Source organism: Mixophyes fleayi, chromosome 1 (genome assembly GCF_038048845.1).
Source record: "Mixophyes fleayi isolate aMixFle1 chromosome 1, aMixFle1.hap1, whole genome shotgun sequence".
In the NCBI taxonomy this organism is placed as follows: Eukaryota; Metazoa; Chordata; class Amphibia; order Anura; family Limnodynastidae; genus Mixophyes; species Mixophyes fleayi.
In genome coordinates, this window is record NC_134402.1 from 18,285,387 (window position 1) to 18,428,090 (window position 142,704).

At 43.1% G+C, this 142,704-nt stretch overlaps 2 protein-coding genes and 1 long non-coding RNA gene across 4 annotated transcripts in view; 2 read left to right on the forward strand and 1 right to left on the reverse strand.

The window, feature by feature from the left end:
- The first annotated feature begins 17,957 nt into the window (after positions 1 to 17,957).
- Positions 17,958 to 119,615, forward strand: LZTS3 (leucine zipper tumor suppressor family member 3). 2 transcript variants are annotated; one of them, XM_075190225.1, is made up of 4 exons: positions 17,958 to 18,175; positions 106,508 to 106,852; positions 109,009 to 109,833; positions 111,974 to 119,615. In XM_075190225.1, the coding sequence occupies exons 2-4, from the start codon at positions 106,547 to 106,549 to the stop codon at positions 112,676 to 112,678; spliced, it is 1,836 nt and encodes a 611-aa protein (XP_075046326.1). In that variant the 5' UTR covers positions 17,958 to 18,175; positions 106,508 to 106,546; the 3' UTR covers positions 112,679 to 119,615. The 2 variants fall into 2 exon arrangements, with proteins under 2 accessions (XP_075046326.1, XP_075046249.1); XM_075190148.1 differs by lacking the exon at positions 17,958 to 18,175 and adding an exon at positions 36,579 to 36,905.
- LOC142107121 (uncharacterized) lies at positions 81,723 to 119,615 on the forward strand. Its single transcript, XR_012679885.1, has 2 exons — positions 81,723 to 81,758; positions 117,393 to 119,615. It is a non-coding gene; the product is annotated as an uncharacterized LOC142107121 (long non-coding RNA).
- Positions 119,616 to 136,885: 17,270 nt separating this feature from the next.
- The window catches only part of LOC142103871 (mesotocin-neurophysin MT), an 8,225-nt gene continuing 2,406 nt past the window's right edge, over positions 136,886 to 142,704 (reverse strand). The window contains exons 2-3 of the mRNA XM_075188192.1: positions 139,454 to 139,658; positions 136,886 to 137,082 (exon numbers count right to left, since the gene is read on the reverse strand). Coding sequence (XP_075044293.1) covers positions 137,033 to 137,082; positions 139,454 to 139,658 — 255 coding nt within the window. The 3' untranslated portion in view covers positions 136,886 to 137,032. The remainder of the gene's footprint in view (positions 137,083 to 139,453; positions 139,659 to 142,704) is intronic.

Consider the following 142,704-nt stretch of genomic DNA (forward strand, 5'->3'; position numbering starts at 1 on the left):
AAAAAATATAGTTTCCCCAAAATTTATAAAACTTACCTCACCGGGACAGCAGTAGAGAAAGTGACGAGACATTTCTCCCCAGAGATGACTTTCACTGCTACCTTACCGTAGGGGCGAAGGTGTTCCCTTCTACAATTTTAAAGAGCTGAAAGTATTTCAGGCACCTTAGACAGTGGCCGTCATTGAGGCCTCTATCGTTGACATTGGTTGTGTGACGTACTTTGATGTTTGGTAGTTTAGTAACACAACTGATTAGACTTAAGGATAAGGAGAGCATTGTCGAGTGAAGCTGTTAAGGATATTTGCTGTCAGATCCTATAAGATAACCCACCTATTACATAGTGCATGTCTCTGATCAAGTACCCTTTGTTTTGATGTAGCCATATTCATTGAATTAAGCTTCTCCAGTAATGATTTCATTGTTTGCTGTTCTTAGTTGTACACTAACCTTGAGATTTTATGTTTTTTTTCCTATATGCTGAATCTTTCTTAAACGACGCGCTTTTCCCGGCTCCTATGTTTCTTCAGCTGCCGAGTCGGAATCAGTTGTGATCCACCAGATTCCACCGCTCTGACACACAGTAGAATTCAGTGGTTAACCTAGAGATCTACTGGGATGACTATACTTAGCAAAAGTTGGGTTAGCGTTTGAGAAATCAGCTCTTTCTCTGGTGTTATATCTTACAGCGAACTGTATTCACTGCCACCGTGTATATTGAGGAAAACCGCTAGTCTTGAAAGGTACAAGTGATCCTGCAAGGTTTTCTCTACTCGATGAACTATGCTGTTGAAAGGGTCCCCACTGTGTCAAATACGCTGCTGTACTACAAAAACTGTAAGGGGCCTATTCATGAAAGCTGATTTACTGTAAATTCCCCGAAAAATGCGAATGGACGCCAATATAAGTATCATCTAAATTTATGAGTAGTGTATCGCAGCAGATATTGTATATATATATATATATATATATATATATATATATATGCTGCTTTGCACTTCTTCGAAATGCAGAGCAGTCCTCCCTAGATGTGTATGGAGACGTCTCTGTAATGCAATGTAACAAGTTTAGAAAGTGTCCACTTGTTCACATTAATGTGCGTCAGCACGGTGGCTCAGTGGTTAGCACTTCTCCCTTACAGTACTGGGGTCATGAGTTCAATTCCCGACTATGGCCTTATCTGTGTGGAGTTTGTATGTTCTCCCCGTGTTTGCGTGGGTTTCCTCCAGGTGCTCCAGTTTCCTCCCACACTCCAAAAACATACTGGTAGGGTACCTAGTCTGTGTATGTATGTTAGGGAATTTAGACTGTAAGCTCCAATGGGGCAGGGACTGATGTGAGTGAGTTCTCTGTACAGCGCTGCGGAATTAGTGGCGCTATATAAGTAAATGGTGATGATGATGAAGTAGTAACCTACAGTGTAGTGAGATCAGGACAAGGAAAGAACCTGGTATGAGAGTGACAGTCCTGATCAAAAAGAGTGTCAGCTCTGGGGACAATCGTGTGATACAACTGTGTTTATTATAACTAAGCACTGTGCAAGAGGAAAACATGTAATAAAAGTGATCCTTTATGTCATCAGAGAGGTGGTGTCTGGGACCCATTCATTTTGGCAGCTGCTTTACCATGCCCCACATACAACTTTGGCTTTTTACTAAACCTATCTGATTGACTACCCCTGGGAGGGGAGAACTGAGCTAGACCTGAGTGGCGAGTGCCAGGTCTCCAGAGGTCATGAGTGTATGCCCCTACATCACCCCACCCATGGAGGGAGGTTACATAGAACTACGCTGCTCTACATTCAGACCGCAGTCCTCTCAGTAATATCAGACAATAAGGTATCGCAGCAGCTTCCTGCCAGTAACAGCAGCTGGGAAGCATCAAAAATTACAAGTTCTTATTATGTTGAAAGATAACCTGCTGGTTCTAGCGGTGGATTCTAAACAGAGCTTGTTATTACATCTAAGGTCACCTTCACCAGCCCCGAACTTCTCATTGAAGACTCTGCCTGAACCGAGCTCTTCTTATAACATTCACTCTGTAATATGAAGGGGAAATAAAAACTAAACATAAAACTAAATGATGTCACATTTTATTCAGGAGAAAACAGATTAAACGGTGTCGCGTGCGTATTAAGCAGACCCGCAAAGACACTCCTCCCATATTTGTTTGTTCAAATTCTTAAATCTAAAATTGGAGTCGAAACGCGTTGCCTGTTGGGCTCGGTCTGACTTCTTGGAATATCGGGGAGATTTTGTAGACTGTAAATAAATGACAGCTAGAATCTGATTGGTTGCTATAGGCAACATCTCCACTTTTTCAAACCCGCAGTTTAGTAAATGTATCCCCTGAAGTAGTACTAACTTAAATTAAAATCACAACCCAAAGTATAAACCTATTAAAAACATTAACACCTAATCTATTTCTAAATGTCAAAGACCATACTATACATTTTATAAACTTTCTTAAAACAATCTACAGAAAACACACAATCGTTTACAGAAGTATACACACATAAAAAAACTGAGTGGTGGGGATATCAGTGACACCATGGGGTAGATTTATCAAACTTTTGAAAAGGAAAAGTGGAGGTGTTGCCCATAGCAACCAATCAGATTCTAGCTGTCATTTTCTAGACTGTACTGGATAACAGATAGCTGGAATCTGATTGGCTGAAATGGGCAACACCTCCACTTGTCCTTTTCACAAGGATCGATAACTATACCTCCCATGGATCAAATGTGCATCTGTTGTCTGCTCCAGACCGCGTACTCAGAGCCTGGTTACGACCATGTGGTCCTAGGCACGATACTGTACAATTTACAGCACCGTGTTCAGGTCCAGCTCACCAAAACCTTTTATACCAGGCTCACCAAACTGTCAGGAACTATCCAGAGACTATCTGAAATTTGCAAAAGTGGGACGGCATCCTACATAGACTGCTAATGTGCTCTGACCCCAAAATTGTGTCCTGTTGCCTGAGAGCTGGGGCCTCGTGGATCGAACAGAAGCCACCAATCCTGCAGTGCTGGTAAGTACACTCACAGTGGGCTCTGTTCACTTTGGCTTTGTTAACATCATCAGAAGTCCTTTTTTTTCTACTAATGGCTTCACTGCTAACTGAGCCACCAAAGGGCGCCATCAGGGATGTACATGGGGTACAAGTGTAAGGGGCCCAGACAGACTAGGGGGCCCACAGTGATGTGCTTGCTCCATCCACATTTTTCCCCTGTTCCTTTTATCCTGTGCGGCTCCCAGTAACTGATAGAATGAAAACGTGCGGTGCGGTGACCTCATGTCAAGAAGTGAAAGAGAAGAACAGGGGAGGAAGAACGGAGACAGAGAATCACCAAGGTAAGTTAATGTGCAGTACATTGATTGGAAGGTCATATGAGGCACGAGAGACTTGTGGGGGGGCTGAGTAGAATGTGAGGGAGATTTGAAGTACACATAGGATCCGAGGGCTTGTTAGGGTATTAGGGCATGTGGGGCTATTTTGCATGTGGAAGGTCTGAGTGGAATATTGGAGCAAGTGGGGGGCATGTGGGGGCATTTTGCAATGAGTGATGCGGGAGTTCCGAGGTCATTTTCAGGATGTTTCTTCATACTCAAAATTTAGGGTAATATGCGATCCTCTTGAAGTTTGAATGTTTGTGTCATATACTGCGCGATCTTTGTAATGTACTGTGCTCCAGTATTGCTCAGGCTTTCCGTATTTCACGTACCTGTACATTTTCCAAAAAGGTCCCAACATTCCAGGATCCAGGAAAGAAACCAACAGCAGGTTGTGAAAGATTCAATTACAGGTAGGATAGAGCAACACAGTCCACCAACAGCCTTGTCCATGAGCTCTCTTAATTTTCTTTCCTAACCTCTCTGCTCTGTCTCTTCTGCTCTGTTTCTCCCCCCTCTCCTTTGCTGTCCTCTATATCTCACCTGTCCATCCACCTGCTGTGTTTCTACCCTGTCTTACTCACCTCCTCCCTGCCACCTTCACTTATCGGCTCCAACCTTACCCTCTCTCAGGACAGTGAGAAGAGTTAGTCAGAGAACAACTGGTGTCGCTTCAGTACAAGCGTTCAGCTGTGAGCCACTATCACATTATTCTTAAAATTAGGACAACGTACAAGGTTATGTGTACAGTTTTAAAAGGTGTTGTTTTTTTCAACACCGGTGTGCCCTAACTGATAGCTGATACAGAACTAAATAAAAGTTTCCTCCACGTCTCGACCAGTAGGGGGCTGCTGAGAGCTGCGATTTCCAGGACGCATTTCATCCACCTGCCTCTGTTATAAAAACCTCACATTCTCTCTTTGATGCCTCTCCTGACTGCTGGGACGCTGGCTGGCAGGCTTTACAAGTGTTATATGAAATGGTGGGTTTAAAAAGAATATTTTAACGGCGGGTTCAGGAAAAGTTCACATTCCTCTCTATACCAGACGTGAGCGACAGCTCATTCTCACATAATAAGGCGAATTTCAAGCTATTAAACCAGACCTAAAGGAAGATCAGACTGTTTATTTATAGACAGAGCAGGTTTACAGAGGTAGAAATTGACAAGTGAGTCAGTATAGAGTGTACAGTACAAAAAGTCAAAAGTGCAAAATAATTTTTGCTAGCGCAGCTGTTTTCTTCTGAGGTTATACTGCATCAGTGGTGATGTTACAAACAGTGTAGATTTTATGTTTAGTGAAGCTCTTTTTGCAAAATTAAAATTAATCCACCTCCAGGTTGCAAAGGTGTTTTGTTTAAGAACTGCCGCTACCAACATCATCATCATCTATTTATTTATATAGCGCCACTAATTCCACAGCGCTGTACAGAGAACTCACTCACATCAGCCCCTGCCCCATTGGAGCTTACAGTCTATATCCCCTAAATCACACACAGACACAGACCGAGAGAGACTAAGGGTAATTTAATAGCAGCCAATTAACCAACCACTAAGTTTTTGGAATGTGGGAGGAAAGCGGAGCACCCGGAGGAAACCCACGCGAACACGGGGAGAACATACAAACTCCACATAGATAAGGACATGGTCGGGAATCAAACTCATGACCCCAGTGCTGTGAGGCAGAAGTGCTAACCACTAAGCCACCATGCTACCATCAGGCGAACCAACGCAGTTTTCTAGGGCGTCAAGGTTTATGGGGCACCAGGGGCCTGGAGGTTCCGCAGGCCGTGATTCCCGCAGTCCATGACGACCAGGATAACTGCACATCATTTTGAAGCCCTAGAATACTGGATGATGTTCACGGAATTCCGCGGCTTCAAATACCTTGCAGTGAATATGTACAAAGACTTTCTCTATTATTAACGATACAAGAAATTGTTTTGATGTGGACATTTCTTAGGCCGGGTACACACTACAGGGTTTTCAGTCGATTTTCGTTCCAAAGCACATCGTATCGTTTCTTTTGATTTTTAAACTGAACTAAAAATCTCGTTCAACGATGGAACTATGTCGTTCCAATCCTGCAGTGTGTACACACTCAGGACCGGCAGTGTCCATAGATCTCTATGGAGTGTGCAGAGTCACAATCTATTCAGCCGATGTTTATGACAGTTAAAGAGCACAGATCTGACGGTAAATCGTGTAAAACGTGTATAATGTGTACACAGGAATCGGCTGATTGGGGCTTTTTTTTTTTTTCTTCTGCCTTTGATAAAATCATTAAAGATGTCGCACCTGTAGTGTGTACCCAGCCTTGTTTGAAATGATAGATTTAGCCAAGTGCACTGCATTCAGTATGCACGGTCATAAATGTCTATCTGAAATGTGAGCTGATTGCTGTGCTGAGGACACACTGAGTCTACCACAGCTATAGCCCCCTCCTTACCATGAGACAGGACATAAAATAACATTGGAGTGCCCGCCTTTGGCAAATGGTCATATGATATTTCAGCAAAGCTTGTTAACACTTTCATTATTTGCCCACAGTATATTACACACTCAGGGACTGAGTCATTAAGGAGAGCGAGGCAAATCAAAGGATTAGATTTGATCGTGGACAAACCATGTTACAATTCAAGGGGTGCAAATGAGTTTATTATTTTGCATACAAGTTAAAAACTGGCTGTTGTTTCATGTAGCACACAAATACCCGACAGCTTTGTCTGTACACTGAAATTCAAAGTTGAACGAGGAGATGCCCTACCCCAAATATAAATCTGTCCCCACATTTTAAATATATCTCCTCCTCCATGCAACATGGTTTTGATCCAGGGCAAAGTTACTCTTTTTTTGCTCTGCTCTCCTTAATGCCTCTAATGGTACTCCCCTTTTGGGGAGTAAACAGTTATATTACCATATACTATTTTAGTTATTCCTGACTACGTCATAACTCATAACAGAGGTCATAGTTAAAGATTTATTAGTGATAGACCGCTCAGTCCCAGCTCCTAACATAGGAACTCAAACTCCCAGAAGGTTAAGAAAATGCAAAACACTCCTTTACCAAAATGCTGCCAATTGTGATGAATACGAATCTGTGTGGACATTTTTTCATACTTGCCAACTTTTCTTCGTTGGCTTCAGGGAGATCCCGAGGGAGGTGGGTGTGCGGGGGCGGGGTTTGACAAATAGCATCATTTTGTCCCCGCCCCTAAACGATCACAATTTCGACCAATTACAGCAGGGGACGGGGCTAAGATGATGCGATATTTGCGTCATTAAGTCCGCCCCCTGCCACTTATCTATTGCAGGGGCGAGAAACGGGAGGTTGCCCTGCTCTTCCGGGAGGTCTCCCAGAAATGCGGGAGTCTCCCGGACATTCTGGGAGAGTAGCAGCTATGCGTTAAAGAAAAGCAGCTAATGAATCTCTAGAGACTGAAGTGTCTTTTACATTTCTGTCTCCATTACTGAAGTCATGTTGTGATTACATCTTGGTCTCCATGAAAATGGCCACCTCCATAGGCATCAATACATGGACATAGGACACAATTTCTGAACTGTGTCATCATGCCACAGATGGCGAAGCCAACCACGTCTTGTACTGGCTCAGCATCAGGGAGAATGCCAGACTCTTCAGGGAGTGAGGGAGATCACCCCTATTTCAGGGAGTCTCCCTGACATTCAGGGAGAGTTGGCAAGTATGAATTTTCTCTTGGTTGGGCTCGTCAGCCCTCCAGTGCTTTATGTTAATATGGAGCGCTACCCTCCGTCTCCCATCTTGGTAGTGGTGTCTTCTGTGATCTTGAAAAGACACAGGGGAGAATGGTCTGCTCACCCGGGAGACCTACCTATAAGCCAGGAGTCTCCCGGAGTGGGCAAGTATTGTCCTGCATTATATTGTGATTACCATAATACATTACTTACTATCTGTTCTGTGTTTGGACGCATTAACCCCAGATTGGATACAGCTGACTGAAATGTAGGGATGTGCACCGGCGACTTTTGAGGTCTCGTGTTTTGTGTTTTGGATCCGGATTTTCGTTATTTTTGAGGTTCGGATTTGTCTCGCAAAACACTTGACGAAAGGTCTCGGTTCGGATTTAAGGTATTGGATTCGGATTTTTTTTGAAAAAAACATAAAAAGTTTAAAAATCAAGTTTTTGGGCTTATTTTCACTCCTAGGCTATTATTAACCTCAATAACATTCAATAACAAGCATTTCCACTAATTTACAGTGTATTCTGAACACCTCACAATATAGTTATTAGTCCAAAACGTTGCAACAAGGTATCTTTCTGGACTGCGTAGAGGAGTGGGTCACCACAATATATATTAAAAACCCTGAACTTTTATGATTCGCACCAATAATTGTACCTGGACTGCGTAGAGGAGTGGGTCACCACAATATCTTAAAAACCCTGAACTTTTATGAATCGCACCAATAAATGTACCTGGACTGCGTAGAGGAGTGGGTCACCACAATATATTAAAAACCCTGAACTTTTATGAATCGCACCAATAAATGTACCTGGACTGCGTAGAGGAGTGGGTCACCACAATATATATAATAAGAAAACCATCAACTTGTTTGATTCGCACCAATAAATGTACCTGGACTGCGTAGAGGAGTGGGTCACCACAATATATATAATAAGAAAACCATCAACTGGTTTGATTCGCACCAATAAATGTACCTGGACTGCGTAGAGGAGTGGGTCACCACAATATATTAAAAACCCTGAACTTTTATGAATCGCACCAATAAATGTACCTGGACTGCGTAGAGGAGTGGGTCACCACAATATATATAATAAGAAAACCATCAACTGGTTTGATTCGCACCAATAAATGTACCTGGACTGCGTAGAGGAGTGGGTCACCACAATATATTAAAAACCCTGAACTTTTATGAATCGCACCAATAAATGTACCTGGACTGCGTAGAGGAGTGGGTCACCACAATATATATAATAAGAAAACCATCAACTTGTTTGATTCGCACCAATAAATGTACCTGGACTGCGTAGAGGAGTGGGTCACCACAATATATATAATGAGAAAACCATCAACTGGTTTGATTCGCACCAATAAATGTACCTGGACTGCGTAGAGGAGTGGGTCACCACAATATATTAAAAACCCTGAACTTTTATGAATCGCACCAATAAATGTACCTGGACTGCGTAGAGGAGTGGGTCACCACAATATATATAATAAGAAAACCATCAACTTGTTTGATTCGCACCAATAAATGTACCTGGACTGCGTAGAGGAGTGGGTCACCACAATATATATAATAAGAAAACCATCAACTGGTTTGATTCGCACCAATAAATGTACCTGGACTGCGTAGAGGAGTGGGTCACCACAATATATTAAAAACCCTGAACTTTTATGAATCGCACCAATAAATGTACCTGGACTGCGTAGAGGAGTGGGTCACCACAATATATATAATAAGAAAACCATCAACTTGTTTGATTCGCACCAATAAATGTACCTGGACTGCGTAGAGGAGTGGGTCACCACAATATATATAATAAGAAAACCATCAACTGGTTTGATTCGCACCAATAAATGTACCTGGACTGCGTAGAGGAGTGGGTCACCACAATATATTAAAAACCCTGAACTTTTATGAATCGCACCAATAAATGTACCTGGACTGCGTAGAGGAGTGGGTCACCACAAGATATATTAAAAACCCTGAACTTTTATGATTCGCACCAATAAATGTACCTGGACTGCGTAGAGGAGTGGGCACTGGGCACCACAATAAAATATATAAAAAACCTTCAACAGGTCTGCATTACACTACACATACGGCTGCTCCTCCATCCTCTCCATCATATACATGTTGGAGTTTTAGCGTGTGACAACCTCTTGTTTTTGATAATGTCAGTGCATTTGGAATATTTTTCAATTTGCCCCACACCACTGAATGTACTTTATCTATGATACGCATCTATCTATCTTGACTGCGTAGTGTGGTGGCCCCGGTACACAATTTGGTACCGAGGCCACAATATAATTTAAAAACCCTCCACGTGTCAGAATTCCACCAAACAAGTATCTGGACTGCATAGTGGGGTGGCCCCGGTACCCAATTTGATACCGGGGCCACAATAAAATAAATACACCCTCCACGTGTCAGAATTCCACCAAACAAGTATCTGGACTGCGTAGTGGGGTGGCCCCGGTACCCAATTTGATACCGGGGCCACAATACCTCCTCCAAACATGCTACAGACAATTCGTCATTGACAGACCCCAGACAGACAGGGTCGTAGTGTTATTGTTTGACTTTGTAAACCCAAAAAAATGTCCCTGTTGCACTTGCACATAGTCGTGCAATGAAGACTGACTTTTTCATTTAAAGGCACGATCTTTCAAGTGTAGTGTTTGTAAGTCTAAGTCATATTATACTTTTGGTAAAATTGGTTTTTTTTGTTCCTCTTTATGGTAATTAATTAGTAATAGAATTAAAGTAGGAAATAGAATTAAATAGAATTAAAGTAGGAAATAGAGTGGTATAGAGTTGTAGTGTGGTATAGATAGAGTGGTCCACACAATATAATAATAAAACCCTCAACTGGTCTGAATTCCACCAAACAAGTATCTTGACTGCGTAGTGTGGTGGCCCCGGTACACAATTTGGTACCGAGGCCACAATATAATTTAAAAACCCTCCACGTGTCGGAATTCCACCAAACAAGTATCTGGACTGCATAGTGGGGTGGCCCCGGTACCCAATTTGATACCGGGGCCACATTACCTCCTCCAATTTCCAAGTGTAGTGTTTATAACATCTTAACACTACACTAATTCTAGCACGTCAAAACCTCTTGTTTTAAATAATGACAGGGCATTTAACTTTTGATTTAATTTATTGAATTTGTTGGCATTTTCTTTTACTTTTTGAACATGGCAAACGACTGTTGAATGGTCACATAATGCCAAAAAAAAAGTTGCAAGATGGAATTGTCCTTGGGCCCTCCCACCCACCCTTATGTTGTTGAAATAGGACATGCACACTTTAACAAACCAATCATTTCAGCGACAGGGCCTACCAAACAACTGTGGCTGAAATGATTGGTTTGTTTGGGCCCCCACACCAATAAAACAATTCATCTCTCCCTGTACAAACTAAACAGGCTCTACTGAGGAAAGATGTCGTCCTTATCCTCAACCTCTGATTCCTCTCCCCCTACAGTGTGTACTTCCTCCTCCTCACACATTATCAATTCGTCCCCGCTGGACTCCACAACCACAGTCCCTCTGTACTGTCTGGAGGGCAGTGCTGTACTTCATTGAGGAATTGATTATTCATTTTTATAAACATCATTTTTTCAACGTTGTGAGGAAGCAACCTCCTTCGCCGCTCACTGACCAGGTTCCCCGCTGCACTAAAAACTCTTTCCGAGTACACACTGGAGGGGGGACAACTCAGTTAAAAAATAGAGCCAGTTTGTACAGGGGCTTCCAAACTGCCTTTTGGAGTTCTACCACGTCACTACCTCTAGTTAATTTAGATTGCAAGGCTTGTAAATATAAATACTTTGAAGATAAAAAAAAGCAGGCTGCACAGACTGTGGAGCTAGAAAGTGAAATTAAATGGACCACGTTACTTTGGTGGCTATCTATGCCCCCCCCCCCCGCCCTACACTTGTAGTTGAATATAAATAAAGCAGCCTGCATAGACTGTAGAACTAGCAATTCAAATATACAAAGAAATGGACAAAGGCAGTTTGGTATCTGTCTGCATCAGATCCCCTCTCCACTAGGAGTAAAACAGAAAACTTTTCAGCCGTTATATAATCTAGAATATAAATAGAAATTGAGAAATGCAATTTGGTATCTGTCTGCATCATAATCATCAACATCCTCCTCAGCGCCAGCTACATCAATATCCTCCTCCCAGTGCACAACATTCACACCTTCATTAGCCAAATCTGTAACTGGACTGTGGGTGATCCTTCCAGCATATGCAGAGGGCGTGCTGCAAATGCTGGATGGAGTCACCTCTTCCCGTACAGTGATGGGAAGGTCAGGGTTCACAACCAACAACACCCTTGGACTCGCCTTGGGGATTTGTGATGTCATCTGTTTAGAAGGCAGAGTTCTTTGCTGTTTTGTTGTTGTTGCTGACAGCATAACTCTCTTAAATTTTTTGTAGGGGGGGGGAGGAGGGCTTTGATCCTTGGGTGAAGTTGGACCACTAGTCATGAACACGGGACAGGGCCTAAGCCGTTCCTTGCCACTACTTGTCGTAATTGGCATATTGCCAACTTTACGTTTCTCCTCAGATGATTTTAAGTTTCTTTTTTTGCTGTTTTTTGAGAACTTGGGCTTTTTGGATTTTACATGCCCTGTACTAGGAGATTGGGCATCGTGCTTGCCAGACGACGTTGATGGCATTTCATCGTCTATGTCATGACTAGTGGCAGCAGCTTCAGCATTAGGAGGAAGTGGGTCTTGATCTTTCCCTACTTTATCCTCCAAATTTTTGCTCTCCATTATATGTAGCACAAGATACTGCAGAATGTGTGAACTTGGTAATATTGCAGTACCAATGGACTTATAATGCTGGATTGGTTTTGCAAATTTGGTTATAATTATTATATATTTTTTTTTTTTAAATTTTTTATTATTTTTTACTTTTTTTTTATTTTTTAAAAACTTGGGAATAATGGGGAAATAACTATGCCCTTAGAAGCACAGAGCACAGGACACAGCACCACTGGACTGAACAGGACACGGCACAGGACCCAGCAGCACTACGGAACTCAGCAGGACAGAGCACAGGACACAGCACCACTGGACTGATACTGCAGAATGTGTGAACTTGGTAATATTGCAGTACCAATGGACTTATAATGCTGGATTGGTTTTGCAAATTTGGTTATAATTATTATATATTTTTTTTTTTTTAAATTTTTTATTATTTTTTACTTTTTTTTTATTTTTTAAAAACTTGGGAATAATGGGGAAATAACTATGCCCTTAGAAGCACAGAGCACAGGACACAGCACCACTGGACTGAACAGGACACAGCACAGGACCCAGCAGCACTACGGAACTCAGCAGGACAGAGCACAGGACACAGCACCACTGGACTGATACTGCAGAATGTGTAAACTTTGTAATATTGCAGTACCACTGGACTTTTACTGCTGAATGTGTGAACTTGGTAATATTGCAGTACCAATGGGCTTATACTGCAGGATTGGTTGTGAAAATTTTGTGGTAATTAAAAAATATTAAAGTAGTTTTTGGTATTTTTTAAAAAAACTTTTTTTTATTTTTTAAAACACAGGGGAATATTGGGGAAATAACTATGCCCTTAGAAGCACAGAGCACAGGACACAGCACCACTGGACTGAACAGGACACAGCACAGGACCCAGCAGCACCACTGACCTCAGAAGGACAGAGCACAGCACACAGCACCACTAGACTGATACTGCAGAACACAGCACAGCACAGCACAGCACAGCACAGCACTAAACAGCACAGCACTAAACAGCACAGCACAGCACAGCACTAAACAGCACAGAACTAAACAGCACAGAACTAAACAGCACAGAACTAAACAGCACAGAACTAAACAGCACAGAGGACCACCTAACACACCCTCCCTCTACCCTGATCAATGCCCGAGTGAAGATGGCGGCGACTAGCGGGGAATTTATAGGATCCGAGTATCGCGAGATCCGACAACGGGATTATGAGTCAGAGCCTCAGTTTCACTTTTGAATTTGGCGCCAATACCCGGATCTGTCTCGGATCCGACTCGGATCCGCAACGTTCGGGTGGGCTCGGATTTCATAAATCCGAGCGCGCTCATCCCTACTGAAATGCAATACAATATAACATAACTATAAAAGACTGAAAGTTTACATATTGGTGAATGTTACTGGTAGTTTTTATTACTATAAACGGTTATGTTATTTAGGATTTGCAGTGCAGCAAATGCTACAAACCTCACACAGAACACTAAGGGCTAGATTTACTAAACTGCGGGTTTGGAAAAGTGGAGATGTTGCCTATAGCAACCAATCAGATTCTAGTTATCATTTATCTAGTGCTTTCTACAAAATGACAGCTAGAATCTGATTGGTTGCTACACTTTTTCAAACCCGCAGTTTAGTAAATATACCTCTAAGAGGCTTGTTTAATAAAATGCTGCAATGAACACAAATGCCGTAATGTATATCAATTAACCAATTAGGTGTTTGCTTTCATTTTCTAAATTACACTAACAATTACAGATAGAGGCACCTAGACAGGTATCTAGACAGAAGCCCCACCAATATGGATGTAGAAACAGGAATAAAGAAATTCTATAAAAAATGGTTTCTTTCCAGAGAATCTCTGGACCAGCAGTGGGCAACTCAGATCACGACTTAACCCACCAGGATCATGTCTTGTAATATTTAGGCAGGGAGTTCCTGGCTGCATGAATGTGACCTTGATGGCCAACTAAATCATTTACTAGGGCAACCCAGCAACCAAAAGTGGGATCCTCAGCGGCCATACATTTTCTAGCTATAGTAACTTTGTCCAGAGTCAACAGATACATTAATACTGGGAGAACGATTTATCCAAAAGAACAAGAGAAAGCCCAAGGAGGCAAATTTTTGGTGAGAGTAGGGGTCTTGTTATTATTATTTGTATTATCATGTAGGGAATTATGACACAAACACATTAAATACAATGACATGAAACAGAAGGTAAAGATAGCCCTGATCAAGGGAGCTTACACTCTAAGAGGATTGGGGAACACATGGTACATAAGGTAGCAGAATAACGATTATAATTGGTGGAGAATCTGTGTGTCTACAATAAGGCTACAGCATTATCAGCCACCAATAATAATCCATAGTCAGCCAGTGGTGACTGGTATCTCTGTGCAGCTACCGGAGGTGTAGTATGGTCGGAACGAGAAGAGACAAAGGAAGGATGAAACATGAACCAGTTACTGTACAGTCAGCCGCTGGCGGCCATGCCCGTCCTTCACCATTTAAATTATCTGAACCTCCTTCACCTTCTGGTTCTCAGTAAGACATTTGTTTCCCATATTCATGGGGAGCCGCTGCCACCATTGAGCCGAAATCACCAAAGAAGAAACGGTGACAGCAATAATAGTGGACGTCACTGACTCCAGCAGCTGAACTGAGATGGTACATAGTGGATCTACAAAACAGCCCTGTTCTTGGTGTTGTGACACTCCTCGGCACCACTGTAATTGTCCACTTCATTTACACATTTTTAACTGTTTTATATTTGTGAGAAGATGATTGAGTGGGAGGCACAGAGCGGATCTGGTTGGTGGCTGGTTACAGCACATTTTTGGCTACAACATTGCACTGGTCTTAAATAGAGATGTTCACTGACCCCAGTGTTTTGGATTTGGATCTGGATTAACTTCGAGTTTTGGTTTTGGTTTGGCAAAATCGCCCTCACGTGTTTTGATTTTGGATCCCAGTTTTGTTTCTAAAATCCCTATTTATTTATTTTTGCTAAACTCACATAATTTGGCTCTTTTTTTTATCCCTACATTATTATTATTAACCTCAATAACAATAATTTTCAAACATTTCCAGACAATTTTTGTCAAGTGACAAGAACACTGCTACCCCTCCTGTTTCTGTATGAGCAATGACACTGAGCAATGGCACTGAGCAATGTCACTGGAGGCTGGAGAGTGACAAGAACACTGCTACCCCTCCTGTTTCTGTATGAGCAATGACACTGAGCAATGGCACTGAGCAATGTCACTGGAGGCTGGAGAGTGACAAGAACACTGCTACCACTCCTGTTTCTGTGTGAGCAATGGCGCTGGATCTTCTTGGGAGCAGGGGCGGGCTGGCCCGGGGGGCAGGGGGGCATCGGTCCCCCGGGCCGCTCGTTTTCAGCGCTGTTAGGGCCGGCCTGGAAGGCCCGCGCCTGCTTGGGAGGGAGGTACTTATGGAATCCAAAACCTGCAAGATCCGACAACGCAACGATGACGTTTTGTCTCTATTCAGATCCGAGGACGCGTGAAAGTACCGAGCTGGCTCACAAGCCTACTTGGATCCCCTAAGTTCATGTGGGATCGGTTTTCAAAAAACCGAGCCTGAGCATCTCTAGTCTTAAATAAGCCCCATTTACCAAAAATGGTCACTTGCATGTCTCTACCCACAATTTCTATATGCAGAACAGTATTTTACAATTATGTATTTAAATAGCTTGCTTAGAAACTTTAATAAAGCTATAAGGGTACATTTATAAAAGTGTGGGTTTTCAGGCTCAGTTTGTAACCTGTGCAATATAGGCTAGGTACACACTGGCCCGATGATTGCACAAAAAACCTCCAATCAGCCGACATTAGACCGTTTGGTCAGATATCTTGTGAGTGGGTATAGTGACACCATGTTCTAAAGTCGTTCCAAAGTGCTGATCATCGTTTCATCTGGTTGGTCGTACTGTTTAATATTTTCCGACCAATCACAGACCGATCATGCAGTGTGTATACACTCATGCTCACGATCCCCATAGAGGTTACAGAGTCTGGCTTTTTTCAGCCGATGCTAGCGATGAATGTCCTGGTGAATAAATGTAGAGAGTGCTGTAGAAGGAATAATTCATTTGTTCGTTCTGAGACAGAATGTTTTGTTTCAGAGTCACAGACGCTAACGAAATTCGTTAGGACATGTGGATAGCTATAACAAGGCGGTTTAATCAGTGTGACAAGAATGAATGAATGAATAAATATTGTGCTGTCATTCTCTAAAGATTAGAGGACCAGATGAAGGACCAGATGAAGAGCACAGATCGTGTGTAAATGTGTACGCATGAATCGTCAGACTGATCGGACCTTCAGTCGTAGGATCAATCGTTTGCCATAACCTAGCATTACTGAAGGCCAAAAGCATGTGAATAAAACGGCAATCCTGATTTTTACAAATGGGAAGCGCACAGATCGGGCAATGCATTAAGCAGCGGTTTGCCAAACCACACTGCAAACCGTAAATTAAACTTGCACTATGTATAAAATGTGGGTTCTACATGAAGATGAATGTAGAAGATGTATTTTTTCATATAGATGACTGAGCTTGCTTGTCATAAAAGAATAGTGATCTACTTATCAAGACCTGCACTTGTAAAGATTTTCTGGCAATAGAAAGACTTTGGCCGCACAATTCATCAATATAATTTGTCTCGCCAGTACAGAGTCAGACATTTTTTTTTACAAAAATGTATTTTAAAAAAAGCCTTATTTTAATATTTGCTAAATATATTCCACATAATTTTATATCATTAAAGTACCTACAGGTCTCTATACAAATTTGTGTGCGTTTATTATGAGGGGGTTTGATTTTATGTGGTGGTATGATTTTGGTTTTGTTGGGGAGGGGCTTGTAGTTTTTTCCCCCCATATTTTTATCTGTCTATCTCAGTATTCTATATCACTATATCAACGACCAATTTGCATCTAACTCAGCACAATAACCAAGCACAGCTATACTGCACATACGGTATCTGTCATTGAGGCACTGCAGTACAGAGGATAAATGTATCAAGCTGCGAGTTTCATGTGGGTTTGAAAAGTGGAGATGTTGCCCATAGCAACCATTCAGATTCTAGTTATCATTTATTTAGTACATTCCACAAAATGACAGCTAGAATCTGATTGGTTGCCGTAGGCAACATCTCCACTTTTCAAACCCGCTTGAAACTGCCAGCTCGATACATTTACCCACTAGATGTTCAGCTCTGTTCAGACTGTTAATGACACATAAAGAATATTATTGGAACATTAACCCCTTCATGGCTGCCATCTGTTTTTGTAATCAAAAGGGACTGTGAGCACAATGAGGAGGAAGAAACAGAGTATTTGTGGATGGGCTCCCCAGAGCCCATCCACAAATACTCCCCCAACACCCCACTCTACAGTTCATTTAAAAATCAACTTGAGTCTCAATGACTCAGCTATGACAATGTTGTAAAGTATACCACATTTATATGCAATTTACCAACTATCTCCCACATCCATGTATTTCAGGCAAATAGGCTTTAATATAATAACCTATTTGTATTCCAGTGATCTCTTAAATGATATATAGGTTCTATAATTTGTTACATATTATCTTTTTATAACTTGCATGCAGGGGTTGGCTGGTCATTAAGTGGTAAAATGGATTCTGGCAGATGTAAGCAAGCAGTGGTTGTGACAATCATTGTGGAACTACAAGTCCCAGAAGGTTCGGACAGTCTCTGGCTGGCAGATCATATTGGGACTTTTGGTTTCTCAGATCAGACAAGCACAGGTGTAGGGTGAATGGAGGCAGGCTTGCTGTTTGTACCTGGCAAGAACAACAGATGCCCACAGACACAACATGGCAGGGTGTAACTTTATTACACATTATTAGAGTTTATAACACCTTGGATGAGGTGGTCTGCACTATATCCCGTGCTGGGGGGAGTTACATTACTGATCAGCAGGGATGAGGGTGGGGGGAGGGAGTAGGTGGTCTAGTGATGCCACTTTTGGGCAGGGTTGTGGGAGGAGTGAGTGGTGCCCCCTGGGGCACGGCTGGGAGATGTGAGCACACTGACAGTGCCAGCAGCGCTGCACACGCCCCCTCTCCAGCTGACACATACCCAGGGATGGAGGGGGCGCCCAGGTGAGCTGGCAGGGTGGGCATGTAGACCCCGGACCTCACCTCCGCACACAGTGACCCGATGCGCTTCCCGGACTGTAGCAGTGAAGATGCCAAATAGAAACCCCTGGACAGAGAGGTAAGAGCCGGGCAGGGGGTCTGGGTGGTCTGGCTGATGGTGAGTGGTCGGGATGACTGTCTGGGCAGCTGAGGCAGCGTTACTGCAGTGCAGCAAAAGTGATGTCTACCAGCAGATGATGTCATCTCAGCAATGGGCGACAAGCTGTCTGCTGTGAGCTTAGTCACTGGCAGTGCTGTATACAAGATGGGCTTAGTCACTGGCAGTGCTGTATGCAAGATGGGCTTAGTCACTGGCAGTGCTGTATACAAGATGGGCTTAGTCACTGGCAGTGCTGTATGCAAGATGGGCTTAGTCACTGGCAGTGCTGTATGCAAGATGGGCTTAGTCACTGGCAGTGCTGTATGCAAGATGGGCTTAGTCACTGGCAGTGCTGTATGCAAGATGGGCTTAGTCACTGGCAGTGCTGTATGCAAGATGGGCTTAGTCACTGGCAGTTCTGTATACAAGATGGGCTTAGTCACTGGCAGTGCTGTATGCAAGATGGGCTTAGTCACTGGCAGTGTTGTATGCAAGATGGGCTTAGTCACTGGCAGTGCTGTATACAAGATGGGCTTAGTCACTGGCAGTGCTGTATACAAGATGGGCTTAGTCACTAGCAGTGCTGTATGCAAGATGGGCTTAGTCACTAGCAGTGCTAATGCAAGATGGGCTTAGTCACTGGCAGTGCTGTATGCAAGATGGGCTTAGTCACTAGCAGTGCTAATGCAAGATGGGCTTAGTCACTGGCAGTGCTGTATGCAAGATGGGCTTAGTCACTGGCAGTGCTGTATGCAAGATGGGCTTAGTCACTGGCAGTGCTGTATGCAAGATGGGCTTAGTCACTGGCAGTGCTGTATGCAAGATGGGCTTAGTCACGGGCAGTGCTGTATACCAGATGGGCTTAGTCACTGGCAGTGCTGTATACAAGATGGGCTTAGTCACTGGCAGTGCTGTATGCAAGATGGGCTTAGTCACTGGCAGCGCTGTATACAAGATGGGCTTAGTCACTGGCAGTGCTGTATGCAAGATGGGCTTAGTCACTGGCAGTGCTGTATACAAGATGGGGTTAGTCACTGGCAGTGCTGTATGCAAGATGGGCTTAGTCACTGGCAGTGCTGTATACAAGATGGGCTTAGTCACTGGCAGTGCTGTATGCTGCATGAGTTTAGTCACTGGCAGTGATGTGTGCTAAATGAGCTTAGTCTAGGAAAGGCTGTGTGCTAAATTGGCTTAGTCACTGGCAGTGTTGTGTTTTTGATGGGCTTAGTCACTGACAGTGCTGTGTGCTACATACATTTAGTCACTGACTCTGCTGTGTGTTCTGTTTTAGGTGATCTCACAGTGCTGTGTCCCAGGTGGGTTAAGTCACTGCCAATGCTGTGTGCTAGAATTGTTTGGTCACTGCCAATGCTGTGTGCTACATGGGTTTAGTTACTGGCAGTGCAGTGTGCTAGATCGTCTCACAGTGCTGTGGTCTAGATGGGCTTAGTCACTGGAAGTGCTGTATGTTAGATGGGCTTATAAATTGACAGCACTGTGTGCCATATTGGCTTAGTCACTGGCAGTGCTGTGTGCTAGATGAACTTAGTCATTGAGATTGCTGTGTGCTAGGTGAACTTAGTCACTGGCAGTGCTGTGTTTTAGATTGGTTTACTTATGGATAGTGCTCATGGTCTGGCAGAGCTGGGGGGCAGTGGGGCATCTTGTGCCAGTCCCATAGTGGGCTACAATTTGCCAGCCAGCCCTGTATGCTTAATGAGCTTCGTCACAGGAGGTGCTATGTGGTAGATGAGAATAGGCACTGACACTCATGTGCTAGATGAACCTAGTCCATATTACTGCTGTCTACAAGATGAGTTTATTCCCTGATAGTGCTCTGTGCTAAATGAACTTATTCACTGACACTGCTGTGCACTAGATAAACGTAACCACCGACACTGCTGTGCACTAGATAAACGTAGCCACCGACACTACTGGGCACTAGATAAACGTAGCCACTGACACTGCTGGGCACTAGATAAACGTAGCCACCAACACTGCTGGGCACTAGATAAACGTAGCCACCGACACTACTGGGCACTAGATAAACGTAGCCACCGACACTGCTGGGCACTAGATAAACGTAGCAGCCACCGACAATGCTGTGCACTAGATAAACGTAGCCACTGACACTGCTGGGCACTAGATAAACGTAGCCACCGACACTACTGGGCACTAGATAAACGTAGCCACTGACACTGCTGTGCACTAGATAAACATAGCCACAGACACTGCTGTATACTTGATAAACATAGCCACCGACACTACTGTGTATTAAATAAACGTAGCCACCGACACTGCTGTGTACTCAATGAGTTCATTCTCTGTGCTAAATGTACTTGTCCACCGACACTGCTGTGTGCTAGATAAACATAACCACCAACACTGCTGTGTACTAGATAAATGTAGCCACCAACACTACTGTGTATTAGACAAACCTAGGCATCAAAACTGCTGTGTACTAGATAAACGTAGCCACCGACACTGCTGTTCACTAAATTTAGTCTTAGACACTGGTGCACAAGACAATAAATGGGCTAGGAGGGGAGGGGGGCGACGGGGCAGCCTAGCACTTCATAAGCACTAGGACATGACCATGCCCTCAGCGGTATGTGCCCCCCCCGTTCCTCTGCTGGGTAGATACTTGTTGGGATATATGTCTGCTATAGGACAGGTGCAAAACTGTTTTTTCTAACCTCTCTTTATACCTTAATCTATACATTTCCTTAATTAACGAGGCCGCCTCTGAACCCTCTCTTTTTCCCCTATGTCTGTCTTGCAGTCTGTTCCCCACAATCAATATGTGATGTATCCAGTGTCTTATACATCTATATCATGTGCATTTACCCCAGTTTCTTCATCCCAGTACAGCTAGTCACACACTGGAATATATATCTTTATGTTGGTACTATCACCATGTGACCGCCTGACTCATACCTCAGCTATTCTCCCAGTGTTTGTGTTGTGATGACAGCGTGACCTGAATTTGTCTCTGAGAATTATTCCTCCCGCATAGATTAGGTGAGCAGCACATATTACAGCTGCAGGTAACCAGGAGTCAGGTCTGGCTCTATAAATAATCGTCCTTTCTGCAGGGCTGCTGTGGTGGGGTGGAGATTACCTTATCGCGCCAGAACAGAACCAATTGCATGTTTCCATGTTGTTATTTTGACTCGTGTGTTCCCAAGGGGCCTTGATGACCTGTTTCAGCTCTTTCTTTTCCATTGTGTAATGTTTTGCTATATTAAGTACTGGAGAATATGAAATGACCCCATTTTCTTAACCCGTTCACTTATTTTACTGTCCATAGGCAAACCGAGGGGGGTGTCCTGTGCCCGGAAACCCCCCTCCAAGCCTGGGGCACTGTATAATTGAGGTGGCTGGACCCTGCCCCCGCTTCACACGGCTCTGCTTGAAAAGGGAGAGCGGCGTGCACCCAACAGTAGTGCAGGCAGCATTGCCAATGTATATTATGGGGATAGGAAGAGTTGGAGAGCAGCCAAGCACTGTCTAATATTATAGCCACGCCCCCATGCATGCTGGCCACGCCCACCGGTGGCGTGGTGTGGAAACCCCCCAGTTACAAATCCTGCGTTTGCCCCTGCTGTCGCCATCCAGTGGCGGATCCAGGGGGGGGGGGGGGGGGTCGCCCCGATCGCCCCCCCTAGCAGGGGCTTGCTGCCGACAGCTGCACACTGTGCAGGTCCGTTCAGCAGTGTCAGTGTGCTGCCCGGCTGCTCTGATTGTGTTTTAAACACAATCAGAGCAGCGGGGCACCACACTGTCACTGCCGAGCGGACCTGCACATACTGTGCAGCCGCCGGCAGCCTTAGAACACAGAAAGGGGGCGGGGCCTAAATCGCCCCCCCTAAAATCGCCCCGGGTAGGGCAAATGTCTGGGTCCACCCCTGTCGCCATCTTATTTTTAGATTTTATTTTATTTTAATTTCTTTTTAAGAAGTAGAGCTGGAAACCCATGTCATAACTGTTTTATTTTATGCACAATTGACTACTCTCCTGGAATATCTGCGAGTAAACAGTCATTTCTCCAGTATATTGCTTACCTGTCGCTAGGTTAGTTGGAATATGATGTGAATTGTCTCATGGAGTCGCATGGTAGGAGTTGATATGACGTGTTTTATTTTGACATTTGATTTTCCCATAAATACTATGCAATGTAGCCAATCAGGATCAAACAAACATGTTCAAACCGGCAAGAATGTGGTTGAACCTGTTAGGCCTTGCTTGAATTTGGCTGAAGTACTTGAATTTATTGAAAGTTTTTGAACTTTAGAGCCAATTTGACGAACTGTTTTGAAAACCACTTTGAAATAAATTTCAACATCTCTAGTACCTGTCTGATTTGGCTGTAATGCAGAAACACATAGTTCCTTACTCTCTCGGAATGTTCGGGAGACTCCCAGATTCCGGACTCCCAGAAGAGTAGACCAACCTTCTGGGCCCCGCCTTCTCTATTGTAAAGAGGGCAGGGCCTAGCCAGGTGGGTCCTGATGACATCATTTGGGCCATCATGACTTCCCCACCCCCCAATGTGCAATGAAATGATCTTGTCATTGAGCAGCAGGGGGTGGGGCAGAAATGCCCGGAATTGCCCCTGCACTTGCCCTTTGAAGGTCCAGCCACATTTTGTACACCACTGACTCTATGGCCAGTCACAATTCACTTATCTCATTGTCATCCATAATGCACAGACCCCATTGCCAGTCACACTGCACAGATCATGTTTGCCAACTTATTAGATCCTCTCTGCAGAATATCCCGGATCCTGGTGCTGAGTGCGGGTCGGGGGCGGGTGTGGACGGGCTCTGTAGGAACTACGCAGTGGGGGGGCAGGGCCTGGATGCGATTCATTGTGATTCTTATCATCAAGTCCGGCACCCACCCACTTCACTAGGGGAGGGTGCACTGCTCTCCCTGGAAGTCCGGGAGTACTCCTAGAGTTTCAGAAGTCACCCGGAGATTCCAGGAGAGTAGGTAACACTTGCACAGATCCCATTGCCAGCCACATCCCTCCCAGGTAGGGGGGTGATGAAGTAGAAATTACAATTAGACATCAGTACATAGTTAATAAACAGTTCCTGCAACCAGATGACCCCCAGATTTTTCCACAAAATTCATACTTTTTATCTTCACACACACATATACATACATATATTTGTCTGCCCCTTCTGGCAACTCTGTAAATGATTTCTTCAGTCACTATTTTCAATAAAAAAGGCAACATGTACGATACTTGTGCCTAATTTGTAACATACATATGCAAGGGTGTTATTAATAATAATAATAATAATAATAATAATAATAGTATTATTATTATTATTATTATTATTATTATTATTATTATTATTAATGCTACATTTTTATCTCTAACTTTTTATTTTGCAAAAAGAGCATACTTGCCTACTTTCAGGCGGTGCAGATCGGGAGAGGGTCATGACTAGAGGGTGGGAGGGGGCGGGGCATGGTCAATTGCATCATTTTGGCCCCGTCCCCCGCAAGGTCAAAATGACGCGATTCTCTGTGAATCCTGTTATTTTGGACAGGGAATTGCGGGATGCTGGAGACTTGCCTGCTCTCCTGGGGGTCCGGTAGACCGACCCGGATTTCGGTAGTCTCCCGGACATTCCGGGAGAGTAGGCAACTATGCGTTAAAGAAAAGCAGCTAATGAATCTCTAGAGACTGAAGTGTTTTTTACATTTTTGTCTCCATTACTGAAGTCATGTTGTCTTACCTGTCAGTCTTTGATTAAATCTTGGTCTCCATGAAAATGGCCACCTCCATAGGCATCAATACATGGACATAGGACGCAATTTCTGAACAGTGTCATCATGCCACAGATGGCGAAGCCAACCACGTCTTGTACTGGCTCAGCATCAGGGAGAATGCCAGACTCTTCAGGGAGTGAGGGAGATCACCCCTATTTCAGGGAGTCTCCCTGACATTCAGGGAGAGTTGGCAAGTATGATTTAATATTGAGGTTTCTGGATCACCTGGCTGAACACAGTGACGTCTCTTGAGGCACACTGCCTTTAATTAGTCATTTTCTTTAATGGGTAGCGGCCTAGCGCTGTTCACCAGCTGCATAGATGAACCCTTCATTTGTTTTCAGACTCCGATGTGAGCACAGTATATAAATGTGTAAGTGACATGCACAGTTAACATTATGTCCCCAGCAATCATGACAGTATATATATTTATATACAGATGACTCATCCTGTCTTGGGTACAGGCCTCAACCAGGTATAACTGTTTCCATAGCAGCTGAACAGAAAGTAACTGTCAGACTCCAGAAATGGAATATTAATTCCCTGGCTAAGGAAAAACTGTAATAAATGCACATTACTGCTATTAGCAGGATTAAAACAGCAGCTCTGGGCATTTTGAAATCTAAAGATTTCCTTTTTCATATTAGGGTACCATTAGCGCAACTGTCATGTGACTCGCAGCAGCCAATGACATATTAACTTTGATCATTCTAAGGCAAGCTAATCCAATAAAAGAGGAAGCTTTCTCCCCACTGATAAATATACATGTGTTCCTGAGATAACTATTAAACTAGAAAGACAAATAGGAATATAAATACTTGATGATGAAATGGACCCAGGGCCGCCGAGAGGGGGGGGGAGCGGGTACAGTTTACCCGGGCCCGGCCATGCCAGGGGGCCCGGGCCGGGCCCCCGCTGCTAATTAATTTTTTTTTTTTTAATTTTTCTGTCTTGTGCTTTTTTTTTAAACTTTTTTTTTTTTTTTTTCCGCGGGGGGGGGGGGGGGGGTCTTGGGTTTCTTGGGAGCTGGGAGGAAGAATAAATTAAAAAAAATAAAATAAAATAAATACTAACGTGATCGCGCGGCGCCGTGTCCCTCCTCTCCTCCATTCACACTGACTGCCGGGCGTGACGTCATCAAGTCACGCCTGTCAGTCAGTGAGGAGCGCCGCAGCCAGCAGGAAGAAAGAAGACAGAAGAGGAGACAGAAGAGCAGAAAAGAAAAGAAAGAAGTTGACAAAAGGTAAGTAAAGAAACGGAGAGGCAAGGGGAGGAAAACAGAGAGGGACAGTACTATAAAGAAAGGGGACAGAGAAACAGAGGAGGAAAAAAAGGAGAGAGCCACAGAGGAATAAAAAAAAATTGGGGAAAGAGGAACAGAGGAGGGGAAAAAAAGTGGGAGAGAGGAACAGAGGAGGGAAAAAAAGGAGAGAGCCACAGGGGAATAAAAAAAAAAGTGGGAGAGAGGAACAGAGGAGGAAAAAAAGGAGAGAGTCACAGAGGAATAAAAAAAAATTGGGGAAAGAGGAACAGAGGAGGGGAAAAAAAGTGGGAGAGAGGAACAGAGGAGGGAAAAAAAGGAGAGAGCCACAGGGGAATAAAAAAAAAAGTGGGAGAGAGGAACAGAGGAGGAAAAAAAGGAGAGAGTCACAGAGGAATAAGAAAAAATTGGGGAAAGAGGAACAGAGGAGGGGAAAAAAAGTGGGAGAGAGGAACAGAGGAGGGAAAAAAAGGAGAGAGCCACAGGGGAATAAAAAAAAAAGTGGGAGAGAGGAACAGAGGAGGAAAAAAAGTGGGAGAGAGGCACAAAGTAAAAAAGAAGGGGGAAAAGCAGCATGGAGGTCGCAGTGTGAGCATAAGGGGGTACAGTGTAGTTGTGATGAAGGGGCACAGTATTGTGTGTGTAATGGCACAGGGGGCTTGTTGCAATGTAGTGTGTGTGAGGTAGGTGGCAGCTAATTAATGGGCGCTATTTTGTTTGTAGGGTGATGGTGAGGCAATTTAATAGTAGGGACTATTAATTTAAGATGGGGTGGTTTGGGGGCTATTGAATCTTGGGGTGAGTTTAGGGAGAATGAGGTCTATTTATTAAATGTGACTATGAATTATTTAATGGCAGTGATGGTTGCGGGAAATAGGTATTGCTGGGGCTGTTTGCAGGAAGGGATATAGGTTTATTTATTAAATGTGAATAGTATTATTTTAATGTTGGGGCTGGAGGAAGGCCTAATTATTAATCGTGGGTGCTATTGATTTAACGCTGGGGCTGGCTGTAATTTTCTAAATGTAGCCATTTTTTTTTCAAAATAGGTCCTTCAACATTTCTGGATCCGGACAAGCCACAACTAAAGAAAGCAGCAGCCACAGGTGGAGAAAGTGAGAAGAACAGGTAGGAGAGAGCAGCACAGTGTGTGAAATGTTGTGATTCTAGTAGGGACAATACCAATTTTTGGTGAATGTTGTGTCCAATGTAAGGTGTAGGCCAAGACTGAACTGTTTGTGTACACACTGCATTGTTTGTATACTACCCTGTGGTGGTAGATGTCCTGAAAGTCAGAAGTGCTTGAACATATGTGACGCTCTGGCGAATTGAGAGCCTAGTGGTTTTTATGTTAGCCACGCCCCAATGGCACGTTTGCCACGCCCCCAAATGCATGACCACACCTCCCCCAAAAATTTTTGGCTAGCCACGCCCCTGAATATATGACCATACACCTAATTTTTTTGCGCCGCCGTAAGGCGGCGCAAAAAAATTTTGGGGCTTACTTCACTATGAGGGGGGCCCCATGGATTTGTTGTACCCGGGCCCTGAATTCTTCTTGGCAGCCCTGAATGGACCACATATGTTTTCGTCATTAGTAAATGTTGTTTAACCGTTTTCAAAACATTATTGTAATTTTTAAGAGTTTTCCCCTATTTCGGAGCCACTTCTATCTTGAAACTGGTTTTAAGCATATATCTATTATTAGCATATACAATATATTTTCTGAATGCTTGTTGGTAGGGTCGGCAAAGCGTCACTTAGCAGGTCAGAGATGTTGTATTTTATCCAGAATGTTACTGAAAGAGTTAATAATTAAATTAAATCAACGTTTTTTCATCCTCTTTAATTCAGCACATTTATGCCACTTTCACACTGCTGCCCTGGCAATATCCCAGGTTTATGAACGGTGCAGGACATCCCGGCAAATTCACGATAGACCCTGGCAACATCACAAGAGGAGCTTTGATTGGCTCCTCTTGTGATGTTTTTTTTTTTTTTAACTTTACAACTTTTTTTTAACTTCACCGTTCTAACTGGAGGCGATCCGAGTCGGACCCGGTAATAACCCTCTAAAAGACCTGGGTCTAATTCCCGGAAATTAGCATAGGACCTGACTGCCTCAAAAACCCAGGGCAAGCCCAGACTCGAGGCTCAATGTGAACGGGTGCAGGTCTAATTCCCGGGTCGGATGACCTGGGAATTAGACCCGGGTCTTTTGGAGGGTTATTCTCGGGTCTGCCCCGGGTCGCCTCCAGTATAAACGGTTTCAACCCGGATCTCACCGAAACCTATTGTAAAGTTAAAAAAATATATCACAAGAGGAGCCAATCAAAGCCCCTCTTGTGATGTTGCCAGCAAGCCCCTGGCAGACCAGTGTGAACATGGTCTACCTTGGAATTTCCCGGGGTGTCCTGCACTGTCACCCGGCAATATCACGGTTCATAAAACCGAGATATTGCCAGGACGGCAGTGTGAACGGGGTGTTACTGATACCTGTACCACAAGTAACATTCTCTTCCATTCATCATTACATTAGTGTAGGGATTTTTGAGGCCAGTGCTGTCTACATAGAGCTGCACATCTCAGCAGCAGGCAATGGGTTAAGGATCTCATTCCTGGGGCTTTCTGATGCAGAACTCATTACCTTCATGTAAGCTCCAACAGATGGTTATTGCAGGCAGCGCAGGGATATACAACTGAGATGCTTCAGTAAGCAGACAAGTTTTTATTTAGTAACAATGACTAAAATCCAAGGGCTCCAGATTCTCTGGTTACCCAGAATGCCATGCTGCAACAATGGTTTGAGCATGGAGGTTATTCTGACTGAAAGTGACTTGCAGGCAGCCTATGTTATTAGGAGTGTGTTGGTAGGACAGTAGTGCAGGTTCGTCCTTGAATGTGTGTAATCTGCCTTATAAACCAAGTGTAAAAGAAATGAGCAAAATTTTAAAAACTGTTCTGTGAAATATTTACCTCATTACGCGTTTGTCCGTGAATTCTTTATTGCAGTTTTAGAGGAATTCGGTCTTTTTCCCCCAACAGAGCAGAGCGATTTGATTGTTGTGTTCTACACTATTCAAAGACTATAAATGCAGCGAGATGTCTATTTACAAATGTAGGGCAAAGGCGAAACGCAAAGATTGTATGGCTGGAACATCGCACCTCTGTGAAACGGCCTGTTCCGAAGCAGAACTCAGGCTTATAGCGTAATTGCCCACTCTACCGGAATGTCCGGGAAACTCTCAAATTCCGGGTAGGTCTCCTGGACTTCCGGGAGAGCAGTCCATTCTCCTGCATCCTGACCACTTCCTAGTGAAGTGGGCAGGACGGGAGCCTTCATAACGCAATGCTCAGTGAATCGTGTCACTTTTACTCCTTCTCATCATTGGCTCACAGCAGAGGGGCCCCACCCCACCCCTCTCAGTCCTTTTTGGTACCTTTTTGTGTAGTATAATTGGAAGGAGGATGACAGATTTTTAGTGACCGCTAGTTTTTTTTCTTACTAATGGATGAAGATTTCACCACATGTTTACTAAGTGTCTACTGATGGGAGTTATGTACTAATGGGCGCAAAAAGCAAGCTAAGGTTTACTGAGATAAACTATGGACTATCGGGGGCCAATATAGGAGCTCTGTATTAATTGTCGTATTACCTACATAGTTTCCAAATCATCCGGAAAGTCCTGGAGACTCCAGAATTTTTGGGAGTTCTCCCTGACTCCTGAGAGAGCAGGGCATCCTCCTGGATCCTGTCCTCTTCATTGGTGAAGTGGGTGTGGGCGGAGTTTATCGCGTCATCTTGGCCCTGCCCCCTGCTGTAATAGGACAAAATTGGTTTGACTCAGCAGAGGGGCGTGGCCTAAATACGCGAATCGCGTGGTCTTGACTCCAGGAGGCAGCAGGGAGACCTCCCCTCCCGAAAGGGAGATCTCTAAAGTAGACAAGTATGTATTACTATGATTAGGTATGATAATAGGGGGTCTATTTATTAATCTGTGGTGATCAGACTTGTTATCTAGCGCCGCTTATCGCAGCATTGTGAACTCAATGCGGTAATGCTGGCGGTATGTCCTGTTCACCATCAGTAACGGGTATACAGGTGCCAACAGCAATGGAGAGGTGTCTTCAGGGTAGGAGAGAGGAGTTAGGGACTGCATACAGAAGTGTCAGCCACACCCCTGTGGAGCGTAATTGCCATTCCTCATTTTTGGCCGTACCCCAATGTAGAAAAAGTGTGGAACCCATTGAAACAGTTTTGGTTTTTTTAACAGACATTTACTACAACACATTACAAACACATTACAATTGCTTTGTGTTCACTTGTGCTGTATCTTCTATATTCACCTTTCCACATGCCAAAATAAAGTCAGAAATCTTTTCGACGGGTTGGTTATGAAATGTCAACAGTGAACATGTCGGTGTCAGGCACCGTCCGCACGGCCGCCTGACTGCCTGACCGCGCGTCTGGTTGCTATGCAACCAGACGCATCACTTCCGGATTCCCCCTGCCTGACCCCTTGCTGTATGACGCGCCCCGTTGCTAGGCAACGGGACGCTATGTAGGATTCCCGGCGGCAGGTATGACAGCGCTGCAGCGCTGATGCTGATTGGACCACCACACTATTTAAACCTCTTCCTGCCCTCTACTCAGTGCCAGAGTATCAGGTCTTCCTGTCTCCAGCGTTTGTGTGTTCCAGTTGCTGTATTTGTCCCTGACATTCTTCGTGCTGCTTGTGACCCTTTTGACCCGGACCGTTTGACCACCCCTATCTGGATTCTGCCTTTGTACTGCGCTCCCTGAACGTTACCGACCCGGCTTGCCTCACCATTCTTCTGGATTTCCCTTTGTACCTCCTCTACCTGAACGTTGCTGAACCGGCCTGTCTGACAACCCCTTGTATCTCGCTGTGGACTCTAGGAAGGACCGCGACCTGCGTGTCCCTGCAGCGGAGTCCATACTTCCTTGCGGGGGTTCCTGGTGAATACCAGGGGCACGTTAGACTCCGCGCCTTCCTCTGAGTTGCGCCAACAACAGCAGGTACCTTCTACCAGTCATACACCCACTATCAGTCGTGACAGTCGGGATGTCAAAACAGTTGAAAGGTTCATTAGGTCGACAGGGTTAAAATGTCAACATTAAGCATCATTACAGTTTAAGAAAACAAAACAAAATTAAAAGGTAAAAAAGTAAAAAGAATCCAAAAACATCCACGATCTTCATGAATTCTTTGCGAAATAAAAAATCCTGGTAGACGCCTCAAAACTAGCACCAAAGAGCTCCGCCGCAAAGTGATCTCTTAGCCGTATTAGCCCTGTTTATAACATGGGGATTTCCCACGGCCTGAACTCAGCGCTTCGGTGTCAACTTTACAACCTGTCGACATTCACACTGTCAATATTTTAACCCTGTCGACCTAATGAACATGTCGACATTTTGAATTTAGACCTTTTAACTGTAAGGAGCAAACTCAATCCCCCAGCACACTGCTATAGCCAGCAAAGGAGCTGTTATTTCTACTTGTACATAAACATGCAAAAGTGTAGTTCAGGGGTTGGCAACCGTTTTCTATCAGTGCGCCGGCTAAAATCTAGTCAAGTCCAGGTTGGGTGTATAGTCAAGGCCAGTTGGGTATATATATATATAGCAACTTCATGGGGCCCCCCTTATAGTTGAGCATGGTAAAAAAGTGTGGGTGGTCATACAATTGGGAGCGCGGCAAGCATCATTGTGGGCGTGTCTAGCAGGTGAAAAGCACTAGGCCACCCTCTTACAGAAAAATGCATTACTCACACATGCCCCTCTGCCCAGGAGCTTTGCTTACATATGTCCCCTCTGCCCAAATGCATTAATCACACGTGCCCCCTCTCCAGCACCTTTAGTCACACATGCCCCCTCTCCAGCACCTTTAGTCACACATGCCCCTCTCTGCCCAGCACCTTCAGTCACACATGTCCTCTCTCTGCCCAGCACCTTCAGTCACACATGTCCTCTCTCTGCCCAGCACCTTTAGTCATACATGTCCTCTCTCTGCCCAGCACCTTTAGTCACACATGTCCTCTCTCTGCCCAGCACCTTCAGTCACACATGTCCCCTCTCTGCCCAGCACCTTTAGTCACACATGCCCCCTCTCCAGCACCTTTAGTCACACATGTCCCTCTCTGCCCAGCACCTTTAGTCCCACATACCCCCTCTCTGCCCAGCACCTTCAGTCACACATGTCCTCTCTCTGCCCAGCACCTTTAGTCACACATGACCCCTCTCCAGCACCTTCAGTCACACATGTCCTCTCTCTGCCCAGCACCTTTAGTCACACATGTCCCCTCTCTACCCAGCACCTTTAGTCACACATGTCCTCTCTCTACCCAGCACCTTTAGTCACACATGTCCTCTCTCTACCCAGCACCTTCAGTCACACATGTCCTCTCTCTGCCCAGCACCTTTAGTCACACATGTCCTCTCTCTGCCCAGCACCTTTAGTCACACATGTCCTCTCTCTGCCCAGCACCTTTAGTCACACATGTCCCCTCTGTCCCAGCACCTTTAGTCACACATGCCCCCTCTCCAGCACCTTCAGTCACACATGTCTCCTCTCTGTCCAGCACCTTTAGTCACACATGTCCTCTCTCTGCCCAGCACCTTTAGTCACACATGTCCTCTCTCTGCCCAGCACCTTTAGTCACACATGTCCCCTCTGTCCCAGCACCTTTAGTCACACATGCCCCCTCTCCAGCACCTTCAGTCACACATGTCCCCTCTCTGTCCCAGCACCTTTAGTCACACATGTTCCCCTCTCTGCCCAGCACCTTTAGTCACACATGTTCCCTCTCTGCCCAGCACCTTTAGTCACACATGTCCCCTCTGTCCAGCACCTTTAGTCACACATGTTCCCTCTCTGTCCCAGCACCTTTAGTCACACATGCCCCCTCTCTGCCCAGCACCTTTAGTCACACATGCCCTCTCTCTGCCCAGCACCTTTAGTCACACATGTCCCCTCTGTCCAGCACCTTTAGTCACACATGTCCTCTCTGTCCAGCACCTTTAGTCACACATGTCCCCTCTGTCCAGCACCTTTAGTCACACATGCCCCCTCTCTGTCCAGCACCTTCAGTCACACATGTCCCCTCTCTGCCCAGCACCTTTAGTCACACATGCCCCCTCTCTGTCCAGCACCTTTAGTCACACATGTCCCCTCTCTGCCCAGCACCTTTAGTCACACATATCCCCTCTCTGCCCAGCACCTTTAGTCACACATGTCCCCTCTCTGCCCAGCACCTTTAATCACACATGTCCCCCTCTCCAGCACCTTTAGTCACACATGCCCCCCTCTCCAGCACCTTTAGTCACACATGCCCCCTCTCCAGCACCTTTAGTCACACATGCCCCCTCTCCAGCACCTTAAGTCACACATGCCCCCTCTCCAGCACACCTTCTTCATACCTTATTCTCCACTGCGCAGCACACAGCATGGGAACATATTCAGCAGCCCGCCCGCACTAAGTGCCATGTGACCGCTGCAGTCACATGACCTGGTGTCTGAAGGTACCTTAGCTGAAGGGGATTTAGCCACTACCGATCCCCCCTGCACTCGCGAGTGCGCGCGCGTGAGCGACACCCACGAGCACAAAAAATAAAATATGTATATATATTTATATATATATATATATATATGCATAAAATTACAGGTCATTTTAGGCTAATATCATATTAACAGTAACGGAACCAGAAAAAAATCATTATGCCGCACAGAAGTGTCCCAGTTCACATCATGCCACATAGCTGTGCCCTCAATTCATATCATGACACATAGCTGTGCCCCCAATTCATAGTATGCCACTGTTGCCCCCAGAAAGTCATAGTTTACCAATTATATGTGCCCCTCAATTTGCTGCTCTTACTTACCTTTGGAGACTCATCTTCCTCCAGAAACCCGGGAGCTGCTTCAATAAAACAGCCGGTGATGGCCGAAACAGAGATTCTGCGCATACGCAGAAGCTTCGTTTCGGACATCAACGGCTGCTTTACTGAAGCAGTTTCAGCGCCGGCGTGTCAGACAAAAGTGGTCAGCGTGCCACGTCTGGCACGCGTGCCGGGGGTTGCCGACCCCTGGTTTGGTTGCACACATTTGCAAATGTATGGTAAAGCCACCCGCCACTGATTTTGCTAATAGGGTGGTCCTAACTCTAAACAGTGAGAGTCCCATATATTTGGGCCATACATATCTGTGTTTTTAAATTGAGAGCTAACTTACCAAAGAGGCACCCCTTAAGCCTCCAAATGGCAATACAGCACCAGCACTCCCCCTCAGCTACTGACACCAACATGCCTCTCAGACAAATACAGAAGTGGAAGTTGCTCAATCAATTTATAGGATATAGCAGGTGGGGTTATCCTAAAAGGACCAAATATGGAGAAAATCCCCCAGCTCACTGCTATAGCCAGCAAAGGAGCTGCCATTTCTACTTGTACATAAAAATGTACAAGTAACTGTACCACTGTGTTGACATTCTGAAGGTCAACCTTATAGTGTCGACATTCTGAATGTCGACATGTTCATTGTCGACAACATCCCATTTGAGACAGCTATGAATATTTATGAGTATTTTTGAGAGAGTGGACATCACATGTACAGGCAGGAGGATGTTCAAGATGCACCGTGAGGAACTTTGTGGCATCAAACTGAAGGAAGACAAGCTCCTGAGCGGCTCTGAATGACCACACAAGATTAGTGTCACATGATCTTCAGCCCACAGTACAGCCCACATAAACAACATGTTTTCATCTAATTTTCACAACAATGGTGTGCATTACATTCCAATTAGACGTCTGTATGATTTATGTTGGAGCGTTTCAAACTGCGTGACAGGTAATAATTGCAATTCTACAACTCCAGTATATATACATTCAGATTATTGTTTGTTGCTAAAACACTAGTTTTTTGTTAAAGGTTTGTGAATAATTTACAGCATAGTTTATGTGTGTACCGGGAGTGATAGAAGAGACAGAAAGTGTTAAAAAGAATGGTTAAGTGTAGGATTTCAGGCATGGTGGGGTTCCCCCGGACCGCAACCCCCCTCGTCTGTGAGCTCCTTTAACAGTGAATTTTAAGGGGCCATTGATTGATCACCAATAAGGAGGAGAGGGAAATATGACATACTTGCCAACTTTTCTTCGTTGGCTTCAGGGAGATCCCGGGGGAGGTGGGCGTGCGGGGGTGGGGCTTGACAAATCACATCATTTTGTCCTTGCCCCCTAAACGATTGTCACAATTTTGTCCAATTACTACAGGGGGCGGGGCTAATATGATGCGATATTTACGTCATTAAGCCTCGCCCCCCGCCACTATCAATTACGGGAGTGAGAATCGGGAGGTTGCCCTGCTCTCCTATGTGTTAAAGAAAAGCAGCTAATGAATCTCTAGAGACTGAAGTGTCTTTTACATTTCTGTCTCCATTACTGAAGTCATGTTGTCTTACCTGTCAGTCTTTGATTAAATCTTGGTCTCCATGAAAATGGCCACCTCCATAGGCATCAATACATGGACATAGGACACAATTTCTGAACTGTGTCATCATGCCACAGATGGCGAAGCCAACCACGTCTTGTACTGGTTCAGCATCAGCGAGAATGCCAGACTCTTCAGGGAGTGAGGGAGATCACTCCTATTTCAGGGAGTCTCCCTGACATTCAGGGAGAGTTGGCAAGAATGAAATATAGCTGTATGAAGTGTGCATGAGATTTATATGACATACACATAGTTATATGTTGTAGGTATGGGACTGTAGTGTGCATGAGGCTACTAGGCGGGATATATACCTGTACTGGCCATAAGGCAACAAAGCTGGTAAATGGACTGTGAATGGTAACCATCGGATGAGTCTGGTAAGCTGGATATACACAGATCAGCCACAACATTTAAACCACTGACAAGTGAAGTGAATAACATTGATTATTTCGTTACAATGGCACCTGTCAATGAGGTGGGATATATTAGACAGCGAGTGAACAGTTAGTTCTTGAAGTTGATGTCTTGGAAGCAGGAATATGGGCAAACGTAAGGATCTGAGAAGAGCCAAATTGTGATGGCTAGATGACTGGGTCAGAGCATCTCCAAAATGACAGGTCTTTTGTGGTTTTCCCAGCATGCAGTGGTTAGTCCCTACCAAAAGTGATCCAAGGAAGGTCAACCGGTGAGCCAATTACAGGGTCATGGTTGTCCATCGCTTTTTGAGGAACATGACAAAGATTTCAAAGTGTTGACTTGGCCTCCAAATTCCCCAGATCTTCATCCAATCAATCATCTGGGGGATGTGCTGTAAAAGCAAGTCTGAGCCATGGAGGCCTCATCTCGCAACTTACAGGATCTGCTGCCAACGTCTTGGTTCCAGACACCACAGGACACCTTCAGAGGTCTTGTGGAGTCCATGCCTCGACAGGCCAGAGCTGTTTTGGTGGCACGAGGAGGACCTACACAATATTAGGTACTTAATGTTGTGGCTGATTGGTGTACAGATGGCAGACATTGGATTGGGGTGATAACGTGAGCTCAGAGCTGTATATGTTAGACATGAGGTGAAGCTGGATGCAGAGCTATATGTGGTTGTCCTGGGACAGTTGGGCAGTTTGTGGTGGACATTATGCTCTTATGTTGGTCTCACAACTGTATATATTAGAAATTATACTATTATGCTGGGCATATGGCTATATATGGTAGACTTGGGAATATTTGTGGTGGGTTTAGCGATATATGTGGTAGGAATGAGGCTGGTATGCTGGACACAGGGCTATATGTGGTAGGTATGCAGCGGTTATGCTGGAAATAGGGCTATATATGAAAGACATGTGTCTGATATGCTGGATATAGGGTCATTGTGATAGGTATGAGGTTGTTATGCTGGACACAGGGCTATATTGGTTGGCATGGGAGTATGCTGGGCACAAGGCTATATTGGTTGGCATGGGAGTATACTGGTCTCAGGGTTGTCTTCTAAGCACGTTCACTTTTTTTAAATAACACACTAAATTTATTTATCATTATTTGTTTTTATTCTGCATATACGGTGTGTTTTGTGTTCTAAAAAAGGGGATGCAACATTGATCTCTGCCTAAATCCCATCTTGCCTAAAAGTGGCCCTGATTTCAGGACACCGTGGACTCTGGTGCTTTATATAGTGTTTTATATCTGTACTTTTCAGTTTTGTACAACACAGATGGGATCTGATGAATGTTGTCAGTGTCAGTCTCTGACTGGAATGTTTCCTGGCAGAGCAGCAAACTGCTACATAATTAGATACCCACATTTTACTGATAAGAAATATTCCAAATATCTGGGCTTTGGAGCTGGCACTGTGGGATATGGAAGCCGTACACCCACCTATCATCAGCCTACTTGGGCAGTCAGCCCAACTGAACACTCAGTCCTACACAGCGAGGTGACTCAGTGTGCTGAGAGGAAACACAACACACACACACACACACACATGAAGAGCCAGCGAATGCTGAGCTGCAATGAAAATCCCCTCCGTGTGATAATAACCAGGGATAGCTTGGCTATGCTGCAGCATTGGGGAACGATGGGACCGCTGTCCAGCAAACAGGGAGCAGTAGGACCGAGGTTTGAGTGGGCCCTGTAACAGGAGACCAGAGGACAGTCTGCAAAGGTAAGAGGACTTAGCTTGCCAGTCTCCAGCTAATCACAGCCTGGAACTGCATCCACAGACAATTGAAACCTCATTTTTGTCTATTTATTTTTTATGGCAATTAGATTTTTTGTTTTTACTGCTGCAACCTGTATTATTCTGAATGATACCACACTGCATATATTCTGTATGGCTACGTTTAATCTGCAGTTCGCATGAAAGAAAGTGAATAGCAATATATAGTATTGTTACATACAATATATATGTCCCTATATCTCTCTGTATGTGCGTGTCGGTGTATTTATAGTTAAACCTATAGGAGATTTACATATATAGAAAATAAATGCAGAGGCTGCAGTGTGCTAAGATCACATGATGAATGGATATGTGATTTATAATGTCTTCCAGCACACTCTGTAGGATATTTATGTAAGAGCCCTGTCTCGCGCTGTTAACCCCTTATTTACCCCGGAGGGGCCAGTAACAGTTTATAGTCTGCAATGCCGGCCCCTTTGGCTGTCCTTTAGGGGGTTTCTGCTGGGTGTCAGTGGCTTGGGGCTTACAATGTGCATTTTAGCAACGATGACAGCGTCTATCTGTTACGCAAGCAAAGATGAACCGATTAATAGTAATCTGTCACCTTGCATGACGATAACGTAGAGAGAATTGCCAGCTGTGTGGCCAGACTGGATCTTATAGTCATTAGTTAATGATGCCTTAAGCATTGATGAATGTACATATTCGTTGAGTTAGCCATGTAGAGGAGAATACAGATTTTTAGAAGCTTGTGGGTGACCTGTCTCTGCTAGAGGATGAAGTATCACAGACACTCGGATGGTGTATGTTTCGTGGGAATGTGATGGTCATTATATTAGTGTGTAGTGTACAATGATACTGCAGTGTGTTTTATTTTTTTTGACAAATGACCAGTTTTTATTGTGACAGTCAAGAACTAGGCCTGGAAGACCTCTAGGTGGATGGAAGATGTGGATGGACGTCCTGCATTATAGAAGGATTGAAGTCTTATGCTGTGTAAGGCCTCATACTGGTTCGTGAACGTACAGTAGCCTTTTGGATGCCATACAGAGAATTAACTTGAAATTTATTTGTTCATTGGTTGTCAGGACTGGATTTAGCCAGGGCTGCTATAATCGTTGGGTAAAATGGACAGTTGACGGGGGTCCAACCAGGGGCGGACCCAGACATTTGCCCTACCCAGGGCGATTTTAGGGGGGACGATTTAGCCCCTTTTTGTGTTCTAAGGCTGCCGGCGGCTGCACAGTATGTGCAGGTCCGTTCAGCAGTGAAAGTGTGCTGTCCCGCTGCTCTGATTGTGTTTAAAACACAATCAGAGCAGCCGGGCAGCATACTGTCACTGCTGAACGGACCTGCACAGTGTGCAGCTGTCGGCAGCAAGCCCCTGGTAGGGGGGGGCGATCGCCCCGATCCCCCCCCCCCCCCCCCCCCTGGATCCACCACTGGGTCCAACCAGATCCCCCCTGTAAACTCAGCAACAAGCCCATGCCACTAGCAATTGAGCACTTCGCTAAGGAAGCCATTGGTGCTCCATTGCTAAGGGCAGGAGTGGGTAACTATTCATTACTGCATGAGCCGCATCGGCCAAGGGGGCGTGTCTGATAGTTGGGAATACACAAGCTCCTCCAATCAGGACTCTTGTTTCTCTGATGCTCACTGAGTTAGGTGCATGAGTAGTCCACTTCCTGCAGATGGGTCTAGGGTGACCAGGCAAGATGCGCAGGCAGGACCAATACCCAGAGGCCAAACCCTAGAACCTGTGAGTAAAACATTTGTAATAAAACATTATGAGGGAGAAATTTAATAAAGCAAACCAGTCTTATATAACCCGTTACTGCTGTGGAACTGTCAGCCGCAATCCTAATGGGCAGATACATAGGTTGCCTGGTATGGAATATCTCATACTTTTACTCTTCTGGAATGCCAAGGAGGCTCCCGAATTTTAAGGAGTCCTCCTGTACTCTCAGAAGAGCAGGCACTCTACCGGATCCTGGGCGGAGGTGGGACTTAAGTTAAGTACTTAAGTGCTCAATAAGTTCAATTTGGTAAAAAAAAAAAATGATGTGCCTTTCTGTGATGTTTTGTGCTTTGTCAATTGAACAATAAGATGCATTGTCTGAAATAGGGGGGTAGCGATAAGAGGGCGAGAGGCACCAATGATATATTTGCAATTGGCCCACCAATATCTTAAAACAGTACTGACTTTAGCATTTGGACATGACACCTGCACCTACATGCAGTAATGCTGTTCAATGCTTAAAACAATGCTTTAAGAGCAAATTAAGCCATTATTTGACATTGACCTATACCAAAGGCTGTGTATTACCAAGCTGAATAAAATATATATAAAATAATTAAAGTGTTTATATTTCACTACATATGTCCACCATTCTCTCTTTCACTCCTCTGGCTCTTGTCAAAAAGATCAGGCAGAGTGTGAGTGACAGGCTTGCAGTCTTGTTCTGCAGAAATGCATTGCGTTTCCTACCCGAGTCTTGCACAGGGACAGAGCTTGTGATGTCACAGTAGGTTGAAACAGCTGTTTGTTTCAGTATGAGTTCACAAATATTTATCATTATAATATTATATTTAATATTATTTAATATTAAATATATATATATCATTTAATATTATATTTATTTCATTTTATGACTCAACTGGGTGACAAAGAGGAATTAAGACCTGGGGTAAATGTATCAACCAGAGAGTTTTCTTGACGGGTTTGAAAAACCAATCAGATTCTAGCTATCATTTATTTAGTACATTCTACAAAGTGACAGCTAGAATCTGATTGGTTGCTATAGGCAACAACTCCACTTTTCAAACCCGCCAGAAAACTCTCAGCTTGATACATTTACCCTCTGGTTCTTATGAAATTGCTTATGCCTTCTACACAAATAAATGTACAAAAGGAGGACAGAGGATTTCAGACCTGCTATAAAATACAGTGACTATACAAAGACTTTCATATATTTCTTCCAATTTATACCAAAAGGTACCTAAGCTGTACGGCTATACATTAATGCATTTTCACCCACTACTGGTTAATATTAGAGCATATTGTAATTGTTATTCAACCTAATGTCAGAGGAAGTCCACGTTTGAAGTTCAGCAATAAAACTCTTGGACATTAACCTAATAACTTTACATATGAATCTACTTTCAACCCGCTTACTAAAAGAGGGCACAGGATACTAAAAATGATTGATTTCTCAAGTCCTCTGCTTCAGCGAGTCCTGAATTTTAACCCATTCATGTATCCATTTATGTACTGTAAATACTTCAGCCAGAGTAAGCCCCCCCTAGGCAGCGTCTGAGGCCGTACAATAGCCGGTTAGATAATGAGGGTCTGCCGTAGACTATAGAACACTTCAAACTTTGATGTGTTGAAAGGATAAAAGGTTATATATTACTAATGAGATTAATAATGATTTGAAGCATACACCATATAGGTCAATTAGGCACTTGGATAGTATTGGTTGGCTGCGTCATGTGTTTCTCTAATAGCTACTTGGTTTCTAGCAATCACCTGTTTTGTCCATCAAAATAATGGGAAAAGAAAGGTTGCATAGAATTGTGTAGTATCAGCAGGAGGAATACACTCACTGTGCATTGGGAAGTTTCAACTTTAAATATAACCCTGGATTAAAGAACAACAGGTTGATTACCTCTATGAAATGAAGATTAATGTCCAGAAGACAGACTGTTGCCTATAGGGTTCAGGCCTGTATATTCTGTAGTGTCCTATGTCTGTATAGAGTGTAATAGAATTGTATTATGATCATGTCCAGTGGTCAGGTCATGTTGGGGGTGTAGTGTCCTATGTCTGTATACAGTGTAATAGAATTGTATTATGATCATGTACAGTGGTCAGGTCATGTTGGGGGTGTAGTGTCCTATGTCTGTATACAGTGTAATAGAATTGTATTATGATCATATCCAGTGGTCAGGTCATGTTGGGGGTGTAGTGTCCTATGTCTGTATATAGTGTAATAGAATTGTATTATGATCATGTACAGTGGTCGGGTCATGTTGGAGGTATAGTGTCCTATGTTTGTATAAAGTGTAATGGAATTGTATAATGATCATGTCCAGTGGTCAGGTCATGTTGGGGGTGCAGTGTCCTATGTCTGTATAGAGTGTAATAGAATTGTATTATGATCATGTCCAGTGGTCAGGTCATGTTGGGGGTGTAGTGTCCTATGTTTGTATAAAGTGTAATGGAATTGTATAATGATCATGTCCAGTGGTCAGGTCATGTTGGGGGTGCAGTGTCCTATGTCTGTATACAGTGTAATAGAATTGTATAATGATCATGTAAAGTGGTCAGGTCATGTTGGGGGTGTAGTGTCCTATGTCTGTATACAGTGTAATAGAATTGTATTATGATCATGTACAGTGGTCAGGTCATGTTGGGGGTGTAGTGTCCTATGTCTGTATACAGTGTAATAGAATTGTATTATGATCATGTCCAGTGGTCAGGTCATGTTGGGGGTGTAGTGTCCTATGTCTGTATATAGTGTAATAGAATTGTATTATGATCATGTACAGTGGTCAGGTCATGTTGGGGGTGTAGTGTCCTATGTCTGTATACAGTGTAATAGAATTGTATTATGATCATGTCCAGTGGTCAGGTCATGTTGGGGGTGTAGTGTCCTATGTCTGTATAGAGTGTAATAGAATTGTATTATGATCATGTCCAGTGGTCGGGTCATGTTGGAGGTATAGTGTCCTATGTTTGTATAAAGTGTAATGGAATTGTATAATGATCATGTCCAGTGGTCAGGTCATGTTGGGGGTGCAGTGTCCTATGTCTGTATAGAGTGTAATAGAATTGTATTATGATCATGTCCAGTGGTCAGGTCATGTTGGAGGTGTAGTGTCCTATGTCTGTATAGAGTGTAATAGAATTGTATTATGATCATGTCCAGTGGTCAGGTCATGTTGTAGGTGTAGTGTCCTATGTCTGTATACAGTGTAATAGAATTGTATTATGATCATGTCCAGTGGTCAGGTCATGTTGGGGGTGTAGTGTCCTATGTCTGTATACAGTGTAATAGAATTGTATTATGATCATGTCCAGTGGTCAGGTCATGTTGTGGGTGCAGTGTCCTATGTCTGTATACAGTGTAATAGAATTGTATTATGATCATGTACAGTGGTCAGGTCATGTTGGGGGTGTAGTGTTCTATGTCTGTATATAGTGTAATAGAATTGTATTATGATCATGTCCAGTGGTCAGGTCATGTTGGGGGTGTAGTGTCCTATGTTTGTATAAAGTGTAATGGAATTGTATAATGATCATGTCCAGTGGTCAGGTCATGTTGGGGGTACAGTGTCCTATGTCTGTATAGAGTGTAATAGAATTGTATTATGATCATGTCCAGTGGTCAGGTCATGTTGGGGGTGTAGTGTCCTATGTTTGTATAAAGTGTAATGGAATTGTATAATGATCATGTCCAGTGGTCAGGTCATGTTGTGGGTGCAGTGTCCTATGTCTGTATACAGTGTAATAGAATTGTATTATGATCATGTACAGTGGTCAGGTCATGTTGGGGGTGTAGTGTTCTATGTCTGTATATAGTGTAATAGAATTGTATTATGATCATGTCCAGTGGTCAGGTCATGTTGGGGGTGCAGTGTCCTATGTCTGTATACAGTGTAATAGAATTGTATTATGATCATGTCCAGTGGTCAGGTCATGTTGTGGGTGCAGTGTCCTATGTCTGTATACAGTGTAATAGAATTGTATTATGATCATGTACAGTGGTCAGGTCATGTTGGGGGTGTAGTGTTCTATGTCTGTATATAGTGTAATAGAATTGTATTATGATCATGTCCAGTGGTCAGGTCATGTTGGGGGTGTAGTGTCCTATGTCTGTATACAGTGTAATAGAATTGTATTATGATCATGTCCAGTGGTCAGGTCATGTTGGGGGTGTAGTGTCCTATGTCTGTATATAGTGTAATAGAATTGTATTATGATCATGTACAGTGGTCAGGTCATGTTGGGGGTGTAGTGTCCTATGTCTGTATACAGTGTAATAGAATTGTATTATGATCATGTCCAGTGGTCAGGTCATGTTGGGGGTGTAGTGTCCTATGTCTGTATAGAGTGTAATAGAATTGTATTATGATCATGTCCAGTGGTCGGGTCATGTTGGAGGTATAGTGTCCTATGTTTGTATAAAGTGTAATGGAATTGTATAATGATCATGTCCAGTGGTCAGGTCATGTTGGGGGTGCAGTGTCCTATGTCTGTATAGAGTGTAATAGAATTGTATTATGATCATGTCCAGTGGTCAGGTCATGTTGGAGGTGTAGTGTCCTATGTCTGTATAGAGTGTAATAGAATTGTATTATGATCATGTCCAGTGGTCAGGTCATGTTGTAGGTGTAGTGTCCTATGTCTGTATACAGTGTAATAGAATTGTATTATGATCATGTCCAGTGGTCAGGTCATGTTGGGGGTGCAGTGTCCTATGTCTGTATACAGTGTAATAGAATTGTATTATGATCATGTCCAGTGGTCAGGTCATGTTGTGGGTGCAGTGTCCTATGTCTGTATACAGTGTAATAGAATTGTATTATGATCATGTACAGTGGTCAGGTCATGTTGGGGGTGTAGTGTTCTATGTCTGTATATAGTGTAATAGAATTGTATTATGATCATGTCCAGTGGTCAGGTCATGTTGGGGGTGTAGTGTCCTATGTTTGTATAAAGTGTAATGGAATTGTATAATGATCATGTCCAGTGGTCAGGTCATGTTGGGGGTGCAGTGTCCTATGTCTGTATAGAGTGTAATAGAATTGTATTATGATTATGTCCAGTGGTCAGGTCATGTTGGGCGTGTAGTGTCCTATGTCTGTATAGAGTGTAATAGAATTGTATTATGATCATGTCCAGTGGTCAGGTCATGTTGGGGGTGTAGTGTCCTATGTCTGTATAGAGTGTAATAGAATTGTATTATGATCATGTAAAGTGGTCAGGTCATGTTGGGGGTGTAGTGTCCTATGTCTGTATAGAGTGTAATAGAATTGTATAATGATCATGTCCAGTGGTCAGGTCATGTTGGGGGTGCAGTGTCCTATGTCTGTATAGAGTGTAATAGAATTGTATTATGATCATGTCCAGTGGTCAGGTCATGTTGGGGGTGTAGTGTCCTATGTTTGTATAAAGTGTAATGGAATTGTATAATGATCATGTCCAGTGGTCAGGTCATGTTGGGGGTGCAGTGTCCTATGTCTGTATACAGTGTAATAGAATTGTATAATGATCATGTAAAGTGGTCAGGTCATGTTGTGGGTGTAGTGTCCTATGTCTGTATACAGTGTAATAGAATTGTATTATGATCATGTACAGTGTTCAGGTCATGTTGGGGGTGTAGTGTCCTATGTCTGTATACAGTGTAATAGAATTGTATTATGATCATGTCCAGTGGTCAGGTCATGTTGGGGGTGGAGTGTCCTATGTCTGTATATAGTGTAATAGAATTGTATTATGATCATGTACAGTGGTCAGGTCATGTTGGGGGTGTAGTGTCCTATGTCTGTATACAGTGTAATAGAATTGTATTATGATCATGTCCAGTGGTCAGGTCATGTTGGGGGTGTAGTGTCCTATGTCTGTATAGAGTGTAATAGAATTGTATTATGATCATGTCCAGTGGTCGGGTCATGTTGGAGGTATAGTGTCCTATGTTTGTATAAAGTGTAATGGAATTGTATAATGATCATGTCCAGTGGTCAGGTCATGTTGGGGGTGCAGTGTCCTATGTCTGTATAGAGTGTAATAGAATTGTATTATGATCATGTCCAGTGGTCAGGTCATGTTGGAGGTGTAGTGTCCTATGTCTGTATAGAGTGTAATAGAATTGTATTATGATCATGTCCAGTGGTCAGGTCATGTTGTAGGTGTAGTGTCCTATGTCTGTATACAGTGTAATAGAATTGTATTATGATCATGTCCAGTGGTCAGGTCATGTTGGGGGTGCAGTGTCCTATGTCTGTATACAGTGTAATAGAATTGTATTATGATCATGTCCAGTGGTCAGGTCATGTTGTGGGTGCAGTGTCCTATGTCTTTATACAGTGTAATAGAATTGTATTATGATCATGTACAGTGGTCAGGTCATGTTGGGGGTGTAGTGTTCTATGTCTGTATATAGTGTAATAGAATTGTATTATGATCATGTCCAGTGGTCAGGTCATGTTGGGGGTGTAGTGTCCTATGTTTGTATAAAGTGTAATGGAATTGTATAATGATCATGTCCAGTGGTCAGGTCATGTTGGGGGTGCAGTGTCCTATGTCTGTATAGAGTGTAATAGAATTGTATTATGATTATGTCCAGTGGTCAGGTCATGTTGGGGGTGTAGTGTCCTATGTCTGTATAGAGTAGAGATGGTCACTGACCCCCGTGTTTTGGTTTTGGATTCGGTTTTGGATCTGGATTACCGTCGTGTTTTGGTTTTGGTTTTGGTTTTGCAAAACCTCCATTGCGTGTTTTGGTTTTGGTTTTGGTTTTGTTTGGTTTTGTTTTGCTATTTTTTGGGAAAATCCATGTTTTTGGGCCTAAATTAACCCAATTTAGTGCTCCAACTGTTTTAGAGACAAGTAATCTAATTGTTGAGGTAATAAATCATCCCAAAAAACAGTTTAATTCTTCGTTGGTAGGCCTATTCTACACACAAAACAGATTGTCTTCCTCTCCATCTATGCATATTGGCAATGCAGCCATCGTCTTTGAATGTATATTACACCCTACACTTATAGTTAAATATGTAAAGAAATGGAAAAAGCCAGTTTGGTTTCTGTCTCTCAAGGCCCCCCTCCACTTGTATAAAATACCAAAAAATTCAGCCATTATAGACTGTACAATATTAATTGACATGGAGAAAGCCAGTTTGGTTTCTGTCTCTCAAGGCCCCCCTCCACTTGTATAAAATACCCAAAAATTCAGCCATTATAGACTGTACAATATTAATTGACATGGAGAAAGCCAGTTTGGTTTCTGTCTCTCTAGGCCCCCCTCCACTTGTATAAAATACTAAAAAATTCAGCCATTATAGACTGTACAATATTAATTGACATGGAGAAAGCCAGTTTGGTTTCTGTCTCTCTAGGCCCCCCTCCACTTGTATAAAATACTAAAAAATTCAGCCATTATAGACTGTACAATATTAATTGACATGGAGAAAGCCAGTTTGGTTTCTGTCTCTCTAGGCCCCCCTCCACTTGTATAAAATACTAAAAAATTCAGCCATTATAGACTGTACAATATTAATTGACATGGAGAAAGCCAGTTTGGTTTCTGTCTCTCTAGGCCCCCCTCCACTTGTATAAAATACTAAAAAATTCAGCCATTATAGACTGTACAATATTAATTGACATGGAGAAAGACAGTTTGGTTTCTGTCTCTCTAGGCCCCCCTCCACTTGTATAAAATACTAAAAAATTCAGCCATTATAGACTGTACAATATTAATTGACATGGAGAAAGCCAGTTTGGTTTCTGTCTCTCTAGGCCCCCCTCCACTTGTATAAAATACTAAAAAATTCAGCCATTATAGACTGTACAATATTATGAAAAATGGACAAAGCCAGTTTAGGGTCACTCTGTCTATGACACCCTACCCTTAAGGATAAATTGCCCTAACAGCAGCCTTTCAAGATGGTATGTGATATGGAAATGCCACAAGTCCCTTTCCTCTTTGGGGGTAGATTGCACCCTACACTTACATAGAAAGTTTTAAAAAGATGTTATCGGCATCATCTTCAGCTTCATCCTCACCCTCATCAGTGTTATCGTCATCATCACAGACTATCAATTCATCGCCGCTTGAATCCGCCATTAGAGAACAGTCAGTGCTTGCATGTCTTGGATGGTGAAGGCCTTCCTCGTGGAAGATGTAGTTCATTTTTATAAACATCATTTTCTCCACATTTTTGGGAAGTAACCTTCTACGGCGATCACTGACTAAGTTCCCTGCTGTGCTGAACACTCGTTCAGAGTACACACTGGAGGGTGGGCAGCTTAGGTATTGCAAAGCAAGTTTGTACATGGGTTTCCAAATAGCTTGCTTTTCTTCCCAGTAAGGAAAGGGACTGTCTGACATTTCCATATCAACTACCTCTTGAAAGTAATCCTCCACCATCCTTTGCATGTTTATACTCATATTGGATGGACTTATGGGCAAAGTGACACTTTTTTTTGAAAAATCCTTCAAACCAGCCCAGATGTTAAATTGTTCTCGTCTGCCCCCTGTGTCTTCCCTGCTTCTTTTTTGGAAATTTAATTTTTTACGAGCAACAGCTTGAGAAAGTGAAGGAGGACACGTCGTCAAGCCGAGGCCCAGTTCAGCGGCCAACTTGCTGAGCAATAGCTCCTTGCAAAAGTTCACATCTCGCTCATTTACAAGTAAAGACTCAATGTAGGTTTTAAACCTTGGATCAAGCACAGTGGCCAAAACGTACTGATCCGAGTTCAAGATCTTAATAACTCGAGGATCATTGTGAAGCGAATTAAGTACTTGATCGACAAGGCCAACATACTTTGCTGAATTGCTTGCTTTCAGCTCCTCCTTCATTTTCTCAAGCTGCTTTTCCAATAGTCTAATTAAAGGAATGACTTGGCTCAAACTAGCAGAGTCTGCACTGACCTCACATGTCACAACTTCAAATGGTTTCAGCACCTTGCACAGCACTGAAAGGATTCCCCACTGTGCAAGAGTGAAATACATCCCCCCTCCTTTCCCAATGTCATGACTTGTGCAATATGCTTGGATGGCTTTGCGCTGTTCCTCCATCCTCTGAAGCATGTACAGGGTGGAATTCCACCGAGTTACCACCTCTTGCTTAAGTTGGTGGCAGGGCAAGTTAAACTGCTCTTGGAGCTGCTGTAATCTCCTACATGCTGTGGCTGAATGCCTGAAATGGCCTGAAATTTTACGGGCCACCGAAAGCATCTCCTGCACCTCACGGTTGTTTCGTAGGAAGCTCTGCACCACCAAGTTGATGGTGTGAGCAAAACAGGGAATATGTTGGAAATCACCCAGCTGTAATGCTCGCACTATATTGTTGGCGTTATCTGAAATGACATACCCTGGGGAGAGTCCGAGTGGTATAAGCCATGCATCAATCACATCTCTCAGTTTGCGTAACAAATTGTCAGCCGTATGCCTGTTAGTGAAGCCGGTGATACAAAGAGTGGCCTGCCTGTGACAAATGTTACGTAGTGGTGTACATGCTGCTGCTGTTCCTGCTGGTGAAGGTGAATGACCAACCCAGTGGGCTGTCACAGTCATATAGTCTTTGGTTTGGCCACTTCCACTTGTCCACATATCTGTGGTTAAGTGAACAGTGGGCAGAATGGCATTTTTCAGCGCAATCTCTACATTTTTACACACTTTTTGGTATAGTTGTGGAATAGCTTTACGGGAGAAATGGTGTCGCGATGGAATTCTGTAACGCGGACACAAAACCTCAATTAACTGTGAAAAACCAGCTGCGTTTATGGTGGAGATTGGACGCAGATCTAACACTAACATTGCAGCCATGGCGTCTGTGATTCGCTTGGCGACTGGGTGACTGCTGTCATATTTGCTTCCCCTCGCAAAGGATTGTTTCACAGTTAATTGCTGAAATGTAGGACTGCTCATTTTATTCACCTGCCTCTGGGATGACGATTCACCCCCAGCAGCAGCAACAGCAGCAGCAGGACTAACGCTTTCTTCAGAGGAATCAATAATAGTGCCGGAGTCATCCAGCCTTAAGTGGGATGCCGGGCTAACTCCGAGCGCTACTGAGGATATTGATGAGGATGGTGTGGTGGGTGTATTTTGTGGCCGTCGGTATGTCGGTGAGCGGAGGGTCTTAGCTGATGAGGGAGTGCTTGTATTCTTTTGGGAAGAACTTTCAGCTTTTCCCAACACTTTGCCATGAACTCTCGTTAAATGGCGTAACATAGACGAGGTTCCAAGATGGTTAAGGTCCCTCCCTCGACTGACTGTGGCTTCACATACACTACAAATGGCTATACAATTGTTGTCTGGATTTGGGTAGAAATAATTCCACACATAAGAAGTGGATTTTTTTGTTTTATGCCCAGGCATGACAATGGCCTTTTTCTTGTCACGTGCCAGAACTGCTGCCACTGGTGCAGGACTTACACAAACAACCTCATCCTCATCAACATCCTCATTAGCGCCCTCGTCGCCTACACAAATCTCCCCCTCATCCTCTTCTAATTCCAAAGTGGCATCCTCAATTTGGGTATCACCGGCTACACTCGGGCTATTAAGGCACACATCAGCAGAATGCTCACGATTAGACATCCCACTGTTGGATGGACTCTCCACAGGGATTGTTGTCATTTGTGAATCAGAGCAAATATTCTCCTGTAATGCCTCACTGGTATCTTGCAGCTCAGCTTTGACGCGTAACAGTAGTTGTGCACCAATTGTAGGCTGGGTAACTTTTTGGGATCTGCCACTAATAGCCAAAGGTGAAGGCCTCATTCTCTCTTTGCCACTGCGTGTGTAGAATGGCATGCTTGCAATTTTTTTTTTATCGTCACTTAACTTTTGCTCAGTTACACTTCGTTTTCGCTTCAATACAGTAAATTTTTTTTTGGTTTTTGTTTTTTGCACTAATTTGAAAACACTCTGTTGTTTGACATCGCCTTGGCCAGATGACGTACTGGGAACACTAACATCAGGACTGGTGACAGAACCTGGTTGCTCATTTAGATCATATGTGGACTGCTTTGAATCCATTGCGTAGATACTGCTGACAGATATGACTTTTGACAGCCAGAAATATTAATGCACAATTAGGGAGGACACCCCAAAAACACAGAGGAGTGCTAAAATTTATTGAGTAGATACTGCTGACAGATATGACTTTTGACAGCCAGAAATATTAATGCACAATTAGAGAGGACACCCCAAAAACACTGAGGAGTGCTTAAAATTATTGAGTAGATACTGCTGACAGATATGACTTTTGACAGCCAGAAATATTAATGCACAATTAGGGAGGACACCCCAAAAACACAGAGGAGTGCTAAAATTTATTGAGTAGATACTGCTGACAGATATGACTTTTGACAGCCAGAAATATTAATGCACAATTAGAGAGGACACCCCAAAAACACTGAGGAGTGCTTAAAATTATTGAGTAGATACTGCTGACAGATATGACTTTTGACAGCCAGAAATATTAATGCACAATTAGGGAGGACACCCCAAAAACACAGAGGAGTGCTAAAATTTATTGAGTAGATACTGCTGACAGATATGACTTTTGACAGCCAGAAATATTAATGCACAATTAGAGAGGACACCCCAAAAACACTGAGGAGTGCTTAAAATTATTGAGTAGATACTGCTGACAGATATGACTTTTGACAGCCAGAAATATTAATGCACAATTAGAGAGGACACCCCAAAAACACTGAGGAGTGCTAACATTTATTGAGTAGATACTGCTGACAGATATGACTTTTGACAGCCAGAAATATTAATGCACAATTAGGGAGGACACCCCAAAAACACAGAGGAGTGCTAAAATTTATTGAGTAGATACTGCTGACAGATATGACTTTTGACAGCCAGAAATATTAATGCACAATTAGAGAGGACACCCCAAAAACACTGAGGAGTGCTTAAAATTATTGAGTAGATACTGCTGACAGATATGACTTTTGACAGCCAGAAATATTAATGCACAATTAGGGAGGACACCCCAAAAACACAGAGGAGTGCTAAAATTTATTGAGTAGATACTGCTGACAGATATGACTTTTGACAGCCAGAAATATTAATGCACAATTAGAGAGGACACCCCAAAAACACTGAGGAGTGCTTAAAATTATTGAGTAGATACTGCTGACAGATATGACTTTTGACAGCCAGAAATATTAATGCACAATTAGAGAGGACACCCCAAAAACACTGAGGAGTGCTTAAAATTATTGAGTAGATACTGCTGACAGATATGACTTTTGACAGCCAGAAATATTAATGCACAATTAGAGAGGACACCCCAAAAACACTGAGGAGTGCTAACATTTATTGAGTAGATACTGCTGACAGATATGACTTTTGACAGCCAGAAATATTAATGCACAATTATGGGGGACAACCCAAAAGCGCTGGGGAGTGCCAAATATGAAGAAAAAATAATAAACCTCTATCCTCCTCTCTGCACTAGCGATTTTGGTTAGAGCAATTGCAAGAACAATATTGTATTCTTTCTCTGTCCCTGCTCTAATTAGCCTATGACTACACCCTGCTCTCTCCCTCTGTCAAATGGCGATGGATTGCTGTGGAGGCGTGTATTTATAAAGTTGAAGTATCGCGAGAACCGAGTCCCGAGATCCGACGACGTCACAATGACGTTCGGCCTCGATTTGGATTCGGAATTGGCGGGAGAGTACCGAGCTGCTCAGCTCGGTACTCGGATACCCAAAGTTCGGGTGGGTTCGGTTCTCGGAGAACCGGACCCGCCCATCTCTAGTATAGAGTGTAATAGAATTGTATTATGATCATGTCCAGTGGTCAGGTCATGTTGGGGGTGTAGTGTCCTATGTCTGTATAGAGTGTAATAGAATTGTATTATGATCATGTAAAGTGGTCAGGTCATGTTGGGGGTGTAGTGTCCTATGTCTGTATAGAGTGTAATAGAATTGTATAATGATCATGTAAAGTGGTCAGGTCATGTTGGGGGTGTAGTGTCCTATGTCTGTATACAGTGTAATAGAATTGTATTATGATCATGTCCAGTGGTCAGGTCATGTTGGGGGTGTAGTGTTATATGTGGTAAAAAGGGTCAGAAGAAGTGATGGTCATTGTGCACATATAAGGCTCTCTTAAAGCTCAGAAAATGATTTTACACTAATATAGAAAACTGTTGCTGATTTGTACATTTATTTTATTCTAACTATAGAAATAGGGAAGAGCAGATGAGGAGTCTGTCCATGTGCATGTAATTATACACCTGTTTTTTTTGCAAAATCAATTTCATCCCACTCAAATTGGGGCAGTTCTGAGGATATGATAGTAATTAGCACAGCTGCCATGTGACCCTGTGCTGGGGGGTTTGTTTTCGGGCCCTAAAGGGCCATCTGTGTGGAGTTTGTGTGTTTTACCTGGGAGGTTTTCTATATTTTTTTGTCCGTTTCTTGTCACTCACATCCCAAAATGTTCTGTTCTGTAATGTAGATTTGACATAAATACCTCTAACAGGATTAAGCCCAGCACACTACATTCCTCTGTTCTGATGAGGCCAAGGGAGGACACTGCAGATAGCATATCAGGAAGTTTGACATTTCTTATATACTTTGCAAAACTTTACTTTGATCAGTGTTCGACCCTGAAATACCTGAAAGTTGTCCAAATTCTCAATCACTTTGAACCATCTTTTCCCCCTTCCTCCCTTAAATTAAACATTATAAAGATAATGCATATTTCACATAACTTTAATACATTCAAGTTCTCAGTAACAGAGTTTGTATTTTACTAACTCTTTGTTGCTTATCCTAGTTTCTTCTTCACTGTAGAATGATTAAAAGATTTAGATAAATACCTATTCGACCCTTTGTAGTAAACTGTTTTTAGGACCCCAAAATTAATTTCCTTTGCCGGTTTTAGCTACACTTATACGTCTCTCTAAACAATTGCTTGGTTTGAAAAAGTGGAGATGTTGCTTTTAGCAACCAATCAGATTCTAGCTGTCATTTTGTAGAATGTAGTAAACAAATGATAACTTGAAACTCATTGGTTGCTATAGGCAACATCCCCACTCTTTCAAACCCTCAGTTTAGTAAATATACCCCTTAGTGCTTTTGGTCTGTGATCGATCTCATGTGAATAGAGATCAAAACTGCAGGCATCTTTCAGCAAAGAAGAAATTGCAGTAGTTGTCATTTTTTTGATGGTTGGGAATAGACTTTGCATATTGCGTCTTTCCCGACAAGCAGAAATTAAGTCTATCATTTCATTCCTGTGTAACATAGCCCAGCCTGTCCCTTAAGTGCATCACATAGCCTAGCCTTTACCTCCAGTGTGACACGTAGCCTAGCCTTTACCTCCAGTGTGACACATAGCCTAGCCTTTACCTCCAGTGTGACACATAGCCTAGTCTTTCCCTCCAGTGTGACACATAGCCTAGCCTTTCCCTCCAGTGTGACATGTAGCCTAGCGTTTACCTCCAGTGTGATTCGTAGCCTAGCCTTTACCTCCATTGTGACACATAGCCTAGCCTTTACCTCCAATGTGACACGTAGCCTAGCCTTTACCTCCAGTGTGACATGTAGCCTAGCCTTTCCCTCCAGTGTGACATGTAGCCTAGCCTTTCCCTCCAGTGTGAAATGTAGCCTAGCCTTTCCCTCCAGTGTGACATGTAGCCTAGCCTTTACCTCCATTGTGACACATAGCCTAGCCTTTCCCTCCAGTGTGACATGTAGCCTAGCCTTTCCCTCCAGTGTGAAATGTAGCCTAGCCTTTCCCTCCAGTGTGACATGTAGCCTAGCCTTTCCCTCCAGTGTGACACATAGCCTAGCCTTTACCTCCAGTGTAACATGTAGCCTTGCCTTTACCTCCATTGTGACACATAGCCTAGCCTTTACCTCCATTGTGACACATAGCCTAGCCTTTACCTCCAGTGTGACATGTAGCCTTGCCTTTCCCTCCAGTGTGACATGTAGCCTAGCCTTTCCCTCCAGTGTGACATGTAGCCTTGCCTTTACCTCCATTGTGACACATAGCCTAGCCTTTACCTCCAATGTGACACGTTGCCTAGCCTTTACCTCCAGTGTGACACGTAGCCTAGCCTTTACCTCCAGTGTGACTCGTAGCCTAGCCTTTACCTCCAGTGTGACACGTAGTCTAGCCTTTACCTCCAGTGTGACACATAGCCTAGTCTTTACCTCCAGTGTGACACATAGTCTAGCCTTTACCTCCAGTGTGACTCGTAGCCTAGCCTTTACCACCGGTGTGACACATAGCCTAGCCTTTACCTCCATTGTGACACATAGCCTAGTCTTTCCCTCCAGTGTGACACGTAGCCTAGCCTTTACCTCCAGTGTGACTCGTAGCCTAGCCTTTACCTCCAGTGTGACACGTAGTCTAGTCTTTACCTCCAGTGTGACACGTAGTCTAGCCTTTACCTCCAGTGTGACTCGTAGCCTAGCCTTTACCACCGGTGTGACACATAGCCTAGCCTTTACCTCCAGTGTGACATGTAGCCTTGCCTTTCCCTCCAGTGTGACATGTAGCCTAGCCTTTCCCTCCAGTGTGACATGTAGCCTTGCCTTTACCTCCATTGTGACACATAGCCTAGCCTTTACCTCCAATGTGACACGTTGCCTAGCCTTTACCTCCAGTGTGACACGTAGCCTAGCCTTTACCTCCAGTGTGACTCGTAGCCTAGCCTTTACCTCCAGTGTGACACGTAGTCTAGCCTTTACCTCCAGTGTGACACATAGCCTAGTCTTTACCTCCAGTGTGACACATAGTCTAGCCTTTACCTCCAGTGTGACTCGTAGCCTAGCCTTTACCTCCAGTGTGACACGTAGTCTAGTCTTTACCTCCAGTGTGACACGTAGTCTAGCCTTTACCTCCAGTGTGACTCGTAGCCTAGCCTTTACCACCGGTGTGACACATAGCCTAGCCTTTACCTCCATTGTGACACATAGCCTAGTCTTTCCCTCCAGTGTGACACATAGCCTTGCCTTTCCCTCCAGTGCGACACGTAGCCTAGCCTTTACCTCCATTGTGACACGTAGCCTAGCCTTTACCTCCAATGTGACACGTAGCCTAGTCTTTCCCTCCAGTGTGACCCGTAGCCTAGCCTTTACCTCCAGTGTGACTCGTAGTCTAGCCTTTACCTCCAGTGTGACACCTAGCTTAGCCTTTACCTCCAGTGTGGTGTGACTCGTAGCCTAGCCTTTCCCTCCAGTGCGCCACAAAGCCTACTCTTTCCTTCCAGTGCAACATGAAGCCTAGTCTTTCTCTCAAGTGTGACATGAAGCCTATTCTTTCTATCCAGTGCAACACGAAGCCTAGCCTTACTCTCAAGTATGACATGAAGCCTAGTCTTTCTCTGCAGTGTGACACAAAGTCTAGTCTTTTTCTCCAGTGTGACACAATGCCTAGTCTTTCCTTCCAGTGCGACATGAAGCCTAGTCTTTCCATCCAGTGCGACACAAAATCTAGGCTTTCCTTCCAGTGCGATACGAAGTCTAGTCTTTCTCTCCAGTGCGACACGTAGCATAGTCTTTCTCTCCAGTGCGACACGAAGCCTAGCCTTTCTCTCAAGTGTGACATGAAACCAAGTCTTTCTCTCCAGTGCGACACGTAGCCTAGTCTTTCTCTCCAGTGCGACACAAAGACTAGTCTTTCCCTCCAATGCGACACGAAGTCCAGGCTTTCTTTCCAGTGCGATACTCAGCCTAGTTTTTCTCATAAGTGCGACATGAAGCCTAGTCTTTCCCTCCAGTGCGACACGAAGTCTAGGCTTTCTCATAAGTGCGTCATGAAGCCTAGTCTTTCCCTCCAGTGCGACACTCGGCCTAGTCTTTCACTCCATTGTGACATGAAGTGTAGTCTTTCCAGTGCGACACTCAGCCTAGTCTTTCTCATAAGTGCGACACTCAGCCTAGTCTTTCTCTCCAGTATGACACGAAGCCTAGCTTTCTCTTCCAGTGTAACAAATAGTCTAAACTTTGCCTTCATCTTCCTATCTTGTTTTATTTTCGCTGTGTGAGTCTGGCGAGTGTCACGCTACTAGCCAAATAAGTTGTTGAATGTGTAATTTATTTTTAACCTAATTTATTTAAATCTAAAAGCTGTTGGATTGGTAGAAGGGGAGGAACTAGGTGCTGACACATGGGGCACATGACCCTAAACTTTTTATGTCCAAAACCCCACAGTATGGACTGTAGCACTGTGACATGTACTTAATACTCAGATAGAATAAATCCTATATTTCAATAATACGAGGTTGTGAATTATAACCAGTGACATCATTATCCATGCACAGTTGGGGCAGAGACCACATGAGACGACTTGCACACACTAACCTAGTGCCAGCTATTCAATACCCCTGTTATGCTTTTGCAGGCAGGAATTACGAGGCAGTTGTGAACTAAACAGTAAATTTATTGAAGTAGTTCCATATGTGCATCAATCAATGTAGATATCACAAAAGCAGGATAGGAATTTAGCAGGGATGAAAACAGTCTAGACAGTGTGATATAATCTGGCAATGACAATTCTGTAGGTCTCTGGCAGGACAGTAAACCGCGGAAAGTCATTGGCGCAAATAATAGATGGCACAGTATGGATAAGTTACTGACACAGATGGTGAATGGCGCAGAATGGCAGGAATCACTTGGCACAGATGATGAATGGTACGGTAAGCTGGTAGGCAAGTAAGACATTGATAATACTGTCCGTTGTTGTAGGGCCGAGCCCAAACAGCAGGTTTCAGCATGCCCAGTACTATACAAGGTAGCGGACACTCCTGAGACAGCCCCAATGCCCCTCAGTGTGAAGCAAGTAAATCCAGACCCCACTGGTAAGTATAGTGAATGTAAGACTACCTCTAGCATACGGCAAAGAAGGAGAAGCCTGTATAGGAGCCAAGTAATTAGAGCCAGAAATCGTTAATATCCAAAGCCAATAAACAGACCCAGTAGTCACTGATATCCAAGCCAGTGATCAGAGCCTGAAGTCACCGGTGTTCAAAGCCTAGGTCAAAGCTAGGACTCATAGGAATGTAAAGCAAGTTATAGAACCCAGAAGCTGGTGTAGGAAACACTATCACCAGCAATTGATGGCTGGATAGGTGGGGAAACCTGTATCTGAGAGATCCCCAATCAGGTTAGGAAGAGGACACGTCTCCAATGATGTTAGATCACCTGACCATACACAAAGCGTCCATGAGAAATCAGTAACACTGCAATAAAAAGCATATAATCCAAAAGACAAAGGGAAAAGAGAGAGTCAGTAACAAGAAACAAGGAGGAGGGAGAGGTGGGTACATAGACAAGACAAAGGAAAATGGAGTAATAAAGGGAGAAGGCAATAAAAGAGAGGAGGAGGAGACAGACAATACTATGGGAGGAGAGGAGGACATAGACAAGACACAGGGAGGAGAGGGGTATATTGACAAAAAACATACAAGAGAAAAGGGCATAGACAAGACTCTGGGAAGAAACATAGACAAGATCTATGGGGTGGGGTACAGAATAATGATGATGGTTATTTCAACAAGACTTACCCCAACGTCTTCACAGTGAACGGCTCCTTCCCGACCAGGATCAATGACGACTCAAGTGACAACCGACTGCAAGGCATTGCGACGAATGAAGAAGCCGGCGAGAGTTGATGACGTCACTGGCGCGTTGCGATGCCTTGCAGTCGGTTGTCCCATGATTCGGCCTGGAGCCTGGTCGGGAAGGAGCCGTTCGCTGTGAAGACGGCAGGGTAAGTCTTGTCGGGGTAGTCAACATCGATATGCTGACTACCACCTGATCTATGGAGGGTTGAGGGACATAGACAAGACATAGGGATAGCAGAGAGACATACAGAATATATTTTAATGACGGAGGGACCTCAACAAGATGTAAGGAGGGGAGGAAGGTATAGACAAGACATGCGGTGGATAGAGAGGCATAGACATGTTGTAGGGAAAATAAAGGAGTAGACAAAACAGTGGGTGGAGGGGGTGAGGGTCAATGACTAGACAATGGGAAGAGGTTAGTGAAAAACACAGACAGGAGACACGAAAAGGTGACATAGACCAGAAAAAGGTGCAGAAGAGGTAGATATAGAAAAGTCAAAGGTGTTATGGGGGGGGGGGGGCTGACAAAATCCAGACACATTGAAATAGACAGGAATAGGGAAAAGCGTGGAATAGACAAGGTGAAGAGGGAGACGTAGGGAATTAATGCACAAGCGTATTGGTCAGTTACTGATTACTGGGTTTATTATTTTGCACATTGCAGCACATATACATAATTGAGTGCAAACAGAGGCGATTCTACACAGTTGCTTTTATCATACTTAGTTATCTATTTTTTAAAGGACTAGAGGGGAATGCGATATTGCTATGCTGGTTATATATTTGTGTTAAGATTTTTTTGTAAGCAGAAACAATTGCAATTCTTTTGAATATTTCACTGGCAGCGGTAGCAGCCATTTTTTTTTTTATCAACGACAGTCTACACACGGGGCACACCTGCATGGTAGCTCTAACGATGAATGTAGAGCCTGCACTGGGATTATATAGTGCTGAGCTTTAATAGTAACACAGCTGTGTGCAGAGTGACTGGTTAGGGCTATTAATCATGTTAAGAACTGGATATTCTGTTAGATGAAATAGTATATGTACAGTCTGTTCACTGGTTCAGGGGCCAGTGTGCATGAATAAATTACCTGTACAGTGCTGGGTATTAAGTCTGCATGATGTAAATAAAGGATAATAATGTTGGTAATATTTTTGGATCCAGTGTTTATATAGTATGTGTACAGTGCTGCTGTTGGTTTAACCATACCTGCCAACTCTCCCGGAATGTACGTGAGACTCCTGAAATTCGGGTCTGTCTCCCGATTCCCGGTGGCTCGGCAAATTAAAAGGAGGGGGCGGGGCTTAGTGGTGCCTTGTATGCGTCATTATGGCCTCGCCTACTAGTTTTATTGGCCGAAACTGATGACTGCTTTGGGGGGCGCAATTTTTGACACTACCCTGCACTTTTCACTTGACCACCCCTCTGCAACCTCCTGGGAGGTTTTTAAAGTAGTCAACGATAACACACTAATAAATATGCATAGAAATAGGAATATCTATGCGAAATGATTTAACTTCATGTTTTGCCAACTCTCCCGGGATCTCCGGGAGATTCCCTTAAATAGCAGGCAGTCTCCTGGACTCCCAGGAAAGTCTCCTAATCTCCCTGACTGTGGCAGAGTTCCTCAGCATGTCTGATTCTGCAGAGACACAGACCCCGCCCCCACACACACATGACCCTGACTCCTGACTGTAATTGGCTGACAGGAGAACTGCGCTGAAGATTGTGGCAGACGCAGGAAGAGCAGGTACGTAACAGACTCAGTAATGTATCGGAGGTAACGGGAAGGGAAGAGACAGCCGGGGGAAGTAGGAGCAGTGTATGGGGGAACAAGGGGGGACGTTATAACTAGCAATAGGGGGCAACGGAGAAAGTGAGGAGATATAACGAGGGCTGAGGGGGAATCTGTAAAGAAGGATCAGAAGGATAATCAGAGAGGGATTAGAGGAGTAATATGTATCCACCTGTAATATGAAGTTTACCTATTAAAACAATACATGTACCCCTACCTCCCCTCCTCCTATTCTCTTATTGGTACTCTCCCCACCTCCCCAGTTAAAGAGAACAGAGGTGGAGAAGTATAGGGAGTAAGGGAAGAGACCGAGCAGCATGAGAGTTCCTAGTAGTCTGTATGTGTACACGAATATTTATTATATAGCTGGTAATATTAATCAGGCAATCCTACCAGAAATGTATTTTTTACTTGCCAAGTTCAACATAAAAAAATAAAAATACAATACAAGGCTTGCGTTATTAGTAAATACATTTGTGTATATGTAAATATAAATATTTATTTATTTAAATAGTTTATTAGAAGTACAAAATGTATTTGTTAAAACGTAATAGAAATTACGAGAACCGGGAGGTTGCCCTGCTCTCCCGGAAGCCCGGGAGGTCTCCCAGAAATACGGGAGTCTCCTGGACATTCCGGGAGAGTAGACAACTATGCGTTAAAGAAAAGCAGCTAATGAATCTCTAGAGACTGAAGTGTCTTTTACATTTCTGTCTCCATTACTGAAGTCATGTTGTCTTACCTGTCAGTCTTTGATTAAATCTTGGTCTCCGTGAAAATGGCCACCTCCATAGGCATCAATACATGGACATAGGACACAATTTCTGAACTGTGTCATCATGTCACAGATGGCGAAGCCAATCACGTCTTGTACTGGCTCAGCATCAGGGAGAATGCCAGACTCTTCAGGGAGTGAGGGAGATCACCCCTATTTCAGAGAGTCTCCCTGACATTCAGGGAGAGTTGGCATGTATGGGTTACTAGCAGTTTTCTAGTTTTCATTCATGTGCACCATTGGATTATTAAGAGTTTCTTTATAAGGATAAGGTACATTTTATCAATATGTCCCTGATCCCAGTGGTGATAAGTAGAACATTTTATTGCCACTTGTAGCTACAATAGAAAATCTCTTATTGCTGGAATTTATCAACAAACATTGTGTGCACCAGCTGCCCGGCGAGACTGGCTGGGGAGGGTAAGCGTTAACTTAGTTGTGTGTGAGTTTGAGCCCCATTCACTGAAATCCCAGATTTCGTCTTCACTTCCACTAATTGAAAAAATAAAATCCAATAACTAATAGATTCGATTTATGCATGGGGGGTGGACAAAATGCCCTGATTCAGGTCATCAAGACACCCATCCCATCTATCTCACTATGAAGTGGGCAGGATGTGGGAGGATTGCCTGCTCTCCAGGAGCCCGGGAGACATATCCGGAATTCTAGAGTCTCCCGGGATAGATTCCAAGCTTTGCCTTTTTTTTTTTTTTTTTTTAAATTGCATCAGAAAGAAATAAAATGAGAGGACAGCAATACCTACAAAGTAGAATGCAAGGGTGGAACAGCTCAACTCAAATAACAAACAAACAGCAAACCAAATGATAATAGTTTTCATGACAGCCTCGGGGTGTCAGAAATGTACCATTTTAGAATGCACTGTGAGTTCCCAAACAGTAACTGACCAATAAGACATGATGCAGTTTATGGACATTTTTTCAGGGAATAGGAAAGGGGGAAAGGCTTGGAGTCAGGGCCATCTTAACAACATTATGGGCCCCCGGGCATAGCAGTGCACCGGGGCCCCTAGATATAGATATAGATAAAAAGATATATACAGATACAGATACAGATATAGATATATAGAGACAGATAGATGTACTTGCTCAGTGACACTTGAAGGTTTTTTTTGCAGGTTTTTTTCTTTTGCAGGATTATTTATTCTCATTAAGAGCCGTGCCTATGGGGCCCCCTTGCCCGTGGGGCCCCCGGGCAGCTGCCCATCATGCCCAATGGAAAAGATAGCCCTGCTTGGAGTGGAGAAAGAGAGAGGGAAGAGAGAGCAACCAATATCCAGAAAAGATATAGATAGACCAGCCCAGCCATCGACCACTCTACTCCATGTCAGGTGTACTAGAGTTGGAATAAAGGCATTTTCTAATCTGTTATTGTCATCCTGAGATATTTGATAAACAGGTTCCCATGCAACGACCATCGCCAGATATTCTTACCACCGGTCAGTCTTGATAAATTGACGAATTGATAGCGAGCCTAACAGGCCCGGCGCTCCCATTAGGCAAGGTTAGGCAATTGCCTAGGGCTCCGGGACCTGCAGGGCGCCTCGAAATGAAAAAAAAAGGAAATCCATGGGGAGGAGAGGGGGGAAGGGGCTATTGAATCTTACCTGCATTAAGCTGCTCCTCTCTGCTCTGTCTTCTCCCCTCCGCTCACTGACAGTGACAGGCCGTGATGATGTCATCATCACAGCCCGACAGTGTCTGTGAGTGGAGGGGAGAAGACAGAGCAGAGAGGAGCAGCTTCATGCAGGTAAGTTAAAGAAAGACGTGGGGAGGGGAGCGCAGCGGCGATTTTTAAAGGGGGGGGGGCAGCGGCGATTTTTAAAGGGGGGGGGCGGCGATTTTCACACGGGGGGGGGGGGGGCGTCGATTTTCAGACTATGCCTAGGGCGCCAAGGACCCTAGCACCGGCGCTGGAGCCTAAGCAAGTACCCCTTCAATGTCGCATACACCAGCGTTGGGTGAGCATGTCATCCAAAGGGTGTTTTCAGGGGAAGAAAAGGGCACGCCCCAACATTACATGGGCACGCCCACATGTAGCATGACCGCACCCACTTCTTGGGCGTTTTGTGCACACACTGTCTTGCTTAAGGAAATCCTAAAGTTACATGGTATAGTACAACAATGTTACACTCCGACTGGGTCATGTCAAGGCCAGGTAGAGAGTCAGCAGGGTCAGTCCAGGACTTGTTTATAATTATATTTTTTGAAATGATGCTGACAGTTCTCTAATGAATTACACAACATATAGCCAGATTTTGAAGCTATTACAATGTTGTCTCGAAATGATTTTTGGAGCCAGAACGTGGATTGGTTGCGCCGCATTGGAAAGACAGACCTGCAGCTGCTACATGCAAACAACAGCAGATGAGAAGACATTTGGAACTCTTGGATGAAACGAACATAAGATTTACAAGAGAAGTCTTTTTGGGACTTGTGGAATGTGTTCAAAAGAGAGAGAGAGCACGCTGGGGACACAATTAAAGAGCTGCTCTGGAATGAGGCCTTTTCAGATTCACTTCTGCTGATTAACTCATGGGGAAAGCTGAATTGCACTTTTCAGCCGTTATTTTATGTAAATCTATTTATTTCCGTGCCTTAACTAGAGCAGAACACGTTGGAGTCTTTAAAAAACGAAAACAAAAAAAAAAACATTTAAATCTGCAGAGCGGATCTCCCATAGGAGTTTGGTTGCTGACCTTTAAGCTAAGACATCGGTTTAGAAAAGAGGATGTTTAGATTGTACTTATTTTGAAAGGTTATCCTCAGAATTGTACTGATAAGGTACTATCTCAATTTTCAGTTTGTAATAGAAAATATATAAAAGGATATATGTTCACATATCTTTGTTTTTCTATAAATGTTCAGCAAAACAGATGGAAATAAATTGTTTTTATTTTGTTTATATGAAGTATTTTGCATACTTGCCATACCCCCTCCGAGAGTGCCCGGAAGGGGGTATGAGCCGGAGGGGCAGGGCTTTAAGAATCACGTCATCTTGGCTCCGTTCCGATGTAAAATGACCCGTAGACGTCATTATGGCTCTAATTCTGCTTACTTCACTAAGATGCGGGAGGATTCTTTACTCTTCCTGAAGTCCGGGAGACCTACCCTGGAATTTGTGAGTCTCCCGGACATTGCAGGAGGATTGGCAAGTATGGTATTTTGTGGGTTCATCCATGCCAAATATTTTGCTTTTAAAGCCATTGCTGTTTTAAATTTTCCATGCAAAGTCACCGGATATTGGCGATTTGCAAAAATCGCTATTTAATACCTCATGTTGAGGTGAGCACAATTTAGAGGCCTGGAGATAGAGGTAAAATTAAGACCACAAAACTACTCTATATCATGTGTATTTTCAGTCACACGTAGCTTAAGATAATTGTAGATAACAATATTGTATAAGAATGTGGCCATATCCAGATACACTTAGAAAGTATTAAGATTAGAGATGGTCACTGACCCCCGTGTTTTGGTTTTGGCATACCCATTTTCTTCTAAAATCCCTATTTTTTTTTTTGCTAAAATCACATATTTTTGCTTCTTTTTCCCCCCTACATTATTATTAACCTCAATAACACTAATTTCAAGTCATTTGCAGTCAATTTTGACCACCTCACAGGTCACAATATTATTTTCATACACTTTCAAACAAAGACTGCAGATTTAGAAGACCAAGCCTGCCGGGCCTATTATTTGTATTTCAGCAATGACAATTAGCAATGGAGCAATGGAGCTCTCCTGAATGTCACTGGAGACTTTGAAGAACACTGCTACCCCCTCCTCTTTCTTTTCTACCTATGATGCTGCCCAACTGCACTAGAGACTGCCAAGAACTGTGCTACCCCTTCTGTGTACCTCTGTGAAATGGCGCTGGATCGCCGTGGAGGGCGGTACTTATAGGATCCAAAGCTTGTGAGATCCGACGACGTAACAATGACGTTTTGCCTCGTTTTCAATTCCGAGGGTGCGCGAAAGTACCGAGCCGACTCGGTACTCGGATCTGCTAAATTCGGGTGTGTTCGGTTCTCGAGGAACCGAGCCTGAACATCTCTAATTACACTTCAATAATACCATCATGAACTGGATGATGACTGGCATTTAAAGTGTATTTAAATAAATAAATAAAATGGCATATTACTCCCCCGCAATAGTGAAACCAGCATCGGTAACAGCTAATCCAACAGGCTATGCCAGGCACAGGGTTCTCCTGGCACAGTGGGTAGCACAAGGCTGAATTCCTTAGGCGCATTCGGCCAGCAAAAATATGAAATAACCCTCCCCACTTCCCCCTAAGGAAAACCAACCTCATACTGACTGGGGTTGATCCAAGCACTGCTGGGTGGTTAGGGATGGAATAATAATTTAAAGTGTTAAAAACAATAGTTTCCCTGTGTGTCACCCAGCAAGCCATGGCCGCTATTGATTACTTGGGTAGGATGGCGCTTGTAAAACTACAAGTGGCAGCATACTCATGGCTTCCAGTGGCTGCCGGAGCACTACAGAGAACTACAAGCACCAGCACACCCTGGCAACCATGTTCCACATAGTAAAGGAACACAAATAAGTACACTGACAATGTATACAAAAAAATAATAAAAATAAAGGCTCCCCATTTTCCTCTCTACCATGTTTATTAGACTCATATCACTTGATCTTCTTTTCTTCGTTTTTGAAATAATTCAAGGGTTCAGTAGAAAAAAATATCTAGGATAATGCAGTACTGAGAGGGGCCTGTCCTCAAGTAGCTAATCTGAGCAGTATGGATTTGATTGGCTGAAGCGAGAGACAACTGCTCTGATTGGGTGCTTACACATAGACCCCACACACTTAATTATTTCAATGAAGTTCATTGTAGCAGTGTATCAATGAACTTCTTTGATAGAGTGTAGTTCATTCACAGTCCACAAGGAGTCTACTTGTGAGTAGCCAATTAAGAGCAGCTTTGTCATGTTCTAGACCGTTCTGATTAGATACTTGCGGACAAGCTCCGCCATTCACGTTTTGGGTCCTAGTGGAGTAATCTAATATCATCTTTCTAGAGAGTTTTTTCCTCATTTTGTTAATCCATGGATTACTGGAAGAAAATAACGTTTTATGCATGGAGTAATGATGCCAATGAGTGAATGTGTATTTATAACAAAGTATTGTTCATATAGTGTGTCCGTCTATTGACTTTTAGTTTGACAACTCTTTCTTTTTCCGCTCTGGGAAGGGGTATGGTGACGCGATCGTAGCACCGCCGCCCTGTGGCAAGTCATGGTATTACACCCTGGGGGGAGGGCAATAAAGATGTGAATCGCTTCATTGAGCCCTGCCCAGGATCCCAGTGAGTACCCGCTCCTCTGGAAGGACCTAAATTCAGGAGTCACCCGGACATTCTGGGAGAGCAGCCAAGTATGACTAAAATAGCTCTCCGCTTGTGGCTTCACATTGGTCTGCCTGGTCACAACCCCATAGGCTGCAGACACAGCTATTAATGGTAAATAGTGTTGAAAATAGATTGTTATCGCCGCTCCATGGTAAATAGGGTCCACAATCCCAAATTTTACTGGTAGGTTAATCGACTTTTTACAAAACTGGAACTGGTGTGTCATTGTGTGTCTGAGCACTCTTATAGAACTCCATTATATTGTACTCAAATTGATGCAAAGGGAATGCTTTTCAGAAAGTGTGTGTATCATAATCATCATCATTTATTGATATAGCGCCACTAATTCTGCAGCGCTGTACAGAGAACTCACTCAAATCAGTCCCTGCCCCATTGGGGCTTACAGTCTAAATTCCATAACATACACAGAGGGAGATTAGGGTCAATTTTTGATAGCAGCCAATTATGTCATGTCGTGCCTAGTATCCTATTCAGGACTTACTGTCACTGACTCCAGGAACTCTGTATGAGAATATTGCAAGTATTTAGTATTATCATTAGATGGCACAATATGAAGTGATTCCGGCATTGTTTTAAGTGTCTGTGGTTTAGAAAATATAATTTGTAGTTTGGTCAATATTGTTTTGACAATATATGCAATGAAGCTCTGTCTTTCAGCATTGCTATTATGCTTATTATAAAGGCACAAATTGATCATGTTCAATTGCAAAAGCATAATTACCCTGTTTGCCCGGGCTGCTCCCCTGCTGTGGAACAATCTTCCACGTTCCATCAGGGTAGCATCTACTCTCAAAGGCTTCAAGCGTGCCCTTAAGACTCATTTCTTTATTGAAGTCTATCAGTCCTCCTCCTAACTCCCCCTGTCCTTGCTCTCTCCCCCAGTTAGTACCACCTTATTTGTGTCTCCCCCTTCCCTTTAGGATGTAAGCTCTCATGAGCAGGGCCCTCTTTCCTTGTGTACTCCTTGTACTTATCCATCACCCTCTGTATCTCTTGGCTGCTTCCCTAGCCCTGTTTTCTTAAGCTTCGGCCTACTTCTCGCTGATTTCTACCATCACTTTCACTATCTGTCCCAGAAATAATCTGATTTGCTTTACCCTGTCACCTGTGTTTGTATATATTTTGTTCTTTCTGTATCATGTTGTGTCTTGGTTCTCTGTTTTCTGTATATGTAATGTACGGCGCTGCGGACCCTTTGTGGCGCCTTATAAGTCAAAGATAATAATAATAATAATACCTGGAGGCCTAAGGATAACACAGCTTATGCAGAAAACCATAATAATTTTGGTGAACTATATTAGTTTTAAGCATGTACTGTACACTTAATTGCATTTTTTTCGTGGTTCAGAAAATAGTTTTTGGGTAATTTACATTTGGGGAGAAATCCAGCAGCTGGGAATAAATTAATATGTGCTTCTGGTAGGAAAAAGTGCAAAATATCTGAAGCTGTACTTATGTGCACATATAGACTGAGCACTATTTTGTTAGAAAATGCATAGTGTCATGCACGCACCATTTGAGATTAATGTTATGTTTTATAAGTAATATAGAATATTTTCCTACCAGCTTGGAGCTTCTCCTGCTCCTCATACATCACCTCCTGCTCTTGGCCTGCCTTCCACTTTTGGCCCTCCTACTCCATACTGGATCATCAACTATTTATATAGCACCACTAATTCCGCAGCGCTGTACAGAGAACTTGCATCAGTCCCTGCCCCATTGGAGTTTACAGCATACTTTCCAACTCTCCCGGAATGTCTGCGAGACTCCCTCATTTTGGGTGAATCTCACGTACTCCCTATAGAGTATGGCAATCTCCCGCATCTGCCCACTTCCTAGTGAAGTGGGCAGAATTAAATTCAAAATGTCGCGATTCACCGGGAATCGCAGCAATTGGCCCCGCCCCTGCGGTAAAATGACGCTTTTGTGTCATTGCGTATTTGGCAGGTCCAAAATGACACGATTTTCGGAGCCACGCCCCCCGCACACCCACCTCCCCCATGGGAGTATGACTTACAGTCTAAATTCCCTAACACACACAGGCCGAGAGAGACTAAGGTCAATTTTAATAGCAGCCAATTAACCTACCGGTATGTTTGGGAGGAAACCAGAGCACCCAGAGGAAACCTACGCAAACACGGGGAGAACATACAAACTCCACACAGATAAGGCCATGGTTTGATTCTTTGACCACCTCCTCAACTTAGCTGCCTCTACTGCCAACTCTTTTGTGTAACAATATTAAGCATATTATTTAGCAGTGCTGAAAGACCAAACATACCTGCAAATAATGCAAAGAGCAAAACAATATTGACCAAGTTACTTTACAGATCATATAATCTAATGCAAACACTTTTAATACAGTGCTGGAAGAACTGTTGACTCACAATATTCCATGTTATATTAAGAAGAGAACTAAAAATAGTATATGACCTATATTGTTAGAATACTTATTTGTGTCTTCTCATACACATACTGGACTCGTGCAGGGAGGACTATGGGCCCAGAGGCATGGCTTTTGGCCATCCTCCGGCAACTAGGGGCTTGTAGACACGCTCTTGGAAAAATAACTGACCACTCACAGACAAATAATTCTCTTTGCAATTGTCTCAATTTTTTTTTTTTTTTCATTTTACGGCTATAAATTCAGAGGTTAAAAAGCAGTTTAGTTTGATTCAAAATCTTATTGTATTATTTTGCATATATTGAATCAGATAAAAATAGGAAATGCCTGATACACTGTAATACTGTATTACACTTATTACACTATTACACTAACAGTTGTCTAGTGAAAAACACATACTACAGACACATCTCTATACTTTACGTTGACATACCTCTAGCCTCTATTTTGAGTTGGTTGTAAACTAGAGAGCGCCCATATTACAACAGTAATCATTGACGTTTTTTTTTTTATTTAACATGAAAATATTTATATTATGCAGCTATATTTTTATTGTAAGATAACACTGTACACTGTGAGATATAATAAGTATGGGAAATAAGTCATAATGTATAACATAACACTACACTCTGGTAAAACAATTACTATTATAATATATTATTTTGCATTGTACGTCAAGAGCAAAGATGTATGATAAGGATAGATGCATAAGGCTAGGTACATATTGAATTATTTTCCGACCGACATGTTATATAAAATGATTGTACCTACGACTGAAGGTCCGATCAGTCTGATTATTCACTGACACGATTTACCTTCAGATCTGTGCTCTTCATCTGGTCCTTCATCTGGTCCTCTAGTCTTCAGAGAATGACAGAACAATATTCATTCATTCATTAATTATTGTCACATTGTCACGCTGATTAAAATGCCTTGTTATAGCTATCCACATGTCCTAACTAGAGATGTTCACTGACCCCTGGGTTTTGGTTTTGGATCTGGAGTAACTTTGTGTTTTGGTTTTAGTTTTGGCAAAACCACCCACGCGTGTTTTGGTTTTAGTTTTGGATCCCATTTTTTTCCTAAAATCCTGTTGTTTTTCTTTTGCTAAAATCACATAATTTGGCTCTTTTTTATCCCTACATTATTAACCTCAATAACATTAATCTCCAGTAATTTCCAGTCAATTTTTGTAAAGTGACAAGAACACTGCTACCCCTGTTTCTGTGTGAGCAATGGCGCTGGATCACCTGGGGAGGGAGGTACTTATGGAATCCAAAACCTGCGAGATCCGACAACGCAACAATGCCGTTTTGCCTCGATTCAGATCCAAGGCAGCGCAAAAGTAATGAGCCTGCTTGCGAGCCTCTTCGGATCTCCTAAGATCGAGTAGTCTTGGTTTTCAGAAAACTGAGTCTGAGCATCTCTAGTCCTAACGAATTTGATTGGCTTCTGTGACTCTGAAATGAAACATTCTGTCTCGGAACGAACAAATGAATTATTCCTTCTACAGCACTCTCTACATTTATTCACCGGGACATTCATGGCTAGCATTGGCTGAAAAGAGCCCGACTCTGTAACCTCTATGGGGATCGTGAGCATGACTGTATACACACTACATGATCAGTCGGTGATTGGTCGAAAATATTAAACAGTACGACCAACCAAATGAAACGATGACCAGCACTTTGGGATGACTTTAGATCATGGTGTCACTATACTCACTCACAAGATATCTGACCGAACGGTCTAATGTCGGCTGATTGGAGGTTTTTCGTGCAATCATCGGGCCAGTGTGTACCTAGCCTTAGGCTTCTCTGGCTCCATTCAGCTCAAGGTCGTTTAGTTTTCCGATACAATAGGTGTGGAAAATGTATCATACCCTATATCTATGTAAATGTATGTATCATAAATGTATCATAACACTATATTCTGATCAATAACACAAAGTAATATTATACAATATTGTATAGGCACTGCAGTACCTGTTGTTAACCACAGTGCAGCGCCGAAAGGGTTAACTCCTGCCACTAGGCACCAGAAGTGTAACTACGTGTAATTACAGTGTGGATGCGTGTGGGATAATTTAAATGAATTGTATACTATGTGTTGCATTAAATGAAAAATGTTCCTCATCCCTGGTAGTTCAGTGGAGACCCGGGATCCGCCGGCGGTGTTTATACCCCTCACTCCAGTTCCTGGAGTACTGGGGGGCTGGTTGTGGTCCTGGTCCGTGGTCGTCTAGTGGGGGCTGCAGAAACAGCCCAGGTTCAGCAGAGTGGATCCCCCCCGGCAGCCGGCTTGCAGTGGCTGCCAGAGAGATTTGCAGAGCAACCTCCTGGTTTCATTTGAATCCAGTTGGTTACTCTGCAAAACCCTCTGGCAGCACCTCCTGGGGGTCCTGATAGAGCTCCAGGAGCAGTAGGCTAGGGCCTGCTGCCCCGGGATCTGGTCCCTCTTCCTCTGGTTCTGTTTTTGTGCAGAGCGGAGAACCAAACCCCGGTGCAAAGTCCCTGGAAGTATTTTTAGAGATAAATATACTGCTCTAGAAATCTGGCACCAGGTTGGAGTGCAGGCTAAGCCCCCCTCTCACTGGCAGCTCATGGATAGGGGTGAGGAACACCCCCCCCCCCGCCACTAGCAACAATGTAAAGAGGTGTTAACCCCTCCAGGTGCGATTATAGGCGCCGATGAAGGATCCTGCTGTGTTTAGGGGGGGGCGCAATTGGAAAAAAAAAAGGGTTTAGTGGCAAGTCAAGTCCAGCTGGTGCCCAGGGTGGCATAGGAGGTCCATCCTGTCATTAGTAGGGGCTCTAAGATGCAGTTGGGTTTGTTTCATGGTTTTTTATTCTATTTCCCTTTGGATTATGTTATGGATGACGATTCCCTTAGGAATAATTCAGGAAGATTCCTCTTGATTGTTGCCGTTTAATAAAATGATAACGGAAGGTTTGGGGTGTCTCCAGCGTTCTCTGGCACCTGTAGTATTTGCAGGCTGATTCCTCTACACAATTATATCCCATACTGATTGGACTGGGGCTGGTTTTCCATTGGCATAGCCTGGTGCCAGTTGCCGCTTTTGCTTCCTTAAAGCTCCACAACATGATTAGCAGTTTAACCCTCGCTATATCCATATAATGGTAATACCAGCTTTTGCTGTATAATTTGATGAACCGATCACTCCATAGTTTGGAATAGAACTGCTGTATATTCAGATCCCGGCCCCATCTTACCTAATATGAACTGGTCGCATCAGGCGCTCGTCTGCCCATCTCTAAGTGATAGGAAGAGACAGCCAGGGCTTCTTAGACGGTTTGAAGGTCAGTGCAGATCCTGGTAGATATCTGTTCGGAGAAAACCTTGCGATTATTTCTAGTTTACTATTTGTGCTGTGAAAACTTACAGAAAATGGAAAGGAAGGAACAATGTAATCTCTTAAAGAAACACGTTTAATCAATGTACCATATATTAAAAGCAAGGTGTTCATTATTAGCAGGATAGAAAACAACATTTCCTATTGTATCTTATCTATTTATCTGTCTATCTATCTCAGATCTATCTATCTATCTATCTATCTATTTCATATATATCTAATTTCTCTCTCTTTCTCTATTTCTTTCTCTACTGTACTCATTCCAAGTCCTGTATAATCTCTCACCACAGGTATCTTTTCATCATTATTCAAGCATGCGTTAATTCTCCTATCCTGAACAATAATAATTCTATCCTGAACTCTCTCACACATTGCCGTACTCTCTCTCAGATATCTCTACTCTCTCTCTCACATTGCCGTATTCTCTCTCAGATTGCCGTACTCTCTCTCAGATTACCATACTCTCTCTCACATTGCCGTACTCTCTCTCAGATCGCCGTATTCACTTTCAGATTGCTGTACCCTCAGATTGCCGTACTCTCTCTCACATTGCCGTACTCTCACATTGCCGTACTCTCTCTCACATTGCCGTATTTTCTCTCAGATTGCTGTGCTCTCAGATTACCGTACTCTCACTTACATTGCCGTACTCTCTCTCACACTGCCGTACTCTCTCAGATTGCTGTCCTATCTCTCAGATTGCCGTCCTCTCTCTCACATTGCCGTCCTCTCTCTCACATTGCCGTCCTCTCTCTCACATTGCCGTCCTCTCTCTCACATTGCCGTCCTCTCTCTCACATTGCCGTCCTCTCTCTCACATTGCCGTCCTATCTCTCACATTGCCGTCCTCTCTCTCACATTGCCGTCCTCTCTCTCACATTGCCGTACTCTCTCTGATTTCCGTCCTCTCAGATTGCCGTACTCTCACTTACATTGCTGTACTCTCTCTCACATTGCCGTACTCTCTCTCTCACATTGCCGTACTCTCTCTCTCAGATTGACGTCCTCTCTCTCACATTGCCGTCCTCTCTCTCACATTGCCGTCCTCTCTCTCACATTGCCGTCCTCTCTCTCACATTGCCCTCCTCTCTCTCAAATTGCTCTACTCTCTTTCACATTGCCGTCCTCTCTCTCACATTGCCGTCCTCTCTCTCACATTGCCGTACTCTCTCTCACATTGCCGTACTCTCTCTCACATTGCCGTACTCTCTCTCACATTGCCGTACTCTCTCTCACATTGCCGTACTCTCTCTCACATTGCCGTACTCTCACTTACATTGCTGTACTCTCTCTCACATTGCCGTCCTCTCTCTCACATTGCCGTCCTCTCTCTCACATTGTCGTCCTCTCTCTCACATTGCCGTACTCTCTCTCACATTGCCGTACTCTCTGATTGCTGTACTCTCTCTCACATTGCCGTACTCTCTCTCACATTGCCGTACTCTCAGATTGCTGTACTCTCTCTCACATTGCCGTACTCTCTCTTAGATTACCGTTTTCTCACTCAGATTGCCGTACTCTCTCTGACTCAGTGCTCGGCCGTACTCCGTTCTAAGACACTTTGCACGTCAAGCACCAACAATGCATAGGAAGCCATGGTCAGAACTGGAAGCTGGAGTAGTATAGCCGTGGTAGACAAGCAGTGGTCAGAGTAAACAGCCAGAGCAGATGCACAGAGGCAGAGGAGGAACTTGCGAGCTGGGGAGGAGGGAATCGGACCAATACTCTGCATCTGCCATGTAACGGGTCCCTGTATCTCCATGGGCCCCGGTGCACAGCATCTGCCTCAGCTATGGTAGTCCGCCACTGCACAGAGGAACAGTAACAGGTATACTGTCCACTAATCAGATAGACTTGGTAGACTGGCAAGGTAACCTTGCATTGACCGATCTTACAGCAACAGGTATGAGCTCCTCTCATTAAGGATATGTTCATATTATACTCTACACCTTGGTGCATCACATTCTATCTCACCTGTGCTTCCCTTGTCCCAGTTTGGCTGCTAATCTATCAAATGTCTGTTCATGATTCTGCACAACAGATAAAGTTACAGTTATGTCACGGCTTGTGACAAAGAATTTATAGGAAATGTCCCCTGAAAACTCACCTCATTAAATTCCTGAAGCTTATCTAATTCCCAAACCACCGTCTTAACCTCCATAAAATTACTTGATTGCCAACCCTCTACAGAGTTTACTCAGCTGGGTGCACAATACAGGGTTTCTAGATTTTCTAGACAATTATTGGTTTCTGGGTATCGTTCCAGTTCTGCAGTGTTTAAAGATCTCTATGGAGTGTGCAGAGTCACAATCTTTTCAGCCGATGGTTTCGACAGATGAAGAGCACAGATCTGAGGGTGAATTGTGTAAAACGTGTTCAGCGTGTGCACATGAATCGGCTGATCGGGAGTTTTCTGTTCCTTCTGTCGTTGGTGAGTTTGTTACAGATGCTGCATCGGGACAAATTTTCTGTAGTGTGTACCCAGCCTCAGTGTCTGTGTATGTTCTTCCAGTGTAGGCCGCTTCTCAGTAGTCCGAGGCCGAATGGATATAAAGCAGAACAAGCAAAATATAGTGTAATAAAATGTAATAACCTTTAATAAACAATACAATCAAAATAAGATTATCTGGAATACTGGTGTAAAGTCTGTATCTAAGGGGTCTATTTATTAAAGTTTTCCCCCCTTGTAAAGCCCCGAAAACAACGTTTTCGGGGCTTTACCGGCACTGCTGTCCCTGAGATTTTTTTTACATTGCCGTTACTTTTCAATCCTTATCAAGGAGATAAGGATTGAAAAGTTTCAACTGAAAAAAACGAAGGGTCATAAATAGACCCCTAAGGAACCTATTTATCAAAACACAGCGATAAGAATTATTTTTTAAAAGATTCCATTACAGGTTCATACAAACTTCACAAAAGTGTTTATATGTGTGCACTGGGCTTTATGGAACAAAGACCAAGGGGTATATTTACTAAACTGCGGGTTTGGAAAAGTGGAGATGTTGCCTATAGCAACCAATCAGATTCTAGCTGTCATTTATTTATTGCATTCTACAAAATGACAGCTAGAATCTGATTGGTTGCTATAGGCAACATCTTTTTCAAACCCGCAGTTTAGTAAATCTAGCCCCAAGTATTGCATTTGTTTCTACTCTATCCAATATCACCTTCCCTTTCCCATCTTATCTCTACAGCTTTCCCTCAGGCTAAAAACACCCACCTTCCTCTTAGCATCTCCAGTATCACTGGCCTTATCGGAGGGTCTTTCTCTTCCTGGCATTTCAAAAAAAGTCCTTTCCTCTTCGAATGCTTCGTCACAGGGAGAGCAACATTTCTAATACTCTTTGCAGTTAACATAACTTTAGTGAAGTACGGACTATGACATCCCCTACAATTAGTCTGTAGCTCTATCAAGCTCTCCCTTGTAATTTACTTTTACCAAGCATCATTTTCCTCATTTATTTATATACCGCCACTAATTCCGCAGCGCTGTACAGAGAATTCATTCACATCAGTCCCTGCCCCATTGGAGCTTACAGTCTAAATTCCCTAATGTAGACACACACACACACACACACACACACACACACACACACTAGGGTCAATTTTTGATAGCAGCCAATTAACCTACTAGTATGTTTTTGGAGTGTGGGAGGAAACCGGAGCACCCGGAGGAAACCCACGCAAACACGGTGAGAGCATACAAACTCCACACAGATAGGGCCATGGTCGGGAATCAAACTCATGACCCCAGTGCTGTGAGGCAGAAGTGCTAACCACTAGGCCACCGTGCTGCAGTCTTTGGAGATTTACACCGATTCTCCTGGTTTAAACCTTCATTTCTTTGCACGGATGGAGGTAAAGTACAATGTGCTGAATAATGTTTTTATTCACGAGAAATGTTTTTAGTATTTAATCCGCACAATCCTTGGCCAGAAAGATGAGAAATATTGAAGAACGCTGTATTGAATGGGGAACTCCATTGACGTTACAGTTGTATGTTAAAAATGTAGTTAATATTAGTGAAGTACACTAACGTCACCTATATTAATATCAGTACCTGCACTGGTTCATTATATTTATGGCAGCCGTTGGGTTGCTAGGCACCGAGCTGTAGTGGGCGTTTGCCCACAGACATCCTGCGTCGTCATGACAACTTTTAGTTTCATGCCCATATTGTGATTTGATAACACGTATGTATTATATTTGCAGATTGCTTGTATCCTGGTTTTTCCCAGGAAAGTTACCACCAAAAATCTTTAACTCACAGGGGGATATTTTTCAGAGGACGAAAAGCCCCGAGGCCGGCGAAAACAGCTGTCTTCACAGGCGGCAGAGATTCACCCTTAGCACTGGTATAGCTAGTGGTAGGCAGCAATAGCTTTGCATGGGGATGCCTATTTAACAAAGCATTGCAACAGTGCAGTATACTCCCGCAATACTTTTTCTGCGATCTCAGGAAGGCGATAGTAGAATCCATCGATTTTAAGTAACTTGCAGATCCTCACCCTCAGAGAGGAGAGTCAGGGGTGTGCACATGTGTTGATGTGTACAGTAAGATGTGTACACGCCCCAGTGGATACGCCGCATAGTCAGATTTGGCTGCACCTCCTGGGAGTGTTGGGTTCCCCTGCAAAATGGCAAACAGCGCCAGGCTTGGAATACTGTAACAAGGGGATGCGCAGCACGTGGTCCCTCTCCCACAAGATGCAACCAGTACAAGTCTGTTCAGCATAGGACAGATCTCCCTAGAGGAATTCAGGCTCCACCCCCGAGGGACATCCAGCTGTAAGCGCGGCTCTTCCTGGAACCCCGGAGGTTCTGAGTGCCAGAGGAATAATGTAAAGTCGAAATTATATTACAGAACTTCATGTGCCAACAAAGCCAGGGCATGCTGGAACTTTTAGTTCCATAATAGCGCCTGTAAAAGGACCTGTGGTTGCGCCTCACATGCACACGCTGTCCTCTTATTCTGTTCTCAGATACACTCGTCATAAAACTCGCACTTTTATGCACTTTTCCTTACACAATGTTGCCTTACTCAGTCTTTTGACCACACTAAATAACACTTAAGCTTTACAGAATTATTTATCCAATAACCACTATATCTCAGCAGTACTTCATAATATATATTCGTTATAAATAACCAATACTCATAACATATGTATGTATTTAAATCAAAGTATTTTACTGTTAACACAGAAAAGCTTGTATTCACAGTTCACACATATATCATAACGTTGTCCAACATAACATAGTCTATCAATATAAAATGAACCCTAGGTTCACCACCTTTATTCCTTACACTATCCTAGCTTTACATATGTATCCATTCCTTGGTAAGAATTTTGATTGAACTATCACAAATATCAAACAATATATGAATATAAATAATCAAATCAACATTACAAACACATATAACTTTATATATATATATATATATATATATATATATATATATATAATCAATGATACTTATCAAATCCTTGTATCCTGGATCCAATTCTTTATCTGCAATGTAGGGAGCGTTCCTGTAGTATAGAATCCTTTTCTGTAGCGTAGTGTAGGTTTTCTGTGGTATAGTGTATTCCTATCCTTTTCTGTGGTGTTGTGTAGTATAATATATATTTTCTGTAGTGTAGTGTAATCTATATTTTCTGTAGTGTAGTGTATTCCTATAGAATAGTATATTGCCTTTCCTATTGTGTAATATATATCTTTTCTGTAGTGTAGTGTGTCCCTATTAACCCTTTCCCATAGTGTGGTGTGTTTTCTGTAGTGTAGTGTGCTTTCTGTAGTGTAGTATAATGCTCGTTGTCCAAGGGCAGGCAGGCAGTGAGAGGGCGAGGGGGAGTCCCGGGTCTGGCTTTTATAGTCCAGACCGAGAAACTCCCATCCTCCCCAGCAGCAACGTGTGTGTGGTGATTCAGCACATATACGTGGACACTGGGTGTGGGCCAGGGGTGATGATGTCATCACCCCTGGCATCTTCCACCACTGTGTGCATGCCGACTTGAGTCGGCACACACAGTGGGGTTCCTTGTTGTGACTGTGCGTGCGCAGTAGGGGCATCCATGCACGCGCCTAGATCGGCGTGTGCACTGTATGTACAGTTAAAGTTTTCACATGTGCGCGCGCGTACACCGCGGGCCACACCCCTTCAAAGCGGCTAATAGAGAAAACACAGACACCTTCTAAAAAACATTTAGGGCTAGATTTACTAAGCTGCGGATTTGAAAAAGTGGGGATGTTGCCTATAGCAACCAATCAGATTCTAGCTATCATTTTGTAGAAGGTACTAAATAAATGAAAGCTAGAATCTGATTGGTTGCTATAGGCAATATCCCCACTTTTTCAAACCCGCAGCTTAGTAAATCTAGCCCTTAGATTAAAATAAAAACACCCCAAATCTAAAACCCTTTGGCTACCCTTTATCACACACTTAAATCCATAGGAAATCTTCTTCCCTGAAGTAGAAATAAAGCCCATAATAGAGCGAATGATATATATATATATATATGTATATATATATATATATATATATAATTTTCGTGCATATGTACTGTATGTATTTCATAGTGTCGTACAGTCTTAAAGTTCTGGGTGCTGAGGTGAATAGCAATTTATTGGAGGTGTGAACCACTAACCAGACATTGATCGTCCTTGACATGTGTTTAAGGGAGAATCAGCATGTGCGGAGATCATTACACATTGCAAATGAGGGGAACAGCTTCCCAAAGTCTCCAAGATTAATTGTACCATGTATGCTGGCAGTCAGCAGCGTTGAAGTTTGTAACCATAGCAGCCAACTCCCCCCTGGCAGAATCCCACTCGCTTGTCTCCGAACGGAGAGAGAGGGAACGCTGCTTTTTTTAGCATATACCTCTAAGACAGACCTTAATTAGGACAGGGCTAATATCGCTGGTCTTTATCTATGTGGACTAGTGGACACCAAGGACAGAATGAGCTACACAGTGAGGCCCACACATGGCGAAACTCAGTTGGTGCATTTGACCAAACTGCCCAATAAACCTACCAATGTATCACGTGTGAACTCCAAAGTGCTCAAAAGCTGAGGTTATGTTCATTATAATTGTATTTTTTTACCTTCACGTTATTTTTCTATATACATTCAGCAAAACATACCAGTCTGTGCTATCCTGCAAAATTATACTTCCTGATATAAGTCAATCTTTTGCTGAATTAGACATTGGAGCAGTGCGCTGCTTTGTTTGGCCAAGCGTAAACTCATAAACGAATAAAGAGTTCCTTTATTTGTTCTGTATTCTTCATTAATACAGGAGATTGCAACAGCAAAACAAGAAGGACCAAGCAATAAACCAGTAAGGAAGACACAGGAGATGGTTAAGAGGTGTCTTGCGGTAGGGGAGAAAGAATAGACAGTACTACTGTGTAATTTTCATGTTAGAAGACTCATTGAGCACCCAGTTAATTTTGTTTTGTGTAAGATTCTCAATTCCGTACGGCACGTGCGTACCAAAAATATCTCTGAATGTCAGGGAGACTCCCTGAAATAGGGGTGATCTCCCTCACTCCCTGAAGAGTCTGGCATTCTCCCTGATGCTGAGCCAGTACAAGACGTGGTTGGCTTCGCCATCTGTGGCACGATGACAGTTCAGAAATTGTGTCCTATGTCCGGGAGTCTCCCGGACCTTCTGGGAGAGTAGGCAACTATAGGTTAAATAAAAGTAGCTAATGAATTTCTAGAGACTGAAGTGTCTTTTACATTTCTGTCTCCATTACTGAAGTCATGTTGTCTTACCTATGAGTCTTTGATTAAATCTTGGTCTCCATGAACATGGCCACCTCCATAGGCATCAATACATGGACATAGGACACAATTTCTGAACTGTGTCATCATGCCACAGATGGCGAAGCCAACCACGTCTTGTACTGGATCAGCATCAGGGAGAATGCCAGACTCTTCAGGGAGTGAGGGAGATCACCCCTATTTCAGGGAGTTTCCCTGACATTCAGGGAGAGTTGGCAAGTATGCGTTAGATCCCAGAGGCTTTATAATCCTGAGACCAAAATACTCAATAGAAATTGGGATATATTTTTTTTAAATTATCTTTCTTAAAAATAAATCATTCCACTAACCTTATGTGGATTAGCGGCAGATTACACTGCAATCTGCTCACCCATAGGAGAAATGTTTTTTATAACTTTAAGGTAATTTAATTTTTTTTTTTGAAGGGTTCCACTTAGTGATGAATAATAGCTAATGGACTAAACACATGTTCCTGGTGACATGATGTGTGTGTGTAGTTGCGGAAACAAAATAATAGTGCATTCATTACCTTCTGTAATAAATAATATTATTTGGTAATGCATTAAAGATGAGCAAAGTTCTGTCTGCATTATTTTCTGGTTGTCAAGGCACTCTGCTGCGATCTAACATTGCGGATGTTTCCTCGCACCTCTATGGGGAAATCCAGAATGATGAAGTACCGTAGTACCTGAAAATGTGCATAGCCGTGATACATTGAATACCCCCCATAGTTTTTATTTACATCACTGTTATAATGCGAATAGAGTACTACGTACTTTAAACTAAAAGGACAATACAAATCACTGATGAGTTCCAGGACCATATGAGAGCACAAGGCTGCAGGTAATAGAGGTAGTATTATGATGGGGAATCGGAGCAAGCAGACTGATAGGTAATAGAAGGAACAGGGTCCTCCAAACAGCTCATATTTGTTATTTGAGACTTCTGTCAACTGATGCAGAAAGATTAGTGCAGTGGTTCCCAAACTGTGTGCCGCACGATCTCAAAGGGGTGCCACGGCCAGGGAAGGTGATAAGCAAGACAGGGGACTACTTGGTAATTATTTTGGCTTAGGGGTGCCTTGAAAAAATTATGGAGAGCCTAAGGGTGCCTCGAACTGAGAAAATTTGGGATCCACAGGATTAGTGTCAAAACTACGCCTCCATGAGAAAACGAAGTTCAAACATTTTATAGTGGAGGGTACATTATTTGCTATAGTACACAAGTTTCAATTTGAAGCGAAACAAGCTGCTCGTGTGAGATTCTCATCATATCATCATCATCATCAACACCATTTATTTATATAGCGCCACTAATTCCGCAGCGCTGTACAGAGAGCTCATTCACATCAGTTCCTGCCCCTTTGGGGCAGGGACAGACACACACACACACAGACAGACAGACAGACACACACACAGACTAGGGTCAATTTGTTAGCAACCAAATAACCTACCCAGGTGGGTTTTAGCTCTATGACATCACTGCTCACTAGATAGAAGAATATATTTTACAGGTGTGAGTAATACATTCCAGACATGCGCACACCTCCCTACATGTATATATTTGGAGTTGGGATACAATGAGCTTGTCGTTGCTTTGCCGCAGCGTTCACAAGCAGGTGGCATGGGCATGCCACATTACAGTGGGGGCATGTCACCCTCTCCCAGGCTGGTGTCCAGTGCTTCATAAACACTGGTCTATTCCCGGCCTCCTTCCCTGGTATCACCTCTTCAATGCCACAAACCTGCCGCCGATACACACGACGTTGAAGGGGCATCACTCAGTGGGACATATCTCCCAGCTGATCCTACATCAGGACAAAGGTTTTAGATGTTTATATAATTGTATTATTAAGTGGTGGTTTCCGTCCCTTAGGCAAATTATATTACTCATTCTCTCAATAAGCAATTATTGATGATTCATGGGGTTTTTTATTGATGTGCAGCCCTCTGCTGGCTACAGGACCTGTTTGGATCTCCAACCACTATTTGTGGCATGTACTTTTAATGAGTAATAAGAGTAAGGGGTATATTTACTAAACTGCGGGTTTGAAAAAGTGGAGATGTTGCCTATAGCAACCAATCAGATTCTAGTTATCATTTATTTAGTACATTCTACAGCATGACAGCTAGAATCTGATTTGTTGCTATAGGCAACATCTCCTCTTTTTCCAACCCGCAGTTTAGTAAATATGCCCCAAATATATCCGTTTCCCGCTGTGAATGAGGTCACGGTGCGGCCAGTGCGAACAATCCTTGGTGGCTTCAGTTGTATGAGATTTTTTTTTTACATTGTGCCAAATTCATGCATTTGGAAACACCTGGCTGGCAGTCCTGCGTTTGCCCCTGGCAGTGTGATACATCTGACATAGGGTGATGGGGCGTTTAAGTAGGCGGAGCGTTGTCCAAAATTAAACCACTGCTTTACAAGACTACATAGGGGCATTATAAGACTGTGTGGTGAAATAATGGGGCTGTGTGTTGCGTTGTGAGGTTGTTATGATGTTGTGTGACTGTACATGGTTGGAGATGGGCCTGTATGTTTTATATATGTACTGTAGGTGCGAGATGTTCTGTGTGTGACAACAGTTGGGTCTGATGTACACAATATTTACTTTTACCATAAAGCACATGCAAAGTATTCACTTCTACTCCACAATAACATGTCATTGTCAGGGGCAAACGCAGGATTTGTAGAGGGGGGTTTCCACACCACACCGCCAGTGGGCGTGACCAGCATGCATGGGGGTGTGGCTATAATATTAGACAGTGCTTGGCTGCTCTCCAACTCTTCCTATCACCATAATATACATGGGCAATGCTGCGTGGACTACTGTTAGGTGCACGCAGCTCTCCATTTTCAAGCACAGCTGTGTGAAGCGGGGGCAGGGTCCAGCCACCTCAATTATACAGTGCCCCAGGCTTGGAGGGGGGTTTCCAGGCACTAGGAACCCCCCCTCGGTTTGCCTATGATTGTATAGATTTGGTCAGTGTACCATGCACTCTGCTATGTATGGGATACTCACTTCCGTTTTATAACATAGACTAGAGATTTGTTTCCATGAGCTTTAAAGTTAAAAACTTTGCAATACATTCTCAAACTTTGGATAGACTATAAATTTAAGCTAAATCGTACTTTGGAGATATCTTGTCCGGTAGGAGAGATCTGTCTCCCTGCTGCCTCATGGGGGCGTGGCCATGTAAATCACGTCTTTAGGACCCGCCTCTATGCAGAACAATTCTAATTCCGTCCTATTACAGCTGGGGGTGGGGCCAGGATGCTGCTTTTAACCCCGCCCCCACCTACTTTACCAGTGAAGAGGGCAGGACCCGGGAGGCTGCCAAAAATTGGAGAGACTCCCAGACATTCTGGTAGAGTCGGCAGCTATGAGCTCAAGTCAAGTAATGTGAACTGGTTCAACCACGTTTGAGCTTAAATATCTACATTGTTTAGTTTATTTAACAGGTCAGCGACTCTCTGTGACCTCTCACATCCATATATTTCACAGCAGGGAATGCATTACTCCATAGAATACACATATTTCATTTGAAAAAAAAGTCGCGACCATAAACATTGGCACCCTTGCGGGTTTTTTTCTTAATAATGCACCATTTCTTCCAGAAAATTGCTGAGATTAAAAAAATATTTTGGCATCCTCACATGTATTTCTGTCGTAGCTTATTGCAAACGGAAAACCTTAAATGGACGGACAATATTATTCTCGACTTTTATAAGTAGTTAGGAATAATTAGATTTCATGCGGGCAATTCTCCTTCACATTGGAACTGAACTCACTGGTAGTCTTGAATGTGTGCATGTCATCATGAAATCCGGAGATTGCTGAGTCATTTTGGAGCCAATGTTTAACCTAGCGTCAGAAAGCTTGGTCTCCATTGTAGGCCATTGGTCATCCAGCAGGTCAGTGACCCCAAACACATTTGGGACCTACCTATGACCCCCATTGGCTGTGTAGTCACAGGGTTCTTTGGTTATTTCCCTGTCTGCAGAAGTACCAAGAGGACCTGTTTGGTAATAATTGGAGCACTATGTAATAAGAATACTGCACAGTGATCTCACGAGAATTCAGAATTCCAATAAACAATCTGTGTCGGAGCTTCTACGTGTCCGAGGGAACCCAGTTCAGGCTTTCAACCTAGGGGCATTTAGCTTCTAAAATAGACCGACACTGACATAGGCCGACATTGATACTGATAGTGATACAGGTAGACTGTGATCGACCAATCTATCATTACTCACCTGTTTTGTGGATCACAGCTGCTTAGGAGCTTGGAAGGACATACAGAAAGCTTGACAGCAAAAATTTCCTAATTACTGAATGGGCCAGACTCGTTGTCGAAGAGTTGAGCAAGGAGAGAGCAAATGGAGGAATGGATCAGTATTGCAAGCATGCAACCATACCTCACAACCGCCCAGATTCCAGCAGAACAGTCCTGATTTTGGTGGACTGTTCCGCTGTCCCGCCCCGTCATTTAACTTGTCCCAATTTTTCAACAGCGCCACCAACTGTCCAGGGGGAGAAGTGCAGTGCTGGTCTTATGGGCAAAAATTCTATACATTCTATGACACTATTAGGGGAGTGTCTGTCTTCTGGGTTAATATTTGGGTATTAATATTTCAGGGTGGCTGAGTGGTTGTTTAGGGAGATATTTGGTGTATTTTTAAGCAAGTTATTTGTGATTGCCTGGGGCAATTAGGTTGCACGTGTGGATGTTTGTTTGTGATGAGGCATTTGTGGGGTGTGTGTTTAGGTGTTTTGGGGGCGACTCAAAATGATTTGATGTGAGTGGGGGTGGCTAGAGGTAATCTGTTGTATGGGGTAAGTATGGGTGTGTTGGGGTGATTTGGGCAAGACACACCCATTTCACACAAAAGATACGCCCACTGGGAGGAGCTTGACATGCTCCCTACTCCTCCTCAAATCCGCAGCAGTTTGTCCCACTTTCCAATTTTCAAATGTTGGGAGGTATGTGCAACGGATGTGAGTGATATCCTTATCAATATATCTCTCACAGCTCATTATACACCTATTCAAGCTATACATGTGTTATAAATAATTTCTGGAATGACATCCAACATACAGACAACAGAAGTTGTACTGTGGAATCAAGAACTGTCTCCGTCAGTGTGACCTGATTGGTAGCAGAAGAGAGACCGAAATATAACAGCAGGTTTGCTAGAAACACAGTCCTGTCTGCTCGGGATTTCCTGGAGAAAGGAGATTTGTTTGTCATGCAATCATTCCCCATCCAGGATCATGAGCTGCATCAAATCCCATTGTGCAGATTAATGATCCCTCGGCCGCAGCTGAAACTGCACTGGTACAAATCCTGCCCTTCACACAGCATCGTGTCTCCTATCATTAGGCTGCGTGTCTCCAATTCTGCAATAACATATTCTGCTCCTGGAAACCACAACTAAATGCTAATCATCCACGGCAAATATAGGCCATGCGTCACAGCAAACACACAGAAATCTGGTGATGTTATTAATTCCACCTTAGTACAACTCACGGAAATACAGACACGGCTATTATGTTTAAAAATAACCCAAACAAGCAAAAAAATCCTACAGATAGAACATTTTACATTTTTTTTGCCCCTATCCATTAATAACAAAAAGATTCCTGAGGCTATAAATAGGAATAGAGACTTAATTTACATCTTTCATATGAAAATTGAGCAAGGCGAATCTTTATAGTGATATAAGTTTTATCGCGGAATGCAATTTGTTTTTTGTTTTGCAAATAGGACATGATTTAACACAGGTAAGCCGTATCTACCAATAGGATCTCGAGAAATGTTTCTAGTTGAATACGAATGTAAGTACGCTCTGCCTATACAGCGCATGTCGTATGCAGACAGACGCAACACACTGCAGGATACGTACAATGGATATGTATATATAAAGTCCCATCAGAATGCACAGCAAAAAAAAAATTAAATACATTAACACCTGTTAATAATATAATCATTAATAAAAATAAAGGTAAAAAAAAAAATTCCCATTTTTTTTTTTGGTAAAAAATTAATACATTTATCAAGATGTTATTAATGCCTACTGAACATAAAATGCATTTTTACAGTTACTCTTAAATTCAAACACATGTTCTAGCATGCATGCGCGAACGTCATTACTATCAATCAGCAGCTACACCTGCCCTGTAGCTGATGCAAGTGATATGACTTAAAATCACGTAGCTGAGAGATATCCAAAGTGTGAAATAGACGGGTGTGTGTGTGCTCAACCTTGGCACGCCCTTACTGTACAATGATTACGTGCATACGCCCCCTCCCTTCCCTTTTTCGCCCTTGAAATCGTAGGCTGTTGGAATAAGAACTGAAGGCTGAACTAAGCGTGAAGGAAATTAAAATCTGAAGCTGTATCACTAAGCTGTAGCTAGTCCTCTGGGGTCAAAAGTTTAATTTGAGTATGCTCATCTGATGTCACAGGGGAGGGTTAGGTGTAGTCTATAAGATTGATGGGCAGGAAGTAAATCATTCTCTTGATTTCAGAAAGTTGAAGGTTGGCTGTGATCAGGTGCCTGTTATGGATGGTCAGGCTGGTAACGTTGTCCAGTTCCCGGTATATTCGCATTGCTGGTGGAGATCCTGGATGATCAGTTGCCGGTAAATGCAGTGCAGTCGATGGCCAGTGGTTGGGGCGCACATTACGGTAGTGAGCACGCTAAACCTGCCTCAACGACTCAGTCCGCTATAGTCTAGGTCCAAGTACCGCTCCTGTGGGTCCGATTGTGGATGCGTTCCATGTAGCCCAGAAGGGTTGCAGGTTCTGTAGTGCAGATGGTTCCGGAAAGGTAGATATGTGGGCCCGGGGTGTGTTTTGGCTGTCCCTTCCCCCATTTGCAGATGTCCCATGGTTAATGCTGGGACATCCTGGTTGCCTGACGGATGCCGTACTGTCTGCTCTTTTCTCCACCACCATATTTTCAATTAAACTCCTTTTAATTTTGCCACATTCATGTCTCGTGTCAATCATTCAAGGTAGTTAAACTGAGTACTAAGAGGTTAAGTGAAATAAGGGATATCAGCCGTTAAGCATTTCAGTGCTCATTGCATTCCAAGATGCATTGGGTGCTCTGGCATTCACTGGCATTTAGTCCCTTTGTAAACATGTGCAGAGCAATTTTTATGCAAATTAGGGCATGGGTCGGCGTTACGTACCTTAATGAATCAGGCCCACTGGTTAAAAAAAAATTATAGTTAGTTGCTAATGGGTTGAAACACAACCATATTCAGAGGAGTCACAGTTTTTATATGAAATATCACAATGTTTTTGTTTAGGGTTTTAGGCATACCGGGTTACTTTTATACTCTGCCTGTGCCATACTTGCCAACTCTCCCAGAATGTCCGGGAGACTCCCGCATTTTGCGAGAGTCTCGCGAACTCCCGGGAGAGTGTGCTAATCTCCCGCATCTGGCATAATTCTGCCCACTTCCTAGTGAAGTGGGCAGAATTAGGTCCAAAATGCAGCGATTCACCAGGAATCGCAGTGTTTGACTCCGCCCACTACTGTCAAATGACGTTTGCGTCATTATGTCATGGGGCGGGGCCAAAATGATGTGAATTTTGGAGCCCCGCCCCCATCATGCCCACATCCCCCGGCAGGCTCCCAGAGCAAGTCTTCAAGAAGTTGGTAAGTATGGCCTGTGCCCTGTATACTCTGCCTGTGCCCTGTATACTCTGCCTGTGCCCTTTATACTGGGCCTGTGCCCTGTATACTCTGCCTGTGCTCTGTATGCTCAGCCTCTGCCCTGTATACTCTGCAGGTGCCCTGTATACTCAGCGTGTGCCCTGTATACTTGGCCTGTGCTCTGTATACTGGGCCTGTGCCCTGTATACTCTGCCTGTGCCCTGTATACTCGGCCTGTGCCCTGTATACTCTGCCTGTGCCCTGTATACTGGGCCTGTGCCCTGTATACTCTACCTGTGCCCTGTATACTCTACCTGTGCCCTGTATACTCTACCTGTGCCCTGTATACTCTACCTGTGCCCTGTATACTCTACCTGTGCCCTGTATACTCTGCCTGTGCCCTGTATACTCTACCTGTGCCCTGTATACTCTGCCTGTGCCCTGTATACTCTACCTGTGCCCTGTATACTCTGCCTGTGCCCTGTATACTCTGCCTGTGCCCTGTATACTCTGCCTGTGCCCTGTATACTCTACCTGTGCCCTGTAAACTCTGCCTGTGCCCTGTATACTGGACCTATGCCCTGTGTATGCAGCCTGTGCCCTATATACTCTGCCTGTGCCCTGTGTACGCAGCCTGTGCCCTGTATATTGGGCCTTTGCCCTGTGTATGCAGCCTGTGCCCTATATACTCGACCTGTGCCCTGTGTACGCAGCCTGTGCCCTGTATATTGGGCCTATGCCCTGTATATTGGGCCTGTGCTCTGTATACTGGGCCTGTGCCCTGTATACTCTGCCTGTGCCCTGTATACTCGGCCTGTGCCCTGTATACTCTGCCTGTGCCCTGTATACTGGGCCTGTGCCCTGTATACTCTGCCTGTGCCCTGTATACTCTACCTGTGCCCTGTATACTCTACCTGTGCCCTGTATACTCTACCTGTGCCCTGTATACTCTGCCTGTGCCCTGTATACTCTACCTGTGCCCTGTATACTCTACCTGTGCCCTGTAAACTCTGCCTGTGCCCTGTATACTCTACCTGTGCCCTGTATACTCTGCCTGTGCCCTGTATACTCTGCCTGTGCCCTGTATACTCTGCCTGTGCCCTGTATACTCTGCCTGTGCCCTGTATACTCTACCTGTGCCCTGTAAACTCTGCCTGTGCCCTGTATACTGGACCTATGCCCTGTGTATGCAGACTGTGCCCTATATACTCGACCTGTGCCCTGTGTACGCAGCCTGTGCCCTGTATATTGGGCCTATGCCCTGTATATTGGGCCTGTGCCCTGTATATTGGGCCTGTGCCCTGTATACTGGGCCTGTGCCCTGTATACTCAGCCGGTGCCCTGTATATGCAGTCTGTGCCTTGTATACTTGGCCTGTGCCCTGTATACTGGGCCTGTGCCCTGTATACTCGGCCTGTGCCCTGTATATTGGGCATGTGCCCTGTATACTCGGTCAGTGTCCTGTATACTCGGCCTGTGCCCTGTATACTCAGCCGGTGCCCTGTATATGCAGTCTGTACCCTGTATACTCGGCATGTGCCCTGTATATTCAGCCGGTGCCCTGTATATGCAGTCTGTGCCTGGTATACTTGGCCTGTGCCCTGTATACTCGGCCTGTGCCCTGTATATTGGGCCTGTGCCCTGAATACTCTGTCTGTGCCCTGTATACTTGGTCTGTGCCCTGTATACTCAGCCGGTGCCCTGTATATGCAGTCTGTGCCTTGTATACTCGGCCTGTGCCCTGTATATTGGGCCTGTGCCCTATATGCATGGGCTGTGTACTTGTCCTGTGCCCTATATACGCAGCCTGTGTCCTGTATACTCAGCCTGTGCCCTCTATACGCAGCCTGTGCTCTGTATACTCGGTCTGTGCCCTGTATACTCTGCCTGCGCCTGTATACTGGGCCTGTGCCCTGTATACTCAGCCTGTGCCCTGTATACTCAGCCTGTGCCCTGTATACTCGGCCTGTGCCCTCTATACGCAGCCTATGCCCTGTATACTTGGTCTGTGCCCTGTATACTGGGCCTGTGCCCTGTATACTAAGCCTGAGCTCTGTATATGCAGTCTGTGCCTTGTATACTCTGACTGTGCCCTGTATACTCGGCCTGTGCCCTGTATACTCTGCCTGTGCCCTGTATACGCAGTCTGTGCCTTGTACCTTAATACAGCTCAAGAAACTCCTTGGTGACTTTTCCTGTGCAGACCTTTCAGTAGAGCTTATAGGATCCCATGTACTATGACATTCTGGGCAGCTTTCTCTTCTATCCATACACACGTTATGTTTTCTAACATCCTCTACTTAATTAACATAACTTGTAATTTTTTTCTATTTAGCATTTTGGAAGATGAAGTGACAGGTTCCTTGTACAATGATATAACGATCACTTCAGATTATCTTCAGATGTTCACATGTTTCCACCTGTTTCCCTTGAACAGCTGTTTCCATGGCGATGAGGGCGGATGGTTTCAGCCATTGTAATAGCTCCATGACTGTTTATCACTTCGCAGCATCAGACTGTTATGAATTTAAATAGGAATAGACGGTGACTCACATTTGTCCACCTTTATGTGAATAGTTGACAATATTTAAAATAATTTCCAGAGACTCTTTGGTGTTGATTTGGTGCATCTGACCACGTCACGCGCGATACTGTCTTGGCCAAACAAATGTGATGGCTATACTATTTCATTGTGTATGCTACAAGTCTTTATAAATAACTTATTTAGCTTTAGCTTATTTCTTGTAATCAAGGCTGCCATCAGAATTCCTGGGGCTTAATATAAATGAAACAGACAAGGCCGACCCAGAGCCCCATATTCTCTGGCTTGTTGCTCTAAGAGCATACTTGCCAACTCTCTCCCAATTTCTATTGAGTATTTTGGTCTCAGGATTATAAAGCCTCTGGGATCTAACGCATACTTGCCAACTCTCCCTGAATGTCAGGTAGACTCCCTGAACTAGGGGTGATCTCCCTCACTCCCTGAAGAGTCTGGCATTCTCCCTGATGCTGAGCCAGTACAAGATGTGGTTGGCTTCGCCATCTGTGGCAGGATGACACAGTTCAGAAATTGTGCCCTATGCCCATGTATTGATGCCTATGGAGGTGGCCATTTTCATGGAGACCAAGATTTCATCAAAGACTGACAGGTAAGACAACATGACTTCAGTAATGGAGACAGAAATGTAAAAGACACTTCAGTCTCTAGAGATTCACAAGCCGCTTTTCCTTAACGCATAGTTGCCTACTCTCCTGGAATGTCCGGGAGACTCCCGCATTTATGGGAGACCTCCCGGGAGAGCAGGGCAACCTCCCGGTTTTCGCCTCCGCAATAGATAAGTGGTTGGGGGCGGGGCTTAGTGAGGCAAATATCGCGTCATCTTAGCCTCGCCCTGTTGTAATTGGGCAAAATTGTGACAATCGTTTAGGGGGGCGGTGCAAAAATGATGAGATTCCTCAAGCCCCGCCCCCGCACGCCCACCTTCCCCGGTATCTCCCTGAAGCCAACGAGGAAAAGTATGTCTAAGAGGTGTAGCATGGAGCTATCTCGTTCTATGGCGCCACTTTCTGCCCCCCTTCACCAGAACTGAAGTGCCCCAGTTGTTGACAAACATCAGCTGAGAGAGGGTAAGATTGGAGAGGATGAGGAGGAGTGAATGTGACTGGGAGGAGGTGAGTAAGATGGGAGGTAGAGACACAGCAGGGGGATGAACAGGACATTAAGGACGGTGAGGAACAGAGGACAGGAAGGAGATGGAGAGAGTAAATGAGGTTAGGAAACATAATTAGGAGGTTAAAGGGCAAGGCTGTCGTTGACGGAGTCATCCTCTCCTACCTGTTATTGCAGCTTCCACAACCCTTAATTTAGAGAATGAGAAAACTGCCCAAAAATCTCGGCACGCTCACATCACTCATCCCGGATGCTCTCAGACACCCTTAAATCCCACAAGTCCCCAAATGCCATGTATACTTCTGTAATACCCCGTGTGCTGTTATTTAGAGTAATACGTTGAAGTTGCACCTTACCAGTGTTAGATAGTTCTCTTTCTGGTGTCAACACTTCAGATCTTCTTCAGAGAGATTGAAGATGACACAAGTGTATTCTGAACTAATTTCTTTTTATTAATAAGAATTACTCTGATTTTTATTTTATAAGCTCAGAATTATTTTTAAACCATATCTTATCACTTTGAAACTAGTTACAATTGACAAACCTTTAAATTGGCCATACTAATAACACTGATATCTTATTGGAGTTCTATGTCTATGGATGTTTCTGCCAGAAAAATGTATTAATCTTCACAATTACATAGCCCTAGACAATATCATTGCTTCTCATTGCAGCTCAATGATCGTTGGCATCTACGATCCACAAAATATGTTCATATGACCATAAATGCCCCTAATTGTCCATCGGACCCATAGGAGTGAGCAGGCCCACATTCTGATTTTTGGGACTGCGTTGTAGTTTTATAGTTGCATAACACCCTGCGAGACCTTTTACGAGACCCTTATTGCAGACAACTTTGTATCATCGTCAGCCTAATTATACAACTTCCTCAATCTAATTATGCCTTCTTCACTGCTTATTACATTTTATTTAAGGAAAAGGGTAATTATTCAATTGTTAGTGGCACCCAAAATTTCAGTTATTGCTAATGCTGCTTCTCATTGAGGTGACTAATTACTGAAGGTGTATACGTCTAAGCACATACTAGAACATTAATATATCATCTAGTTAGCGATAGGCTTTATCTCGCATTATTACTCTCGGTCGTGCCAGACACGTGAGCCCCGGAGAGGCACAAGGAATCCTTGGTATGCACATGAATACTAACTGGAATATGTAGAGGGCCCATCGCTTTTTTCAAGATGGGTTTATTCATCGGAGACCTCGGCCAGCCGGAATTGTTGGTGGCTCCGTAAATAAACAGGTAGGCCAAGCAGGGGAGCTGTAGCAAAGCGTTTATGGGAAAGACATGTTACAGAAGATTGATCATACGATAGAGATACAGGGCCTAATTCACCAAGACATGTATCTGCCGGTTTCGTGCATATCGTACGCAGAATTACTCTGCGCAATCCCAGAACCGGAACATACACCAGTAAACCCAGCCCTACCCTTTCCCTCTTCAAATGCAAAGGACATATACTACAGCCTACAATTTCTGGGCATGATCATGGCGGGGAAGGGGCGTTCGCCCATAGTCAATGTATATTAAGGGCGTGCCAAATTCAAGCACATGCAGCCACGTCCAAATCAAGCTGTGGGCATCTCAGAGTTACTTCTGCCGTATCTCTTGATCTAGCAACAGGGCTAGTCTAAGTCCTGAGTACTAGTGATGACGGCTGAGTATGCATGCTATAACATGTGTTTGCAATCAGGAGCAACGGAAAAATTTTATTTTATGTTCAGTAGACGTTAAGATCATTCTAATAAATGTATTTCATGAAAAAAAAAAAAAATATATATATATATATATACAGTATATAACTGTTTTGTCATTAATGCTTATATTATTAACATTAATTCAGTAGTTAGTTTTTTGGCGCGTTCTTTTGTGAATGTATGTTTCACATATACATTGGACGTATTCTGCAGTGTCTTCTGCAGCAGAGCAGACCAACACCCAAATTCATCAGCGCACGTATCTTCAGATGCGTTTCTTGTTGAATTTAGAGGCGATTTACGCGCGTTATTAAACAAACATTTGTTGCGCTAAGAATGTGGGCCTTGGTGACTCAAACAAACTACAGCATTGATGTATACAAAACAAAATCAGTCTTTAACCATTCTAGGGGTGGGTGATGGAAATGGCGTTTTTTTATATAGTGCTTTGTGCAATATTTTTAGAATGATGACACTTTGTATGGATAGTATGGTAGACCTACTCACAAGTCCCTGTGGTCTTGGACACAGATGAACGTGTTAATGCCTCTGGCAGAAGTGCTGGTAGATCTGACGCATCCACCCGTGCATCTGGCTACCTGTAGATGTAGTGGATTTGGCTGACGTGTTATTATACTGGATGATTTTGCAGGTGTTGCTGTGGGGTTTTTCCAGTTCTAAGCAGGGTTAAATCAAACGCACGCTCCAGAAACTATGTTACCTGCTGCAAAGTAAACATTAGTGTGTATTTAACAACCGTAGAGGGCAAAGGTTGCATTATATGTCAACAGAATGGTACAATAGTGCCTACTTGTCAACTTTTCCTCTTTGGCTTCAGGGAGATCCCGGGGGAGGTGGACATGCGAGGGCGGGGCTTGACGAATCACATCTTTTTGGCCACGCCACTTATCTATTGCAGGGGCGAGAACCGGGAGGTTGCCCTGCTCTCCCGGGAGGTCTCCCAGATATGCGGAAGAATAGGCAACTATGCGTTAAAGAAAAGCAGCCTGAAGTGTCTTTTACATTTCTGTCTCCATTACTGAAGTCACGTTGTCTTACCTGTCAGTCTTTGATTAAATATTGGTCTCCATGAAAATGGCCACCTCCATAGGCATCAATTCATGGACATAGGACACAATTTCTGAACTGTGTCATCATGCCACAGATGGCGAAGCCAACCACGTCTTGTACTGGCTCAGCATCAGGGAGAATGCCAGACTCTTCAGGGAGTGAGGGAGATCACCCCTATTTCAGGGAGTCTCCCTGACATTCAGGGAGAGTTGGCAAGTATGCAATAGTGTACTGGACTTGCTGCCGACTTTAAATGGAGGGAGTTTAGTCCTGAAGCTGGTAATACACAGAGCAGGTAAGGTCTAGATATCTTTTACCACCCGGATATTAAGTGACTTAGAGGGTAGATTTATCAAACATTCTAAAAAGGAAAATGGAAATGTTGCCCATAGCAACCAATCAGATTGCAGCTATTATTTTTTATAATGTACTGGATAAATGATAGCTAGAATCTGATTGGTTGCTATGGGCAACACCTCCATTTTCCTTTTTAGAAGGTTTGATAAATATACCCTTCAATGCATAACAACAATCACTATTTTTGTAACTGGTTCCAGTTGTGCTTTGCTTCACAAGTGATTTCAATCGGCCAAATTCGGCAATTTAGGCAAGTATCAAGCTGGAGTTTTAGAACACCGCAATCTCTTGACCGGGGAACCGTGGCGTTGTAAACCGTTGATATGCTCTGTCAGCGTAATATGAAGTGAATTAAGTGAATGGGGAACGGCGTTCTTCCGTCACACCAAAGCGATTACGCTGTCACAACGTCGCATGCGGCATTCCTGGTTCTAAAGCAGCATTTTAAAACCTAACCCTTGTCCCTTTACATCAGCTTTAAGCGATTAATGTCACCACTGGAGTTTAATACGACAGGTGGTTAATTGTTGATCTCTGAGACATGTTAGCTGATTTTAAGCAGGAAATTCCCCTTTGATATAGAAACAAGAGATTTATTTGATGGGGATGGGGGGTAGGGTTGTGTGACTTAATGGCATGCAAATATATTAAATGTATAGTGTTTTCTTCGGTGATTAATGACCCCAGCAGCAATAACCTACAAACACATCCCTGAAACTGTACGATTAACTGCCTGGTTGCCAGCATTGACTTCAGTATCTCACAGCATCACTACTAGATGTTTAACCTTCTGCAGGACCGAGTGTAGCTGCCACGTAGCATCATGCTAATGTGATGGCAATTGGTCAGACACGTGATTGACATATGGAAAGCGTGTACTGATATTACAGAACATATTTGCTTGGGCCACAATTGTAAGTGATGTTTTTAATTGATCAGCATTATTTTGTTATTATAGTATTTAGTGCCCTGTATATTTGTATTTATGAACATAAGGTACAGTTGCTATATTTTTTTACTATCCATAGACATCAATTAATTAGTTCCCCAGTTTATAAATCACTGTGAGAAACTACTCAATAACTTTTGAACAGCACATAGTTGGGGCTATTTATTATTTATTTATTAACAACTACAACTTTGATTACTGCAGCCTCTTTCTATCTGTCCTTCCCCCACCTGTCTAACCCCACTCCAATCATCTTAAGTGCCACAGTAAGACTGATCTACCTCCAGAATCCAATTCCTGCTACTCATCCTCTACACCAAACCTTCACCAACACCTTCATAACCACCAGACCTTTTCACAAGATACTCTCCCTCATGCCCACTTAGAGACTCTCCCTCATGCCCTCTTAGATACTCTCCCTCATGCCCGCTTAGAGACTCTCCCTCATGCCCGCTTAGAGACTCTCCCTCATGCCCACTTAGAGACTCTCCCTCATGCCCTCTTAGAGACTCTCCCTAATGCCCACGTATAGACTCTCCCTCATGCCCGCTTAGAGACTCTCCCTCATGCCCGCTTAGACACTCTCCCTCATGCCCACTTGGAGACTCTCCCTCATGCATGCTTAGAGACTCTCCCTCATGCCCTCTTAGAGACTCTCCCTCATGCCCATGTATAGACTCTCCCTCATGTCCTCTTAGAGACTCTCCCTCATGCCTTTGTATAGACTCTCCCTCATGTCCTCTTAGAGACTCTCCCTCATGCCCGCTTAGAGACTCTCCCTCGTGCCTGCTTAGAGACTCTCCCTCATGCCCTCTTAGAGACTCTCCCTCATGCCCTCTTAGATACTCTCCCTCATGCCCGCTTAGAGACTCTCCCTCATGCCTGCTTAGAGACTCTCCCTCATGCCCGCTTAGAGACTCTCCCTCATGCCCACTTAGAGACTCTCCCTCATGCCCTCTTAGAGACTCTCCCTAATGCCCACGTATAGACTCTCCCTCATGCCCGCTTAAAGACTCTTCCTCATGCCCGCTTAGAGACTCTCCCTCATGCCCACTTGGAGACTCTCCCTCATGCATGCTTAGAGACTCTCCCTCATGCCCTCTTAGAGACTCTCCCTCATGCCCATGTATAGACTCTCCCTCATGTCCTCTTAGAGACTCTCCCTCATGCCTATGTATAGACTCTCCCTCGTGCCTGCTTAGAGACTCTTCCTCATGCCCACTTAGAGATTCTCCCTCATGCCCACTTAGAGACTCTCCCTCATGCCCGCTTATAACTCTCACTCATGCCCGCTTATAACTCTCACTCATGCCCGCTTAGAGACTCTCCCTCATGCCCACTTAGAGACTCTCCCTCTTCCCTCATCTCTCTGAAGACCACCTTTCACTTCTGCCTCCAACACATCTTCTGATCTTCTCCATTCTTATGGAGCTCCCTACCAGACTCTACCCTAACCTTCAGTCTTCACTATAGCTTTGTAAGAAAGCTCATCTTCTCCTCGCTCCTGTCTCCCCTTCTGTCAGCCACGCGGCACTTCCGATGGCGCGGCGGGGCTCCGGTCACATGATCCCTCGGCAGGGATTTTGAAATCCCTTCTCCTGTATAAAAGAAATGCTCTGACGCTAAGCTGTGTCAGAGCATCAGGTTACTTACCTCCTGACTCCTGTGCAGACTGCTCGTTCCTGTAGTGCCTCTGCCTGCTGATTACTCTCTGTGAACCAGACACCACTGACTATTCTCCTTGGATAATATATATATTGTTCCGGTGCCATTGCTCCTATCTATCTCTCACGTCTAGGGGTCGAACCAAGTGCCACAAACTGCAGTTTCCCAGCAGCTAAAACCATCCTGCCTTGCGACGGTACTTTGAGAAGACCAGGGGGCTGTTAGATTCCGTGCCTTGCTAGGCAAGAGCCAATCTACACTGAGGGAATACTTGTGGTTGTAAGAAGCTTATGCTAGCACCACTGGAATCTATGACATCTGTATACCACCAGCTACCACCCCGTCCTTCTAGCTACTACAGTGTGGACATAAAAATCTCCCATATTTCAAGGGGCCACTGTGTGAGCTGTAGTGGGGGTAAAGAGGTGGGGTAGATTTTATTTGTTAGGTTAGGTCCTGCCATTTTTAGTACCCATCATGAATTGGATCAGTGAACATCGGGGCTTTGTTGTTCAAGTGTATTATGAGAACAACCGTAACAACACAGAGAGTGTTCCATACACGCTTCACGCTAGGTCGAAATGCATCTGTACCAGATCGAAAAACGATCTTACCATGGATTTCTAATCATTAGGCAACTGGATTCACACTGAAAAGAAATTCACCTGGCAGACCTAGGACTGTTAGAATGCCACAAAATGTGGAAGCAGTGAGAGCATCCATTCAGCAATCACCAAGGCGTTCCGCTCATAAGCATGCCATTGTACTGGTGATATCACCATGCCTCCATGACATGCCACTGGTGATATCACCATGCCTCCATGCCATGGCACTGGTGATATCACCATGCCTCCATGCCATTGTACTGGTGATATCACCATGCCTCCATGACATGCCACTGGTGATATCACCATGCCTCCATGCCATGGCACTGGTGATATCACCATGCCTCCATGCCATTGTACTGGTGTTATCACCATGCCTCCATGACATGCCACTGGTGATATCACCATGCCTCCATGCCATTGTACTGGTGATATCACCATGCCTCCATGCCATGGCACTGGGGATATCACCATGCCTCCATGCCATTGTACTGGTGATATCACCATGCCTCCATGCCATGGCACTGGGGATATCAACATGCCATGGCACTGGGGATATCACCATGCCTCCATGCCATGGCACTGGGGATCTCATCATGCCTCCATGCCATGGCACTGGGGATATCACCATGCCTCCATGCCATGGCACTGGTGATATCAAGTCGGAGTTTGAGGAGAATTTTACATTCTTAATCAAAATGACATCCTTACAAAATTATGTTGATTCAAGAATTAGGGGAGGGAGATCATGCCAAGCGCAGAGTCCTATGTAAGAAAATTCTTGAACAGGTTCCTGCTGCAGCCGTTCTTCTGAGCAGCGATGAGGCTTCACTTCCATGTCAGTGGAGCCGTAAATGTGACTTTTTTCTTCGGGGAAAGGTTTTCAAACATCATCCTTGATCTCTGGGGGATTTGAAGGAAAGTATCAGACAGGAAATCAAAGCCATTCCACCTGATATGACCCGGAGAGTGATGGAGATATTCCCGGAGCGTCTTCAGCAATGTATTGCCAACGTCGGCCGCCAACTCTAGTGGCAACAATACAACCCTGAGCCAGGTTTGTTGGCTTGTATACAAAGCAGTAACCCTTTTGATTGGAAGTATACATGACTGAGCCAATTATGTTTGTTAGTAGGCAAAGCAGCCCATTCTGGTGAGTAGTATACAAAGCAAACCCCATTCTGATGGCACTTGTACAATGCAGAGTCCATGCTGGGGACTAATGTGCAAGGCAGACCTCAGTCTTGTGTATAGTATGTAGAGGAGACATCCAGTCTGTTGGCTAGTGTATAGAGCACCCACAATCTCTAAATGCTAATGTATAGCAGACCTTGAATCTCTGTTGGCTAGTGCATAGAAGGCCTCCAATTTCTAAAGCAGATGTCCAATCTCTGGTGGTTGGTGTACTTCAGATGTCCAGTCAATGGTGGCTGGTGTACAGCAGACCTTCAATCTCTGGAGCCTATTGTACATAAGATGTCCAATCCCTGGTGACTCGTGTACAGCAGACCTTCAATCTATGGAGCCTAGTGAACATCAGATGTCCAATCCCTGGTGGCTGGTGTACAGCAGCCCTTCAATCTCTGGAGCCTAGTGTACTTCAGATGTCCAATCCCTGGTGGCTGGTGTATAGCAGACCTTCAATCTCTGGAGCCTAGTGTACTTCAGATGTCCAATCTTTGGTGGCTGGTGTATAGCAGACCTTCAATCTCTGGAGCCTAGTGTATATCAGATGTCCAATCTCTGGTGGTTGGCATATAGCAGACCTTCAATCTCTAGAGCCTAGTGTACTTCAGATGTCCAATCTCTGGTGGCTGGTGTATAGCAGACCTTCAATCTCTGCAGCCTAGTGTACATCAGATGTCCAATCTCTGGTGACTGGTGTACAGTACAGCAGACCTTCAGTCTTTGGTGCCTACTGTACATCAATTGTCCAATCAATGGTGGTTGGTGACTAGCAGACCTCCAATCTCTTGTGGCTAGCAGACTTCATCACCATTCACAGTTCCTCATGGTCTACTCAACATCCTCCTTGTTCAGTCTCTTGACTTTTGGTCAAGCAAGGAGCTGTCACCTGCAGATAGCTCTCCTTGCTGATTTACTCATGGTGCCAATCAAGAAACAGTTTGACAGTTCCCAGAGGTTCTTCATCCTAGCAACAATTAAGTGGCAGAGCTAGGGCCTGGTGCTCCTAACTGATGACGGCCGTATATTACCAAACCACATCTGTACATCTGTCCAAGCTCTTGCATATCATGCATAGTCCTCTCTGATCAGTGAACCTGCTGCATTTCAGTTCACAAATCATCAAATGTCTTCAGCCACATTATTTGATCTTGCAAAAGAATTTACGGATGCAGTGACCATATGGAATGTTGGCATTTTATGTTGGATATTGAAATCTACCCATGTGATTTTTTTTTAATTGAGCTCTTTATTGGCTGTTCACATTGTAGAAGGCATTATCTGGCTTTGCATAGATTAACTTTGTACCAAACCTCTTTCTGTTCCATGAAATTGTTCTGGTTGGGCAGCCGGCAAAAAATCAAAATGTATCTGAGGGCACAGTTTGCTCATGGATTAGAGGCATTCGGGTTGTGTAACGGTAAATCCCACTCACTGATGTCGCTAGTTCATTGGGAATTAATTGGCAATATTCTCATGATTATTGGTTCAGACAACAAAATGTCTCCACAGCGGCTAGGCAACAGGAGCACTTTAATACAAATTGTTTATGGAAAAGGGAAACCGCATTCACATCCGCCAACCATCTGAAAAGATCATTTGTGTAGACCCGCAGGAAGCGGCTGACTGTCCAGGTCCGTACTTGTAGAACTGTGAGCAACCAATCTTGTTTCCTAGGAGCAATCAGACACAGCTTAAAAGAAAAAGGCAAAACGCCCACTGAAGTAATTGGTAAGATTGTCATTCTCAATGCTGCTCCATCTCCAGGGAGTTTGATTCAGTTCAATCATTATCCTTTAAACTAAAATCCTGCTGCCAATATCAAGCGCATAACTAAATGCTGCTGCAATTGTCTGCAACACAGTGTTTTGCACATCAGAAGCATTTTGTTGGTCTTACTTAAAAGAAAAGTTGTTTGTAGGAGGTGACCCGCAATTCTAGGTGTGGTTTACCTTCAGTGACTGTCATGTATTACGTTGCAGCAGAGACGGAACTATCGAGTTGTGGGGCCAGGTGCAAAAATTTGCTTTGGTCCCCAGGCTTCCTCCCCCTCACACACACATGTACGCGCACAGAAACAAGAAATGTATAGCATGTTTTTGCTTGGTTTACTTCAAAATTCAAGTATAAGAAATATAAATATATCAAATGTGCCCCCTTTTGTATCACACTGTGCCCCTTCTGTATCACACTGTGCCCCTTCTGTATCACACTGTGCCTATGCCTTCCTTCTGTATAACACTGTGCCCCCTTGTGTACCATGCTCCGCCCCCTTCTGTACAATTCTGTGCCCCTTCTCCATCACACTGTGCTCCCTTCCGTACCATACTGTGCCCCTTCTGTATCACACTGTGCTTCCTTCCATACCATACTGTGCCTCCCTTCTGTATCACACTGTGACCCCCTCTGTACCATAATGTGCCCTCCTTCTGTATAACACTGTGCTCCTGCTGTATAACACTGTGCCCCTTCTCTATCACACTGTACCCCCTTCTGTACCATACTGTGCCCCCCTTCTGTATCACACTGTGCCCCCTTCCGTACCATACTGTGCCCACCTTCTGTATCATACTGTGCCCACCTTCTGTATCATAATGTACCCCTTTTTGTGCCATACTGTTCCCACCTTCTGTATCACACTGTGCCCCTTCTGTATCACACTGTACCCCCTTCTGTATCATACTGTACCCCCTTCTGTATCATACTGTGCCCACCTTCTGTATCACACTGTGCCCCTTCTGTATCATACTGTGCCCCTTCTGTATCACACTGTGACCCCTTCTGTATCACACTGTGCCCCTTCTGTATCACACTGTACCCCCTTCTGTATCATACTGTGCCCACCTTCTGTATCACACTGTGACCCCTTCTGTATCACACTGTGCCCCTTCTGTATCACATTGTGCCCCTTTCTGTACCACATTGTACCCCCCTTCTATATCACACTGTGCCCCCTTCTATCACACTGTGTCCCTTTCTGTACCACATGGTGCCCCCCTCCTATATAACATTGTACCCCCTTCTGTATCACACTGTGCCCCCCTTCTGTATCACACTATGTCCCCTTCTGTATCACACTATGCCCCCTTCGGTACCACACTGTGCCTCCCTTCTGTATCACACTATGTCCCCTTCTGTATCACACTATGTCCCATTCTGTGCCCCCTTTGTATATCACACTGTGCCTCCTTCTGTACAACACTGTGCCCATGCCTTCCTTCTGTATAACACTGTGCCCCCTTGTGTACCATGCTCCGCCCCCTTCTGTACCATTCTGTGCCCCTTCTCCATCACACTGTGCCCCCTTCGTACCATACTGTGCTCCCTTCCGTACCATACTGTGCCCCTTCTGTATCACACTGTGCTTCCTTCCATACCATACTGTGCCTCCCTTCTGTATCACACTGTGACCCCCTCTGTACCATAATGTGCCCTCCTTCTGTATAACATTGTGCTCCTTCTGTATAACACTGTGCCCCTTCTCTATCACACTGTACCCCCTTCTGTACCATACTGTGCCCCCCTTCTGTATCACACTGTGCCCCCTTCCGTACCATACTGTGCCCACCTTCTGTATCATACTGTGCCCACCTTCTGTATCATAATGTACCCCTTTTTGTGCCATACTGTGCCCACCTTCTGTATCACACTGTGCCCCTTCTGTATCACACTGTACCCCCTTCTGTATCATACTGTGCCCCCCTTCTGTTTCACATTGTGCCAAATTGTGACCCCCCTTATGTACCATACTGTGTCCCCCTTGTGTATCACACTGTCCCTCTTCTGTAACACACTGTGCCCCCCTTCTGTATCACACTGTCCCCCTTCTGTAACACACTGTATCACATTGTACCCCCATCTGCCCCCAAATAGATGGTAATAAATTACCATCTATTTGCAAGCTATATATTGTACAGAGATCACCTTCCAGTTGTTGGTCACATGGTATTTTAGATATAAATTTGATGTCAATGAATTGCTGAAAATAAAAATATTTTAGGGTCTATTAAAGGAAATAATTTATACCTCTACACCACAGCTGTCCTGATTTAGGTGAGACAGTCCTGACTTGATCCCAGAAGTCTTTGCTTCCAAATATGAACTGTAGGAAGGGAGACAACCAGGGTTGCACATCCCATAAAATAGTAGTGTTGGTTTAATGTGTTATATTACATATTTACCATTACACGATCCACCGTAGGACACATTATGATTTTCTTTTTTCACCTTTGGTCATTCAGTTGCCGGAAGGACCACAAATTGTGGGCAGCACAGTAGCTTAGTGGTTAGCACTTCTGCCTCACAGCACTGGGGTCATGAGTTCAATTCCCACCCATGTCCTTATCTGTGTGTAGTTTGTATGTTCTCCCCGTGTTTCCGTGAGTTTCCTCACACAATCCAAAAACCTACTATTGTTTACTAGGGAAGAACCATAGAATCCACCATTTTGGTCCATTGGCAAATGCGAGAGGGGGCCGTGGTGATGCTATTGCGCCACTAAAGCTCCGCCCCTTCAGTGGAATGTTGCAATTCACAGTATTGCACAGTGGGGGAGCGGGGCCATGTTTTCTTAATTGTGTCATTAATCCCTACCTCCACCCTGTCTCTAGAAGGGTGCCTACTGGTCCGGGAGTCCAGAGGGGTCTTCAGTATAAACACACATCCAGTATACACTCACTAGTACCAGTAATTAACACTATTAATGTTTGCATGTTCTTTTCTTGCGTTTTCCACACCATGTGGGAATAAATCTTTCAAAATGTGAAAATAATATAATTATGACTAAACTAAAATGAATCTTTAACCCGAATGATCTCAGAGGACTCTTAATAATTTTGGCAGGTTTTAAGTTTTTGGTAACAAAGTTACTCTGTACATATTAAGTTCACACGAAACCCGCCACAGAGAGGCAATTTATGAATTCTCTCTCTCTACGGGAAGCAACATTACACGTAACCTTTCCTTCAACTCGCTTTCATCTGCAGCGATGGCTGGAAACACTTAACTAGGGAAATCTCTTGACTGAGAAATTGTTTTTGACAGCATCAGGACCAGAGCAACACAGGGGTATGTAGAAGGAGGAGAGCCGAAAGTTCACAGCTGATGCAGGAAACAAAGTGGGGGGGGGGGAGAGAAGGGGTGGCTAAAACTTCATATACTGGCAAAGTTGTTAATGAGATGGATAACGTGCATCACCATACAGTCATATGAGTGGTAGTTCTGAGGGAGGCCAGCCTGGGGTTGTCATCTATTTACAAATATTCTGGTTGTAAAACTGTATCAAGCAGGTATATCCTATATTGCAAGAGGGTAACCTTTTCTCATGAAGGCTGTATTTAGAATTGGCTATAAGTATAGGTGCCCTTTGTTTAGTAATCCTGCAGTCCACATGCTCACCCTCTGTCATATCCAACACCCCTTAATAAAAGTTAAAAAGCATGGTGGCTCAGTGGTTAGCACTTCTGCCTCACAGCGCTGGGGTCATGAGTTCAGTTCCTGACCATGGCCTTATCTGTGTAGAGTTTGTATGTTCTCCCCGTTTTTGCATGGGTTTCCTCCGGGTGCTCTGGTTTCCTCCCACACTCCAAAAATATACTAGTAGGTTAATAGGCTGCTAACAAATTGACCCTAGTCTGTTTCTGTTTGTGTGTGTGTGTTAGGGAATTTAGACTGTAAGCTCCAATGGGGCAGGGACTGATGTGAGTGAGTTCTCTGTACAGCGCTGCGGAATCAGTGGCGCTATATAAATAAATGGTGATGATAGTGATAAAATAATATAAAAATCTTTCTATGACCCCAAGGAACAATCCTCCCTTAGGCACCTGCCTAGCTTGCCTATTGGTGAATACATCCTTGCCCCTGGCTTTTATGGAGCTCCTAAGATCACTTATCCCAACAACCATGTAGGAAAAGGGGTCATTAGCATTGCTAACTTCTCACATCACAGATACTTATGCTTCTTTGTTATTGGAGCAGAGGCTTATTGAACAGCTATAACGCTAAATGTTCATCTCTCACAGAAGTCATCTATGAAGTAGTTCATGTTCCCCCTAAGCTGAAGGATCTGTCAATTAAAGAGCTCTAAAGTTAATCTAGCGAGAACTTGACCAAGAAATCCTGCATGGATAATCTGCTGCGAAGTGAATCTCTGCACAATGGAGTTTTCACAACATCAGGGGTGGAACTGCTGTGGGATCAGTAGTGACACCACTACGGTACTCCCCTAGGTCCTCGCAGTAGACCCCCTGCATCCCCGGGGCCCCCGTATCAATACCCCCCAACATATCCTTCGGGGATACTCCTCTGAAAGGAGCAGAGCAGTGAACTAGCGCTGGTTGCGCGTTTTCGGAAGAGGGGCCACCTCTGATAACTTTGATACATTTTGGTGGTTCCTAACTGTCTTTAACCTTGAACATGAATGCCAAACTTTGAACTAAATAGTGTTAAAATATTTTTTTATTAGTTAAAATATTATTAAAATAGTGTTTTTAAAAAAAATTAACTTGATCCACAATAGTGAAACCTTGAACTGGAACTACACATTTCAAACCACATTGGAATCAGGGGCTAACGATGATTGTTCTGTCTAAATTTTCAAGCATCTCTAATTACGACTAGCTGCCGCTTTAGCAGTCTGTAGAGAGGTGATCTTCCGCTCTGTACTACTTCTCTACCAGCTGCCAATACCAAACTTGTTACCAAACTTTCCTCGTGCAAGTCTGGACACTATGGGGCATATTTAATAAAGCACGATAGTGCTTTTAACGGGTAATTAAGGTCCCACAGTGTCCTCCGCAAATTTATTAAGGGTGCATCGCAGCAGATATCATGGATATCTGCTGCTTTGCATTCCTCTTCGTTTTTGGGAGCAGTCACCATTCAACAGAATGGTGACTGCTCCTGGCCGCAATCTAACAAGTCCCGAAAAAACATTTTTTTCGGGAACTTGTCATGTTAATGTACGCCAGCTGCAGCTGGCGTACATCATCCGAATTGAGGAAATCTAATGCTGTCAGCTCTGCTCCAGAGAGCAGAGCTGGACAGCGCATGTGTGGAGGGATCACATGATCCCTCCCTGTCACTCACAGCTCTCTCTCTGCAACTATCGTTGCAGAGACAGAGAGGGGATCTGTGTGCGCATGTCCAGTTCTTGGAACTGGACATGCGCAATTGAAGAGTGAAGAGAAGACCCGGAGACAGCGCTTCCGAAGAGGGGGGTAAGTATGATTTTTTTTTATCACTGAAACAGCAGTTTTTCGGAACTGCTGTTTCTGTGCAGGGCTGTACATAAATGTGAGAAGTAGTTCAATCCTTATCATTGCGATAAGGATTGAAAACTACTTTTCACTTTATGTGAATATTGATAAATGTGCCCCTTTGGGTTAGATATAAGTGTTGCCCATAGCAACCAATCAGATTCTAACTATTATTTATCTTGTACATTCTAGAAAGTGATAGCCAAAAACGAATTGGTTGCTAAGGGCAACACCTCTTTTCCTTTTGACAAGGTTTAATACAATACACCTACTCCAATGTTTCTTTGTAAAACACAGTTGTCATTAAAGTAAAGGAGAACTCCATAAAAGATAATTATTTTGTTGGAAATCCTTCACTCCTGACTCCTATATTGGTGTGCTGTTTTGCATATTATATTGGCACTTGCGAATTAGTTGTTCTATGTGATGCATGGCAGGTCTGATTATTATCTGGGACTGGGAGGTGTGTATTTCAACATTCTTTCATACTGGGCTTTGTAGACTGTTCTCTCTCAAAGAACTACTAGTCCCATCATGCCTTGCTCCAGTGCTTCCCCAGAGTGTCAGTGCCAGCCCAAGCCAAAACTCCCTTTCTTCTCTTTTGTGCTTGTGGATGAGTCCGGGACATGAGCAGAGAAGCCCCAAAATTATATGAACAGAGTGGGGGGGCTCGGGAGGCTGGACCAGCGGTCCCCCCCTTACCTCCAAACCATAGAGCGGTGGTAATCGTTTTCACGATTACCACTAATCCGACATCGACAAGCCCTACAAATAAAATCCAAATTTCTGCAAAACCGATTGGAAAATAAACAGACCTACCTTGAAGCCGACGCTGGAGATCTCTGATTGGATCACCATGCTGACAGCAAGTTATTCCGATTGGAGAAGTGTTCAGCACTGTAGCTTGACGTCACCGTGACCTCTGCCAATAGAAATTTAAAGCGGCAATGTCGGGTTAAGTGTTTAAACACTTAACCTTAGGGGTCCCCACATTGACGCTTTAAATTTCTATTGACAGATGTCGCAGTGACATCAAGCTACAGTGCTGAACACTTCTCCAATCGGAATAACTTGCCGTCACCATGGTGATCCAATCGGAGATCTCCAGTGTCGGCTTCAAGGTAGGTCTGTTTCTTTTCCAATCGGTTTTGCAGAAATTCGGATTTTATTTGTAGGGCTTGTCAATGTCGGATTTTTCCTCATCGGTCAAGCGTACCCAACCCCTACAGAGGTCACTGTGCCACCACTACATACCTACACCATATTTATTAGAGAATGAGCTACAATTTTTCATTTAGGCTGTGTACTCTTTGTTATCTCCCCAGTGAAACCATTTAAGGTGGGCCTGTTACCCACACACAACAGAAGCAACCATTTTTTAGGATAAAGCAATATTTAACCTATAAATTCACTGGAAACTCAAGATATATACCTCTATACCTAAGGCAAACTCTCAAATTTCTGGCATAAATTGTTATTATAATTTATAACTCATAAAGTGTTCTCATGCGATAAATTTTGTTTCTGTTTGTTTTAACAGTGCCATTGAGTCACAACGCACATCTCCGTCTGTGCTGCCATGGCAAAACTAGAGTCAAGACCTGTCCTGAGCGACCCAACCTACCAGAGCCAAGAGTCCTTCCACTCTTTTGCCAGCAGGTCTTCCGACGTCCCCTCCCAGGGCACTATGGGTAGCGTGGGCAGCGGAGTCGCCAATGACCAAGAGTTTGCGATGAAGAGTGTGGGAACCAGGACTCAGAGCAGCCTCAAGCAAAATGACAGCTTCAGGAATGGTTACTCAAACCGATACTCGGGGGAAGAGAAGGCCTACAAGTCGGAGAAAAATTCCATGTACATTAATGGGGAACAGCGCAAGAGCGAAAAGGTAAAATCTGTAGCAGTTAATTACCCTGGTGCCATCCATAAGTCCAAGGAGACAATCCTCCAGCCTTCATTACCTTTAGTCTCCCATTTTCCTATTTTTCATCTTATCTTTTTATGTTTTCTTGGACTGCCAGATGTGGATTTTTTTTGGAATCAACACATAGGTCCTTTGCCTAGAACGAAAGTGTTGTACAGTCATGTTGTACGACTCATATCTCACATCAACAATTTTTATTTTGTATTGTGTTTTTGTGATTTGTTAAATATTTTGAACATCTGGTGGATCAGGGTTGAATTAATTCCATGCACTTATTATATAACACTAGGACAGTGGTTCCTAGGAGACAACTGTCACGATTTTAAACTGGATCTGTCACAGAAATGTCTGAGTGACAAGTAAAAATTCTTAAACTAAACTGAAGATGTGCATTTAGGGTTATACGTGAGCTATATTGCAGCCAACAAAATGCAATTGAAAGCCAGTCGATCATTTTTAGGAAGAAGAAGTGAAAATACAAAAACCTACGCTGGCTGCCTAATGGTACATACTCCTAAATTAATACTTTTGTGGAAGCACTTTTTACTTTTATTATAGCAGTGAATCTTTCTGAATTATTCTCTAACAGTTTTGGACTTTGCAATTCTATCCAAGTTTTCCCTCTAAAAAAGTTCAAGGCCCCTCTTTAGGTCATTCCACTGAGGTCTGGGCTTCGACTGGGTCATTCCAAGACTTCGATCTTCCTTTTCTTCCCCCATTCCCTGGTTGACTTGGATGTGTGCTTTGGATCGTTATCATGTTGGAAGAAGAGCTTACTCTTCATCTTCAGCTTTCTGACAGAAGAGCTATTCCCTTTCATTGCTGATGTGTGTTTGCTAATTACTTTTAAATGGGATAGTTTAGTTCTGAACACAGCTATGTACGGGTGTGCACACTTATGCAAACACAAGATTGTTGGGATTTTTTTTTTTATATTTTCATTTATTTTTTTCCTAAAAATTGTCTATTGGTTTTTTCACTTGAATTTTGTTGGTTGCAAGTTCACATTAAAGGTGGAAAAGTGTCTTACATGATTTATTTTGAATTCAGACGTTACATCACATACACCTGCAATTTCGATAAGGGCGTGTATATCTTTTTTATCTACTGTATATCTGTGTTAGCAGATGTTTTATGACATCATGAAGGTTAGGAACTGCTGAGCCTGGATGCAGTGGGGTTCCGGACCATAATGGTGATGGAAAGGAGAGGAGGGGTAGAAGTGACATGTTACAAAACTCTCTCACCACTTTTATATACATTTTTACTATAATTTTTAATTCCTCTTCCAGACGTATTTTGGTCATTTCTGCGCTCAGCCACCATTAGATCCAACCAGATTTCTCTTTGGCATGCCTCTGTTTTTATTTTTTGTTGTTTTTTTACTTTTCTTTTATTCTCTACAGAATCACCTTAGGTCAGTTCCACATTCAGCCATGAGTCACCATGATAAATAAAAACAAGGGGCCTGATTCATTAAGGATCTTAACTTGAGAAACTTCTTATTTCAGTCTCCTGGACAAAACCATGTTGCAATGCAAGGGGTGCAAATTAGTATTCTGTTTTGCACATAAGTTAAATACTGACTGTTTTTTCATGTAGCACACAAATATCAACTTTAAATTTCAGTGTACAAATAAGCTATCAAGTATTCGTGTGCTACATGAAAAAACAGTACTTGCTCCTCATCCTCTTGATGTGACGTCATCTACTTCACATCACTGTGATGTTAGCTCCTGGATAAACCGATTTTATCACTGTCCTTCCTATACTTCTGTTCACTACTATGTTTGTCCGTATACACAGTACAAAGTTTCTCTGTCCTCACTGAAGCTGCGAAACTTCTATTCCCGTCACATCAACAACTGAGCTCTGCATACTCACTACTTGTCCTGGCTCATACCAACTCCTTCCTCCTCTTCTCCCCCCCCCGCCAAAGCATGCTGGGAGTTGTAGTTCTTCTGTCCCCAATGGCGCCTGCTCAGTCACAATGCTGCACAAATATTCACTATGAACAAAAAAAAAAAAAATTTAAAAAAATGTACCCTCTGTACCATAGCAACAGATGACACAATGATCAACTCAACTTTAATATGTTTGTCTTCTCCCTCTTTTTACAGAGCAACGAGCCTTTGATAAGACCCTCTGCCTTTAAACCCGTGGTTCCTAAGAATTTTCATTCCATGCAAAACTTATGTCCGCCGTTGAACAATGTAGTCACTGAGAACCGAAAGGGTCATGGGAACAGCAACAGTCCAGCTGCCTTGAAGAGCAGTTTAGAGAAGACCAGTCATAATAGGTCTTCCAATCAAGTGGGAGGTCTGTCGGATTCTGGTCGTAATTCACTGACAAGCTTACCCACTTATGGGACTGGCTACAGCCAGCATGTTGGCCCAATGAGTGCGTCAACAAGCCATATAAATCGCATCGGGACTACCTATGTAGAAAAAAATATAGTAGGTTACAATGGAATTTCTACCTCAGATAGTGGACGATCTTCCAGCAAGAGTACTTCCTCTTTCAGTCGACTGAACCATCTGAATGAGACCTTACCTTTCCACTCTCCTTCCAGTGATGACATCATACAAGACCTAGAGGATCGACTGTGGGAAAAGGAGCAGGAGGTGGTCCAGATGAAGAGGAACTTGGACAAAAGTGAAGCAGCCATTTTTCAGGTCTTCGAAGAGAAGCAAAAGATCTGGGAGCGTGAGATGGAGGACTTGAGACAGAATTATGCCAACAAGCTTCAGCAGGTATCAAAGAAAGCACAACGAGCTCAGCAGGCTTTACAGCTGCAGATTTTCAAGCTCCAGCAAGAAAAGAAGAAGCTTCAAGATGACGTTGGCCAGTTGCTTCAGGAGAGGGAGGAGTTGGAGAAGAAGTGCATGGTGTTTAAGAAGGAGCAGACTGAGTTCCTCCCAAAGATTGAGGAAACCAAGTGGGAGGTGAGCTGTGACATGGTTAATGATACACCTACACACAGTGCAAAAAGCAATTATGTGGGCTGAAATAAATGAAGTCAATGTTCCTCAAGCCTCAGTAACGTCAGTAGGACGTAGTGAATTGAAGACTGATTATCTCCACTTGGAATAAGCGAAAGGTGGACTTTAAACTTTAGAAGACACAAATAAGAGCATTACATTTGACATCACAAGTCATCAAAGATAATATCTGTCACTATGGTGTACATACAGTACTTTATCCAAGCCTGAGAGTACCAAACAGAATATACTTTACATTTGTTGACACTACTTCAGCTTCTCTACTTCATTCTTTTCTTCCACTATCACACAGCCAAATATTACACTGACCGCAACAGACAGCACAACCCCGTCAGCTGGCTCCGCCCCTTCCTCTCAGGCATGTAGAATCCTCTTACAGACATAGCTGTGTGATAGGCTGCCAGATCTCCTTTCTCTCCATTAAAAAAAAAGAAAACACACAATTTGAACATTATATTATAACAAATAATGCACAAACAATTGTGAAATATATGTTTATTAGCAGTTACCTCAGAGTTCCACACTCTGTGTATAATCACTGAGCTGGTGAGCTTGTAATGGTCATAGAGGGTGTATTATATAAATATATCATAGCCTAAAGAGGTAATCAAAGTAAAACTTATAAATACATAATTAGCTGAAAATGCACAGGTATGAAATAGCAAAAAAAAAAGGAAGAGTCCAAATTCTATTAATCACTCAGAGTTTGATTCATTAAGGAGAGCAAGGGAAAAAAAAGGAGTAAATTTGATCCTGGACAAACCATATTACAATGGAAGGGGTGCAAATTAGTTTATTATTTTTAATGTAAAGAAAATACTGGCTTCTTTTACATGTAGCACACAAAATAGTTGAAAATTTTATTTTTACACTGAAATTTAAAGTTGGTCTAGGACATGTCCTATCCCAACTATAAATCTGCCATCACATTTTAAATTTACCTCCCCTTTCAATGCAACATGGTTTTGCCCAGGTGCAAAGTTACTCCTTGTTTATGCTTTGCTCTCCTTAATGACTCAGGCCCTCAGATTTTGTTTACTGTACTTAAAATAAGTAATTACATCACATCAGTGGAGAAATCAGGCCAGAAATGATGAGACTCAACTAGTTTCACACTTCTTTATTTCATTTAATGCGGAACTGATCGTCATGGTAGAAAGAGACAGTGCAGAAAGAGTAGAGAACTGCAGGACCTGTATAAGTAGCTAAGATGCAGTCAATCTTAATAGGTGTAGAGGTCCCTGCTTTGCACCCTGGCTGGTCATCGGAGCTAGGCCAATGAACTGAGGGACCATAGTATGACACACCAAACAGCAATGGCACATGACAAACTGTTGACTTTGATAACTGAAAAGGGATGCTCATTAACTTTGTAGAGGTGTTTGGTTCTCAAATTACTACCATCACTTTGTCATGGTGCCCAAAGTTATACCATGACTGACTGGTATGTTTGGGAAGTAAAACTTATCATAATTTCTTGGGTTACCCTGCTAAATCGGTCACGTGTAGGCACCGTCCTCTCCCAGGTCAGGATGTCTCTGTAGGAACCTCTGATGGATGCAGACCCAACTGAAGTGTCCTTTCAGGTATTTTAAATATGTAACATTTTTAGGATTCTGACTTCCTGTCAGAAATCTTTTTTGAGGACACTGTGTTGATAACGCAGTACTGTAGCTTGCAGTAGAGTAAACACCGAGAAATTATGTAACATCAAACATCCAACTAGTGGTATAGAAACCTTACCATTTGTATATTTACGTATCTTACAAGTTGTTCTTTACCCAAAGGGATTAAAGACATCTCACATGAGATACTCTGTTTTCTTTGACTCCAAAAAAAGTTACACTGTTCTGAAATTAGGATAGGCAACCCATCAAGGTGTCATAAATTCTTTCCAAGGCTTCTTATGTATTGTCAATCTACAAAATATTGTCCTGTAGATTAAAAAAAAATCCCTTGTAGTTTGAAACAATTCAATTTAAGTACAAATCTATTAGCCCACCCGCAGCAAACATTCCTGGTCAAATAATTTCCTTTTCCCTATGTAACACAACAATCTATTAATTCATGTTTTTCTTTGCAGGTATGCCAGAAAGCTGGTGAGATATCGCTCCTCAAGCAGCAGTTGAAAGATTCCCAGGCAGATATTGCTCAGAAACTAAACGAGATAGTTGGCCTTAGAACACAGTTAAAGGAAGTCAAGTCCTTACTGAGGGAGAAAGAGGAGCAGGTCGCTTCCATCAAAGATTCATATAGCTCAAAAAGTGTCAGTCTCGAGATCTGCGAAAATGAAATGCAGAGGAAGCAAAGTGAAGCTCAACAAATGAAGGAGAAGCTTGGCCAATGTGAGTTGGAGATCGCAGGCTTAAAGGAGACTTTGTCCAACCTGGGTCAGAACCCATACACTATAGAACTCAACGAGAAACTGAGGGACACCTTGGCTTGTGAGAGCGACGAGGCCAAGATGAAACGCCAAAATGAGGACAATGTGGTAACCCTGAAGAAAGATATAGAGAAGCTCCAGTTGGACTTAGCTCTAGAGAAGCAAGAAAGGGATCAGCAGGTGTTGGTCTTTGAGGACGAAAGACGTACGTGGCAAGAGGAAAAAGAGAAGGTAATAAAGTATCAGAAGCAATTGCAGCTTAATTATGTTGAGATGTATCAAAAAAACCAACAACTGGAGCAGAGGATCAACGAGATAACCACAAAGGTCACAACACCGCCAGCGGAAGATAAGAAGCCTTGGACACCTTCCCGGTTGGAGAGAATAGAATCTACTGAAATATAAGGACAATCGACCTGTGCATGTGCTACCTACTCCAGCCCATGGTTCTAAGGTGATAAGACCTTACAGAGTTCTGAAAGGACAATTGAATAGAATCCCATGGCAGACCCTCCAGTACTCAGAAGGAGTCTCAGCAGAGAAGAAGTGCTTGCTGTAATGTAACTGCAGATGAAACATTTATGGTATAAGTTTGTTATGCCGCCAGTGATGCTATATGTCTGTTTTCCCTTACATCTGCACCTTCCTCTGCCTGCAGGGCCAAGAGTGTATTTATATAGTTATAATGTATTGCAGGTTCCAGTGCAGACCAAGGGGAGATGCAATGCTGTGAATATTATTGGTCCAATCCTTTAGGACTATTTAAGAAAGGTCAAAGTGACTTGGATTTTGAGTTATTTAAGCCATATTGGCTAGCAATGGAGGTTCTGCTGTGCAGTGAAATCTAGCAATCTACCTATTATACGCTCCCCACAGCTCTAGTCACTGTTTACTGTGAATTATCCCCAAATTTTAGAGGGATAGTAGCAAATGTATTTTATATTAACCAAGAGGGGTTTCCAATAGCAGAAGATAACAATATATTTGCCAATACACCCTACCACTTACACACGCTTTCTGTTGACTATGAGGTCAAACTGGTCTTCATATAATTATTGTAATTAAGCAGGGGTATAAGGTTAGGTTTTTGAATTCAGTTAATACAGATGTCATAAAACAACATCATAAACACTTGGTATATAGTCTTCTTTTAAAACCTGACCAAGATTTCTAAGCTGAGGAGGATACATCTGATATCTTCCAACACGGACTATTTTCTGCTTCCGGCGTACTGTATCCTCTACTGATCAGTCTGTGGCAGCTGTTTATGTAACTCATAGGAAGCAGCCTGCATTGTTAAGCAATCACAGGCTCCCACTTTACTTACTATGACAGCAGTTATGGTCTGATTACTAGAGGGAGCTTCAGTAAGCCACAGGAGATCAGAATTTTCTTTTGCAGTCGGGGATGGCGCACGTAACAGCTAAACCTCCTGTAGACACCGTAGTTGACAGTTGTCAAGTATATGTATGACTGTAAAAAGTCAGCGTGGGGTTCCTAAGTTGTGTAAGAAAGTAGGTTACTGCTCACATCAAACTCAGTTAGATGAATATATGGTACATTCTAAGGCTGACCTTTTTGATACATAAAGCATTATTAGAATAGGTTTTTTTTACAGCTTAACATTTTATGATTTAGCTCTTTAGGAAGCAGCCTACATTGTTAACCAATAACAGGTTCCCTTTTGTTTACTATGAGGCCAGCCTTGGCCTGATCACTAGAGGAAGCTTCAGTAAGCCGGAGGAGGCACACAAAGGAGGCAGTTAGTTGTTAGGAAGCTTCAGTAAGCCGGAGGAGGCACACAAAGGAGACAGTTAGTTGTTAGGAAGCTTCAGTAAGCCGGAGGAGGCACACAAAGGAGGCAGTTAGTTGTTAGGAAGCTTCAGTAAGCCGGAGGAGGCACACAAAGGAGGCAGTTAGTTGTTGGCTGAATAATATACTTGAGAACGTAGCCTTACAAGTTCATTCCTCATGAATATTGGTCATGAAGTGCCTCAGTGATTTCATGTTTTTTTAGTGAACGGATAGGCTGCATTCAAATGAGTATTAGATCAGTCCACAAAATTGCTGCCTCAGCTCAGTGTAGACCAGAGATGCTCTTTAAATTTCCCAGGAAGGCCAAGGAAAAAGATTTGTACTGTAAAAAAACCCTGAAGAACAGGAATTATACTTTTGTCAATGTCTTCCATGTCTTGCATAATCAGTGCACGTGGGTACTAAATAGTGAATCTGAAACGCTTCATAGGGTTCAGGAGATTTTAAATATGCGAGTATTTAGTTTTAATAAAGGACCGTGGGGTAAATTTATCAAGCTGCAAGTTTGAAAAATTGGAGATGTTGTATATAGCAACCAATCAGATTCTAGTTATCATTTATTTAGTACATACTACAAAATGACAGGTAGAATCTGATTGGTTGCTATAGGCAACATCTCCCCTTTTTCAAACCGCCAGCTTGATAAATTTACCCCCATGTCTTTAGATTTAGTCGCTGCTTAAATTCTGTTTAGAAATGAGAGACAATAACAAAAGCTCCCCAATCATGTTGCATATCATTCCATGGACGGCTGGTAGAGAACGTACATTTGGGAAGCCTTTGTCATCACCTAATTTTGTTACATGCTGAAAAATAACTTCAGACAAAAATCCCAGGGATAAAACCAAAGAAAAGTGCTGTACAACTTCAGGAATAAATTGCCTGTTCCCTTCTCTTCAGGGATTCACTGGCAGAATCACTAGCACAGTAATCTACGGAATATAAGATCAGCTGGGAGCCTTCTTTTCAGAGGAGGCTGTCAGCTGCGATATTTCGGATGGATTGCTAGGAAGTGTTACTTTGGTAATAATGCACAGTTCACAGTGGGTAGATTTTTTTTGATTTTTTTTAAAGAAAAGCTAGATTTTACTCCATAAACAATGCTGCAATGATTTGTGTGTTTGTTTACTAATCCAGCATAATGAGCATCCTTGATGCTCAAGACATGTCAGTAGGAAGGATGGAGGCACCGAGACTGGAACAACTTACAACGACCAAGTTTTGGATGAAGTTGTTCTGGTGGATGGCCCAGGAGATGGGCTACATTGCCATATTGTGTCTTAGGCCCTATTCGCGCGGGCGTTGGAAAACAATGCCTGTTAAAAGCAAACGTAGGTCCTTGTTTAGAGAGTTCAAAACGTGTCCTCACAGCCTCCTTGAGTATGGAGCGTTAACGCTTGTGAGCACTACTACAGGTAATGCTGAAATTGACATTAACGCTTGTCACTAAGTGTATGTTTACAGGTCTACAGGCTTACATTATTTTTTGGGACTCTCAATATTAAATGGCGTTTGACATTTAACTTTCGTTGAATGCCTGATTCCAATGTCCGTGTGTACGAGCCCTTATAAATTAGCATCACGATGTAGAAAGCTGGCCACACAAACTGCAATCTGTTTGGTCAACGTGACTTCCGGATTACCGGATCCGTGGACAATTGGTCAAGCATGTGGCTGGCAAAAGTGTTGCAGATCAACTGAGGGCAAGTCAAATAGATTGCAGTGGCAATCGGGCAACAGGATTTACCACCTCGATTTGATGTCCAGACAGTTGATTTGGTCCCACACATGTCCGTTTTGGGCCAAGTTGGTCCAATGGCCTAATTGGATAGCAGATGTGTGTGACCTGTGTAACACAAGACCTATAGCTTAAGTTAATGCTCAAGCATACTGTAGGTCAATTTATGAGATGTTCAGGAGTAGATACTCTGGATTAAGACCCTGGTTATCACACATGTGTCACAAATTCACCTTCTTCTGGTCTTTGAGGTGTGTTACATCTGTTACAAGAGATTCACACCAATATCGTATATTTCCTATTAGTATCAAGACATTTAAATTATATCTTCATTATGTGGTCTAAAAATTAACAGCATTGAACTTTATTTGACAAATTTAGTTACAAAACCGGCCCATTTTGCATCTCCTTTTGTTTTGCTCGGTGATCCCCCTTCTCTCCATTACGTTGCTGTGGACCAAACCACTTCACGGACTTCAGAAACCAGGGTGACACCTGTTGGCTATAATACAAAGGTGTTAACAGAAAAATGTGATTATCATATGAAAATTATATATAAAATGTAATTGAAAATGTGAAAATAATGAAAGAAATGGCTAAATCTGCAGTAGGGATACCATCATTTTAAAATTAAACATCAGGCACCAATTTGCTGAGGCCATAAAATCCTCCGTATACTTTTCGTGTTTTAAACAAAGCAAAGCAATTACAGGAACATATCCCCGCTTACCCTTTGACTTTGGAGTCTGAATTGTGGGTAAATGGGCGTTGCGAGTTATATATATCTAGCGGGAAAAATGGGATTGTCCTGCGAAAACTCTGACACATGGACTAAAGTCGGGGTCTGGCTGAGCATTATGGGAGATGTAAAGTAATTCTACTACATTGGACCGGTACAGGTTGCCCTGCCTGTTCCTTATGATTATTCACGAGACGGATGTGCTGCAGACAATTGTTTTAAAAGCAAAACCTGCCAAATGACTGCACGATTTTAAAGCATAATACTAAGCCATAAAATTAATCTTCGTACCAACATAAAACAAGTTACCCTGCCCTTTGTTTTTACTTAAATAGGACCTGTCACAGCGTGTTTTATTAAAAAAATTGATTTGCATTAATTTTTAAGGTGTTTTATGACTTAAAAATGTTTTTTTTTTTTACCCACCTCTGATATTCCAGTGGATCCACCTGAAGGGGGAGTTTACAATATGTTTTATTCTAACTCTCCAGTCAATTGGGATATATATTATTTAAATAAATAGAGACCCATATTACTGAGGTCAAAGGTACTTTAACAGGGGCAAACGCAGGATTTGTAGAGGGGGGTTTCCACACCACGCAGCCAGTGGGCGTGACCAGCATGCATGGGGGCGTGGCTCTAATTTTAGACAGTGCTTGGCTGCTCTCCAACTCTTCCTATCCCCATAATATACATGGGCAATGCTGCGTGCACTACTGTTAGGTGCACACAGCTCTCCCTTTTCAAGCAGAGCTGTGTGTGAAGCGGGAGCAGGGTCCAGCCACCTCAATTATACAGTGCCCCAGTCTTGGAGGGGGGGTTTCCAGGCACTAGGAAACCCCCACTTGGTTTGCCTATGTCTAAAATGCATTATCAACTTTAGCATGTCTGCGAGCCCCGAGGGGGTGCACTAGGCCCCCTTCCCTCATACAGAGGCCATATCCCCGCCCTCTCACATCAGTGGTGGTGACACCGCACCTCTGGTATTGTGCCCCCACCCCGGCTGCTTCCTACCTTGGCAAGCTGGAGAGGGATGGCATCCTCAGAACGGGAGTGTGGCGCTGGGATGTGACATCATAGACAATCGCCACAATCCCAGTGTAACACTGACATGAAGGAGCAGCAGGCCAACAACTTCACATGTAATAAGCTTCCGGCTGCTTCTCCTCCGTGTCCGCCAGACCATGTGGGGGCACCATGGGGCTATGGTTGCTACGCTAATGGCACGCATTATTACCTTACTACGGTAATTTCAGCGCTGATTTTTGCTCGCAGCTTTGAGAACCGTCAGCAGAAATCCCTGTTAAATTACCGTAGTATCTGTAATAGCGCACGGGCTGTGTTACTTTCACGAGTAACGCGGCCAGTTGAATTCCCCCCCTATATAAATGCAACTTTTCCAACTCCATTAAAAGAATCTATAGCTTGGGACAATATCCTGACACAACATCTTGCTTCTCTTTCCTATAAAGTTGTCCATATATTTGGCACCATAGGGGACAATGAGACCAAAATAGCAGAGTTTGGGCCACAAATTAATTTGTGTAACCAATACCCTAATCCACTTTAATATTGCAGGTAGCTACTGCTAGTAGGAACTATTCATAGAGGGATAACTGTGTCAATGCTACAGTGCTGGAATTAATACTCATAGTATTTATATAAACTAAAAATATATAGTAAAATGTATACAGATGGAGCCATAGTAATCACATATCGGCTATCCCAGGCAGTTATCACTTGCACTATTTGCTAAAACGTAGTCCTGAGATGTTCATCAGATTAGGATTGCTCAGGATACGTGAAATCATGTGAGATAATTGTGGTTACTCTGATGCCACTTAGAATAACCGATGCTCCACTATATTTGTCATGGCACCGTATTTTGGTCAAGTTTTCTGAAATAAATGATCATACTAATGTTTACCTACCATATAAACTATACAGTAATATGTGCTTGCAAACCTCAACATTAACTATTTGGTAAAAACGCCAGTCCAGGTCGACCACCAGCCTAACAGAACACCCTGCCACCATCAGTCACCCCCTTTCTTAAAACTTCTGCACCATTGTTATGTCCTGCACCCAATATAAAGCACCGAGGGAGTTTGCAATAAGGCGTGTGCGTGTCTTTCGTGCGAGTGCGTGTATATGTGCACGTGTGTGCATGTGTCCAGCTGCCTGGGTGTGCATGCACAGATCTAAGAGAGATATATATATAAATAGGCAAATAACTGTAAATATATAATTTTTATATGGAAAACTGCGGCAAAGGCGCAGGGTGTTTATGAGAGAAAAATATACGTGAGAAACTATTTTCTGTTATTTTATTTAGTCGTTTATGCTGTACGAACTGTTGTCTGTGATTTACTGGTGAAGAGATGTATTATAATATCACCCAATTTACTGCTGAATGTTCCACTTTTGAACACAATACCGTATGTAATGGCACACTCACTGGTGTATATTTTATGTGTTTGCTGGTAATCGACCAGAGTTTAAAGTCCTTCTGTCACTTCCACGCAACGGAGGAAGACATTTTGTAAGCTGAGCCAATGTACCTCAGTGATGTCACTGGCTCCTAGTAAACCGATTGGCTGCATTCGCATTGATAATTATTCCAGCCCTCAAAAATGGCTGCCGCCACGGTTTGAATTCCGCCTGGTTTCCAGTGAGTTTACAGGCTGCGTCCTCATGCGTATTGACTCCAGCTACAAAAAAATGGCTGCCTTCAGCGTGCGTAAGTGGCAGGTGCACTTTAACTATATCTAAAAGCAGAACTTTACAACGAGGAAACCCTGGCAGTTTTAAGTATGTGACGAGGTTCCCGAGATAACAGAACAGAATTTTATTCCCATTTGATATGCTGCTACGTTATATAAAAAAACAAGTGTACTTTGATATAAATAGGACTATTTCTGTATGTACACCTATATGTTAGCAATACTAACATGGAGTGTATGTTTCTTTAAAGGATTTACAGTAAGGTTTGCAACTAGAAAATGAAGAAAGCTGGTATTAAAATAAAGTTGACTCTTTTTGGGAAACAATTGCCTCTTTTCCTTTCTTTTTTGCTATATCAAGTGGTATTAATTAATGGACTTGGGGATAGATTTACTAAAACTTCTAGAAAGGAAAAAGTGGAGGTGTTGCCCATAGCAACCAATTAGATTCTAGCAGTTTAGTACATTCTGCAAAATGTTAGCTAGAATCTGATAGGTTGCTTTGGGCAACACCCCCATTTTTCCTTTCTAGAAGCCTTACTAAGTCTTACCCCTGGTTGTTGTGCACAGAAAAATATGGATTTATTATGTTTGCTGTGCCTATCATTCGACTGACCTGTCCGATGTACTGAAAATAAAGGCTTCACCTACCTACAGAATATCATCACTCAGTACGGTCCACAGTGGAATGCATAACAAAATAGGTATAAGATATAGATGTAAGCATACTTGCCAAATTTTTCTCGTTGGCTTCAGGGAGATCCCGGGGGAGGTGGGTGTGCGGGGGTGAGGCTTGACAAATCTCATCATTTTGGCCCCACCCCCTAAACGATTGTCACAATTTTGGTCAATTACAGCAGGGGGCGGGGCTAATATGACACAATATTTGTGTAATTAAGCCACGCCCCTGACACTTATCTAATGCGGGGCGAGAACCGGGAGGTTGCCCTGCTCTCTCGGGAGGTCTCCCAGAAATGCGGGATTTTTCCGGACATTCCGGGAGAGTAGGTAACTATACGTTAAAGAAAAGCAGCTAATGAATCTCTAGAGACTGAAGTGTCTTTTTCATTTCTGTCTCCATTACTGAAGTCATGTTGTCTTACCTGTCAGTCTTTGATTAAATCTTGGTCTCCATGAAAATGGCCACCTCCATAGGCATCAATACATGGACATAGGACACAATTTCGGAACTGTGTCATCCCCCTAGTAAGACCTTGTGATACGATTATTTGATGGGATGTACAATATGGGGGCTATGTGCAGTTAGTGATGCCAGTGTGCCAGGCAATGTGGAGATGCTAGGGCACATTGGATTAATGTCATTATACAGTTGGGTACTGGTGGCCAAAGGGGGCTCCTCCACGTGGGTCTCTACTGGATAAAATCTTCAAGGTGATAATGAAGCTCTGTCTCTCTCTCTCTCACTACTGTACTTGGCTGCCCAGTCATCACCACTCCACTCAACCCAACAGTGGTGGTGAAAGGACTAATTACTGATCTCCAACCCCTTACAACTCTCAGCAGAATCAGCTTCGGCAGGAAACACTCTCAGCTTCTCTCCTCAGGCTGACTGGTCTCCAGTAGCGCAAGATGACCCTCATGTTACTCCTTTTGTTTTCCTCTTAAGGAACACACCCTGCTCCAGAGGATGATGGAAACTGTAGTTCCATCACTGTGCCCCCCTGCATCACACTGTGCCCCCTTCATCACACTGTGCCCCTTCATCGCACTGTGCCCCCTGCATCACACTGTGCCCCCTTCATCACACTGTGCCCTTCATCACACTGTGCCCCTTCCTCACACTGATCTCCTTTCATCATACTGCTCCACCTTCATCATACTGCTCCCCCTTCAACATACTGCTCCCCCTTCATCACACTGTGACCCCTGCAACACACTGATCTTCCTTCAGCACACTGATCTCCCTCATCATACTGTGCCCCTTCATCGCACTGTGACCCTTCATCATACTGTGCCCCTTCCTCACACTGATCTCCTTTCATCATACTGCTCCCCCTTCATCACACTGTGACCCCTGCAACACACTGATCTTCCTTCAGCACATTGATCTCTCTCATCATACTGTGCCTCTTCATTGCACTGTGCCTCTTTATCATACTGTGGGGGGAGGGGCGCCCGCGGGGGGTCGCGCTCGGCTGCCAATACTATACTAAGGGGTGCTGTCTGTACTATACTAAGGGGGGGCTACCTAGACTATACTAAGAGGGGGGGTGCCTATATTATACTAAGGGGGGGCTACCTAGACTATACTAAGAGGGGGGGGCTGCCTATATTATACTAAGGGGGGGCTACCTATATTATACTAAGAGGGGGGGCTGCCTATATTATACTAAGGGGGGGCTGCCTTTATTATACTAAGGGGGGGCTACCTAGACTATACTAAGAGGGGGGGCTGCCTATATTATACTAAGGGGGGCTGCCTATATTATACTAAGGGGGGGCTGGCAATACTATACTAAGGGGGGCTGTCTGTACTATACTAAGGGGGGGCTGCCATTACTATACTAAGGGGTGCTGTCTGTACTATACTAAGGGGGGGCTACCTAGACTATACTAAGAGGGGGGGTGCCTATATTATACTAAGGGGGGGCTACCTAGACTATACTAAGAGGGGGGGCTGCCTATATTATACTAAGGGGGGGGCTACCTAGACTATACTAAGAGGGGGGGCTGCCTATATTATACTAAGAGGGGGCTGCCTATATTATACTAAGGGGGGGCTACCTAGACTATACTAAGAGGGGGGCTGCCTATATTATACTAAGGGGGGCTGCCTATATTATACTAAGGGGAGGCTGGCAATACTATACTAAGGGGTGCTGTCTGTACTATACTAAGGGGGGGCTACCTAGACTATACTAAGAGGGGGGGTGCCTATATTATACTAAGGGGGGGCTACCTAGACTATACTAAGAGGGGGGCTGCCTATAATATACTAAAGGGGGGGCTGCCAATACTATACTAAGGGGGCTGTCTGTACTATACTAAGGGGGGGCTGCCAATACTATACTAAGGGGTGCTGTCTGTACTATACTAAGAGGGGGCTACCTAGACTATACTAAGAGGGGGGGCTGCCTATATTATACTAAGGGGGGGCTGCCTATATTATACTAAGGGGGGGCTACCTATATTATACTAAGGGGGGCTGGCAATACTATACTAAGGGGGGGCTGCCAATACTATACTAAGGGGTGCTGTCTGTACTATACTAAGGGGGGCTACCTATCCTATACTAAGGGGTGCTGTCTGTACTATACTAAGGGGGGCTACCTATCCTATACTAAGGGGGGCTACCTATCCTATACTAATGGGGGGGCTGCCTATCCTATACTAAGGGGGGGGGCTGCCTATCCTATACTAAGGGAGGGCTGCCTATACTAAACAATAGGGAGTGTGAAGGACAGGGAAGGGCTACTATAATTTTGTGAAGGAAAGGGGGTTATGTTGCTATAATGTGTGATATGAGGGAAGGGAGGAGGGCTGTCTTAATAGCACATCGGTGGAAGGTAGGCTATTAATTTAATGGTGGCGTTTAGGTGGGGGCTAATTATTTAATGTGTGCTATTTTATTTGTGGGGTGATGGTGGGGCATTTTAATTTATTTGTGGGCTATTTCATTAAATAGTGGGGCCTATTAAATTAAGAAGGGGTGGCGGGACCTTTAAAGCTGATGTGATATGGGGCTATTAATTCAACGTGGGACTGAGTTTGGGTAGGAGAGTTATTTACTAAATGTGAATATGAATTATTTAATGCTCGGAATGATTGTGGGAAATGGTAATATTAAATGTAAATGCTATTAATGTTTTGCTGGGGTTGATTGGAGGGAAGTAGGTCTACTTATTAAATGTGTATACTATTAATTTATTGTCAGGGCTAGTTGGATGGAAATAGATCTATTTATCAAATGTGAGTACTATTATTTTAATGTTTGGGCTAGAGGGAGGCCTAATTATATACTGTGAATGCTATTGATTTAATGCTGGGGCTGGTTGGCATTTTCTAATTTTCATGTACCCATTATTTTTTCCAAATAGGGCCTCCAGCATTCCAGTATCCAGACAAGCAGCAACTGATCTAAAGAAACCAGCAGCCACAGGTCGTGTTAGTGACAAGAACAGGTAGGAGAGAGCAGGACAGACTGCCAACTGTCCTGCATCTGATGGGGCAGTCCCAAATTTGGGTGACTGTCTTGCTTATTCAGGATTTGGTCAGACAGCAAGGACAGTTGGGAGGTAAGTCCCGCTTCACACTGTACTGCTCGTGAAGGCAGAGATGCATGCACCTAACAGTAGTGCACACAGTTTTGCCTGTGTATTTATCTAAAATGTATCTAAAACAATAACCCCCCTGTCTTAAGTGCCCCGCCCCCCCCCCCCCCCCCCCCTAGAGCCTTATTACAGCTCTGATGATACTTTAGTGGTTCTTGCATTGATTCCATTGCCTCCTTCTACCTTGCACTGGTCCTATTCTCAGATCACTTTGTTGAACATATGGCCGGCCCCCATTGCACTGACAATATAATTAATCATGCCTCCTTTGCACTTAGTATATCACCAGCAAACACTTGTAATAGCTTTCCCCTTTACTTATGCCGTTGTCTGTCAACCCTCCCTACACTGTTAATTCAAACCACCCCCAATCACTGGGCACATTTAGGGCTCATACACATTTGTTGCAAATTAAGTGTTTTCTTGCAGATGTTGTTTCACCTTTGTGATGATCGCACCTAGACAGCCATATATTATAAGGCTTATTATTAATGCATTTTTGAAACACATGGTACACATATTTATATATTATATATAGAGAGAGATTTAATTTGCATCTCATGATGTCAGGGAAACAACAGTGCGTGAGGTGCTCATATGCTGCTCTGGCAGACTGATCAAATACGATTGTGCCAACATCTTTCGTAATAGTTACATTTATTAAACAAAGTCAGGTATGTTTCTATGAAGGGAATTTTGGAAGGATGTGTTAGTAGGCAACTAAATAAGTTGGAGCACAGAGGCATAAACCAGTGGCAGATAATGTAAAAGGATTCATGTAATTTTATGACACCGGATTGGCAGCATTTGCCTTGCATTGCTTTAGAAATGACCCACTGTGTGTAAAGTCGTCACATCTAAGTTTTCCTAAATGTTACTACAAACAGATTCCAGTAGTTCTAAATCCCGCCTACTTTTGTGTTGGCCCCACCTACAGTTATTTTGGTCCCGCCCACATGAGGCCACTTCAATAATTTTTTCCAGGGCCACTTTAAGTTCCCAATCCGCCCCTGCTGTGACCCCTTTATCATACTGCTCCCCCTTCATCACACTGATCCTCTTCATCACACTGATCCTCTTCATCACACCCCACTGGATATCGTTTTCCCATTCAGACTTTCATGTAGGGATCAATATCGTTGTCAGTAGTACAGATTGAAGGATAAAATATGTATTCAATTTTCAAAAATGTATTAGTATAAATAATACCCCAGAATGCAGAGAAATATGACGGAAGTAGAAATGTTTAGGCTGTTAAGCAATCACATGAAATAAATGTGAAGCCTGAAATCAAAATAAATCATGTCAGACCTTTTCCCACTTTTAATGTGACTTTGCAACCAACAAAATTTAAGTGAAAAGCAAATAGACATTTGCTTTAGAAAAAAATAAGCGAAAATAAAAACCTACAATTTTCTGATTGCATAAGTGTGCACACCCATACTTCATGGAAGCACCTTTTGGTTTCATTATAGCAGTGAATATGTCTCTATAGGCTTCACATACTTGGACTTTGCAATTCTAACTCTCCACTGCAAAAAAGTTCACGGTCCATCAAATTGCAAGGGGATCGGGACACCGGGTCATTTCAGAGAGGCAGAGATGTTGGCACAGATGAAGAAACGACAGAGAGGCTGGCGCAGACAGGGATTGGGCAGAGAGGCTGGTGCAGAGGAGGAGAGGACAGAGACACTGGCACAGATGGGTAAGGTAGAGAGGTTGGCACAGACAGTGATAGAGCAGAGAGGCTGGCACAGATGATGAGAGAACAGAGAAGCAGTGGGGGTACTGCCAACGGCTGCACGAAGATACCCCCCCCCCCCCGCCCACAAAGAGGGGTGGGGTGTGCTTGGATTGCCTACTCTCTTGGGAGTTAGAGAGGACTACCCAAAATGTGTCAGTCTCCCAGACATTTTTGGGTAGCATAGGCCAGTATGATACTAGCGCACTATGACCACTGGTTTCGTTGGTAAATATTCGGATTTGCCTGAAATATCACTGTGGGTTAGTGCTGGCTACATATGTACATATCTATTATGTATTATATTATACTTGGAAGTATGAGATAGAGAATAGAAGGGTTCTATGCTGCCATCTGCTGGTGATACCACTGTGCTACAGCAACCGTTTTTTGTTTTTTTTAATGTATTAGTTACTAAACACCAACACGACAAAACTGATGTTTTAAAAGGTAAAAAACAGCCTTTTATTAACTTCCACTAATATAGGAAAGTAGAAATTCCAGTCCATTAGCGATCATTTGCATTAAATTACATTGTGGACACTTTTTTGGCCTCTTTTCCACCAGGTAACAGATAGTGAAGCAAGTACCTGCTAGACAATAAGCCCACGTTGCATGGGTCAGCGTCCCGGTACAACAGCAATGGTTTGTTGTCGGAGTAAAAGGACCCCCATGTGCATGGGTGCAAATCGTTAAAGGGTCCAACCAGGTGGACCCTTTAATAATTACATTCATTAATCCAATCACTGAGAGATGCGATCATCCTCCTCATAGCAGATGGTCTAGACAGCGGAGAACAAAGTGTTCCTGCCACCACTTTCCAGTTTCATGCATTGCATACAAACATCCTACCAGACTGGCTGTGTAAATACATATACGTAGGTTGCTGCTCTGCAAATGACTTTACATGCATGTAAGCCGGCAGCTAATCAGCATGCATGTGAGCTAATTACATGCTACTTGCAGTTTATTTATAAATACATTACAAAACTTAAATTGACACCCAGCACGTCATGATCTTACTGCTTTAGCGCCATTCCTGAGTTAGAATTTCATATTGCGACACTATGTGAGCCATATTACTGTTTTGCATAGAGTACCGGTAGTGGACACTTGGGGCGTAAGACTGTGGGCTTATTTTTGCATCTAGGTGTGTTTGCAAAAGCTTTAAATCACCCCCTGTATACATTAAATTGTTATACTTTCGAAATGTTGTTGTCGCACTAGTGTCTATCGAGAGAGACTGTAACTCATAAGTATGATCTATTGCCTATATTAATTATTCATTATCACAGTTCTATTGTTCAAGGTATCCTTTGTGATTTATACTAATAAAATCATGGAAGGTGCTACCTGCCGGTTGACATCATAGAAGGACAACACCGGCTTTGAACATGGTGCACAGCAGTCTATCCTTGGACAAAGGATTGAGTGTTTTATATATAACCCACTACTTCAAAATACAACTTAACTTTTATTTATATTGCAATAAAATTAATAAAAACAAAACAAAACAGCGAGAGTTGAATTGTGATTTTGTGATTTTAAATTGCTGTGCGTATTATGTAATCTCTTTGCTAAATACAATTGCCCAACATTTGCTATGATTAGGCTTCATATGGTTCAAATGTTGTACTATTGAAAGTCACCCTTATAGGATATGATAATCATCCCATAATGTATTCCCTTATAGCAGGTATTAGTTCTAATCGAGAAAAACAGACAAACAAAGAAGGAGAAATAGGCGCTTACTCATATAATGACACAGAAATCTGTATATATGGCTGGTGGGAGATTTCTCCTAAAAAGTGGTGTAAATAGGCAGAACTACGGTACTGTGAGTAACATCTAGATGACTAAAACATCTACAGGATCTATTTATGCTATTCTCCTAGTTTGGAATTGAGACAGATAAAATACATTTTTTTTCATTGATATCGAAGCTGTATTAGGTCATATATACAGATTTCTGTGCCATTATGTGCCATTTCCAGTTATATACCTTGGTTGTAGGAGCATAGGCAAACCGAGGGGGGTATGCTAGTGCCTGGAAACCCCCGTCCAAACCAGGGGCACTGTATAAATGAGGTGGCTGGACCCTGCCCCTGCTTCACACAGCTCTGCTTGAAAAGGGAGAGCTGCGTGCACCTAACAGTAGTGCACGCAGCATTGCCCATGTATATTATGGGGATAGGAAGAGATGGAGAGCAGCCAAGCACTGTCTAAAATTATAGCTACGCCCCCATGCATGCTGTTCCCGCCCACTGGTGGAGTGTGGAAACCCTCCTCTACAAATCCTGCGTTTGCCCCTGAGGAGGTGTCACTATAACGAGAGGGAAGGTCTGCATTGTTCTCCTTAGTTAGCGCCTTTATGATTCTGAAATTCATATTACTTTATGTAAGTATTAGTTATATTTGACCTCCCTAGATCATTAGCAGGGATCGTAGCCAGTTTAATATACGGCTCCCCCTATACAATAAAGTGTCAGGGGTGATATGGTGACTGCCTACATACAAACTAATACTTGAGATTTGGCCACAATTCCTTTAATAGGGAGAAGGATCCATGATACGATCAAGATATTGATCTAAATTGACAGCATGGTTTAGCGCGGTTTAGCTCAGTGGTTAGCACTTCTGCCTCACAGCATTGGGGTCATAAGTTTGATTCCTGACCATGTGCTTATCTGTGTGGAGTTTGTATGTTCTCCCTGTGTTTGCATGGGTTTCCTCCTGGTGCTCTGGATTCCCCCCACACTCCAAAAAAATAGTGGCAGGTTAATTGGCTGCTATCAAATTGACCCTAGTCTGTGTGTCTGTGAGTCTGTGTGTGTATGTTAGGGAATTTAGACTGTAAGCTCCAATGAGGCAGGGACTGATGTGAGTGAGTTCTCTGTACAGCGCTGTGTAATTAGTGGCGCTATATAAATAGATGATGATGATGATAATGATGTTGATGATCATAGAATGTATTGTGAGGTAGGATACACACAGTGAGATGCTGATGCGCGTTTCGCTGTGGTTGCTGTTTGCCTGGATGTATCTCTCCATACCTATCTGTGACTTCCACAGTCTTCACCGTTTGGTTACAGGCTTTACTATAGGATCCTATCGTCTGATCACATCTTCTTTTCTTTGGAATAAAATGACTTTTAACAATCCCTCAGATTAGGTTACTCATCACCAACTAAAATATACTCTTTCATCTACTATTCTAACCAGTCCTTCATCTGATAATAGAATGGAGCAATGTCTCTGTGAGATAGATCATTCCACTGATGACAGAAGTCTTCTATAAAATGAATACATCTTTTTTGGTGCATATCAGGTCATTTCTATTCTTTTTACCTGATGAAGAGAGACAGAAAGATGAGACACATGATGATAGAAGATCATCATCATCGGCTATTTATATAGCGCTACTAATTCCGCATCGCTGTACAGAGAACTCACTCACATCAGTCCCTGCCCCATTGGGGCTTACAGTCTAAATTCCCTAATATACACACACATACAGACACACACAGACTAGGGTCAATTTGTTAGCAGCCAATTAACCTACTAGTATGTTTTTAGAGTGTGGGAGGAAGCCGGAGCACCCGGAGGAAACCCACGCAAACACGGGGACAACATACAAACTCCTCACAGATAAGGCTATGATCAGGAATCGATCTTATGACCCCAGTGCTGTGAGGCAGAAGTGCTAACCACTAAGCCACCGTGCTACCCCATTAGCATCAGTAATATTAATTAATGAAGTAAATGAGGACATGGGTTCAAGTAGTGTTATAAATAGATGGCTTTATTGTCAAAAATACACACCATAAAGCAATCCACTACATTGGTGAAAACAAATATAGTACATCTATATATATAAACTTGGTGATATCAGACATCATATTCCGGCCCTACTTCAAAGTCTGTTGTAATTGTAAAGTTATGAATAAAACGGTTTTAATATGTTTATTGGACAGGAGCGCCATTGTCTATCCCAACTCTAGTCCTATGGCTGAGATGTCTCAGTTACGTTGGAAGAGTAGCCCTCTGACTGTCTATAAATAAGCAATAAGGGCCTGATTCATTAAGGATCTTAACTTGAGAAACTTCTTATTTCAGTCTCCTGGACAAAACCATGTTACAATGCAAGGGGTGCAAATGAGTGTTCTGTTTTGCACATAAGTTAAATACTCTTTGCACCCCTTGCATTGTAACATGGTTTTGTCCAGGAGACTGAAATAAGAAGTTTCTCAAGTTAAGATCCTTAATGAATCAGGCCCTAGGTGGTCTAGGTTCTCTTCTATGCTCTATGTCATCTCTTCTCTCAATAATCAAACTTATGACGGAAATGTCTGAAGGTGCCGGGCACAATATTTGGTGACATTGCAGTGTTTTATCCCATTTGTGGACAATGGTCCATTAATAAGAGACGTTCGGCCTGCCTTCTGCGTGTTCCTCACCTATTTCACAATATACACATTCTATCCTGAGACACTTGCTGGGCGCAGCCTTGTCTTCATTCTACAACGGTGGAGACCAGTTTCACCCCCTCCGCTCGTTGCTTGCGGTGGAAAAGTAGAAGAGTTCAGTAATAGAGAAGATATGGCAGCAAGCGTTAGATGATCCTGTGTGGTATATTGGATGACAAAAGTGGGGATAATTCTGCTAGTTCGCTGGTATATTAATGAATAAAGATAGACAAGGAGAAGGTGAAAATATTGGATCAGAGCAAAGTCTTTACCTGTTATAATATTTATTGCATTGATGGGTATAGGAGTTCCCAAGTATAGGTTTTCGAGCGCCAGAAAGTTCCCCAGAGAAACAAAAAGTAGAAGTAATAAGTATAATTTACAAATGTCTGATACAAGGAGGAGAAGGGAGCCAAGGAAGGTGGGAGACCAGATGGGGTAGGAGTAGGACACAAGTGGGTAGAGAAGTGTTATGCACGCCTAGTTGCTATCCAATAACGATTGTTGATTGCTGTAATGTTGTTCCAAAGCACAATGTGATTTAATAGTCAAAAGTAGCAGAATAACAAATCAGAATAAAATAAGTACAGCTGTTACTTATCGCAGGCGCCCTGGATCAAGTGTACAGTCATTCAGGTCTGAAGGCTGTGGTCAAGTAGACTGACTACTAGGTCCAGAGCCCCTGCTTAAATACAGTCAGTGAATACAGTAAAACAATGCAGATGATGTGGCTTGCTTCTATAGGTCCAGGCTTCAGGAGGGTCCAGTGTACTGCAGGTCATAGGCTAGTTCAAACGAAAATATCCAAAGGTGGGGGTCAGCTCTCCAGGGGATGCACTCTGATTTTCATGCCAAGAATCCAGTTTAAACGAGTCTATTTACATTACACAGACAGTATCATTTTAAACATTTATTCCCTATCATCGCTAACTAGAGTATGCTATGTGAGATCTCTTCGCCGAATGAATCGGACAACTGAGGATAAATAGAGTATTAAAATGATACTAAACATGACATATTTCTTAAAACCTGAACCTTTGATTTCACTAACATGTATATAACTTATAATATTAACCTTAAACATTGCTACATTTGGACATAAATAACTATGTGTTGCAACTACAATTATTGTGTACTATTTACAGATGTGTATGTTTGTGTGAATACATGTAAATGTGTAAAACCTGTTATTGCCATGTGTTGCGGCTGGACACGATTCTCCACGCCGTAGCATGCTCTACGCATAATTTTCAGACAAAGACGATCAAGTTTGCTAGATATTAATTGAAATTACTTTGTCCAATTTGCTGACTTTGACAGAAGGGAGGTAGGAAACCAGAAGAAAGGAGGCTCTGCTTGTTAGAGCTTACATTGTACAGGGGAGAGGTTGGAGGTTGTACATGGGTGACACGACGAGGGCACAAAGGTGGGCATGGGTAGTGGGAGGGATTATTTGGTGAGTAAGTGAGTTTTAAGGCAGTGCTTGAAACATTAAAGGCAGAGGTAGAGTCTAATAGAACAAGGAAGATCATTCCATAGATGGGGACAGATAAATCTTGGAGGTGGGAGTTAGAGGTGGTTACCAGCAGAGGTGGCAGATTTCTTAATGACTTTTTATTGTTTCCATCATGCATATTTTCAGGTGAACCCACAAGTCCACAAAAAAAAGTGCAACTCCTATTTACGAGGTCAATTAGAAGCAATAAGATTTAGAAGTGCACTTTTAAAATTTGGTCACCTCCTTCCATATTTGGTTACAAAATTTTGCAATTTTCACCTGTAGAATTTGGCCACGAGTGTTCTCAGTCCTACCCCAGCCGTCATCTTAACTCCATTTATAGGCTTTAAATTCTGTGAAATGCAAATTAACATTGCAGCACAGAATGGGATTGTGTGGACCTGCAAAGGAAAAGCTTAACCTAAATGTTCTAGAACTTGCAAATCTGCCAAACGGCCTGAAAATCCATTCCACGCAAATTCTTGCAATAACTTTGCTCATCTTTTCAGCCAATGATCTAGTCATGCAGTTCACAGTTAAATCACTAGGGGGAAGCATAACTCCAGTCTTTAGTATTACATGCCCAGTTAATGTATGATTTTTGCAAGCACACAGCTCAATACAGTATTTGCTGCTCCTAAAGAGTAGTCTATGAGGCAATAAATACAATGAAAGCAATTAAATTTCTAGGTAGAAGCTGTCAAAATCTGAAACTCATCTTAGCCTAAAACATTTGTTTTTATAAAATGACTTTCTCTTACTGAACGTGTCCCTGGGTTCCTTATGTAGATTATTTTGTAAATTGATTTTTATTTCTTAGATCTGTTTTACATAAATACTGTACTTTGTAATAACTTCACAATTTCTGTTTAACTTGGTCATATACTTTATAGTCAATAAAGAGCCACCATATGTAAAATAGGTTCCCATTCTATTAAAAAGATTAGTAAGTATAGATGTAAACATTTCAGGTGTTTATTTAAAAATATTTTGAGATTAAAGAAAGATAGGGGGGGTAATTTTGCTTCTCTGCATGGCAGATTTCCTGTAATTAAGCATGTTGTGGACCCTGTAGTAATGTCTTTGTCTCTGACTATTGTAGATGTCAAGTATTGGTCGAAATTTAAAACTATTCAAAATAAGGCTGATGTTCCTTTATAAAGAAGAGCATCACACATGCAAACAGATTCATATTCCCGATAAATATATCATGCGTTTTGTATTAGGGATGTGCACCGGCCACTTTTGGTGTCTCGTGTTTTGTGTTTTGGATTCGGATTTGCTTGAGGTTTTGGGTTTGGATTTGTTTCACAAAACACCTGACGAAAGGTTTTGGTTCGGATTTAAGGTTTTGGATTCGGATTTATTTTGGAAAAAACATAAAAAGTGTTAAAATCAAGTTTTTTGGTTTATTTTCACTCCTACGCTATTATTAACCTCAATAACAATCATTTCCACTAATTACCAGTCTATTCTGCAGAATCAGTGAACTTTGTAATATTGCAGTACCAATGGACTTATACTGCAGGATTGTTTTTGGATATTTTTTTTTAATTTCTTTTTTTTATAATTATTTTTTTCAAATTTTTCGTGCTGTGCTGTGTCCTTCTAAGGGCATTGTTATTTCCCCAGCACAGCACAGCACGAGATATAGCAGGACAGAGGACCACCTTACACAACCTCCCTCTACCCTGATCAATGCCCGAGTAAAGATGGCGGCGGCTAGCGGGGAATTTATAGAATACGAGTATCGCGAGATCCGACAGCGGGATTATGACTCAGAGCCTCGGTTTCAGTTTTGCAATTGGCGGAATACCCGGACCTGTCTCGGATCCGGCTCGGATCGGCAACGTTCGGGTGGGCTCGGATTTCAAATATCCGAGCCCGCTCATCTCTATTTTGTATGTTACTGTAATTAACTTTTATGCTATTTCACACTTTTAATGTGACTCATTAAAGACTATTAAATGTGCTTTGTTTGAAATAGTCCAAAATATAATGTAGGTGATTACACCTGAGCACGTACACATTTTCTGAGAAGTGTTTACCTGCAATCAACGTCAACATTGCAGAGTTCAGAAGCATCAATACATGGTACAAAGGATTTCTATGGGAGGGCTCTCTAAAGACATTGCACACTATGCCGTAGGAAGTCTTTGGGAAGAGACAACAGTTGGAGAAAATGTCCGAGCTCGTAGCCACCGTGCATATTCTCATATGGAGAATGGCTACAAAGTTCTCTCCAGGGCACTTGACCCCTATACATTTCCATAATATTTTCCCTACATAACATGCTATTGGTGTTGCAGTAAGTCTGACAGCCACCTATTCTATATTAATCAGCCCACAATTGGGTGAAACAGTTGAAATAAATATTGGGAGAGTCTTGGTGGGACAACCTCTTCTTGTTCTGGAGAATACTTTTGCTTTTTGTGCTGCTGTGCTCTTGTGGTTTTCCACCAGCTCAGAATAGTTGTGTGCCCGTTATTTTTTCTTTGGGGGGCCAAATCCAATGCGAGGGGACAGCGCGATTTAAGAGGACTATGACTCCTTCGACTTGTTTGTCCTGACTTGCAGGAAGTTGGGAGGTAAACAGTTTGGGGTGCGTGTCAATTAGAGAAGGAGACATGGCCGTTTCCCACTTTAGGAATTTTAAATGTCGGGAGGTATGACATGGTTTCTCCCTTGCAATAGTGAAACCTAACCCAGGTTGAACAGTGCAGAGCTAGTACCTCTATTCACATATTTAAAATTAATTTTCATTGAATAAAAGATTCTCCAAATAATCCAAAAACAAAAGAAAATCCTGAAAAATCACTCAGGCACACACTGGGATCCACTAATTCAAAATGATTGTAGGTGATTATAGTCTACTCGTCACCAGCTGGCCAATACGATATCAGGACCCAGATATAATAATTTTGCATTGGTCAGTCAGAAGTGGTTCGTCATTTTACAAATGTTCCACGGTTTTCTTTCAGGTTCAGGCCTACGCTAATCAGCTTGGGGGAGATTGTCACTATAGCAGAAGGACCCCACTCTGGTAATTTTCTTGTAATAGTGGCAACTAGCTCATGCTGTCTAGCGTTGGGGCAGCTTAAGAATTAGTGGAGGGGGACACTCTGTCCAGTTTTTAATTATTTATTTATTGTTTAAACAGTGTAATAAAACATGTTTTGTCCCATTAAAAGTAAAACCATTCTCTGCTATCTCGAAACTGGCGCAAAATTCAAGTGCTTTTGCAGCTTGGGAATGGTTGCGTACAGCAACGAAACCTCTGAAAATGCATCATTTCCAACCTGTTTTCTCATTTCCATAATCTCGCTTTGCAAAATTAAATCTCGTTTCTACACCACTGTGTAAAACGAGGCTCACTGGTGCAGCTACTGGGCACTTCACCAAGAACGCCTGCATTGCACAAACACAACCATCTTGGGAGTATTTTTTACTAAACTGCGGGTTTGAAAAATGGAGATGTTGCCTATAGCAACCAATCAGATTCTAGCTGTCATTTTGTAGAATATACTAAATAATTAATAGCTAGAATCTGATTGGTTGCTCTAGGCAACTTCTCCACTTTTTCAAACCCGCCATGTAGTAAATATACCCCTCGATCTTTTAATCTATGCACCCCAATGAAACTCTAGTCAAGTCGATGCACACATCGGGTTTAAAGCTGTATTTGCGCGATGAAGCTCTTGTTTTGCGCTTGATAAAAGATCTCCAGGGATTTCCTCTAAACATGGTATGATTCGAGCTCAGATATCTGTAGTGTACATATTACACACTCTGCACGTTACATAAGATTAGATGCCTAGTAATATATGCCTGAAATACTCACAACACTTGGAAAGTTTTCTACATTTATATGGTAAAGTTCAGCTGTAAGATCTTATTGGTCAGAGGTCAAATAATTTATCTCTAATGCTTTTTTAACAGTACCCCTAATCTCTGCTCTCCAGAAGTGTGTCTTCTGGGAAGTGTGGAGGAATTGGTCCCCAAGAAATGACAGAAAGTCTTCTAAGGATTTATGATAATTTATACTATAAAAATAACAGTGCGTAAATGGAAATTTACTGTCTCGTCATTACTAGTAGAATGGAAAAAGCTAATTCATTCTGTGTTGTCCCTTTATAAATTGACATATAAGAGCAGAGGATGTTCATCTAAACGTGAACTGAAAATGGTCTCCATTATCGGCTACTGTACAATATAGATCATAAATTGCCTTATCGAGCTGACAATCTGAGATGTATGTCTTGGGTAGCTGGTAAATGCTGATTGTGATTGTGTGTTTAGTTGCTCATTGCTTATGGATGGGTACCAATCTGGTCTTAACTCTAAATTCTCTAGAATCTACATCTTTGGTCATTCAGAGATTGCAACACAAGCACCTGATCAACACAGTGACACACAGTGGGCAGCATGGTGGCTCAGTGGTTAGCACTTCTACCTCACAGTGCTGGGGTCATGAGTTCGATTCTCAACCATGGCCTTATCTGTGTGGCGTTTGTATGTTCTCCCCATGATTGCATGGGTTTACTCCAGGTGCTCCAGTTTCCTGCAAGGGGTGCAAATGAGTATTTAACTTATGTGCAAAACAGAACACTCATTTGCACCCCTTGCATTGTAACATGGTTTTGTCCAGGAGACTGAAATAAGAAGTTTCTCAAGTTAAGATCCTTAATGAATCAGGCCCCTTATTGCTTATTTATAGACAGTCAGAGGGCTACTCTTCCAACTTAACTGAGACATCTCAGCCATAGGACTAGAGTTGGGATAGACGATGGCGCTCCTGTCCAATAAACATATTAAAACCATTTTATTCATAACTTTACAATTACAACAGACTTTGAAGTAGGGCCGGAATATCATGTCTGATACCACCAAGTTTATATATATAGATGTACTATATTTGTTTTCACCAATGTAGTGGATTGCTTTATGGTGTGTATTTTTGACAATAAAGCCATCTATTTATAACACTACTTGAACTCATGTCCTCATTTACTTCATTTATTAATATTACTGATGCTAATGGGGCAGCACAGTGGCTCAGTGGTTAGCACTTCTGCCTCACAGCACTGGGGTCATAAAGTTTGATTCCTGATCATAGCCTTATCTGTGTGGAGTTTGTATGTTCTCCCCGTGTTTGCCTGGGTTTCCTCCCACAATCCAAAAAAACATACAGGTAGGTTAATTGGCTGTTGACAAAATGAAACTTTGTGTGTGTTAGGGAATTTAGACTGTAAGCTCCAATGGGGCAGGGACTGATGTGAATGACAGATATTCTCTGTACTGCGCTGCAGAATTGTTGGTGCCATATAGATGATGATGATGATCTCTAACAGGCTGGGAGATCACATTTCATGCCTTATCTTGCAATATATTTCCCTGTTTCATGCATGACTGTATATCCCAGCAAAATTATAACCCCTTATTTAAATCTACAGAAGTGTTATAAAAATGAGGCGTAAGCAACCTGCAGCCTGCAAGCTTCTGGTAGTACAGAAGTCCCCTGAGATCTTAGTTGAGTTTAGCACTGAGTGATAAAGACCCAGTTAGAGAAATAACAGCAGGAAAAAACAAAGAGCCGGGTATTATGTTATAGGATTCTTTATTCATTATATAGTACAACCACACACTGGCGGTGTGTGTCCTGCGTCAGGGTGTGGCGATGTGTGTTGGCTCGTTGTTCTTCGGAGGGTTTGCAGTGGTGGAGTAATATCATTTCTTTAAGACCTTCACTAGGAAAATACAGTGTCCTGTTCACATCCCGGGTCCATTGTACAGGTCTCTGCAGGGAACAGAGACAGGGAAACATTAGTCAGAGAATACACTGATCCTGCCCCAGCTGAAGCAGCTGTAGCTGTGCATATTTGGTAATGAGCATTATTTTGTATAACCTTCTGTTTGCATAGTGGGTGGTTGGGGTGTAGCAAATGCAGCACCCTTCCCTGTCTTAACACTCTTCACTTTCTGCCGTGTCACCGGCCTCTCTTTGCATTCCGGAAAGTGCTGCCGACGAGACAGCAGACCGAAAAAATGTTAACGTTTGCAATTTTATTAGGGATTTGGAAACTTACATTTAAGAAATAAACAAATGAGTAACTGTAAAGTATCTCCTTAGGTATTGTAGTTACAATGAATATACCCTGGAGAACCGTATAATATACTAATCTTCTCCTTTTTAGAAGTAACAGAGACATTCTATTAAACAAAGTATGGAAAGCAGCGACTGACTGGGACTCTGCCAATTCTAAGCGGCATATAATAAATGTATTTATTACACATATTTTAGATGGTAAATATATCATAATATACAATATAGACATATTTGGTTAGTAGTTGTTGATACCTATCTGGTGTCTAATGCTATGTACTAATAATGGGGATTAAGGCTAATATAATGTTTCATTTTCATTCTTAATTCCATGATTGCTGGGGGCGTGTCTGGAGAAACAGTGTGGGTGGAGCTGAGTGCATGGTAATCCGATTAACCATTACCATATTGTGTGTGTATGCCAAAATCCTATGTTTCTAGTGACTTATAATCATACTTGCCTACTCTCCCGAAATTTCCAGGAGGTTCTCGATTTTCAGGAAACCCTCCCAGACTCCAGGAAAAGTAGGCATTCTACCCAGGCTTGGTTTGGTGGAGGCGGGACTTAATTATGCGATTTGAGTCTTTAAGCCCTGCCTCCCTTTATGCAATGCCTGGAATTTCAGAATAGCAGGGGGCGTGGCCACAGCAGTGACTCAACAGTGTTACCGCGCCCCCTCCTGCACTTGTCACCTGACCTCCCCTCCCAGGTCGGCCAGTATGTTTATGCTAGGGGGTTGCTAACCTCATACACTACTACTAGTGTCTTATAGGAGGTAGTAACTGTTCTATTGCACTATATTGCAATGTGATGGACCTAAAACAAGAAAGTCCCGCTCTAGGCTGCACTAGGCTAAGGATGTGTAAAGCAGCTGTATTAAATAGGGGCAATTGCTAATCCCCAACGGAAAAGAGAATCCAAACAAACAAAGTAACAGCGCTAAAATACAATCCAAAGTCAGTAATTGTAAAAAATTTCAAAAACCAGGGTGGAAATCAAAACAATGTATTTATTACACATAGATCAATGTATCCAATATTAAACACAGGGACAATGTCCCTTAAAAACAGTAATATGTATAGAAAAAGCTCCTATGGAAAAAACGGAACCTGGTATATAGACATATAGCGGCAAAGGAATTGATATTAAGGGCTAGATTTACTAAGCTGCGGGTTTGAAAAAGTGGGGATGTTGCCGATAGCAACCAATCAGATTCTACCTTTCATTTTGTAGAAGGTACTAAATAAATGACAGCTAGAATCTGATTGGTTGCTATAGGCAACATCCCCACTTTTTCAAACCCGCAGCTTAGTAAATCTAGCCCTAAGTGTCCAAGTTCAAAATCTGGGCACACGCTGACAGCTGTGAGTTGCAGGAGAGAGTTTATCGGACATTCGTGGAGCAAGATCACTAGGAGGACACAGCTCCATAATCTCAAGGTCAAATATTACTACGGGGAGCTGTTCCGCGGACGCTTCTTTGACAGCGCCGCAGCTGCTGTATAGTACAGGGCTGCTATGTAGGGACACTGTTCTTCGCGGAGGGGAGGGGTTTCTGGAGAACCTGGGTGCACCCCTGGTGAGTATCGATGGTTTTCACCATCCCCACTTATTTTTGGACGGACAACAGGCTTGCTAATCTGGATACAACCTATTGTGCTTTATCTATTTCATCCGATGCTCTCAGATATTTATACCTGAATATGTGATTTTGAACTTGGACACTTAATATCAATTCCTTTGCCGCTACATGTCTATATACCAGGTTCCGTTTTTTCCATAGGAGCTTCTTCTATATATATTACTGTTTTCAGGGGACATTGTCTCCGTGTTTAATATTGGATACATTGATCTATGTGTAATAAATACATTGTTTTGATTTCTGCCCTAGTTTTTGACATTTTTACAATTACTGACTTTGGATTGTATTTTAGCGCTCTTACTTTGTTTGTTTGAATGTGATGGACCTATATTGTCAGAAGGGCCTGGAGCTACTACTATACCTACACTTACTACTATTTATGCGCTAGATTCTCAGGCTGGTAATCGTTGCACTGGCTCTTACCATGGTTACAGCAGATCCCAGAGGCTGCACAGTTGCCCCCATTGTTCCCACATGGCTTCCTCCCAGACTCGCATGGGGAAGGCAGGTAATTCTCTTCCTGACATCTCAATGTCTCTGAGGTTCCAAAGTAACACCCCAGCTCTTCCCCGCAGCAGATGTTGGGCCCAAAGCAGTGCCCTTTATTTCTGGGTCCACAAGGAATGCACTAAACAGGAGAGAAGACGCGTTACAGCAGAATGAGCGGCTGAATGTAGGACAAGAACTACAGACACAATGTAAATGGGATATCCACAAAGCATGCACGGTCATGTACAGCTTACAACACTGAGGTTCTGCAAGAGAACCCGTTTAGTTATTTGCCTGTTTATGTGCACATTCCATCCAGAATCAGCAACTGGACAGTTCTGCTGATACCTACTGGTCAAAATTTTCTGAAAAATGGTAGATATCCAAAGCAAGCATGATTTCCATTAAGGTTATTTCAGTTGAAGACTTTTCAGATGTTATAATAATGATACAAAAGCATAAAAGCAAAAACCCGTAGTAAATTTACAGTTTATTTTTAAATTGCTGAACAAATGTCTTAATAAATAAGAACTGTCTACACTCTAGTTCCACCTGCTGGACACAAGTGTTACTACATGAACTATATTTCTCCCTTCATTTTGCCACCAGCAGTCACTAACAAGATTCCAGACACCTGTTATTCCCTCCTACAATTGCACGTAAGCTCTAGCTGAGCATTGGAAATCAATAATAAATACATGATTTATGTAAGAAGATCATTAATCCCAGTTTGGCTTTCACCCTCGGGACTGGAAACACAGTTGCATCAATCATGTGCTCATTAAATTTGGCATAATGCAGTGTCCTATAGATAAACATGATCAATAATTCTTAACAGGCAACAATAATTACGTTCTCTGCTTTAGACATTGTCAGGGACATGTTTCAAAATCACAACTGTGCCTGATATCAGAAACATATACAGGACTTTTAGGGGGGTATTCAATTGTTTGTTTTAACGCGCTAAAACCCAAAAAAACGAGCGCTCTAAAAAAACTTCATATTATACGGTAATTTTGCGCGCATAAACAGTTAATACGGTACTTACTCGCTGCCAGCGGCTGAATTTCAGCTCGCTGCTCAGGGAGCTGCGAGATGAAATTTAGCGAGTAATTACCGTATTAACGGTAATATTTTTAGAGCGCTCGGTTTTTTTGGGGTTTAGCGCGTTAAAACAAACAATTGAATACCCCCCTTAGTGATACAACCCTCTCAAATTTGTTAGAGGAGACTTACATAACTACTCTGCACATGCAGCCCTGTCCTCACTAACACATCACTCATCTCCTGATATACTCTGTGCTGCTGGGGGACCCTGCTCCTTCCACTATATAACTCTCAGTCTGTAGCTTCCTGCTGCCTCCATTCCCCTCCTCACATCATGTCACTGCCCCTGCCACATGCAGCCCTGTCCTTACTAACACATCACTCATCTCCTGATATACTCTGTGCTGCTGGGGGACCCTGCTCCTTCCCCTATATAACTCTTAGCCTGTGGCTTCCTGCTGCCTCCATTCCCCTCCTCACATCATGTCACTGCCCCTGCCACATGCAGCCCTGTCCTCACTAACACATCACTCATCTCCCGATATACTCTGTACTGCTGGGGACCCTGCTCCTTCCCCTAAATAACTCTCAGCCTGTGGCTTCCTGCTGCCTCCATTCCCCTCCTCACACCATGTCACTGCCCCTGTCACATGCAGCCCTGTCCTCACTAACACATCACTCATCTCCTGATATACTCTGTGCTGCTGGGGACCTTGCTCCTTCCACTATATAACTCTCAGTCTGTGGCTTCCTGCTGCCTCCATTCCCCTCCGCACATACTGTCACTGCCCCTGTCACATGCAACCCTGTCCTCACTGACACATCACTCATCTCCTGATATACTCTGTGCTGCTGGGAGACCCTGCTCCTTCCACTATATAACTCTCAGTCTGTGGCTTCCTTCCTGTGACAATTCTTTATTTGTCTATACAATTCCTGTTGTGTGACAATGTATCTATATGACAGTAAGCAGTTCCTTAAACTTATTTGTTAAATATGTTAATTTGCCCTCAGCATGGAAAATAAACACTAAATTTCTGATCTATTATTAAATTATAGAGTCAATATCAGTGTATGACTGTACACTAGATGTTATAGGGTAGTAATCATCCTTTAGCAAACAATTACTCATTCCTATAGTTTCATTGCTATATATATTGCTTTTCTTCCAGTGTGTTTCTAACAGCAGATGAACTGAGATATCTCAATCATATTGTACACAATGCACCTCCATGCTATTCAATGCAGTCTTATTGTCTGATCCTAAGCCCTATGAAGACATCCCTGGATTCTGATATAACCTTGTACCTCGCTTATTGACAGGATCACAACCGGAAACTGTAATTATATTTCAAGTACTAGAAGAGGAGATATTTCACATCTACAGAGATATCACTGAGTCTTATCAGTGCATTTATCAGACAATTAAGTTATTGATTCATTTTAATTTGCAGTAATCCCCAGACCAATTCTTTCATTAGTCTTCCTTACACAAAACTGATCATAGCTAAACACTGCTGGCCATGTGTCACTGTACTGTGTAAGTTTACTCATATGTTAATTTATAACTCCCAATTAATTGTTTTAGATCGTGAACTTTGCATGTTTGTACGATAATGTCCAGTGCCAATATATCATTATATTGTGCACGCGATTTGGACAGAAGACACGTTAGTAAATAAGATTAGTTTGTCTAGAGATGCAACGTGTTAACCTGTGTATAACATTAAGGAGAACCTCTTGTGTTTGGCTGGACCCCTGTTTGTTATAGAAGGGTCACCCAGCACTATGTACAATGCTCAATCCAGGGTGCAGAATTCCTGCCTCCGAAACTTTCGCTCTGAGCTGTCATGTAGGAAGGCAGAACCTGGGACATTAGTACATAATGCAGGATGGATCTGAGATAAAAAGGATATTTATGACCTGTAAATGTAAATGCTCTTTGGTGATTGCTGGTCCCTACTTTTGCACAAATGCACCGTGTCTGAGGAAGCACACGGATTTCTAAACCAATGGTAAAAATTGGGGCTCACAAGTGTGCCTAGTTTTGCACAAAAATGATATTATACTCTACTGGGACGGATTTTGTACTTTTCAGTTACACTTCTCCGTGAGTGCTCATTTATAGCCAGAATTTG

What these genes read in the sequence shown, in the direction of transcription:
- LZTS3 (XM_075190225.1), top strand. Translation starts at nt 106,547, where the DNA reads ATGGCAAAACTAGAGTCAAGACCTGTCCTGAGCGACCCAACCTACCAG. An exon ending in AACAGCGCAAGAGCGAAAAG is followed by an intron (nt 106,853 to 109,008) that starts GTAAAATCTGTA and finishes CTCTTTTTACAG; the next exon opens with AGCAACGAGCCTTTGATAAG. An exon ending in TTGAGGAAACCAAGTGGGAG is followed by an intron (nt 109,834 to 111,973) that starts GTGAGCTGTGAC and finishes TTTTCTTTGCAG; the next exon opens with GTATGCCAGAAAGCTGGTGA.